Here is a 122,843-nt window from a genome sequence, read left to right as displayed (position 1 = left end):
TTCAAATTTTTTTTTTTTTCAAATTCAAGCTGCTTTATTGGCATGAAAAACATTGTGTCAATATTGCCAAAGCAACAATGTATACAATATACATTGTAATACAATTAAAACAATGACAAATAATAATAATATAGAATTTCAGTAAATAATAATACAAAATTAAATATAAAAATAGTAACAATAAAATGGTAACAGTCAATAGTCGAATGTAATGTATGGTGTAATGCACCACTACCACCACCACCATCATTAAACTGCTATCATTACCAATACCACCCATACCATTACTATTTGGAATGATAAACAATAATAATAATACTAATAACAATAACAGTAATAACAATAACATTCCTAATAAGTAAGTTACTGCTTACTATGCAGATGTTATTATTCAGTGTCCCTCAGGCTATGGCAGGCAAATACATATTTGGCTGCAAGAGAAGCCATTGCTCCTTCGCCCATGAGTATTTTTAGTTTTTCCTCTGGGTTTAATAAGTAAAAATTTGGAATAAATGTAGTCATTTCTGTGAATAATGAATCTCTTGGTGAGGAATATTTATCACAGTAAAGGAGAAAGTGCATCTCTGTTTCAACCTCCCCTGTCGTGCAGTGACCACATACACGCTCCTCTTTGGGTAGCCATGTCTTTTTATGTCTGCCGGTTTCTATTGCCAATCGGTGGTCACTCAGCCTGTACTTGGTAAGGATCTGTCTCTGCTTCGAATCTCTGACAGAGTAGAGATATTCAGCCAATTCATATTCTCTGTTTAGGGTCAGATAGCAATTTAGTCGGCTTTGGGATTTTGTTTCGTTTTTCCAATGTTGTAAATATGAGTCCTTTGATTGGTTCATGATTTTGTTTATTGGAATTCTTTCTTTTGAAGCAGTGCTGGTGTCAGCTTGGTTGGTTAGGTCCAACACCAGCTGACTGAGAGGGCTCGTTTCTGGGCTCAGCTCTTGGGTTTGAAGTGCTTTAAATTGCAGACTCGAATTTGGACTTGAATTTAGATGTAGCCAAAATTTTAATGATCTTTTCTGTATTTTCATTATTACTGGAAAGCGGCCCAATTCTGCCCTACATGCATTAGTTGGTGTATTTCTCTGGACTTGTAGGATTTTCCGACAGAATTCTGCATGTAAGGTTTCAATTGGATGTTTGTCCCACATTTTAAAGTCCAGTTTATTGAGTGGCCCCCAAACCTCACTTCCGTAAAGAGCTATTGGTAGGATTACACTGTCAAATATTTTGGTCCAAATTCTAATTGGGATGTTGATTTTGAATAATTTCATTTTTATTGCATACAATGCTCTGCGGGCTTTTTCTTTGAGTGCATTCACTGCCCTATTAAAGTTTCCCGATGCAGATATGGTCAGACCAAGGTAGGTGTAATTTTTTGTGTGTTCAATGATGGTGTTGTTCAGGGTGAATTTATATTTGTGTTTCTGACATCTGTTTTGTTTTTGGAAAATCATGATTTTAGTTTTTGGGAAATTTACTGCCAGGGCCCAATTATGGCAATATTGCTCTAGAATATTAATGTTCTGTTGAAGACCTTCTTTGGTTGGTGATAGAAGTACCAAGTCATCAGCATATAGCAGGTATTTCACCTCTGTGTCAAATAGTGTGAGTCCTGGGGCTGGAGAATTGTCCAACATCTCTGCTAATTCATTGATATAAATGTTGAAAAGATTTGGACTCAAACTACAGCCTTGTCTCACACCTCGACATTGTGAAAATAATTATGTTCTTTGGTTTTTGATTTTTATTGCACACTTGTTTTCTGTGTACATACATTTTATTAAGTCATACACCTTACCACCAAGCCCACTTTGGAGAATTTTGTAGAATAGCCCTTCGTGCCAAATAGAATCAAATGCTTTTTTAAAGTCAATAAAGCAAGCAAAGATTTTGCCCTCTTTTTTTTGGTGGACGTGTTTATTAATTAGTGTGTGTAAGGTGTATATATGATCAGTAGTGCGATGGTTGGCGAGAAAGCCAATTTGACATTTAGTTAAAAAAAAATTTTCTTGAAGAAAGGTTTGGATTCTTGAATTCAAAATGCTACAGAAAACCTTTCCCAAGTTACTGTTTACACAAATTCCCCTGTAATTATTGGGGTCTGATTTGTCTCCACTTTTGTGGATAGGGGAGATGAGCCCCTGGTTCCAGACATCAGGGAAGCAGCCAGAAGTTAAAACCATGTTGAACAATTTAAGCACAGCATTTTGCAGCTCAGGTGTGCTGTTTTTCAGCATTTCATTTCTGATGTTGTCTAGACCACAAGCCTTCTTTGATTTAATAGATTTGAGCTTTTCAGTTAGTTCTTGTTGGGTTATTGGGTAATCTAATGGATTTTGGTTATTTTTAATGACTGATTCAAGGATGTTCAATTTTTCTTTAATTTCTAATTGGTTCTGTTTTAAGTCTTTTTCTGGGATGTTTTTGTATAGATTATCAAAATAAGTTTTCCAAATTCCTACATCTTGTATGGCTAATTCTTGTGGCTTTGTTGTGCTTAAATTGTTCCACATGTCCCAGAACTGATTTTGGTCAATTGCGTTTTCAATTTCATCAAGTGTCTTGTTGGTATAATTCAGTTTCTTGCGTTTCAGTGTATGTTTATACTGTTTCAGAGTTTCAAAGTATTCATATCGTAGCTCTGGGTTGTTTTGCTGCTTATGTTTTTTGTTTGACATTTGTCTTAGGTGTTTTCTAATTGTTTTACATTCATTATCAAACCATTTGTCAGAAACATTTTGTTTTTTGTTTCTGATGTTGCATTTCTTTGGTTTGCTCAAATTTGCTTTCGATGCTGCTTTTTGGAATATGCAGTTGATGTTTAGAGTAGCCGAATTGACACCATCTTTATTGTTTTGGTATTGTGAGTTATTGAAAAACTGTATAGAGTTCATCATTTCTTTTGAGTTCAATGTTTCAATGAATCTCTCTGCACTGTTTGGAGCCCATCTGTATGATTGGTTTATGTTGAAGAGTTTATTGGGCAGTTTTTTTGAATGAATATTGCCGGTTAATTTCTTCAAAAACACGTTGATCTGACTGTGATCTGACAATGGTGTCTGTGGTCTGACAGTGAATGCACTAATGGAGGAGGGGTCAATGTCCGTGATGGCATAATCGACTACACTTGTCCCAAGAGCTGAGCAGTAAGTAAACTGACCTAAAGAGTCGCCTCTGATTCTACCATTAAGCATGTACAGGCCTAAGGCTCGACAGAGATGCACTAACTCCTTCCCATTTTTGTTCAGTATTTGGTCAGGACTGTTTCTATTATTTATAATAGGGCTGCTGTACAAGGAGGGGTGACCAAATATGTGGTGGTTACCTCCCGCATCAGTGTAGTCAGGCTCAGAACCTGTTCTTGCATTGAAATCTCCACAAAGAAGCACTTTACCCTCTGCCTGAAATGTAATGATTTCTGTCTGGAGATTGTCAAAAAACTGATCATCATAATATGGTGAATCTGAAGGAGGAGCATAAGCTGCACATATGTACACGTCATTATCACAATAGATTGTACCTTTGTTAAGTTTTAGCCAAATGTGACTGGTACCTTTTTTCATTTCATACAGTGCCAAGTCCTGCTTATGCCAAATGATGATTCCACCTGAGTCTCGGCCCCGTTTAACATTTTTATGTTTGATTGATGGTAGTAAACTTTCTCTATACCCTGAGGGACACTGAGTATCTATGTCTCCACGACACCATGTTTCCAGTAGGATTATGATGTCCTGTCCTTTGATGTTTTTAATAAATTCTGGATTTGTTGTTTTATAACCAAAATGTGAAGAGTAAAATCCCTGGATATTCCAAGAGCTGATAGTTAATGATCTCATTTATAATAAGTGATATTCACTGGTTTGAGTAAAGTACATTGAAAACAATACAAAATAATATATATATATATATATATATACATATATATATACACATATACATACACACACACATACACATATATATATATATATATACATACATACATACACACATATATATACATATATATATATACATACATATACATACATACACACATATACACACACACACACACACATACACACATACATACATACATACATACATACATACATACATACATACATACATACATACATACATACATACATACATACATACATACATACATACATACACACACACACACCATTATATATAAATATTATTATTATACCGGTGCCAATAAAAAATTAAGAATAGTTGTAAACAAATTAATAAGAATGGAATAAGACTGCACAAAAAATAAGTACAATGCAATCTGCAACCCTGTGTGTGTGTGTGTGCGTGCGCGCGTGCCCCTGAATTAAAGGGTCTGTCTAGCTCAGTAGTCTGCATATTAGTTGCAGTAGTTGGCGCACCTCTCCTATCTCTGATTGTTCTAGGTGTCTTTTGCCAGAGGTTACCTCAGCATATGTAGGCTGATGATCTGAATGATACATGGTGTGGACTGCATCATGTGGTGTACTTCTCTGAAGGACAGTGTTCTGTCCGACCCTGGAGTAGTGGTCAGAGCTGTGTTGTGATGGGCCAGGTCCAGTAGAGATGTGTTGTGACGGGCCAGGTCCAGTAGAGCTGTGTTGTGACGGGCCAGGTCCAGTAGAGCTGTGTTGTGACGGGCCAGGTCCAGTAGAGCTGTGTTGTGATGGGCCAGGTCTAGTAGAGATGTGTTGTGATGGGCCTGGTCTAGTAGAGCTGTGTTGTGATGGGCCAGGTCCAGTAGAGCTGTGTTGTGATGGGCCAGGTCCAGTAGAGCTGTGTTGTGATGGGCCTGGTCCAGTAGAGCTGTGTTGTGATGGGCCTGGTCTAGTAGAACTGTGTTGTGAAGACCCTGGTCTAGTAGAGCTGTGTTGTGATGGGCCGGGTCTAGTCGTGTTGTCCTGATGCGGGTCTGGTCTCGTAAATCTGTGTTGTGATGGGCCTGGTCTAGTAGAGCTGTGTTGTGAAGGCCCTGGTCTCGTAAATCTGTGTTGTGTTGGGCCTGGTCTAGTAGAGCTGTGCTGTAATAAGCCGTGTCTGTCTCTTTTCTCCTGGGGATGGTGGAGGTACTGTTGTTTCAGAAAGTGGGGCGGGGGACCTCTGTTGCTGGGGTGATGGGTGTGTGGGTCCCTGCCAAGTGTTGCATCTTTTAGGTCCTTGGCAAAGGTTCTGACACTGTCCTGATCAAGATGTACATTATCGTATAAGTGTTGACATGTCAGAGTGGGGTGGTGAGCCGTTCTAACGTTGAGTAGTGAGGCACAGTCCACAGTGATCTGTTGATTTATTTTGTCGATCAACTGTCCTGGGAAGTCTTTTCTTGGTAGGAGGGTGGACACAACTATATTGGTTGTTGGGAACACAGCCTGTGCCCGTTCTGCCACTCTTCTCACTGCCCCAGATACATCTTCACCTTTGGCATGAAGGTCGTTTGTGCCAGTGTGGATGATGATGTTGTCGAGGGTGTCAATCCTGGTCTGACTGAGTAGCTGCATTGCACTGTCAGTTGTAGGACACCAGAACTTATACACCTGGTGTCTAGGGAATAATCTTTGCTGGACTAAGAACTTCCCATTTGAATCAATAAGGATTGCAGTTGTGGGTGACTGTCTGGCTGGAGCAGACTGGGAGACTGGTATTCTGACCTGGGCTGGAGCAGACTGGGAGGCTGGTATTCTGACCTGGGCTGGAGCAGACTGGGAGGCTGGTATTCTGACCTGGGCTGGAGCACACTGTGTTGGAGCAGACTGAGAGGCTGGTTGGCTGACCTGGGCTGGAGCAGACTGAGAGGCTGGTAGGTTGACCTGGGCTGGAGCACACTGTGCTGGAGCAGACTGGGAGACTGGTATTCTGACCTGTGCTGGAGAAGACTGGGAGACTGGTATTCTGACCTGTGCTGGAGCAGACTGGGAGATTGGTATTCTGACCTGGGCTGGAGCACACTGTGTTGGAGCAGACTGAGAGGCTGGTTGGCTGACCTGGGCTGGAGCAGACTGGTAGGCTGGTGCAGTGTCATCAGGCTGTGTGGTGGAGGCCATCCTGTTCTCGGGTTCTGCTTGTGTTGTGCCAAGCTGGTGGACATGTTCTCCAGATGCAGAGGACATAATGACTCGCTGCTGGTTGAGGAGGTCAATGTATCTCTCTCTTTGTTCTAGCTCCTTTCTTGTTGTGCTCAGATGGTCTCTGAGGTCATCATTTGTCTGACTCAGTTTGTCCATTCTGCTTTCTAGTTTAGCAATAGATGCTCTGCTCTCCTCCCTGAACTGTTTCATCTCTTCTTTAAGTTTCTGGACAGTATCCTCCTCTTGAAGCTCTCTCTCTCTCTCTCTCTCTCTCTCTCTCTCTCTCTCTCTCTCTCTCTCTCATTTAAAATGTCATATTATGTCTATATACAGTGTTGTAACAATGTGCAAATAGTTAAAGTACAAAAGGGAAAATAAATACACATAAATATGGGTTGTATTTACAATGGTCCCTCCCTCCCTCCCTCCCTCCCTCCCTCCCTCCAGTCCAGTGATCAACACCTAGCTGCTTTCTGTGACCTTCTCGGGGTCAGTCCTGATGGTGTTACCCGTTGGCTATGCCATCGCAGGATAGCCATGGTGGCAGAGACGGTGGTGAAGCCGGTGCCCGGTGAACGGGCTGTGAGCGCCAGAGATGCCCTCGCCAAGCAGATCTATGCCCACTTGTTCGACTGCGTCATCCAGAAGATCAATGCAGCCCTGCAGGTGCCAGGGAAACAGCACTCCTTCATAGGAGTACTGGACATCTATGGGTAATTTGGATTCGTGACATTACTGTACATTTCAGTTGTTTAGTTGTTTGTATATTCAACTATACAATCACATGTTGCAATCACGATCATTGCAAGTAAAAACTTATTCAAAAATATATTAAATGTGAAAATGGCTATTTATTTATTCTCCTCCTCTCAGATTTGAAACATTTAACATCAACAGTTTTGAACAGTTTTGCATCAACTACGCCAACGAGAAGCTTCAGCAACAATTCAACTTGGTATGTAACCTCACCAAGTCCAAGTCCAACTAGGTATGTAATCTCACCAAGTTTAACTTGGTATGTAACCTCACCAAGTCCAAGTCCAACTAGGTATGTAACCTCACCAAGTCTAACTTGGTATGTAACCTCCCCAAGTCTAACTTGGTATGTAACCTCACCAAGTCTAACTTGGTATGTAACCTCAACAAGTCCAAGTCTAATTTGGTATGTGACCTCACCAAGTCCAAGTCCAACTTGGTATGTAACCTCACCAAGTCCAAGTCCAACTTGGTATGTAACCTCACCAAGTCCAAGTCCAACTTGGTATGTAACCTCACCAAGTCCAAGTCCAACTAGGTATGTAACCCCACCAAGTCTAACTTGGTATGTAACCTCACCAAGTCCAGGTCCAACTAGGTATGTAACCTCACCAAGTATAACTTGGTATGTAACCTCACCAAGTCTAACTTGGTATGTAACCTCACCAAGTCCAAGTCTAATTTGGTATGTAACCCCACCAAGTCTAACTTGGTATGTAACCTCACCAAGTCCAAGTCCAACTAGGTATGTAACCTCACCAAGTCTAACTTGGTATGTAACCTCACCAAGTCTAACTTGGTATGTAACCTCACCAAGTCCAAGTCTAATTTGGTATGTGACCTCACCAAGTCCAAGTCCAACTTGGTATGTAACCTCACCAAGTCCAAGTCCAACTTGGTATGTAACCTCACCAAGTCCAAGTCCAACTTGGTATGTAACCTCACCAAGTCCAACTAGGTATGTAACCTCACCAAGTCCAACTTGGTATGTAACCTCACCAAGTCTAACTTGGTATGTAACCTCACCAAGTCTAACTTGGTATGCAACCTCACCAAGTCCAAGTCCAACTTGGTATGTAACCTCACCAAGTCCATGTCCAGCTTGGTATGTAACCTCACCAAGTCCAAGTCCAACTTGGTATGTGACCTCACCAAGTCCAAGTCTAACTTGGTATGTAACCTCACCAAGTCCATGTCCAGCTTGGTATGTAACCTCACCAAGTCCAAGTCCAACTTGGTATGTAACCTCACCAAGTCCAAGTCCAACTAGGTATGTAACCTCACCAAGTCTAACTTGGTATGTAACCTCACCAAGTCTAACTTGGTATGTAACCTCACCAAGTCCAAGTCTAATTTGGTATGTAACCCCACCAAGTCTAACTTGGTATGTAACCTCACCAAGTCCAAATCCAACTAGGTATGTAACCTCACCAAGTCTAACTTGGTATGTAACCTCACCAAGTCCAACTTGGTATGTAACCTCACCAAGTCCAAGTCCAACTAGGTATGGAACCTCACCAAGTCCAAGTCCAACTTGGTATGTAACCTCACCAAGTCCAAGTCCAACTTGGTATGTAACCTCACCAAGTCCAAGTCCAACTAGGTATGTAACCCCACCAAGTCTAACTTGGTATGTAACCTCACCAAGTCCAGGTCCAACTAGGTATGTAACCTCACCAAGTCTAACTTGGTATGTAACCTCACCAAGTCTAACTTGGTATGTAACCTCACCAAGTCCAAGTCTAATTTGGTATGTAACCCCACCAAGTCTAACTTGGTATGTAACCTCACCAAGTCCAAGTCCAACTAGGTATGTAACCTCACCAAGTCTAACTTGGTATGTAACCTCACCAAGTCTAACTTGGTATGTAACCTCACCAAGTCCAAGTCTAATTTGGTATGTGACCTCACCAAGTCCAAGTCCAACTTGGTATGTAACCTCACCAAGTCCAAGTCCAACTTGGTATGTAACCTCACCAAGTCCAAGTCCAACTTGGTATGTAACCTCACCAAGTCCAACTAGGTATGTAACCTCACCAAGTCCAACTTGGTATGTAACTTCACCAAGTCTAACTTGGTATGTAACCTCACCAAGTCTAACTTGGTATGCAACCTCACCAAGTCCAAGTCCAACTTGGTATGTAACCTCACCAAGTCCATGTCCAGCTTGGTATGTAACCTCACCAAGTCCAAGTCCAACTTGGTATGTGACCTCACCAAGTCCAAGTCTAACTTGGTATGTAACCTCACCAAGTCCATGTCCAGCTTGGTATGTAACCTCACCAAGTCCAAGTCCAACTTGGTATGTAACCTCACCAAGTCCAAGTCCAACTAGGTATGTAACCTCACCAAGTCTAACTTGGTATGTAACCTCACCAAGTCTAACTTGGTATGTAACCTCACCAAGTCCAAGTCTAATTTGGTATGTAACCCCACCAAGTCTAACTTGGTATGTAACCTCACCAAGTCCAAGTCCAACTAGGTATGTAACCTCACCAAGTCTAACTTGGTATGTAACCTCACCAAGTCCAACTTGGTATGTAACCTCACCAAGTCCAAGTCCAACTTGGTATGTAACCTCACCAAGTCCAACTTGGTATGTAACCTCACCAAGTCCAAGTTCAACTTGGTATGTAACCTCACCAAGTCCAACTAGGTATGTAACCTCACCAAGTCCAAGTTGGTATGTAACCTCACCAAGTCTAACTTGGTATGTAACCTCACCAAGTCTAACTTGGTATGCAACCTCACCAAGTCCAAGTCTAACTTGGTATGTAACCTCACCAAGTCCATGTCCAGCTTGGTATGTAACCTCACCAAGTCCAAGTCCAACTAGGTATGTAACCTCACCAAGTCCAAGTCCAACTTGGTATGTAACCTCACCAAGTCCAAGTCCAACATGGTATGTAACCTCACCAAGTCCAAGTCCAACTTGGTATGTGACCTCACCAAGTCCAAGTCCAACTTGGTATGTAACTTCACCAAGTCCAAGTCCAACTTGGTATGCAACCTCACCAAGTCCAAGTCCAACTTGGTATGTAACCTCACCAAGTCCAACTTGGTATGTAACCTCACCAAGTCCAAGTCCAATTTGGTATGTGACCTCACCAAGTCCAAGTCCAACTTGGTATGTAACCTCACCAAGTCCAAGTCCAACTAGGTATGGAACCTCACCAAGTCCAAGTCCAACTTGGTATGTAAACTCACCAAGTCCAAGTCCAACTTGGTATGTAACCTCACCAAGTCCAACTTGGTATGTAACCTCACCAAGTCCAAGTCCAATTTGGTATGTGACCTCACCAAGTCCAAGTCCAACTTGGTATGTAACCTCACCAAGTCCAAGTCCAACTTGGTATGTAACCTCACCAAGTCCAAGTCTAACTTGGTATGTAACCTCACCAAGTACAACTAGGTATGTAACCTCACCAAGTCCAAGTCCAACTTGGTATGTAACTTCCCCAAGTCCAAGTCCAACTATATTTGTCTTACTGTATGTACTAAATACATTGCAATCTTACCCACTAAAGATCTTACAACAAAAACAGCAGTATGGAAAGGTTGAATAATGATTAAATAATGATTTAAAATAAATAAATAATGTTTCCTCAGCATGTGTTCAAGCTGGAGCAGGACGAGTACATGAAAGAGGATATTCCCTGGACTCTGATAGACTTCTATGATAACCAGCCGGTCATTGACATGATTGAAGCTAAGATGGGCATCCTGGACCTGCTGGATGAAGAATGCCTGGTGAGAGCAATGATGTGTATAACAAGGATGTGTTTCGTTTTTGTATGACAGGACGTTTCACACACACACACACACACACACACACACACACACACACACACACACACACACACACACACACACACACACACACACACACACACACACACATACACACATACATACATACATACATACATACATACATACATACATACACTCACACTCCCTTCACCAGAGACTTTATGCTTTCCAGAGTCGGTAGCTCTACCGCTAGACCAGACTGTTGTTATGTATTTGTAACACTGTTCATGTATATTGGAATCCGTCTCTCTCGCTCCAGTTCCCCCAGGGTACAGATCAGAACTGGCTTCAGAAGCTGTATAACTACCTGGCTGACAACCCTCTGTTTGAGAAGCCCAGGATGTCCAACAAGGCCTTCATCATTCAACACTTTGCTGACAAGGTACAATCACAGTCACAGGCACCTTTGAGTTTTACTGTGGTACAGTCACAGGCACCTTTGAGTTAATGTGGTAAAATCACAGTCACAGGCACCTTTGAGTTAATGTGATAAAATCACAGTCACAGGCACCTTTGAGTTTTACTGTGGTACCTTCACAGTCACAGGCCCTTTGAGTTACTGTGGTAAAATCACAGTCACAGGCCCTTTGCATTACTGTGGAACTCAGCAGGGTTGGACTGAATTCTATTTCAATTCAGTCATTTCAGGAAGCAATTGTATTTTCAGTTTTATTTCCCCGAATTGACTACATTTCAATGGAATTCAATGGAACCCAACCTTGCTTCTCGATTTTACATCAATGTATAATGTTTTTATAGTTCATAGTTATATTTTCAGGAATTTGTAAAGAAAATATATTTTTCTAATAACTGATTTGAACAGTCTAGTACACCTGTTCACCAACACACACACCTATAATCTGTGGCTTTGCTTTGAAATCTGTTTTGTACCGTTACAGGTAGAATATCAATGCTGGGGTTTTCTAGAGAAGAACAGAGACACATTGTATGAAGAGCTGGTGGATACCATGAGAACCAGTACGGTATTGTCTGCTGTTCCATTCCCATAGTGTTTATTAACACACGGCTGCATGCTTAGTACATTTATATTGTTGTTTAGTACGTGCACATACAGTGGCAAGAAAATGTATGTGAACCCTTTGGAATTACCTGGATTTCTGCATAAATGTTTCATACAATTTGATGTGATCTTCATAAATCCTGCTTTCTCTTTTTCCCATTGATTGACCCATATTGGGCTGTTATGTTTGACTCCTCCTCCTCCGGAACCTTATCAGTTTCCTCTCCTGGCCAACTTCTTCCTGGAGGTGGAGCCAGATGGGTTGGGCAGTAAAGGCATCAAAGTGAGGCCTGCCCGGCCTCGGGTGAAACCAGCCAATAAGAACCACAGGACCACTGTGGGAGAGAAGGTAGGGGACCAACCATGTTTACATCGCTAAGAGGTACATAGTTAAGAGGTACATAGTTAAGAGGTACATAGCTAAGAGGTACATAGCTAAGAGGTACATAGTTAAGAGGTACATAGTTAAGAGGTACATAGTTAAGAGGTACATAGCTAAGAGGTACATAGCTAAGAGGTACATAGCTAAGAGGTACATAGCTAAGAGATACATAGTTAAGAGGTACATAGTTAAGAGGTACATCGTTAAGAGGTACATAGCTAAGAGGTACATAGCTAAGAGGTACATCGTTAAGAGGTACATAGCTAAGAGGTACATAGTTAAGAGGTACATAGCTAAGAGGTACATAGTTAAGAGGTACATAGTTAAGAGGTACATAGCTAAGAGGTACATAGCTAAGAGGTACATAGCTAAGAGGTACATAGCTAAGAGGTACATCGTTAAGAGGTACATCGTTAAGAGGTACATAGCTAAGAGGTACATAGCTAAGAGGTACATAGTTAAGAGGTACATAGATAAGAGGTACATAGTTAAGAGGTACATCGTTAAGAGGTACATAGCTAAGAGGTACATAGCTAAGAGGTACATCGTTAAGAGGTACATAGCTAAGAGGTACATCGTTAAGAGGTACATAGCTAAGAGGTACATAGTTAAGAGGTACATAGCTAAGAGGTACATAGCTAAGAGGTACATCATTAAGAGGTACATAGCTAAGAGGTACATAGTTAATAGGTACATAGCTAAGAGGTACATAGCTAAGAGGTACATAGCTAAGAGGTACATAGTTAAGAGGTACATAGCTAAGAGGTACATAGTTAAGAGGTACATAGCTAAGAGGTACATAGTTAAGAGGTACATCGTTAAGAGGTACATAGCTAAGAGGTACATAGCTAAGAGGTACATAGTTAAGAGATTAGTGATTAGATACTATGTTAGTGACTGTTCCCCATTTGCAATCGACTTGACACCTCCCTCCCTTCATCCCTCCCTCCCTTCATCCCTCCCTCCCTCCCTCCCTCCCTCCCTCCCTCCCTCCCTCCCTCCCCCTCTCTCCATCTCTCTCTCTCTCTCCATCTCTCCCTCCCTCCCTCCCTCTCCCCCGCCCCCTCTCTATCTCTCTCTCTCTCTCCCTCCCTGTCTTCCCTCCCTCCCTCCCTCCCTCCCTCCCTCCCTCCCTCCCTCCCTCCCTCCCTCCCTCCCTCCCTCCCTCCCTCCCTCCCTCCCCCTCTCTCCATCTCTCTCTCTCTCTCCATCTCTCCCTCCCTCCCTCCCTCTCCCCCGCCCCCTCTCTATCTCTCTCTCTCCCTCCCTGTCTTTCCTTCCATCTCTCCCTCCCTGACACTTGTGTAGTTCAGCAGTTCTCTGTACCTGCTGATGGAGACTCTGAACGCCACCACCCCTCACTACATACGCTGCATCAAGCCCAACGAGGAAAAGATGCCGTTTGAGTAAGTAATCAACCAGCATATCTTGCTAAATGTGTAACATGGACCTTAATGTATGTTACAGTTTCCTTCGGAAGTTTCCACTTTGTGTCATCCTGGACCTGGATATTAGTTATGCATTCAGCCATTTTAATAACCCTGAGTGTGTCATTATGTCTCGTCAGGTATGACTCCAAACAGCTGAGGACCTGGATATTAATAACCCTGAGTGTGTCATTATGTCTCGTCAGGTATGACTCCAAACAGCTGAGGACCTGGATATTAATAACCCTGAGTGTGTCATTATGTCTCGTCAGGTATGACTCCAAACAGCTGAGGACCTGGATATTAATAACACTGAGTGTGTCATTATGTCTCGTCAGGTATGACTCCAAGCGGGTGGTCCAGCAGCTGAGGGCGTGTGGAGTCCTGGAGACCATTCACATCAGCGCTCAGAGCTACCCTTCCAGGTGTTCCTGACCAGCATCCACACTTCCATACTTCAACAATAACACAACTCGACTTCAACAATAACACAACTCTACGTGCCAGTTTCCCGGATACAGATGAATAATTCCTGGACTAAATGTTTCATAGATCATTACATTTTGTATTCTGGGACTGGGCTTTTATCCGTGTCCAGGAAATCGTCCCTACAAGCTAAACCTTGTATTCACTTACTGTTTTTGATTGTCAGGTGGACGTACATAGAGTTCTACAGCCGGTACAGTATACTGATGAGTCAAGAGGAGCTGGGCCTCAACCACAAGAAACTGGCCTGTAAGACAGTGCTGCAGAGGCTAATTCAGGTGAGGGTGTTAGCCGGTGTGTAGCTGGTTCAAATCCCAGGCCGACAGGGGAACATCTGGTGGGGATTGAATGAGCCGGCAATGGAAAGGTTTGTGGACTAAGTAAGGCACTTAACTCCTAAACTCCTCCAGGGGTGTTGCTCTGAATTTGATGATGTTGGTGTTTATAACCAGGTTGATCTGTGGTGTTTATAACCAGGTTGATCTGTGGTGTTCATAACCAGGTTGATCTGTGGTGTTTATAACCAGGTTGATCTGTGGTGTTCATAACCAGGTTGATCTGTGGTGTTTATAACCAGGTTGATCTGTGGTGTTCATAACTAGGTTGATCTGTGGTGTTTATAACCAGGTTGATCTGTGGTGTTCATAACTAGGTTGATCTGTGGTGTTCATAACTAGGTTGATCTGTGGTGTTCATAACCAGGTTGATCTGTGGTGTTTATAACCAGGTTGATCTGTGGTGTTTATAACCAGGTTGATCTGTGGTGTTTATAACCAGGTTGATCTGTGGTGTTCATAACCAGGTTGATCTGTGGTGTTTATAACCAGGTTGATCTGTGGTGTTCATAACCAGGTTGATCTGTGGTGTTTATAACCAGGTTGATCTGTGTTGTTCGTAACCAGGTTGATCTGTGGTGTTTATAACCAGGTTGATCTGTGTTGTTCGTAACCAGGTTGATCTGTGGTGTTTATAACCAGGTTGATCTGTGGTGTTTATAACCAGGTTGATCTGTGGTGTTCATAACCAGGTTGATCTGTGGTGTTTATAACCAGGTTGATCTGTGGTGTTCATAACCAGGTTGATCTGTGGTGTTCATAACCAGGTTGTTCTGTGGTGTTTATAACCAGGTTGATCTGTGATGTTTATAACCAGGTTGATCTGTGGTGTTTATAACCAGGTTGATCTGTGGTGTTTATAACCAGGTTGATCTGTGGTGTTTATAACCAGGTTGATCTGTGGTGTTTATAACCAGGTTGATCTGTGGTGTTTATAACCAGGTTGATCTGTGGTGTTTATAACCAGGTTGTTCTGTGGTGTTTATAACCAGGTTGATCTGTGGTGTTTATAACCAGGTTGATCTGTGGTGTTTATAACCAGGTTGATCTGTGGTGTTCATAACCAGGTTGATCTGTGGTGTTTATAACCAGGTTGATCTGTGGTGTTCATAACCAGGTTGATCTGTGGTGTTTATAACCAGGTTGATCTGTGGTGTTTATAACCAGGTTGATCTGTGGTGTTTATAACCAGGTTGATCTGTGGTGTTCATAACCAGGTTGATCTGTGGTGTTTATAACCAGGTTGATCTGTGGTGTTTATAACCAGGCTGATCTGTGGTGTTTATAACCAGGTTGATCTGTGGTGTTTATAACCAGGTTGATCTGTGGTGTTTATAACCAGGTTGATCTGTGGTGTTCATAACCAGGTTGATCTGTGGTGTTTATAACCAGGTTGATCTGTGGTGTTCATAACCAGGTTGATCTGTGGTGTTCATAACCAGGTTGATCTGTGGTGTTTATAACCAGGTTGATCTGTGGTGTTTATAACCAGGTTGATCTGTGGTGTTCGTAACCAGGTTGATCTGTGGTGTTTATAACCAGGTTGATCTGTGGTGTTCGTAACCAGGTTGATCTGTGGTGTTTATAACCAGGTTGATCTGTGGTGTTCGTAACCAGGTTGATCTGTGGTGTTTATAACCAGGCTGATCTGAGGTGTTTATAACCAGGTTGATCTGTGGTGTTTATAACCAGGTTGATCTGTACTGATATGGGCTCTTGTCTGATGTCACCCACCTACCCTCCAGGATTCAGACCAGAACAAGTTTGGCCGGACCAAGATCTTCTTCCGAGCGGGTCAGGTGGCCTACCTGGAGAAGCTTCGATTGGACCGTCTCCGAAAGGCATGTCTGACCATCCAAAAGCACGTGAGGGGGTGGAGCCACAGGAGGAAGTTCCTTCGCATGAGGGAGGCGGCTATCGTCCTCCAACAGTACGTCCGTGGACAGCGGCAGATATGGTGAGTGGGAATGTACATCTACTACAGCAGACAGGTACTACTACAGCAGACCGGTACTATTACAGCAGACAGGTGCTACTACAGCAGGTACTACTACAGCAGGTACTACTACAGCAGATTCTATTACAGCAGACAGGTACTATTACAGCAGACAGGTACTATTACAGCAGACAGGTACTACTACAGCAGACAGGTACTACTACAGCAGGTACTACTACAGCAGGTGCTACTACAGCAGGTACTACTACAGCAGGTACTACTACAGCAGATTCTATTACAGCAGACAGGTACTATTACAGCAGACAGGTACTACTACAGCAGACAGGTACTACTACAGCAGACAGGTACTACTACAGCAGACAGGTACTACTACAGCAGACAGGTACTACTACAGCAGACAGGTACTACTACAGCAGGTACTACTACAGCAGACAGGTACTACTACAGCAGAAACTATTACAGCAGACAGGTACTACTACAACAGAAAGGTACTACTACAGCAGGTACTACAACAGACAGGTACTTGTCACACCCTGGCCTTAGTATTATTGGTTTTCTTTATTATTTTAGTTAGGTCAGGGTGTGACATGGGTAATGTTTATGTTTTGTTGGTGTTGGGTGTTTATTTGGTAAAGGGGTTATGGGGTGTAATATATGGTTTTGTGTTGAGTGTAGATGTCTATGTAAGAACGCTAGTAGCCTGTATGTTTGTGCACAACGTTTGTAGCTTCACGGTCGTTTTGTTGTTTTGTTGTTTTGTTAAAGTGTTTTTGTGTCGTGTTCATCTTCGTGTTATAATTAAAGAAGATGGCTTATTTTCCAAATGCTGCATTTTGGTCCGTTAATCCGCCACACGATTATGACAGAATTACCCACCATAGGACCAAGCGGCATGGAAGGCGGCAACAGGACCTACCTACACAGGATCTCTGGAGTTGGGAGGACGAATTGGAAAGAGATGGACCTTGGGATCAACCTGGAGAATATCGCCTCCCTCGTGAAGAGCTGGAGGCAGCGAAAGCCGAGAGGAGGCGATATGAGGAGGCAGCACGGAGACAAGGCTGGAAACCCGTGAGTACACCCCAAAAATTTCTTGGGGGGGGCCTTAAAGGGAGTGTGGCGAAGTCAGGTAGGAAACCTGCGCCTACTCCCTGTACTTACCGTGGAGAGCGGGAGTACGGGCAGACACCGTGTTACGTAGTAGAGCGCACGGTGTCTCCTGTACGCGTGCATAGCCCGGTTCGGTACATTTCAGCTCCACGTATCGGCCGGGCTAGACTGAGCGTTGAGCCATATGTCATGAAGCCGGCCCAACGCATCTGGTCACCAGTGCGTCTCCTCGGGCCGGCGTACATGGCACCAGCCTTACGCATGGTGTCCCCGGTTCGCCTACATAGGCCGGTGCGGGTTATTCCACCTCCCCGCACTGGTCAGGCGACGGGGAGCATACAACCAGGTAAGGTTGGGCAGGCTCGGCGTTCAAGGGAGCCAGTACGCCTGCACGGTCCGGTATTTCCGGCGCCACCTCCCCGCCCCAACCCAGTACCACCAGTGCCTCCTCCACGCACTAGCTATATGGTGCGTGTCTCCAGCCCTTTACCACCAGTGTCTAAACCACGCACCAAGCCTCCTGTGTGTCCCCAGAGTCCTGTGCGTCCTGTTGCTGCTCCCCGCACTAGCCCTGAGATGCGTGTCCCCAGCCCGGTGCCACCAGTCCCGGCACCACGCACCAGGCCTACAGTGCGCCTCAGCCGGCAGGAGTCTGCCGTCTGCACTGCAATGACTGAACTGCCCGTCTGCCAAGCGCCATCTGAGCCATCCGTCTCCCCAGCGCCATCTGAGCCATCCGTCTCCCCAGCGCCATCTGAGCCATCCGTCTGCAATGAGCCTGCAAAGCCGCCCGTCTGCCATGAGCCTGCAAAGCCGCCCGTCTGCCATGAGCCCACTGAGCCGTCCGCCAGACAGGAGCCGCTAGAGCCGCCAGCCAGACAGGAGCCGCTAGAGCCGTCCGTCAGACAGGATCTGCCTGAGCCGCCAACCAGACAGGATCTGCCAGAGCCGCCAACCAGACAGGATCTGCCAGAGCCGCCAACCAGACAGGAGCAGCCAGATCAGTCAGCCAGCCATGAGCAGCCAGATCCGTCAGCTAGCCATGAGCAGCCAGATCCGTCAGCTAGCCATGAGCAGCCAGATCCGTCAGCTAGCCATGAGCAGCCAGATCCGTCAGCTAGCCATGAGCAGCCAGATCCGTCAGCTAGCCATGAGCAGCCAGATCCGTCAGCTAGCCATGAGCAGCCAGATCCGTCAGCTAGCCATGAGCAGCCAGATCCGTCAGCTAGCCATGAGCAGCCAGATCCGTCAGCTAGCCATGAGCAGCCAGATCCGTCAGCTAGCCATGAGCAGCCAGATCCGTCAGCTAGCCATGAGCAGCCAGATCAGTTAGCCAGCCATGAGCAGCCAGATCTGTCAGCCAGCCATGGGCCGTCCCTCAGTCCGGAGCTGCAGTCCCTCAGTCCGGAGCTGCAGTCCCTCAGTCCGGAGCTGCCATTCCTCAGTCCGGAGCTGCCCCTTACCCTGGAGCTGCCCCTTCCCCTGGAGCTGCCCCTTACCCTGGTGCTGCCCCTTACCCTGGTGCTGCCCCTTACCCTGGTACTGCCCCTGACCCTGGTACTGTCCCTGACCCTAGTACTGCCCCTGACCCTGGTACTGTCCATGACCCTAGTACTGCCCCTGACCCTGGTACTGCCTCTTACCCTGGTACTGCCCCTTAGTCCGGAACTGCCCCTGAATGCAATGGGGTTAAGGTGGAGGGGGGTCGTTTGGAGGAAGCCTAGGAGGTGTTTAGGTACTGTGGTGACGTGGGGACCGCGACCAGAGCCGGAGCCGCCACCGTGGAAGGAAGCCCACCCAGACCCTCCCCTAGACTGTGTATGGTGCGCCCGGAGTTCGCGCCTCAAGGGGGGGGTTATGTCACACCCTGGCCTTAGTATTATTGGTTTTCTTTATTATTTTAGTTAGGTCAGGGTGTGACATGGGTAATGTTTATGTTTTGTTGGTGTTGGGTGTTTATTTGGTAAAGGGGTTATGGGGTGTAATATATGGTTTTGTGTTGAGTGTAGATGTCTATGTAAGAACGCTAGTAGCCTGTATGTTTGTGCACAACGTTTGTAGCTTCACGGTCGTTTTGTTGTTTTGTTGTTTTGTTAAAGTGTTTTTGTGTCGTGTTCATCTTCGTGTTATAATTAAAGAAGATGGCTTATTTTCCAAATGCTGCATTTTGGTCCGTTAATCCGCCACACGATTATGACAGTACTACTACAGCAGATATGTACTACTACAGCAGGTACTACTACAGCAGACAGGTACTACTACAGCAGGTACTATTACAGCAGACAGGTACTACTACAGCAGGTACTATTACAGCAGACATGTACTATTACAGCAGACAGGTACAACTACAACAGACAGGTACAACTACAGCAGGTACTAATACAGCAGGTATTACTACAGCAGATACTAATACAGCAGACAGGTATTACTACAGCAGGTATTACTACAGCAGACAGGTACAACTACAGCAGGTATTACTACAGCAGGTTCTACTACAGCAGACAAGTACTACTACAACAGGTACTACTACATCAGGTACTACTACAGCAGGTTCTACTACAGCAGGTATTACTACAGCAGGTATTACTACAGCAGACAGGTATTACTACAGCAGGTACTACTACAGCAGACAGGTACTACTACAACAGGTACTACTACAGCAGGTACTACTACAGCAGACAGGTACTACTACAACAGGTACTACTACAGCAGGTACTACTACAGCAGACAGGTACTACTACAGCAGGTATTACTACAGCAGGTACTACTACAGCAGACAGGTACTACTACAACAGGTACTACTACAGCAGGTACTACTACGACAGGCACTACTACAACAGGTACTACTACAACAGGTACTACTACAGCAGGTACTACTACAGCAGACAGGTACTACTACAACAGGTACTACTACAGCAGGTACCACTACGACAGGCACTACTACAACAGGTACTACTACAACAGGTACTACTACAACAGGTACTACCACAACAGGTACTACTACAGCAGGTACTACTACAGCAGACAGGTACTACTACATCAGGTACTACTACAACAGGTACTACTACATCAGGTACTACTACAGCAGGTACTACTACAGCAGACAGGTACTACTACAGCAGGTATTACTACAGCAGGTACTACTACAGCAGACAGGTACTACTACAACAGGTACTACTACAGCAGGTACTACTACGACAGTCACTACTACAACAGGTACTACTACAACAGGTACTACTACAGCAGGTACTACTACAGCAGACAGGTACTACTACAACAGGTACTACTACATCAGGTACTACTACAGCAGGTACTACTACAGCAAACAGGTACTACTACTACATCAGGTACTACTACAGCAGATACTACTACAGCAGACAGGTACTACTACAACAGGTACTACTACAGCAGGTACTACTACGACAGGTACTACTACGACAGGTACTACTACATCACCTTAGTTATCACATGCTGTTATGCATAGACTGTAGTTGTTGTTGTGGTTATGGTTCTTTTTTTGACTTTGTCTTTCCCTCCTCTTCCTCCTCTTCATCTTCCTCCTCTACAGAAACAGGCCGGCTTCATATCATGCCTATAGCACTTGGGAATTTTGGGATCAGTATAGGAATGATCTCGATCGTCTCTCTGTCTCTCCAGTAAAACGGTGACGGCTGCAGCGTTGAAGCAGGGCTGGGCTGCTGTGGTCATTCAGAGGTACTGGAGAAGTTATCTGATCAGACAGATCTATAGAATGGTCCGTTTCTCCTCTATCATCATCCAAGCCTTCACTAGAGGCTGGATCGCCAGGAAACGCTACAAAAAGGTATTATGCCTTAATCTCAAATTATTTTATATGGCTGTTTCAATCTACAAAGATTTGTTAAGTGTTGTATGTGTGCGTCTGTGTATTTGTGTGTGTGTAACACCTCTCAGATGGTGGAGGTGCAGAAAACAATAATCTTACAGAAGTATGCCCGGGCGTGGCTCGCCAGGAGACGCTTCCAGAGCCTGCGCCGCCTGGTACACAATGTACAGCTCTCCTACAGGTGCCAGCAGCTCAGGAAGAAACTGGAAGATCAGGTAAAAATGTCGCCGACACTGGTACTGACTGAACGTCCCCTAGACCAGGGTTGTGTTCTGTAGGTACAAAAGAAGAAAATGCTTTGAAAGGGTGTGAAACAAACACGGAGTCCAATCAAAAACACAAATTACGTTTTTTCATTTCAAAATGTTTTGAAACGTTTTCTCTTGAGTGCCCTTATGGACATGACCCAGTACTGACCTATGTTTGATTGATGCCCTGCTGTATGTCTCGCCAGGCCAAAGAGAACCGTGGGCTGTTGGAGAGGCTGACAGGTCTGGCCGGTGCTCACGCCCAAGGTCTAGACAAGCTGCGCTGTCTGGAGGCCCAGCTGGGGAAATCAGCCACTGAGAAGGCTTCGCTAGAGGAGCGAGAGAAGAAGAGCAAGGAGGATGCCACGAAGACGATAGCTCAGCTTCAAGAGGAAAAAGACAAATTAATCGTTGAAAAGCAGAACTTGGAAAAGAAGCTTGCAGATTCAGCAACAGAGATGAAAGGTGATGGCTCAGATTGTTTAGAGAGGACATGATGGCTCCGTTTGTTTAGAGTGGGAATTATGGCTCAGATTGTTTAGAGAGGAAATGATGGCTCAGATTGTTTAGAGAGGAAATGATGGCTCAGTTTGTTCTATCCTCTCTTTAAACCTCATAAAAGTGTGGTCTGTGGTTTAGATCAGGATTGCACTGACATACAGTATATGGTCAATCATTTACGCTGTGATTCACTTCTTTCACTTCCAGACGACTTCGATCAAATCAAGACAACTCTGAAAGAAGATTTGGAACGAGAAGAAAGATTGAGGAAGTAAGAGTTGCTTCATGTACCTATACCTTTTTTCAGACTTTTGAGCCGAGCCGAGCTAAACCAAGCCAAGCTGTACTGGGCTGACCTGGTTACACATCCACCATAGTAGCAGGACCAGTTCTGGTCAGAACAATGTGAAGGGGGACTATCTGAGCCAGTACAGTCAGCAGCAGTACAGTATGGTTCAGGTCCAGTCCAGTGTGGTTCAGGTCCAGTCCAGTGTGGTTCAGGTCCAGTACAGTATGGTTCAGGTCCAGTCCAGTGTGGTTCAGGTCCAGTCCAGTGTGGTTCAGGTCCAGTCCAGTATGGTTCAGGTCCAGTCCAGTGTGGTTCAGGTCCAGTCCAGTGTGGTTCAGGTCCAGTCCAGTGTGGTTCAGGTCCAGTACAGTATGGTTTAGGTCCAGTCCAGTGTGGTTCAGGTCCAGTACAGTGTGGTTCAGGTCCAGTACAGTATGGTTCAGGTCCAGTCCAGTGTGGTTCAGGTCCAGTCCAGTATGGTTCAGGTCCAGTACAGTGTGGTTCAGGTCCAGTCCAGTATAGTTCAGGTCCAGTATATTTCAGGTCCAGTCCAGTGTGGTTCAGGTCCAGTCCAGTGTGGTTCAGGTCCAGTCCAGTATGGTTCAGGTCCAGTACAGTGTGGTTCAGGTCCAGTCCAGTATAGTTCAGGTCCAGTATAGTTCAGGTCCAGTCCAGTATGGTTCAGATCCAGTCCAGTATGGTTCAGGTCCAGTCCAGTATGGTTCAGATCCAGTCCAGTATGGTTCAGATCCAGTCCAGTGTGGTTCAGGTCCAGTCCAGTGTGGTTCAGCACCAGTCCAGTGTGGTTCAGGTCCAGTACAGTATGGTTTAGGTCCAGTACAGTATAGTTCAGGTCAGCACCAGTCCAGTGTGGTTCAGGTTAGCACCAGTCCAGTATGGTTCAGGTCCAGTACAGTATAGTTCAGGTCCAGTATGGTTCAGGTCCAGTCCAGTGTGGTTCAGGTCCAGTACAGTATAGTTCAGGTCAGCACCAGTCCAGTGTGGTTCAGGTCAGCACCAGTCCAGTGTGGTTCAGGTCCAGTACAGTGTGGTTCAGCACCAGTACAGTGTGGTTCAGGTCCAGTACAGTGTGGTTCAGGTCCAGTACAGTGTGGTTCAGGTCCAGTCCAGTGTGGTTCAGCACCAGTCCGGTGTGGTTCAGGTCAGCACCAGTCCAGTGTGGTTCAGGTCCAGTACAGTATAGTTCAGGTCCAGTATGGTTCAGGTCCAGTCCAGTGTGGTTCAGGTCCAGTACAGTATGGTTCAGCACCAGTCCAGTATGGTTCAGGTCAGCACCAGTCCAGTGTGGTTCAGGTCAGCACCAGTATGGTTGAGGTTGGCACAATAGTGTGAAATGGGCACAAGATTGATCTAGTTTTGTTTCTCAGGATTGCAGAGAACAACCTTGACCTGCAGAAAGAGGACCATGAGAAGGAGGTGGAAGTTCTGAGGGAGGACCATGAGAAGGAGGTGGAGCTGCAGAAGGAGGACCATGAGAAGGAGGTGGAGGTTCTGAGGGAGGAGAACAGGAGGCTGAAGGAGGAGAGAGTTGGCCTACAGAAACAGACAGAGGAGGAGGCGCAGGTCAACACTGATCTACAGGACCAGGTCATACAGCTTACCAAGCACGTCAAGGTGAGGGTTCATAGGTCATACAGCTCACCAGGCACGTCAAGGTGAGGGTTCATAGGTCATACAGCTTACCAATCACGTCAGGGTGAGGGTTCATAGGTCATACAGCTCACCAGGCACGTCAAGGTGAGGGTTCATAGGTCATACAGCTCACCAGGCACGTCAAGGTGAGGGTTCATAGGTCATACAGCTCACCAAGCACATCAAGGTGAGGGTTCATAGGTCATACAGCTCACCAAGCACGTCAAGGTGAGGGTTCATAGGTCATACAGCTCACCAGGCACGTCAAGGTGAGGGTTCATAAGTCATACAGCTCACCAGGCACGTCAAGGTGAGGGTTCATAGGTCATACAGCTCACCAAGCACGTCACGGTGAGGGTTCATAGGTCATACAGCTCACCAAGCACGTCACGGTGAGGGTTCATAGGTCATACAGCTCACCAAGCACGTCACGGTGAGGGTTCATAGGTCATACAGCTCACCAAGCACGTCAAGGTGAGGCTTCATAGGTCATACAGGTTACCAAGCACGTCATGGTAAGGGTTCAAAGGTCATACAGCTTACCAAGCATGTCAAGGTGAGGCTTCATAGGTCATACAGGTTACCAAGCACGTCATGGTAAGGGTTCAAAGGTCATACAGCTTACCAAGCACGTCAAGGTGAGGGTTCAAAGGTCATACAGCTTACCAATCATGTCAAGGTGAGGCTTCATAGGTCATACAGGTTACCAAGCACGTCATGGTAAGGGTTCAAAGGTCATACAGCTCACCAAGCACGTCAAGGTGAGGGTTCAAAGGTCATACAGCTTACCAAGCACATCAAGGTGAGGGTTCAAAGGTCATACAGCTCACCATGCACGTCGCGGTGAGGGTTCAAAGGTCATACAGCTTACCAAGCATGTCAAGGTGACGGTTCAAAGGTCATACAGCTTACCATGCATGTCAAGGTAAGGGGTCAAAGGTCATACAGTTTACCAAGCATGTCAAGGTGAGGGTTCATAGGTCATACAGTTCACCAAGCACATCACGGTGAGGGTTCAAAGGTTGTGCAGCTTTCCAATTATGTCAAGGTGAGGGTTCAAAGGTCATACAGCTTGGTTCAGGTCAGCACCAGTACAGTATGGCTTCATAGGTCATACAGCTCACCAAGCACGTCACAGTAAGGGTTCAAAGGTCATACAGCTTACCAAGCACGTCAAGGTGAGGGTTCAAAAGCCAGCTGGTGTGCGCATGCTCTGAGGACGCGGCTGGGGATGCCATCTGGGCCGGCAGCCTTGCGAGGGTTAACACGTTTAAATGTTTTACTCACGTCGGCCACAGAGAAGGAGAGCCCACAGTCTTTGGTAGCGGCCCTTGTCGGTGGCACTGTATTGTCTTCAAAGCGCGCAAAGACGTTATTTAATTTGTCTGGGAGCAGGACGTCGAAGTCCGCGACGGGGCTGGTTTTCTTTTTGTAATCCATGATTGTCTGCAGACCCTGCCACATACGTCTCATGTTTGAGCCGTTGAATTGCGACTCCACTTTCTCTATACTGACGCTTTGCTTGTTTGATTGCCTTACAGAGGGAACAACTACACTGTTTGTATACAGTCATGTTTCCAGTCGTCTTGCCATGATTAAATGCGGTGGTACGTGCTTTCAGTTTTGCGCGAATGCTGCCATCAATCCACGGTTTCTGGTTAAGGAAGGTTTTAATAGTCACAGTGGGTACAACATCTCCTATACACTTCCTTATAAACTCGCTCACCGAGTCAGCGTACTGTATAGGTCAATGTTATTGTCTGAGGCTACACGGAACACATCCCAGTCCACGTGATTGAATCAATCTTGAAGCGTGGAATCCGATTGGTCAGACCAGCATTGGATAGACCTTCCTGTTTTAGTTTCTGCCTATAGCAGGGAAGCAACAAGATGAAGTCATGGTCAGATTTGCCAAAAGGAGGGCAGGGGAGGGCCTTGTATGCATCACGGGAGTTAGAGTAGCAGTAGTCGAGTGTGTTACTCTCTCGTGTACTGCAATCAATATGCTGATAGAATTTAGGTAGTCTTGTTCTCAGATTAGCTTTGTTAAAATCCCCACCTACAATAAATGCAGCCTCAGGATATATGGTTTCCAGTTTGCATAAAGTCCAGTGAAATTCCTTGATGGCCGTCTTGGTATCCGCTTGCTGGGGGATATACACGGCTGTGACGATAACCGAGGAGAGTTCTCTTGGGAGATAATATGGTCAGCATTTGATTGTGAGGAATTCTAAGTCAGGTGAACTTGAGTTTGAGTATGTTGTTACAATTACACCATGAGTCGTTAATCATGAAGCATACACCCCCAGTGTGTCACGATCGTCTTCTGGTGAAAGAGTGGACCAAGGCGCAGCGTGATACGAATACATCTTCTTTTATTTTTAACGAAGACGAAACAAACACTTTTACAAACTAAACAACAAAACAACAAACGACCGTGAAGCTACAAACGAAAGTGCAGGAACAAGCTACTAACGTTAGACATAGACAAATACCCACGAAAACTCAATGAATATGGCTGCCTAAATATAGCTCTCAATCAGAGACAAATGAACAACAGCTGCCTCTAATTGAGAACCAATCTAGGCAGCCATAGACATACAAACCCCTATACAAGACACTGCCCCATTAAACATACAAAACCCCTAGACAATACAAAAACACATACATTCCCCATGTCACACCTTGACCTAACTAAAATAATAAAGAAAACAAAGATAACTAAGGCCAGGGCGTGACACCGTGTAACCGGTGTCAAATGGATAGCTAGTTAGCGGGGTGTTCACTAATAGCGTTTCAATCGGTGACGTCACTCGCTCTGAGACCTTGAAGTAGTTGTTCCTCTTGCCCTGCAAGGGCTGTGGCTTTTGTTGAGCGATGGGTAACGATGCTTCGTGGGAGGCAGTTGTTGATGTGTGCAGAGGGTCCCTGGTTTGAGCCCAGGTAGGGGCGAGGAGAGGGACAGAAGCAAAGCTGTTACATTGATGCTGTTCACTAGCCATGTCTCCGTGAAACAGAGTATGTTACAATCCTGGATATCTCTTTGGAAAGCAACTCTTGCCCTAATTTCGTCGACTTTGTTAACTAGGGACTGAACATTAGCGAGTAATATACTTGGAAGTGGTGGGTGGTGTGTGGTTGTCAACAGTTAGGCCGGGGTCAAAGGTAACACCAAGGTTTTTAACAACCATGTTTTGGTTTAATGAGGCAACCATCAATGTTGAGAGTGAGGGCTGAGCGTAAAAGCATCGTCAAGGTAAGGGTTCAAAGGTCATACAGCTCACCAAGCAGGTCAAGGTGAGGCCGCAGGGTGAAGGGTTAATGGACTGATATACACTGAAGGAATACATCTTCTTACAAATTATAGTTCTTAAGAAAAGGATCTAATACTGGTGAGCAGAGGCTTAGAATCCATTCTTATTTTGAAGATGGCCTTTTTATTTTTTTTAGGTAGCAACTGTGTTTCTTTTTCCAGGTGATACCCGAGTTACGTAAAGAGCTTCACAACCTGCAGACCCAGAGAGATGATCTGGGCAGGAAGATGAAGAAGCAGTCAGAACAGGCCAGAGGTAGCCTTTCTATATTCTATTATAAAACTGGGTGGTTCCAGCCCTGAATGCTGATTGGCTGACAGCCGTGGTATATCAGACCGTATACCACGGGTATGACTAAACATTTATTTTTACTACTCTAATTACGTTGGTAACCAGTTTATAATAGCAATAAGGCACCTCAAGGGGTTTGTGATATATGGCTAATATAGGGATGTATCCAGGCACTCCGCATTGCGTCATGCTTAAGAACAGCTCTTAGCTGTGGTATATTGGCCATATACCACACCTCCTCGGGCCTTATTGCTTAAAAACTACTCTCTGTAATGTATTGTGTTATGGGTATATTTCTATTCATGCCAACAGTGTCTTTGTGTGGATTGATGAATGCTTTACAAATCCAGCTTATTTTGTTGTCACTTCTCATACATGGTTGTTTGTGACTCTCTCCGTATAGCCAAGATAAGTGTGATCACAAGACAACTTCTTTGTGGCATGGTTGAAGAGGAGGAGGTCATTTCCAGGTAGTCTAATGGCATTATGCATTTCCTAAAATTTGTGAGAAGAAAAGTTCACTTTAGCTTTAAGCTTTACACATGTTTCCGTTGAAAGGTTGACCTCTGACAGTCCAGACCAGATCTATGAAGTTGGGGATTTGTTGACTGCATTTGATGGACTGCAGAAAGCTACCAGGTTTGAGACAACACCTGTACATTTACTGACTAAAGTATGCTACTTGTTTAGCTAACTAAGGCAGTGTTTCCCAACCTTGGTCCTCCAGTACCCCCAACAGCCCAACTCCAGTCCTCCAGTACCCCCAACAGCCCAACCCTGGTCCTCCAGTACCCCAACAGCCCAACTCCAGTCCTCCAGTACCCCAACAGCCCAACCTTGGTCCTCCAGTACCCCCAACAGCCCAACTCTAGTCCTCCAGTACCCCCAACAGCCCAACTCCGGTCCTCCAGTACCCCCAACAGCCCAACTCTGGTCCTCCAGTACCCCCAACAGCACACATTTTTGGTGTAGCCCCCAGACAAGTAGAATCAGGTGTGCTTAGCTGGGTTCACAACAAAAATATGTTATTTTGGAGGTACTGGAGGACCTGTAGTTGGGCTGTTGGGGGTACTGGAGGACCTGTAGTTGGGAAACACTGAACTAAAAGATGCTGACCAATAATGGTCCTGTGTGGTTGAGTTGGTAAGAGTGTGGTGCCAGCAGTGTAACGGTTGTGGGGTTGGTAAGAGTGTGGCGCCAGCAGTGTAACGGTTGTGGGGTTGGTAAGAGTGTGGCGCCAGCAGTGTAACGGTTGTGGGGTTGGTAAGAGTGTGGTGCCAGCAGTGTAACGGTTGTGGGGTTGGTAAGAGTGTGGCGCTAGCAGTGTAACGGTTGTGGGGTTGGTAAGAGTGTGGCGCTAGCAGTGTAACGGTTGTGGGGTTGGTAAGAGTGTGGTGCCAGCAGTGTAACGGTTGTGGGGTTGGTAAGAGTGTGGCGCTAGCAGTGTAACGGTTGTGGGGTTGGTAAGAGTGTGGTGCCAGCAGTGTAACGGTTGTGGGGTTGGTAAGAGTGTGGCGCTAGCAGTGTAACGGTTGTGGGGTTGGTAAGAGTGTGGCGCTAGCAGTGTAACGGTTGTGGGGTTGGTAAGAGTGTGGCGCCAGCAGTGTAACGGTTGTGGGGTTGGTAAGAGTGTGGTGCCAGCAGTGTAACGGTTGTGGGGTTGGTAAGAGTGTGGCGCTAGCAGTGTAACGGTTGTGGGGTTGGTAAGAGTGTGGCGCCAGCAGTGTAACGGTTGTGGGGTTGGTAAGAGTGTGGCGCCAGCAGTGTAACGGTTGTGGGGTTGGTAAGAGTGTGGCGCTAGCAGTGTAACGGTTGTGGGGTTGGTAAGAGTGTGGCGCTAGCAGTGTAACGGTTGTGGGGTTGGTAAGAGTGTGGCGCTAGCAGTGTAACGGTTGTGGGGTTGGTAAGAGTGTGGCTCTAGCAGTGTAGCGGTTGTGGGGTTGGTAAGAGTGTGGTGCCAGCAGTGTAACGGTTGTGGGGTTGGTAAGAGTGTGGCTCTAGCAGTGTAGCGGTTGTGGGGTTGGTAAGAGTGTGGCTCCAGCAGTGTAACGGTTGTGGGGTTGGTAAGAGTGTGGCGCCAGCAGTGTAACGGTTGTGGGGTTGGTAAGAGTGTGGTGCCAGCAGTGTAACGGTTGTGGGGTTGGTAAGAGTGTGGCTCTAGCAGTGTAGCGGTTGTGGGGTTGGTAAGAGTGTGGCTCCAGCAGTGTAACGGTTGTGGGGTTGGTAAGAGTGTGGCTCTAGCAGTGTAACGGTTGTGGGGTTGGTAAGAGTGTGGCGTCAGCAGTGTAACGGTTGTGGGGTTGGTAAGAGTGTGGCGCCAGCAGTGTAACGGTTGTGGGGTTGGTAAGAGTGTGGCTCTAGCAGTGTAGCGGTTGTGGGGTTGGTAAGAGTGTGGCTCTAGCAGTGTAGCGGTTGTGGGGTTGGTAAGAGTGTGGCTCTAGCAGTGTAACGGTTGTGGGGTTGGTAAGAGTGTGGCGCTAGCAGTGTAGCGGTTGTGGGGTTGGTAAGAGTGTGGTGCCAGCAGTGTAACGGTTGTGGGGTTGGTAAGAGTGTGGCTCTAGCAGTGTAGCGGTTGTGGGGTTGGTAAGAGTGTGGCTCCAGCAGTGTAACGGTTGTGGGGTTGGTAAGAGTGTGGTGCCAGCAGTGTAACGGTTGTGGGGTTGGTAAGAGTGTGGCGCTAGCAGTGTAACGGTTGTGGGGTTGGTAAGAGTGTGGCGCTAGCAGTGTAACGGTTGTGGGGTTGGTAAGAGTGTGGCGCTAGCAGTGTAACGGTTGTGGGGTTGGTAAGAGTGTGGCGCCAGCAGTGTAACGGTTGTGGGGTTGGTAAGAGTGTGGCGCTAGCAGTGTAACGGTTGTGGGGTTGGTAAGAGTGTGGCTCTAGCAGTGTAGCGGTTGTGGGGTTGGTAAGAGTGTGGCTCCAGCAGTGTAACGGTTGTGGGGTTGGTAAGAGTGTGGTGCCAGCAGTGTAACGGTTGTGGAGTTGGTAAGAGTGTGGTGCCAGCAGTGTAACGGTTGTGGGGTTGGTAAGAGTGTGGCGCCAGCAGTGTAACGGTTGTGGGGTTGGTAAGAGTGTGGCTCCAGCAGTGTAACGGTTGTGGGGTTGGTAAGAGTGTGGCGCCAGCAGTGTAACGGTTGTGGGGTTGGTAAGAGTGTGGCTCTAGCAGTGTAACGGTTGTGGGGTTGGTAAGAGTGTGGCTCCAGCAGTGTAACGGTTGTGGGGTTGGTAAGAGTGTGGCTCTAGCAGTGTAGCGGTTGTGGGGTTGGTAAGAGTGTGGCGCCAGCAGTGTAACGGTTGTGGGGTTGGTAAGAGTGTGGCGCCAGCAGTGTAACGGTTGTGGGGTTGGTAAGAGTGTGGCGCTAGCAGTGTAACGGTTGTGGGGTTGGTAAGAGTGTGGCGCCAGCAGTGTAACGGTTGTGGGGTTGGTAAGAGTGTGGCGCTAGCAGTGTAACGGTTGTGGGGTTGGTAAGAGTGTGGCGCTAGCAGTGTAACGGTTGTGGGTTAAATTCTCCCAAATGTACTCACTGTACTAGAAGTATCTTTGGATTAAAACATCTGCCTAGTGTCATACATACCCTTATTATTACTGTCAGGATCCAGCTGCCTGTTTTGTGTCCGTGTGAATGACAGACCTTATTCACACTACGGCCATGATTGTTCAAAATCCAGGCTACTGAAATAAGGTTGATCGTTTCCTCTGCCGGACAGAGTGCTGGAGAGACACCAGCAGGAACAGAAGGAGGGTTATGACAGCCAGATGGAGGGGCTGAGGTTCAAGGTGGAACACCTGCAGAACGAAAACAATCAGCTGCAGAAACTGTTCCAGGAGAAAACGTCTGTCAACGACAGCATCAGCCAGGAGGTGGCCAGGCTCAACACGGAACACATGGTCATACCTGAGCTGAAGAAGCAGCTGTCAGAACTACGACAACATAAACAGGAGCTGGAAGTTCAACTGGAGGAGCAGGCTAGAAAGATGACCGGTAGATACAGTACACTACACCATCACTTCAAATGTATGTAGTGCTGTCCTAGAGCTGGTCTTGTCTAATAATGTTCTGTATTATGTCATGTTTCATGTGGACCCCAGGAAGAGTAGCTGCTGCTTTTGCAACAGCTAATGGGGATCCTAATAAAATACCAATACTTAGATTTAGAAGTTTGGGCTCAATCACATTGTTATTCAGTCAATTCCAATCATTTATCTCCTTATTTTTATTAGAAGAAATGGAGGAGATTTCAAAAGAGCTTCAGATGAATGTTGAAGAGGAAGGCTCCCAAAGCAGGTACAGTATCCTCAAGCCCTGAAATCATATAACAATATGTCATTTGGCAGATGCTTTTTTATCCAAAGCGACTTACATTAAAGTGAATACATACATTTTCAGTATGTTTGTGATCCCTGTAAGAATTAAATCCACAATCGTGGCATTGCTAGCACCAGGCTGCTAGCACCAAGCTTAGCCACAAACAACCACAATCAAAGCCGTCATTGATAATCTAACCAGGTACTTGACATCTAACCTCTGTGTTTGTGTTCAGGCTGTTGGAGGAGCATGCTGAGAAGGTGGAGAGGGAGAAGCAGGAGGTGGAGAGGGACAGGGAGGAGGTGGAGAGGGTGAAGGAGGACGTGGAGAGGGAGAAGGAGGAGGTGGAGAGAGAGAAGGAGGAGGTGGAGAGAGAGAAGGAGGAGGTGGAGAGAGAGAAGGAGGAGGTGGAGAGGGAGAAGCAGGAGGTGGAGAGGGAGAAGCAGGAGGTGGAGAGGGAGAAGCAGGAGGTGGAGAGGGAGAAGGAGGAGGTGGAGAGGGAGAAGGAGGAGGTGGAGAGGGAGAAGGAGGAGGTGGAGAGAGAGAAGGAGGAGGTGGAGAGGGAGAAGGAGGAGGTGGAGAGGGTGAAGGAGGAGGTGAAGACAGAGAAAGAGGAGGTGGAGAGAGAGAAGGAGGAAATGGAGAGAGAGAAGGAGGAGGTGGAGAGAGAGAAGGAGGAGATGGAGGAGGTGCTCAGGAAACAGAAGAACATAGAGAGCGAGGCCAAGGGCAGATTCAGTCAGGAGGCATCACGACTCACGGCAGAGAACATGGTGAGAGTGTGTGTGTGTGTGTGTGTGTGTGTGTGTGTGTGTGTGTGTGTGTGTGTGTGTGTGTGTGTGTGTGTGTGTGTGTGTGTGTGTGTGTGTGTGTGTGGGTGGGGGGGGTGTGTGTGCAATCGTGCGCGCCAATGTGTGTGCGTGTAATTCACTTGCAATTCACTCCTTATGATACTTAAATGTTATTCCAGGACTTTGAAGAGCAGCTCGACATGAAGGACAGGTTGATGAGGAAGCTACAAAACCAAATCAAGAGCCTTCAAACATCCGAGGAAGGTAACATGATTACAACAAGTCATCAACATTTTATCACAGTTGATTCTCAGCTCTCTACTCATTTCCTGTATTTCATTTAATGTGTTTTCTCACTCAGCCAATCAAACACCAGCGCCCACTATTACCAACGAATACCTTGGCATGTTGGCGTACAAGAGGGAGGATGAAGCCAAGCTCATTCAATACGTCATTCTGGGTACTACTGTGGTTGTTGTTGTTGGAGTTATTAGTGCTGGCGTTTTTAACTGTTGGAGTTGACACAGTTTGTATTGCTGTCACATGACCACACAAGACTACATGGCCTAAGAAAATAGAACTTCAATGACCAAACAACTAGCTCTCTCGATGATAGTGTGCAGCCTCCCCCCCCCCCGCACCTCTCTGATTCAGAGGGGTTGGGTTAAATACGGAAGACACATTACAGTTGAATGCATTCAGTTGTACAACTGACTAGATATCCCCCTTTCCTTTCCCAATGTTTGGCTCATGTCTAAACTGGGTTATGTTCATTAGGAACCAAATGGAAGAAAGACTGAAACAGGGAGGGTCTATCTGGACTTGTCTAATAAAAAAAACGCACTTTTTTTCTTTCTGTTGCAAAACGTCTTCCGTTCTAATGTGTTCTAATGAACATGGCACTGTCCCATCCTCATGTCAGACCTGAAGCCCAGATGAGTACTGGTTAACATGATCCCCAACATGGCTGCCCAGTTCCTCTTCATGTGTGTCCATTAAACTGGCTCATGTTTGTAACTGTCCTCTACCCTCCTGTCAGACCTGAAACCCAGAGGGGTACTGGTTAACATGATCCCCAACATGGCTGCCCAGTTTCTCTTCATGTGTGTCCATTAAACTGGCTCATGTTTGTAACTGTCCTCTACCCTCCTGTCAGACCTGAAACCCAGAGGGGTACTGGTTAACATGATCCCCAACATGGCTGCACAGCTTCTCTTCATGTGTGTCCGTCACGCTGACTACCTTAACGACGGAGCCAAGCTCAAGTCTCTCATGAACGCCATCATCAGTGGGGTTAAAAAGGTCATCACGGTAAGCTGTGGCAATGTTTTGACAATCCTACTGTCTGTGATGACATGTTGAAATCTCTACAAATACTGAGTTTCTTCTTCTTTTTCTTCTTGTTCTTCTTTTTCTTCTTCTTGTTCTTGTTTTTCTTTTTCTTCTTGTTCTTCTTGTTCTTGTTCTTTTTCTTGTTCTTGTTCTTTTTTTACTTATTCTTGTTCTTGTTCTTCTTGTTATTCTTCTTGTTCTTTTTCTTCTTTTTGTTCTTCTTCCTCCCTTGGAGGAATGAATGACCTTGTTTATAATGAAATGCTCATTCTCTCAGCGCTCACACTCTCAACATTATTGTGGTTGTTAATCGTTTTGTTGTTGTTGTTGTTGTTATTTGTTACCTGTCTCAGGATCACCAAGAAGACTTTGAGTTGCTATCGTTCTGGCTGTCCAACATGTATCACATGCTCAGCTGCCTGAAGCAGTACAGTGGAGAAGAGGTGGGATGGTTGTTTCTAGCATCACACCATCACCATCCAAAGAGATACTTATTGTTTGTGATCGACACAGAGATTGTAATTGAGATTAAGGAGTCAATTCTATTCCACTCATTATCTTGTACAGTGTTTATATTTTAATATATATTTTTTTAGTTAATAACAAATTCATATTTACAAATTCAGTGTATTTATTTATTTTTAAACATTTTTATTTAACTAGGCAAGTCAGTTATGAACAAAATCTTATTTTCAACGACGGCCTACCGGGGAACAGTGGGTTAACAGCCTTGTTTAGGGGCAGAAAGACATATTTTTACCTTGTCAGCTCAGGGATTCGATCTTGTAACCGTTTCGTTTACAAGTCCAACACTCTAACCACTAGGCTACGCTGCCTCCCCTATGAAGTAAATATATAAATACCTATACTTCTCCGTCTTCCCACTCTGTAACTGATGTAATTTTTATTTTATTTGTACATTCTGTCGTAGGAGTTTATGAAACAGAACACTCCGCGTCAGAACAAGAACTGCTTGCGGAACTTTGACTTGTCTGAACACAGACAGATCTTCAGTGATCTGGCCATCCGTATCTACCACCAGTTTATATCTGTCATGGAGAACAATCTTATACCCATGATCGGTAGGTTTCTCTCATAAGATAACATGATATACATTGATATGATGTACATTGATGTGTCATCACTTTCCAATCCACTAAATATTTGTTTACAATAAATTATTTATATCCTCAAGATTATTATATTTAAAGGTAATAAATAAAGTGTTTCAATCATTCATCTATTCATACCTGTTCTATGTAATGAGTGTGTTTCCGTGTCTCTGTTTTCCTCCAGTTCCTTGTATGCTGGAGCATGACAGTCTCCAGGACATGTCTAGTATGACGCCTACAGGTTCCCGTAAGCGTTCCAGCAGCATCTATGAGGACCAGGAGGTCTGCACCATCTACTCTCTCCTCCAGCAGCTCAGTCTGTACCACAGCACTATGAGTCTGCACGGCATGGAGGAGGGGCTGGTTAGACAGGTGGGGGGGGGGTCTTTCAGACTAGTGGGGATGGGGGTCAAACAAGTAGGGGTGGGGGGTCAGTGTGTGTGTGTGTGTGTGTGTGTGTGTGTGTGTGTGTGTGTGTGTGTGTGTGTGTGTGTGTGTGTGTGTGTGTGTGTGTGTGTGTGTGTGTGTGTGTGTGTGTGTGTGTGTAAGGAAAGGAGCAAACTCCCTCTTGGGATCAATTGGGGTGTTTCACAGGGATTGATTCTTGGACCTGTGTCATTTCCAGTTTATATTAAACTCATCTAACTGTGTGTATGTGTGTTGTCCGACAGGCTGTGAAACAGACCTTCTTCCTGGTAGGTGCGGACACACTCAACAACATCCTGCTACGCAAAGACATGTGCTCCTGTAGGAAGGGCATGCAGATCAGGTAGGGGACAGAGAGTGTGTGTGTATCCGTGTATCCGTGTGTGTGTGTGTGTGTGTGTGTGTTGAACAAGAAGAGAGGAAGGAAAAGAGAACCAGGGAGGGAGAGAGAACCAGGGAGGTAGAGAGAACCAGGGAGGGAGAGAGAGAGAACCAGGGAGGGAGAGAGAACCAGGGAGGAAGAGAGGACCAGGGAGGAAGAGAGAACCAGGGAGGTAGAGAGAACCAGGGAGGAAGAGAGAACCAGGGAGGGAGAGAGAACCAGGGAGGGAGAGAGAACCAGGGAGGGAGAGAGAGAGAACCAGGGAGGGAGAGAGAACCAGGGAGGGAGAGAGAACCAGGGAGGGAGAGAGAACCAGGGAGGAAGAGAGAACCAGGGAGGAAGAGAGAACCAGGGAGGAAGAGAGAACCAGGGAGGGAGAGAGAACCAGGGAGGGAGAGAGAGAGAACCAGGGAGGGAGAGAGAGAGAACCAGGGAGGGAGAGAGAGAGAACCAGGGAGGGAGAGAGAGAGAACCAGGGAGGGAGAGAGAGAACCAGGGAGGGAGAGAGAGAGAACCAGGGAGGGAGAGAGAGAGAACCAGGGAGGGAGAGAGAGAGAACCAGGGAGGAAGAGAGAACCAGGGAGGAAGAGAGAACCAGGGAGGAAGAGAGAGAGAACCAGGGAGGGAGAGAGAGAGAACCAGGGAGGGAGAGAGAGAACCAGGGAGGGAGAGAGAGAGAACCAGGGAGGGAGAGAGAGAGAACCAGGGAGGAAGAGAGAACCAGGAGAGAACCAGGGAGGAAGAGAGAACAACATCCTGCTACGCAAAGACATGTGCTCCTGTAGGAAGGGCATGCAGATCAGGTAGGGGACAGAGAGTGTGTGTGTATCCGTGTATCCGTGTGTGTGTGTGTGTGTGTGTGTGTGTGTGTTGAACAAGAAGAGAGGAAGGAAAAGAGAACCAGGGAGGGAGAGAGAACCAGAGAGGTAGAGAGAACCAGGGAGGGAGAGAGAGAGAACCAGAGAGGAAGAGAGAACCAGGGAGGGAGAGAGAACCAGGGAGGAAGAGAGAACCAGGGAGGAAAAGAGAACCAGGGAGGTAGAGAGAACCAGGGAGGAAGAGAGAACCAGGGAGGGAGAGAGAACCAGGGAGGGAGAGAGAACCAGGGAGGGAGAGAGAGAGAACCAGGGAGGGAGAGAGAGAGAACCAGGGAGGGAGAGAGAACCAGGGAGGGAGAGAGAACCAGGGAGGAAGAGAGAACCAGGGAGGAAAAGAGAACCAGGGAGTTAGAGAGAACCAGGGAGGAAGAGAGAACCAGGGAGGGAGAGAGAACCAGGGAGGGAGAGAGAACCAGGGAGGGAGAGAGAGAGAACCAGGGAGGGAGAGAGAGAGAACCAGGGAGGGAGAGAGAACCAGGGAGGAAGAGAGAACCAGGGAGGAAGAGAGAACCAGGGAGGGAGAGAGAACCAGGGAGGGAGAGAGAGAGAACCAGGGAGGGAGAGAGAGAGAACCAGGGAGGGAGAGAGAGAGAACCAGGGAGGGAGAGAGAGAACCAGGGAGGGAGAGAGAGAGAACCAGGGAGGAAGAGAGAACCAGGAGAGAACCAGGGAGGAAGAGAGAACCAGGGAGGAAGAGAGAACCAGGGAGGAAGAGAGAACCAGGGAGGGAGAGAGAACCAGGGAGGGAGAGAGAACCAGGGAGGGAGAGAGAACCAGGGAGGGAGAGAGAACCAGGGAGGGAGAGAGAACCAGGGAGGGAGAGAGAACCAGGGAGGGAGAGAGAACCAGGGAGGGAGAGAGAACCAGGGAGGGAGGGAGAGAACCAGGGAGGGAGGGAGAGAACCAGGGAGGGAGGGAGAGAACCAGGGATGGAGAGAGAGACCAGGGAGGAAGAGAGAGAGAAACAGGGAGGGAGAGATGGAAAGCTAAATCCTACTCAACAAACAGTGAAAGTTCCTAGGTAATGTAATGACATGTTTTCCAGGTCTAACATCAGTTACCTGTCTGTGTTTTCCAGGTCTAACACCAGTTACCTGTCTGTGTTTTCCAGGTGTAACACCAGTTACCTGTCTGTGTTTTCCAGGTCTAACATCAGTTACCTGTCTATGTTTTCCAGGTCTAACATCAGTTACCTGTCTGTGTTTTCCAGGTCTAACATCAGTTACCTGTCTATGTTTTCCAGGTCTAACATCAGTTACCTGTCTATGTTTTCTAGGTCTAACATCAGTTACCTGTCTGTGTTTTCCAGGTCTAACATCAGTTACCTGTCTGTGTTTTCCAGGTCTAACATCAGTTACCTGTCTGTGTTTTCCAGGTCTAACATCAGTTACCTGTCTGTGTTTTCCAGGTCTAACATCAGTTACCTGTCTATGTTTTCCAGGTCTAACATCAGTTACCTGTCTATGTTTTCTAGGTCTAACATCAGTTACCTGTCTGTGTTTTCCAGGTCTAACACCAGTTACCTGTCTGTGTTTTCCAGGTCTAACATCAGTTACCTTGAGGCGTGGCTAAAGGAGAAGGACCTAGTGCAGGGTACCATGGCTACTCTGAAGCCTCTGTCTCAGGCTGCCTGGCTGCTGCAGGTCAACAAGACCACTGATGACGACATCAAAGACATCACAGAGCATTGCTCAGAACTCAGCCCTGTACAGGTACTGAAGCGGCGAAGTGCTTTGTGCCAGTGTACCCAAAGATCGCTGGTTCAAATCCCCTAAAACAAATCTGCCGATGTGCCCTTGAGCAAGGCACTTAACCCTAATTGCTCCTGTAAGTCGCTCTGGATAAGAGCATCTGCTGAAATGTAATCAAAAGCATGTTTAAATTAATCTTGTTTACCGCCCTGTTCTAGATTGTCAAGATTTTGAACTTTTTTGAGAAAAGGGTGGCACCGTCATTCGTCCGCAAAGTTCAGGTAAATCTCGATCCTATGACAAGGATCAGGAGCACCTGCTTTTTTACACAGTTTTAAGTATCATTACATTTGAATTATTATTACATTTAAATAATTTTAATCACAACGTCTCCATGAACTACATCTATGAAAGTAATTTATTTCCTTTGTCCCCAGGGCTTGCTCCAAGACCGTGAGGGCGGATCCTCCCAGCTGATGCTGGATACCCAGTATCGTTTCCAGGTCACCTTCCCCTTCACCCCGTCCTCTCAGGCCCTGGAGCTACTGCAGATACCATCCAGCCTCAAACTGGGCTTCCTCACCAGGATCTAACCTCTGACCTCTGACCCCTCACCCCGTCCTCTCAGGCCCTGGAGCTACTGCAGATACCATCCAGCCTCAAACTGGGCTTCCTCACCAGGATCTAACCTCTGACCCCTTCACCCCGTCCTCTCAGGCCCTGGAGCTACTGCAGATATCATCCAGCCTCAAACTGGGCTTCCTCACCAGGATCTAACCCCTGACCCCTTCACCCCGTCCTCTCAGGCCCTGGAGCTACTGCAGATACCATCCAGCCTCAAACTGGGCTTCCTCACCAGGATCTAACCTCTGACCTCTGACCCCTCACCCCGTCCTCTCAGGCCCTGGAGCTACTGCAGATACCATCCAGCCTCAAACTGGGCTTCCTCACCAGGATCTAACCTCTGACCCCTTCACCCCGTCCTCTCAGGCCCTGGAGCTACTGCAGATATCATCCAGCCTCAAACTGGGCTTCCTCACCAGGATCTAACCCCTGACCCCTTCACTCCGTCCTCTCAGGCCCTGGAGCTACTGCAGATACCATCCAGCCTCAAACTGGGCTTCCTCACCAGGATCTAACCTCTGACCCCTTCACCCCGTCCTCTCAGGCCCTGGAGCTACTGCAGATACCATCCAGCCTCAAACTGGGCTTCCTCACCAGGATCTAACCCCTGACCTCTGACCCCTCACCCCGTCCTCTCAGGCCCTGGAGCTACTGCAGATACCATCCAGCCTCAAACTGGGCTTCCTCACCAGGATCTAACCTCTGACCCCTTCACCCCGTCCTCTCGGGCCCTGGAACTACTGCAGATACCATCCAGCCTCAAACTGGGCTTCCTCACCAGGATCTAACCTCTAAACCCTGACCTCTTCACCCCGTCCTCTCAGGCCCTGGAACTACTGCAGATACCATCCAGCCTCAAACTGGGCTTCCTCACCAGGATCTAACCTCTGACCCCTGACCCCTTCACCCCGTCCTCTCAGGCCCTGGAGCTACTGCAGATACCATCCAGCCTCAAACTGGGCTTCCTCACCAGGATCTAACCCCTGACCTCTGACCACTTCACCCCGTCCTCTCAGGCTCTGGAGCTACTGCAGATACCATCCAGCCTCAGACTGGGCTTCCTCACCAGGATCTAACCTCTGACCCCTTCACCCCGTCCTCTCAGGCCCTGGAGCTACTGCAGATACCATCCAGCCTCAAACTGGGCTTCCTCACCAGGATCTAACCCCTGACCTCTGACCCCTTCACCCCGTCCTCTCAGGCCCTGGAGCTACTACTGATACCATCCAGCCTCAGACTGGGCTTCCTCACCAGGATCTAACCCCTGACCTCTGACCCCTTCACCCCGTCCTCTCAGGCCCTGGAGCTACTACAGATACCATCCAGCCTCAAACTGGGCTTCCTCACCAGGATCTAACCTCTGACCCCTGACCCCTTCACCCCGTCCTCTCAGGCCATGGAGCTACTGCAGATATCATCCAGCCTCAAACTGGGCTTCCTCACCAGGATCTAACCTCTAACCCCTGACCTCTGACCCCTCACCCCATCCTCTCAGGCCCTGGAGCTACTGCAGATACCATCCAGCCTCAGACTGGGCTTCTTCACCAGGATCTAGTGATCTCTGTGGTGTTAGAGAAGCGGTCCAGTAACCTCAAGGTGGCTGGTTTTTAATCCCAGTGATGATTGGAGAAAAGCTGGCAGGAGTGAAGTTGCCACTTTCTACTAGAGTCTCAGGTGGCTCCAACTGCCATTGTGTCCTTGAGCAAGGCACTTCTAACCAATCAATCAATCAAATGTATTTATAAAGCCCTTTTTACATCAGCCGATGTCACAAAGTGCTATACAGAAACCCAAACAGTAAGCAATGCAGGTGTAGAAGCACGGTGGCTCTAGGGACGCTGCTCTAAAACCATGTGTAGAAGCACGGTGGCTCTAGGGACGCTGCTCTAAAACCAGGTGTAGAAGCACGGTGGCTCTAGGGACGCTGCTCTAAAACCATGTGTAGAAGCACGGTGGCTCTAGGGACGCTGCTCTAAAACCATGTGTAGAAGCACGGTGGCTCTAGGGACGCTGCTCTAAAACCATGTGTAGAAGCACGGTGGCTCTAGGGACACTGCTCTAAAACCATGTGTAGAAGCACGGTGGCTCTAGGGACACTGCTGTAAAACCATGTGTAGAAGCACGGTGGCTCTAGGGACGCTGCTGTAAAACCATGTGTAGAAGCATGGTGGCTCTAGGGACGCTGCTCTAAAACCATCCTTTTACAATCATCACAGTAATTATGGATCCAAATAACCAAAGATCCTTTTTAAAAGAATGAGTGTTTTGATTTACACTTGTTATACAGTTTGATAGAAATATGAAGACGACTCCTGACTGATGTCCGGTGTACAGCACAAATGCAGATGCTGTTACAGAGTGATTTTCTAAAGTTTGGTAGTATAACGAGAAACCTTACTTCTCAGTTCCTGTGAGATGACAAATGTGAACTGTGTTGTTTTTTTAGATTGTCTGTGTAAATTGAGAATGTGACCACTCAATGTTATTGAGTACCATGCACAGTAAATAAAATATGGCTTGTTTCTTGTTTTGAAGGGGGGGGAGGGGGGGGGGGGTTATTATGCCACATATAAGTATTTGATATTTAAATTATAAAAACATGTGCCTAAAATTAATTATATGAATAAAATATTGTATTAGTTGATAATGTTTCTATTTGTAAGGATTTTTTTTTACACAACTGCAAATTTATATACAGGAGCACTTTAGACCTGCAAATGATACAGTAGTCCCAGTGTTAGTCCAAACCTCTCTTTTTGATACAGTAGGACCAGTGTTAGTCCAAACCTCTCTTTTTGATACAGTAGGACCAGTGTTAGTCCAAACCTCTCTTTTTGATACAGTAGGACCAGTGTTAGTCCAAACCTCTCTTTTTGATACAGTAGGACCAGTGTTAGTCCAAACCTCTCTTTTTGATACAGTAGGACCAGTGTTAGTCCAAACCTCTCTTTTTGATACAGTAGGACCAGGGTTAGTTCCCTACTAGAGGCAGCTTCCCTACTAGAAGCAGCTTCACTACTAGAGGCAGCTTCCCTACTAGAGGCAGCTTCCCTACTAGTGGCAGCTTCCCTACTAGTGGCAGCTTCCCTACTAGAGGCAGCTTCCCTACTAGAGGCAGCTTCCCTACTAGAGGCAGCTTCCCTATTAGTGGCAGCTTCCCTACTAGAGGCAGCTTCCCTACTAGAGGCAGCTTCCCTACTAGTGGCAGCTTCCCTACTAGAGGCAGCTTCCCTACTAGTGGCAGCTTCCCTACTAGAGGCAGCTTCCCTACTAGAGGCAGCTTCCCTACTAGAGGCAGCTTCCCTACTAGAAAACTGAGCGATCATCTTTTATCTGACGTCATGACAGCTGAATCAGCTGCGAGCCTTCAGTTTGCAAAGAGCCTTTTTTCCGCCCCGACGCTGCTCTGACAACGGGAATATATGAGATTTTCCATAAACCCTGAAATGGCTACACAGGAGGTACAACCGAATGAGACTCTCACTAACCTAAAAGCAGAATCGGATACGTTGAAAACGAAGCTTGAGGACGAAAGAGCGAAACTGCACGATGTCGAACGTGAGTGGTGCTAAAAATGAGAGGGGAAGGGAAGGGAGAAGGGAAGGCCCCGCGAATTAAAACATAGTCTGCCTTCCAAATAGGATTGCATGACACATGTAAACACGACCATAATATTAGAATATATATATATATATAATGTGAATTTGTCATATTGCTATTATTAGGCCACAGTGCATTGAATCGGTCATTTGAAGAAAATGTATTATTTTTGCATAATTTGTAAATGGTTTATTTGTAGCCACTTGCTCGCCCATATTTTATTATTTTTTACTTGTCGGATTTGTTCAGATGACAAGATGCATAGAAAGGCTATGTGTCTATTTCCATCTGCAATTAGACATATAGCCTAGGCTGTGGTTGAAATGTATCCTTGTATTTGCCATTGACACTCAAAAGCACCGTTTTATTATAGCCTAGCCCAGATGGTGGTTTTGTAGCATTATGCATATTCATCCGTGATTTATGCTTGGCAGGTCGATCTGGTTGAGATCAGAGAGATTAATGTAACATCTCCAACCGTTTACTGCACGTTCATCCCCAACACGATGAGGTGGATTATTTCTAGAACACATTAAGACCGCGCGCGTGCTATGATAACCACAGGCAAACGTCGGGATTTTCGTCCCTATAACAACCAGTACACTAACGTACTTTAGCTAATAATAGTCCCCTATAATTTACCACTCTAGATTGGTTAGATTGATCTCTACAATAGTTGATTGATCCCTTACAACAGTGCCCTAATGTCGGATATTGGTCCAGAACTAACGTAGGATCTTGGTCCCTACTGCCTACAACAGTATACTAACGTAGGATAGTATACTGGGTCCCTACTACAGTACACAAATTTAGGATCTTGGTCCCTACAACAGTACACTAACGTAGGATCTTGGTCCCTACTCCCTACAACAGTACACTAACATAGGATCTTGGTTGTTACTACAGTACACTAACATAGGATCTTGGTTGTTACTACAGTACACTAACATAGGATCTTGGTTGTTACTACAGTACACTAACGTAGGATCTTGGTCCCTACTCCCTACAACAGTACACTAACGTTGTATATTGGTCCCTACAACAGTACACTAACCCAGGATCTTGGTCCCTACTCCCTACTACAGTACACTAACCTAGGATCTTGGTCCCTACTCCCTACAACAGTACACTAACCTAGGATCTTGGTCCCTACTCCCTACTACAGTACACTATTGTAGGATCCTACTCCCTACTACAGTACACTAATGTAGGATCTTGGTTGTTACTACAGTACACTAACGTAGGATCTTGGTCCCTACTCCCTACTACAGTACACTAACCTAGGATCTTGGTCCCTACTCCCTACAACAGTACACTAACCTAGGATCTTGGTCCCTACTCCCTACTACAGTACACTAATGTAGGATCCTACTCCCTACTACAGTACACTAACATAGGATCTTGGTTGTTACTACAGTACACTAACGTAGGATCTTGGTCCCTACTCCCTACAACAGTACACTAACGTTGTATATTGGTCCCTACAACAGTACACTAACCCAGGATCTTGGTCCCTACTCCCTACTACAGTACACTAACCTAGGATCTTGGTCCCTACTCCCTACAACAGTACACTAACCTAGGATCTTGGTCCCTACTCCCTACTACAGTACACTAACCTAGGATCTTGGTCCCTACTCCCTACTACAGTACACTAACCTAGGATCTTGGTCCCTACTCCCTACAACAGTACACTAACCTAGGATCTTGGTCCCTACTCCCTACTACAGTACACTAATGTAGGATCCTACTCCCTACTACAGTACACTAATGTAGGATCTTGGTCCCTACAACAGTACACTAATGTAGGATCCTACTCCCTACTACAGTACACTAATGTAGGATCCTACTCCCTACTACAGTACACTAATGTTGTATATTGGTCCCTACTACAGTCCACCAGGTGGCAGAGAAGGTGGATGGACTGGGACAGTTTATCATGAAGACCCGGCGTACTCTGAAGGGACATGGCAACAAAGTTCTCTGCATGGACTGGTGTAAGGACAAGAGGAGGATCGTCAGCTCATCACAGGTGAGTGTTGGATTATTGTAACATTTTCGGAAGTCCTAAACAGATGTGTTCATATAGTCGTCGGTCACTGTCCATGGTCCTGAAATGGATTGTAAAGCTTGTCATCTGGGAATTTGAGGTTTGGTAAGGTCCTCCTAAACAGATGCATTCATGCCAGTCGCCACCTTTGATATACTGACAGATCATGGCGTAAAATTGTATTTTTTTGGGGGGGGGGGGTTGTTTTAACTAATATGCACTGCTTTCAGTGATTATCAAATGAATGCCATATTTTGTTGGAAATGTAGAGAATCTTACGCTTGTGTGCTACTTGTAATGTTTATCCCCCTCTAACTTATTTTCAGGATGGAAAAGTGATTGTATGGGATGCCTTCACCACTAACAAGGTAGGGAACCTATCTTCTCCCTCCATAAAGGCTATAGAGTTGACAACTGGTTGGAGAAATAGTAAGACTTTTGTAGTTCTTTGAGCTGATATTTATGTGCGTTCTAAATGGTGCCCTATTCCCTACATAGTGCACTACTTTTTGACTAGTGCTCTATTGACCCTAGTCAAAAGTAGTGCACTGTATTTGTATTTATTTGACCTTTGAATCCCATTGAAACCAAGGTCTCTTTTGCGAGGGAGCCCTTGCATCTCACAATTACACAACAAAACACACTCCCGGAAGCACATTTGTTATAGGTTGCCGTCTGGGGCGCAGACATTGGTTTTCATAGCACATTTTATTTTTTTGCCTTTCCTTAGACGCGTGCCAACATTGGGAATAAGAAGAGACAATATTTCCTTGGCAGATTTGAATTCTGTTCTTATTGTTGTTGTTGTTGTTGCTTATTTCTGTAAGCAGGAAGTTTCCCCACTGAGTTTGATGATGTCATGGTGTTGAGTCTCCCTCGTGTATTTGAGATGGATTACATTGCAGTTGTGCAGAATCATTGATCAAATCACCTTGCATCCAAAATAACTATTGTGTGATCAAGATCAGAGATTCGTCGCCTCGTCGCATTGCTGAATACTTATGCCCTCAAACACGGCAATTGTTTTCTAGGAGCACGCAGTGACCATGATGCTATAGTGCTGATTGTACCTTTATAATGTGGTGTCCTCTAGGAGCACGCAGTGACCATGCCGTGCACCTGGGTGATGGCCTGTGCCTACGCCCCCTCTGGATGTGCAGTAGCCTGTGGGTAAGTCCCTGTACTCCTGGGTGTGCAGTGGCCTGTGGGTAAGTCCCTGTACTCCACCCAGACGCTCCATTTCTCCACTGTGCTTCTCCTCCCCTTTGGGGTCTATGCCCGGTTACTGTAAAACACAACTGTTGACGTTAAAAACTATAAATAATATTTGATTGATCGATTGATTGGATTTCAGTGGTCTGGACAACAAGTGCTCTGTGTACCCTCTGTCCTTGGACAAGAATGAGAACCTGGCAGCGAAGAAGAAGTCTGTCGCCATGCACACCAACTACTTATCTGCCTGTAGCTTCACCAACTCAGACATGCAGGTTAGACGAGACACCTCTTCATTTTCTTCCTTCGTCTGATGTAATGATTATTTGTCGTACATTTTTATATTTTGTTATAGTCTTTATCAAGATTTCTGTATTCGTTCCTTTCTATAACTCATTGAATTACTTGATTACTGCTAAATCAGTTGACTTTCCTATAGCAGATGAGTAATGAGAAATCACAGCCTGTCATACTGTACTGTACCTGGAAAGAACTTCTACGCTTGTTTAATAATTCACAACAGTCAAATGTTCCCCATTGTATGTAGTTAGTCACATGCTTTAGCCTCGGCCAAGACTCTTCTATTTATGGGGCCGTGTCAGAGAATTCTTAATTCTGAATCTGAACAATGGTTTCAATCTGACCATGCTATTGATAGTAGTGTGGTTGTACTTTGCTCACTGGGAGCCGTTTTCCCTGACATATTCAATATAGACTCAGCAGTGATAAATATTTTTAGTCCTGAAATTAGACTAATATAGGTTTGTGAGTCCAGTCCTGGATGTACATTATGGGGTGAATCCTAACCTTAAGTCTAAATTTTATTGACCGGATGGATGACTAAGTGGCAGTTAGTATTATGTTGCGATCCCAAGATGCAGTTTGTGATGAACCCCTTGTCTTCCAGATCCTGACCTCGAGCGGAGACGGAACCTGTGCATTATGGGATGTGGAGAGTGGTCAGCTGTTACAGAGTTTCCATGGACACGCCGCCGATGTTCTATGTCTCGACCTAGCTCCTTCTGAGACCGGCAACACCTTCGTCTCTGGAGTGAGGAGACAACTAGTAGTATTTCACTTTGTCTCACAATTTCTCCTTGTGAGAAAAAAGAAAACAGCATGACTGCTCCTATAAGCCTTCTTTCTCCCTCCTCTTTTCACTTAAAACATTTTTATACAAAAAACAACATTCCTTTCATATTTTTATTTTATTCCAAAAGATAGATTTTAAATGATAAGAGGAAACAGATGAAAGGACACCATAGTGACGAAATAGTAGCTTGAGATTCCAACCCCTGCCTCTAGGGACTGTGTGGTCCAGACTGCAGAGAAACTGTGTTACATTTTACATAATGTGGATATTTTCTACTTTTATTTAATCCTGAAATGCTCTTGAGGTTAAACCGTCTTTTGCGAGGGCGACCTGTCAAAAAAGGTCAGCATTAAATGTGTGAATCCAGAATCCTCTATGTGTATCTCATGCAGGGCTGTGACAAGAAGGCCAATGTATGGGACATGCGCTCAGGCCAGTGCATCCAGTCCTTCGAAACCCACGAATCAGACATCAACAGCGTCAGGTCACACGATATGACTTTATTCAAAGCGACTTATAGCACTTGTCAACACTGACAGTGACATATATGAATGTTAAGTAGGAGTACTCTACCCTTGCCGTTTGCATGGTTTTCTTATATTACCTGGCGTTTGTCTCCTTCCTTGGCATCAGGTACTACCCCAGTGGAGATGCATTTGCTTCAGGCTCTGATGATGCTACAGTAAGTTATCATTCATATCATTTACTGCTTGATCACATGTTGCCTTTTGATGTCAAAGTTCATGAAGTAATGTCTTTGTAGAAAAAAATAAATAATATTTACCCCATTTGCAAAAAAATACTTAAATAAATCTAAACATTAACAAGCATTGTTTGTTTCAGTGTCGTCTCTATGACCTGAGGGCAGACAGAGAAGTGGCCATTTATTCCAAAGAGAGCATCATATTTGGTGCCTCCAGTGTTGACTTCTCTCTCAGTGGTAAGACCCAATGCCGTTAGGGATCGATTAAATCCGTAGCGAATAAATCCCTTATTCTACTGGCCATATAAAACATATGATTTGACGGATCAATTTCACTAATTAAACTCATAATGATTTATACTAAATTAAATTCATGTTATTTACTGTTGAATAAGAATAGCTTACTTTCACATTAACCTTCTCATCAAAAATGATGCGTTACGTTTATATTGTTGAAAGAGGACATGTTTTTTCTTCTCCAGGCCGGCTACTGTTCAGTGGCTACAACGACTACACCATCAACGTGTGGGATGTCTTGAAGGGGACGAGGGTGTCCATCCTGTTTGGACATGAGAACCGTGTCAGCACTCTGCGTCTGTCTCCTGACGGAACGGCCTTCTGCTCAGGGTCATGGGACCACACTCTCAGGGTGAGGGATAGAGGTTATCACCTGGGTTATATTCCCAAAAGGACCACACTCTCAGGGTGAGGGATAGGAGTTATATTCCCAAAAGGACCACACTCTCAGGGTGAGGGATAGGAGTTATCACCAGGGTTATATTCCCAAAAGGACCACACTCTCAGGGTGAGGGATAGGAGTTATCACCAGGGTTATATTCCCAAAAGGACCACACTTTCAGGGTGAGGGATAGAGGTTATCACCTGGGTTATATTCCCAAAAGGACCACTCTCTCAGGGTGAGGGATGGAGGTTATCACCTGGGTTATATTCCCAAAAGGACCACTCTCTCAGGGTGAGGGATAGAGGTTATCACCTGGGTTATATTCCCAAAAGGACCACTCTCTCAGGGTGAGGGATAGAGGTTATCACCTGGGTTATATTCCCAAAAGGACCACTCTCTCAGGGTGAGGGATAGAGGTTATCACCTGGGTTATATTCCCAAAAGGACCACTCTCTCAGGGTGAGGGATAGGAGTTATCATCTGGGTTACATTCCAAAAGGACCACTCTCTCAGGGTGAGGCATAGGAGTTATCATCTGGGTTACATTCCCAAAGGACCACACACAAAATGTTCTCATTCACAGAAAGTCACTTTGACAGCTTAAACAAAACAGAAATAGCTTTCAAAAGGGGTTTCTGAAAGACACCGACTGAAAGTTGGCAAGCAACTAATTAGGGGTTTATAAGAGACACACACCATGAGTGACCACAACATTTGTCTCAGATGTAAAACTAAAGAAAAGCAACCCACTCCAATTTAGGATAGCAATTTAGGATAGGGAGTAAAATTAATATGGAGTCAGACAAACAGAGGAAAACACAAAACTATTTTTGGCTAACTAAAGTGGAAGCGCTAATGTGAGGGTGTAGCTTTACCAACATATCCTCTCTAACTGATGCACTGGGCCAGCGGGTCCTAACTATCAGCTGGGCCAGCACAGATGAAACTCAACCTGACTAACAAGTTCACTCTCTGGGCCAGCACAGGTGAAACACATTCTGACTAACGAGGGGACTTCAATCAGTGTGCTAAAGCTAACATGCTAACCAACCTAGAACCCGTAACACCTGCTACTGTCTTATCCTAGTTTCTTCTTCATCTTCTTCTTCTTGTCTTTCACTGATGCTCGTGCCCTCTCCATTCTATTCCCTTAGAACAGCATCATTTATTGCTTTTGGTCCATCATTTATATAATTGTCTTTTTTTTTTTTTTACATTTCAGTAATTTTATATTTCTATTTTTCAATTTTAGATCTGGGCTTAAAGAAGAAAATGACACAGAAGAGGGGGGGGGGGGGGGGGGAGACGGTGAAAAGTGAATTCCGTGGTAGATAGATGGAGCCAGTTGTAAATAAGAGACAGACATGTTCCACTCTGCTTGAGTACAATCATAAATGTCATAAACTATGGCGACAAGATTTTCAATGCGAATATTCTAAAATCCGCATGAAGAAAATATACCCATTTTACCCACCAGTGGGGTTTCCACCAAATTGACTTGTTGTGGATAAAACAAATTAGTGCGTGATGACGTAGTGCACACTATGTACTTTTTAGCTTAAGTTTTCATGTACTGAATAAAAAAAAAATCTACAGTTCAATGTGTTTCCATCTTATTTTCAACTCTACTGATTTGTTTAACTGTTGCGTTAAATAGCAAATGTGTCTCCTCTGGTCATGGCTCATGCGCTCCAGCCAACAGCTGGCGGATACAGTGCGGTTAGGCTAGTTTACGTGATGAGATTATTATGGATAAGAGCGAGGATATTTTAACGAAATCAACATGTCACCAGAATAAGACCCTCGATATTTATTGGAAAGTAGCATCAAACTCATCACCGTGCACTTTCACGAGACAGTGAAGGTCATTTATTTAATCTGTAGCCTAACTAGCTAACATGATGTTCACATGACTGACACTATTTATTTATTTTTTATTTCACCTTTATTTAACCAGGTAAGCTAGTTATTTCACCTTTATTTAACCAGGTAAGCTAGTTATTTCACCTTTATTTAACCAGGTAGGCAAATTGAGAACACGTTCTCATTTACAATTGCGACCTGGCCAAGATAAAGCAAAGCAGTTCGACACATACAACAACACATAGTTACACATGGAGTAAAACAAACATACAGTCAATAATACAGTGAAAATAAGTCTATATACAATACGAGCAAGTGAGGTGAGATAAGGGAGGTGAAGGCAAACAAAATATATATATAAAAAAATAAAAAAAATATAAAAAGGCCATGGTGGCGAAGTAAATACAATATAGCAAGTAAAAAAAATAACACTGGAATGGTTGGTTTGCAGTGGAAGAAGGTGCAAAGTAGAGATAGAAATAATGGGGTGCAAAGGAGCAAAATAAATAAATACAGTAGGTAAAGAGGTAGTTGTTTGGGCTAAATTATAGATGGGCTATGTACAGGTGCAGTAATCTATGAGCTGCTCTGACAGCTGGTGCTTAAAGCTAGTGAGGGAGATAAGTGTTTCCAGTTTCAGAGATTTTTGTAGTTCGTTCCAGTCATTGGCAGCAGAGAACTGGAAGGAGAGGCGGCCAAAGGAAGAATTGGTTTTGGGGGTGACCAGAGAGATATACCTGCTGGAGCGCGTGCTACGGGTGGGTGTTGCTATGGTGACCAGCGAGCTGAGATAAGGGGGGACTTTACCTAGCAGGGTCTTGTAGATGACCTGGAGCCAGTGGGTTTGGCGACGAGTGTGAAGCGAGGGCCAGCCAACGAGAGCGTACAGGTCGCAGTGGTGGGTAGTATATGGGGCTTTGGTGACAAAACGGATGGCACTGTGATAGACTGCATCCAATTTATTGAGTAGGGTTTTGGAGGCTATTTTGTAAATGACATCACCGAAGTCGAGGATTGGTAGGATGGTCAGTTTTACAAGGGTATGTTTGGCAGCATGAGTGAAGGATGCTTTGTTGCGGAATAGGAAGCCGATTCTAGATTTAACTTTGGATTGGAGATGCTTGATGTGAGTCTGGAAGGAGAGTTTACAGTCTAACCAGACACCTAGGTATTTGTAGTTGTCCACATATTCTAAGTCAGAGCCGTCCAGAGTAGTGATGCTGGACAGGCGGGCAGGTGCAGGCAGCGATCGGTTGAAGAGCATGCATTTAGTTTTACTTGTATTTAAGAGCAATTGGAGGCCACGGAAGGAGAGTTGTATGGCATTGAAGCTCGCCTGGAGGGTTGTTAACACAGTGTCAAGAGAAGGGCCAGAAGTATACAGAATAGTGTCGTCTGCGTAGAGGTGGATCAGAGACTCACCAGCAGCAAGAGCGACATCATTGATGTATACAGAGAAGAGAGTCGGTCCAAGAATTGAACCCTGTGGCACCCCATAGAGACTGCCAGAGGTCCGGACAACAGACCCTCCGATTTGACACACTGAACTCGATCAGAGAAGTAGTTTGTGAACCAGGCGAGGCAATCATTAGAGAAACCAAGGCTGTCGAGTCTGCCGATGAGGATGTGGTGATTGACAGAGTCAAAAGCCTTGGCCAGGTCAATGAATATGGCTGCACAGTACTGTTTCCTATCGATAGCGGTTAAGATATCGTTTATGACCTTGAGCGTGGCTGAGGTGCACCCATGACCAGCTCTGAAACCAGATTGCATAGCGGAGAAGGTATGGTGGGATTCGAGATGGTCGGTAATCTGTTTGTTGACTTGGCTTTCGAAGACCTTAGAAAGGCAGGGTAGGATAGATATAGGTCTGTAGCAGTTTGGGTCTAGAGTGTCTCCCCCTTTGAAGAGGGGGATAACCGCAGCTGCTTTCCAATCTTTGGGAATCTCAGACGACACGAAAGAGAGGTTGAAAAGGCTGGTAATAGGGGTGGCAACAATTTCAGCAGATAGTTTTAGAAAGAAAGGGTCCAGATTATCTAGCCCGGACAATTTGTAAGGGTCCAGATTTTGCAGCTCTTTCAGAACATCAGCTGACTGTATTTGGGAGAAAGAGAAATGGGGAAGGCTTGGGCGAGTAGCAGAGGGGAGGGCAGTGCTGTTGACCGGGGTAGGGGTAGCCAGGTGGAAAGCATGGCCAGCCGTAGAAAAATGCTTATTGAAATTCTCAATTATAATGGATTTGTCGGTGGTGACAGTATTTCCTATCTTCAGTGCAGTTGGAAGCTGGGAGGAGGTGTTCTTATTCTCCATGAACTTTACAGTGTCCCAGAACTTTTTTGAGTTTGTGTTGCAGGAAGCAAATTTCTGCTTGAAAAAGCTAGCCTTGGCTTTTCTAACTGCCTGTGTATACTGGTTTCTAGCTTCCCTGAAAAGTTGCATATCACGGGGGCTGTTCGATGCTAATGCAGAACGCCATAGGATGTTTTTCTGTTGGTTAAGGGCAGTCAGGTCAGGAGAGAACCAAGGGCTATATCTGTTCCTGGTTCTAAATTTCTTGAATGGGGCATGCTTATTCAAGATGGTGAGGAAGGCATTTTTTAAAAATATCCAGGCATCCTCTACTGACGGGATGAGATCAATATCCTTCCAGGATACCTCGGCCAGGTCGATTAGAAAGGCCTGCTCGCTGAAGTGTTTCAGGGAGCGTTTGACAGTGATGAGTGGAGGTCGTTTGATCGCTGACCCATTACGGATACAGGCAATGAGGCAGTGATCGCTGAGATCTTGGTTGAAAACAGCAGAGGTGTATTTGGAGGGCAAGTTGGTTAGGATGATGTCTATGAGGGTACCCGTGTTTACGGAATTGGGATGATACCTGGTAGGTTCATTGATAATTTGTGTGAGATTGAGGGCATCAAGCTTAGATTGTAGGATGGCTGGGGTGTTAAGCATGTTCCAATTTAGGTCGCCTAGCAGCACAAGCTCTGAAGATAGATGGGGGGCAATCAGTTCACATATGGTGTCCAGAGCACAGCTGGGGGCAGAGGGTGGTCTATAGCAGGCAGCAACAGTGAGAGACTTGTTTTTAGAGAGGTGGATTTTTAAAAGTAGGAGTTCAAATTGTTTCGGAACAGACCTGGATAGTAAAACAGAACTCTGCAGGCAATCCTTGCAGTAGATTGCAACACCGCCCCCTTTGGCCGTTCTATCTTGTCTGAAAATCTTGTAGTTAGGGATGAAAATGTCAGAATTTTTGGTGGTCTTCCTAAGCCAGGATTCAGACACGGCTAAAACATCTGGGTTGGCAGAGTGTGCTAAAGCAGTGAACAAAACAAACTTAGGGAGGAGGCTTCTAATGTTAACATGCATGAAACCAAGGCTATTACGGTTACAGAAGTCATCAAAAGAGAGCGCCTGGGGAATAGGAGTGGAGCTAGGTACTGCAGGGCCTGGATTCACCTCTACATCACCAGAGGAACAGAGGAGGAGTAGGATAAGGGTACGGCTAAAAGCTATGAGAATTGGTCGTTTGGAACGTCTAGAACAGAGTAAAAGGAAGTTTCTGGGGGCGATAAAATAGCATCAAGGAATAATGTACAGACAAACGTATGGTAGGATGTGAATACAGTGGAGGTAAACCTAGGTAATGGGTGATGATGAGAGATATAGTCTCTAGAAACATCATTGAAACCAGGTGATGTCATCGCATATGTGGGTGGTGGAACTGAGAGGTTGGATATATAGTGAGCAGGGCTAGAAGCTCTACAGTGAAATAAGCCAATAAACACTAACCAGAACAGCAATGGACAAGGCATATTTACATTAAGGAGAGGCATGCTTAATCGAGTGATCATAAGGGTCCAGTGAGTAGAGGTTGGTTGGGGGCACGGCGATCCAGACAGCTGGCCGGGTGGCTGGCTATCGGTAGCAAGATAACATAGGATGGAGGTCTGTTTTTATTTTATTTATTTTTTATTTTTTTTGTCACCTCGTTCGTTTCTGTCGGTAGATTAGTGGGGTTCCGTGTGGTAGAGGGGATCGATCCAATTGGCAAAATAGATATAGTGACCCAGGAAAAAAGAAAAAAAATTGTCCGGTATATTTATTTAGATAGCAGCCGATAAGACAGCTAATAATTAGCAGATGGGTATTCAGAAACGTCGCAATGGAAAAGCCTGTTGAAACCACCTCGGACAATTACGTCGGCAGACCAGTCGTGATGGATCGGCGGGGCTCCGTGTCGGCAATAAAGGGTCCAGTCCAATTGGCAAAAGAGGTATTGTAGCCCAATAATTCGCTGGTAGGCCTCTTCGGCTAGCCGGCAGATGGGCCTAGCTCGAGGCTAGCTCAAGGCTAACTGGTGCTTGTTTCGGGACAGAGGTATTAGCCAGTAGTAGCCACCTGGTTGCAGCTAGCTAGCGACGATGATCCGGTGTAATTGTCCAGAGCTTGCGTCAGGAATCCGGTGATGTGGTAGAGAAAAAGCAGTCCTATATTCTCTGGGTTGATATCGCGCCTGCAGACTGGCAGGTATTTGCCCGAGCTGAAGCTGGCTGGTGTCCGAGTTAAGGGCGAAGACCGCAGCAGTGGCTAACTGACTACTAGCTAGTAGCTAGTTATCTGGCTAGCTTCTGATTGGGGTTACGGTTCTAAAGTATAAAAAATAGCAGATCCGTACCACATTGGGTGAGGCGGGTTGCGGGAATGTATATTCAGTTCCAAGATGGAAAGTGAAATTAAAATATATACGAAATGTATACAAAAAATACGAGGACTATTTACGCGGGACAAGACAAGACAAATACACGTCCGACTGCTACGCCTTCTGGAACTACACTAGATAACACCTAGCTAACATGATGTTCACATGACTGACACTAGATAACACCTAGCTAACATGATGTTCACATGACAGACACATGATTATACAACACTTTGTGATTTGTCACAGTCTTTGCACTGAAATGGTTTCTCCCCATTGTGAGTCCTCATATGCAGTTTCAGTAGGTACTCACTTATTTAAATTCTTAGACTTTTGCACTCCTGTTGATGCAATTCTTCTGATGATCGTATTTTGATAATTTAGTGTAATTATTATATTATAGTTTAGTGTGTATACACGTTACGTTATACCAGAAACTATTCACCTACACCACACTAAGGTAACACAATACATTTTGATTCTCGATTTAGTATTTTTTTATTATGTTGTAGTTGCCTTATTTAGGATTTGTCTGTGATTTGAAGTAAATTCAAAAATAAAACAAATAATATGTTTTTACATACTTTATGGCAATGATGTCCATGATGATTGGACAATTTAAGTTTTGTAGAAAAAACTAGAAGTGGAATCACCAATCGGAACTTCCTGAATCAAAAACAATGGCTAGTGGTTCTTGAGCAGCGTAGCTAATAACAATCATTTCTCCCACCTATCCCTTTACTCCCCAAAATGTCTCAACTACTGCTGCTTAATGTGTTTATCAACGAAAACTTTACCGCAAATCCTTTGGAGATATCCGTGGTTGTTAAAAAAAAAAAAAAATCGCAGAGTACCAGGAAGACATCTCCCGTTTGAAACGGGCAAATGCACGTTTACGAAGACTACTGGATTTGGTTTTTAAACCGGAGATAAATGCGCATAGATTAGCAAAAGCGTGTTTGTGACTACGTCTCCGCTATATGACATAAGTAGATACCCTATGTCTTGTCTCTTTTCGGCCTTTCATCAAACGTCATCCTTTCTTCTTAGTTCCAAACCTCCAGCAGCTCGCTGTCACTCAAGAGGTTAACACACCATTGAGTTGCCTGATCTGAGATGTGAAGTCTATGGAAAATGCTTGGCGACAAGGCATGGTTTGAGAAGGAAGGCATTGGCAACTCTGGCACAGTGAAGAGAGACCATACATGTGCGAAACGTGGACAATCTTTTGCCATGAACTGCTACCTGAGGATACATGAAGATTCACACGGGGGAGAGACAACGATGCTGTACTGCAGTGTTCGTCAACTAGGTTTGGCTTCGGGACAATTTATTTTGAATGAATAGTTGGCGGGATAGAACATAATTAGCATATAATATTAGCACAATTAATAGGCCTACACTACAAATGTAACAACATTTAACACATTTAATTAGTACATAATACATTCAGTGACAATAAAATAATTTCGATCTGATTTAAGTTCATAAAATCACCAATATCTCTTAAATTATTATTTTTTGTTTATTTCTCTGTGCGTTGATTGGTGGGGAAAAACAAGTCTATGTAGCCTCCTGTAGTCCACTACTTTTTTAAATGTCAACATTCGTTCAGAACAATTAGCTTGATAGCAAGAGAACATGTCCCTCTCAAAAAGTATCAAGAAGAAAGGTGGATAATGAACATCGAAGTTTCAGGGAAGAATGGACAGAGAGATATGCATTCATCTTACCATCTTTCTCAAATGCCAAGCCAATGTGTCTTATTTGCAATGAAAATGTCACTCTTTACAAAGAATTCAATCATTCATTCATTATGAATCTAAGCATGGTACTTTCAAAGTGGCCTTCCCGCCCCAGACAGAGGCCTTCCCGCCCCAGACAGAGGCCTTCCCGCCCCAGACAGAGGCCTTCCCGCCCCAGACAGGACTTCCCGTCCCAGACAGAGGCCCGACGCAGAAAAATTGAAGCATTAACTACAAGCTACAAACACTACAGCAGAATCCTCCTTTGTGGCCTGACCCAACAACAGAAGGTCACACGTGCCTCCCTAAAAGCATCCTGGATTCTAACCAAACACAACATACCCTTCACAGACGCAAGAGTTATTTAAAAAGTGCATGGTGACAGTTTTGGAGGAATTGGCTACAGATAAGTCTATGGATAGCATTATTGCATCTGTCAAACAGGTGTCCTTGTCTGCGTCAACAGCCGGCATGGACACGTGGTCCGGCTGTTGACGCAGACAAGGACACCTGTTTTTAGAAATGTTTGCAAATATATAGAAAATTAAATACACAAATACAGTATGTAATTTACATAAGTATTCAGACTCCTGAGTCAATACTTTGTAGAAGCAACATTGAAGGTGATTATAGCTTTGAGTCATCTTGAGTATGTCTGTATCAGTTTTGAGTCAACTTGAGTATGTCCCTAAACCACACAGCCTATGTGTCCAACGAGACACCAGAGATGACACCTTTAACCGGTGCCCTACTCTGAAAATCATAGCTTTCCACATCATACGTCAACATTTTGTAGAGCCACAGAGCTTTCTCTTTTTGCACTTTCGACACACAACATCATACCGCTCCTGGTCACTCTGACCGATTACACTTTACACAATTCGTCCTTCACAATCTTCAGGACCGCAAACGGGTCATCCAAAAAAAAAACATCCTTGCCTATGAATCGCACTCCAACCATAAACTGCTGTTCATTTCCAATCTTAGGCCTTTTTTACAAAAAATTTCTTCACCATCGTCCACTCATTCTCACCAACAGTCCTCACACCGAGAGAATTGCACAATACTTCCGCCCTTGCTTCCAAGGCTCTTTCGTCTCGGTGGGACCGATATATACACAGGTGGGTGCCTTTCCAAATCATGTCCCATTCAATTGAATTTACCACAGGTGGACTCCGATCAAGTTGTATAAAACATCTCAAGGATGATCAATGGACACAGGATGCACCTGAGCTCAAGTTCGAGTCTCATAGCAAAGGGTCTGAATACTTATGGAAATAAGGTATTTCTGTTTTTTTATTTGTAAGAAATTTGGTAAAAATTCTAAAAACCTGTTTTCGCTTTGTCCTTATGGGGCGTTGTGTGTAGATTGATGAGGAAAATGTTTTATTTAATCCATTTTAGAGTAAGGCAAAATGTGAAAACAGTCAAGGGGTCTGAATACTTTCCCGAATGCACTGTATAAAGTGGGTGAAACAATGTGTAAAAGTTATTAAAGTGTCCAGTGTTCAATGACTCTATGTACATAGGGCAGCAGTCTCTAAGGTGCAGGGTAGGGTACTGGGCCGAGGCTGGCTAGTGGGGACTACTGTCAGTCTAATGGCCTGGATATAGAAGCTGTTTCTCAGTCTCTCAGTCTCAGCTTTGATGCACCTGTACTGTCTCCACCTTCTAGATGGTAGCGGGGTGAACAGCCCGTGGCTTGGGGGGCCAAGCCAAATTGCTTCAGCCTCTTGAGGTTGAAGAGGTGCTATTGCGCCTTCTTCACCATGCTGTCTGTGTGAAGGGACCATTGCAAGTTGTCAGTGATGTGCTGGTCTGAGGAACTTGAAGCTTTTGACCCTCTCCACTGTGGCCTTGTCGATGTCTGCAGGATGAAGTTGGTGAAAGGAAAAAGGTAAAGAGGGATACCTAATCATTTGTACAACTAAATGCATTCAACTGAAAGGTGTCTTCTGCATTTATCCCAACCCCTCTGAATCAGAGAGGTGCCTTAATCGACATCCACGCCATCAACGCCCAGGGAACAGTGGCTTAACTGCCTTGCTCAGGGGCAGAACAAAATATGTTTTACCTTGTCAGCTCTGGGATTCACTCCAGCAAACTTTCAGTACTGGCCCAATGCTCCTACCCGCCAGGCTACCTGCAAAAACTTGCAGTCGACTGCAATCAAAACTTCATGACCTTTGATCACATGGTTTTTGTAAGTTCATGCAGTCGGACAATTTTTATTACCATAATGCAACACACTTTGAAAGGCGATGACCATCTTCACTAAACTGATCCACTCGAACTTGCCATATACTGAAGTTAGGTTGTTGACGTTTGATCGATTCCAATAAAGTTTTGTTGAAAAGACCGGAAGTGACATCACCAAACGGAACTTGCTGAATCAAAACAATGGCCGATTGGAGCTAGCTAACGTTACGTTAAAAAAAAACATGAATTCTAGTTTCAACTGTAGATAAACAGGTGTGCGTTATTTAAGACAATATCAGTGTTATGAGCAAATGATTCACTAGGTGTACTTTACGAGCAAGAAGCTAGCTGTTTGCGGCCTGCTTTGAGCGTCGCCATGAGTGATGTTGTCGAGAAGACTCTGTCTGCTCTCCCGAGCCTCCTTTCGCTAGACTCGCAGGCTGGAGCTGGGAAACTTTCCCCCTCCTCCAAATTAGGGAATCTGATCAAAGGAATCACTGAACTGACATCCAAACATGTGAGTACCGTAGCCAGCTGTCTGGCCAGTTGTCTTACACGTTATGGTCAGCATCGATGCTGACAGCAGTAACGTTAGCATAGCTAAAATTAGGTGGCTAACGTTAGCTATCTGTACCCTTTCGCTACATTTTGTGGTGTATTAGTATCTAGCTAGTGCCCACAGCTACCTGTCTAGCCACAATTAACCACCCTGAAACAAAACTGTAATTATTTACTAGTGTCCCCTGTATTAGTAAAAATGTGATCGATACATGTGGATGATCTTGTTCCTGTAGTGTTTGTAAACACCCTGGTAGGTTGATTAGTAACCTGAACCAGATTACAGGCACTGGTTACAGTGAGAATCTTCCTCTTGATGAAAACCAGTCAATATTCAGGTCCCCAAGAAAGTAGACCTCTCTGTTTACATCACATCACACATGGTGGCCAATAGCAACACCCCAAAAGAAAATGCTATAGATGTGCCAAGTGAACCTGCAACCACAACACTTCAATAACACTTGACATAAGCTCTTCTCTAAGCATTACAGGGATATGGCTCTGAATATATACAGCAACACCTCCCCCATAAGCCTTCCTGTCTCTTCTATAAATGTTATATCCTTCTATTGCTACTGCTGTATCATCACGGTAATTATCTAAGTATGTCTCAGAAATGGCTAATATATGAATGTTATTTGATGTTAGCAAGTTATTGATTTCATGAACCTTATTTCTAAGGCTACATATATTATTATGGGCTATTTTCAGCCATTTCCTGTGTAGCTTATCAGAGATAGACATTGATATGAAAAAGAGCAAAACGAAGACCAGAGCCTATGCAGGCCCCACTACACCTGCAGGCCCCACTACACCTGCAGGCCCCCACTACACCTGGCCCTCACTCTATACAAACATCCCCGTTGTCTTTATTTCCAGGAGGAGGAAAAGCTTATTAAAAAGGAACTGGCGTCTATCAAGGAGCAGGTAGCATCTCCCAACACCACCATGGTAAGTCTCACTTCCGCTTCCCATCAGAGAGCAACACAGAGAGGCATTGCAATGTGTCTGTAAAAAATTTAAAAAACGAACCACTCTGACACTGTTTGTCTTTGTCGACAAAGACATGAATCTGTCATCACTGAGGCAGATTTATTGATCTGTTTACTTGTATTATATGTGGAGTGTTTTACTAGTACCCTGGTAACGGCTTTCTTAATAATTGCACCAGAGGGGAACCAAAACACTGTATTTTAACACTGTATTGAATTTAATATTTGGACATTCTTCTCAGTCAAATGGTTGCCACGTGAAGTAATGTTGATGTATAATAATGTAATTTCAGCGTCAGATGAAGGAAATAATGGTGAGAGCCATCTACTGTGAGATGCTGGGTTACCAGGCGTCCTTCAGTTACATTCACGCCATCAAGCTGGCCCAGCAGGGCAGTGTCTTGGAGAAGAGAGTGGGTACGTTCCATAGACATACACATTCATAGGATGGGTACGTTCCATACATATTCATAGGAGGGGTACGTCCCATACACATACATATTCATAGGAGGGGTACGTCCCATAGACATACAGTACCAGTCAAAAGTTTGGACACGTCTACTGATTCAAGGGTTTTTCTTTATTTTTACTATTTAGTGAAGTGAAGACATCAAAACTATGAATTAACACATATGGAATCATGTAGTAACCAAAAAAGTGTTAAACAAATCAAAATATATTTTATATTTAAGATTCTTCAAAGTAGCCACCCTTTGCCTTGATGACAGCTTTGCACACTCTTAGCATTCTCTCAACCAGCTTCACCTTGAATGCTTTTCCAACAGTCTTGAAGGGAGTTCCCACATGCTGAGCACGTGTTGGCTGCTTTTCCTTTTTTCTGCGGTCAAACTCTTCCAAAACCATCTCAATTGGGTTGAGGTCGGGTGATTGTGGACACCAGGTCATCTGATGCAGCACTCCATCACTCTCCTTCTTGGTCAAATAGCCCTTAAACAGCCTTGAGGTGTGTTGGATCATTGACCTGTTGAAAAACAAATGATAGTCCCACTAAGCGCAAACCAGATGGGGTGGTGTATCGCTGCAGAATGCTGTCGTAGCCATGCTGGTTAAGTGTACCTTTAATGCTAAATAAATCACTGACAGTGTCACCAGCAAAGCACCCCCACACCATCACAACTCCTCCTCCATGCTTCACGGTGGGAACCACACATGCCGAGATCATTCGTTCACCTACTCTGCATCTCACAAAGACATGGCGGTTGGAATCAAAAATCTCCAATTTGGACTCATCAAACCAACGGACAGATTTCCACCGGCCTAATGTCCATTGCTCGTGTTTCTTGGCCCAAACAAGTTTTCTTCTTCTTATTGGTGTACTTTATTAGTGGTTTCTTTGCAGCAATTCAAACATGAAGGCCTGATTCACGCAGTCTCCTCTGAACAGTTGATGTTGAGATGTGTCTGTTACTTGAACTCTGTGAAAGCATTTATTTGGGCTCAATTTCTGAGGCTGGTAACTCTAATGAACTTATCCTCTGCAGTAGAGGTAACTCTGGGTCTTCCTTTCCTGTGGCGGTTCTCATGAGAGCCAGTTTCATCATAGCGCTTGATGGTTTTTGCGACTGCACTTGAAGAAACGTTCAAGGTTCTTGAAATGTTTCGTGTTGACTGACCTTCATGTCTTAAAGTAATGATGGACTGTCATTTCTCTTTGCTTATTTGAGCTGTTCTTGCCATAATATGGACTTGGTATTTTACCAAATAGGGCTGTCTTCTGCATACCACCCCAACCTTGTCACCACACAACTGATTGGCTCTTCCAAAACCATCTCAATAAGGAGGAAAGAAATTCCACAAATTAACTTTGGAAATGGAACACCTGTTAATTGAAATGCATTCCAGGTGATTACCTCATGAAGCTGGTTGAGAGAATGCCAAGAGTGTGCAAATCTGTCATTTAAGGCAAAGGGTGGCTACTTTGAAGAATATCAAGTCTAAAATATATTTTGATTTGTTTAACACTTTTTTGGTTACTACATGAGTCCATATGTGTTATTTCATAGTTTTGATGTCTTCACTATTATTCTACAATGTAGAAAATAGTAAAAATAAAGAAAAACCCTTGAATGAGTAGGTGTGTCCAAACTTTTGACTGGTACTGTACATATTCATAGGATGGGTATGTTCCATAGACATACATATTCATAGGATGGGTATGTTCTATAGACATACATATTCATAGGATGGGTATGTTCCATAGACATACATATTCATAGGATGTTATGTGTTCATATGATATTTATATAAATAATCGCTATGTTATATTCTCCTGGAATGACTTACTGTACCATTTTATCATTTTGATTTGGTAACGATTCAGAAAGCCTAGCTTTACTGTAACACATTTTATTAAAATTCAAACGATTTAATTTTTTTAATGTGTCCAATAGTTCTGTTGATTTAATCTGTGTCTCCAGGTTACCTTGCTGTATCCTTGTTCCTTAATGAAACTGATGAGTTTCTGCTACTCCTGGTGAACACAGTCTTAAAGGTGCATTTTCAACCCTGATTTGTTGTCCTTGTGGTTTCCACATGCAGTAGTTGAATGAATATTGTAAGACGTTGTTGTTGTTTTATAGACTTGGTGTTGTTGTTTTGACAGGATCTGCAGAGTACCAACCTGATCGAGGTGTGCATGGCTCTAACTGTCGTCAGTCAGATGTTTCCCAAAGATATGATACCTGCCATCCTACCGGTGGTGGAGGAGAAACTCACACATCCAAAGTAAGGACTTTAATATTACATACGGATCCTTATACTTTGCTCAGTCTCACTTTATGGGCAAATGTGACTTAAAGTGCAGTGAGTGAGTCATTAGTTTGGTGTGTGATCTCTGTAGGCATAGAACCCACAACATTGCTGTTGCTTGTGTTATGACAACTCTACGATTTGCCCATTTTCAGAAAATCTTTTTTATTTTATTTTTTTTATTCTGAAACTTAATGTCCTCAGAGAGACAATACATCTTGCATCGGTCATAAAACATATCACATCTAAAAATGTAAAATAAATAAGCACAATATATTTACAATCAAATAGGCGGTAGGGTAAGTGCAGTTTCATAGTGTTAAGAGCAAATTGAACCAACTTTTATCTGTCCACAGGGAGATCATCCGGAGGAAAGCAGTCCTGGCTCTGTACAAGTTCTACCTGATCGCACCGAATCAGGTGCAGCACATCCACAGCAAGTTTAGGAAGGCCCTGTGTGACAAAGACCCTGGAGTCATGACAGCCTCTCTACACATCTACCTACAGCTCATCAAGGTACTTCCTGTCACAATTGCATCATTTTTTCATCCATATCACTGGGGGGAAAAAGACTTGAGATAACTAGGCTCCCGAGTGGCGCAGCGGTCTAAGGCACTGCATCTCAGTGCAAGAGGTTGTCACTACAGTCCCTGGTTCGAATCCAGGCTGTATCACATCTGGCTGTGATTGGGAGAAAGTACAAACATTTTGTTTTTAGTTGTGCCACGTAAGTACAGACTATACTAGCCAATGTGGTATCCTATAAGACTATAAGCAACTTGCTGTTTCCCCAATATCTCCAGGAGAGCCCAGAGAGTTATAAGGATCTGACCGGGAGCATGGTAACCATCCTGAGGCAGGTGGTAGGAGGTAAACTCCCCCTGGACTTCAACTACCACAGTGTTCCTGCTCCCTGGCTTCAGATACAGCTGCTCAGAATACTGGCCTACCTGGGGAAGGAAGACCAGGGGTACAGTAATATATCATATCATTCTATATATGTTTCTGTCCACCCCCCCTGACCCCCTCACATTCTGGTGTCACCTGATTGAGTACAACTCTGGGCCTGTTAGTCCTGGACTAAGAAGCACTTTCTATGGAGATTGTTCATGAAGCTTTTTAGTTCAGCTGTTATCTGGGAGACTGGCCCTATAATCGTTGTCTATTTAGGTGAGAGTTTGTTGTAGTTTCAGAAGGGCAACTCTGTTTTCTAACTAAGATGTTCCTCTGGGTTTTACAGCACTAGTGAGGTGATGTATGATGTACTGGAGGAGTCGTTAAGAAGAGCAGAGATGAATCACAACATTACTTATGGTATGTTCATGCGTGTACCTCACAAGGTGTCCTCTACGAGACTTGTCAGAACACATCTGCCCTGCATGCACAGACATTGTTACACACCCATGCTTTTGGTTTAACTTTCTTGTTATTTTCCAGCCATTTTATTTGAGTGTGTGAAGACCATCTATACAGTTCATCCTAAGTCACAACTGTTGGAGAAAGCAGCGGAATGCATCGGGAACTTTGTCCTATCGCCTAAGATCAACCTCAAATATCTGGGTAAGATCCCTCCATGTTCAGTGTGGTCAGAAGTTGGGCCTAATTCCTTTTTTACATGATGTTAATAGTGATCATAGGACATCATTAAAACCAGTTTACAAACCACAACTGTTTTGTACTTCAGTTGTATTGACGTAATTGAAAGAACTTGCCTGCTGGACACTCCTGTAGTGAGTAATACATGTGTCTGTGTGATCTCAGGTCTGAAGGCTCTGACGTACGTGGTGCAGCAGGATGCTAACCTGGCCCTGCCTCACCAGATGACCATCATAGAGTGTCTGGACCACTCTGATGTCATCATTAAGCGCGAGGTGAGTCATCATAGTGTCTGGACCACTCTGACATCATCATTTAGCGCGAGGTCAGTCGTCATAGTGTCTGGACCACTCTGACATCATCATTAAGCGCGAGGTTAGTCGTCATAGTGTATGGACCACTCTGACATCATCATTAAGCGCGAGGTCAGTCTTAGTGTCTGGACCACTCTGACATCATCATTATGCACAAGGTTAGTCGTCATAGTGTATGGACCACTCTGACATCATCATTAAGCATGAGGTGAGTGAGGCAGGAGATACCATGGTGTGGCAGGGCTTTGGCATTTACTGTACTCATAGGTGGGGTTGCAAACTTCTTCTTGATGTTTTTCCCAAAGTTCCCAGGTTTTCAATAGATCTCAGTTGGAGGATTCCCGGAATAAGTAGTGAGTGAACTTGGAATCCCTCTACCGGGATTTATGGGGGAAAAAACTGGGAACTTTGGGAATGTTTCCAGAATTTGACAACCCTTCTTGACGTTTCAATCAATATGCCCCCCCTTCCCCTCCTCTCCCCAACAGACACTGGAGTTACTCTTCCGCATCACCAATGCCCAGAACGTTACAGTGATCGTCGAGAAGATGCTTGAGTTTCTCAGGCTGACCTGTGACGACTACAGCACTATAGACCTCGTGGGGAAAGTAGCAGAACTAGCTGAAAAATATCCTTTCATTATTAAGTCTTGACCATGGGAGCTGTGGACATTATGCTATGGAAATGGGTTTACTTAGGACTAGCTAGTAGCTACAATCAAATGCGTTCATGATATTTCTGTTGGTTTCTCTCTGCTGATTGCAGGCCTGACTAACAAGTGTATCAGTGAGATCTGGAGAAACCCAGAACTGCTGGACCTGAGACTATGATAATGGGACAGACAGTTTTGTATCTGTTATTTTTTTGGTAATTTTCTCCCCTTTTTCTCCCCAATTTCATGATGTCCAATTGCGATCCAATTACGATCTTGTTTCATCGCTGCAACTCGGGAGAGGTGAAGGTCGAGTCATGCGTCATCTGAAACAGAACCCTCAAGCTTAGCTTCTTATCACCCGCTCACTTAACCCGGAAGCCAGCCTCACCAATTTGTTAGAGGGAACACCGTTCAACTGACGATCGAAGTCAGCTTGTAGGCGCCCAGCCCGCCACAAGGAGTCGCTAGAGCGCGAAGAGCCAAGTAAAGCCCCCTTGGCCAAACCCTCCTCTAACCCGGACGACGCTGGGCCAATTGTGCACCGCCCTATGGGACTCCCGGTCAAGGCCGGTTGTGACACAGCCTGGGATTGAACCCCAGGCTGTAGTGACGTCTCAAGCACTGCGCCACTTGGGAGGCCAGGTTGTATCTGTTCTGTTGTTGCTCTTTCATTTCATGGCACCAATCCCAATGGTCTGTTGTTCCTATAACCACTCTACGTATGCCCCAGACCATGTCTGGTTCATCCAGACTATGAACTCTGTGTTCTCTCTGGGGGGAGACGTGATGCAGCCTGACATCCCTAACAACTTCCTTAGACTACTGGCGGAAGGTATGTTAACCAAAGAACACGCTGGACCTGGTGCGTTATGTTTTCAGATGATACTAGTGATTGACATTAATTCCATTTATGTCAGGTTGGGGTCAAGTCCATTTCAATTCCGGAGGCAAACTGACATTTACGTTTTTCACATAAAAACATTTAGGGAAATTAGAATTCAAATGTGACTTGACTTCCCAAATGGACTTAATTGAATATAATTGACCCCATCCATGGTTTACATGCAGTAATTGATTCCAGGTGTTAATGCCTGCCTCTGCTGCTCCAGGTGTTGATAATGTGGAGGACAAGCAGCTGAGGATATTTGCTGTGGACTCCTATGTGTCCTTGCTACAGGGGGAGACGGCCAAGCTGCCCCAACGCTTCCTACAGGTCATCAGCTGGGTCAGTACACTGTCCTGGATACTGCTAAAATGATTTAACTCTGCTTCCAGTTTCAATGGAAGCCATTTTTATTTAGATTGTTTCTTAAATGAAGCAGGGATGTGATTTATTCCTGATGAATAATTAATTCCTACTTTCTCATATCAACATTCAAATAGACTTACCCCAAACCAAAGAAATCTAACTTCCTGATCACCTCTGTGATTTTCCCTGGTCCCTTCTTCTTCCACCTACTGTAGGTGCTGGGTGAGTATTCCTACCTGAGAGAGGAGGACTTAGACCCAGGCAGCGTGATGAGACTGCTGGCCAGACTACTGGACCAGAGACACGCCTCTACTGAGACCAGGAGCTGGGTACTGGGGGCCATGACCAAGCTGTGCTCCAGCCCAGTGTCTTTGGCCCTGGCCAGGAATGTGTGTGAGAGGTACTTGTCTTCCCTGTGTCCCACAGTCTGTTTGGGCTAACATTCCACTCGGTGTCACGTTTTTGATTTTAGTCATTTAGCAGACGCTTTTATCCAGAGCGACTTACAGGAGCAATTACGGTCACGTAAGGGCACATCAGCATTTTTTTTTTTTACCTTGTCGGCTCAGGGAATCGAACCGGCGGCCTTTCGGTTACTGGCCCAACGCTCTAATTGCTAGGCTACCTGCCACCTCATATATTACACAGAGTAGGAGTGGGATGTTAGCACAAACCCGGGCTGAATTTCAGGCTAATTTCCTACGCTCACACTTCTCACTAGCTGGTTTTGCTAGTAGTGGGTCTTCTGAAGATGTTTTCTTCTTGCAATGAATGTGATAGGTATGTTTATTTTAAATTTTTTACCTGCTTTAGAGGAATGTACTGACTAAGTCACTTTGTAATTTGATTTAAATGCAGGTACTCTGGGTCTCTGAATACAGTGCTCCGGCAGAGGGCCCAGGAACTGATGATCCTTAGCCAGGATACAAAGCTCCGAGCCAGGGTACTGCCAGCCGAGGGAAAGCTAGAAACCCTGGAGGTACACTACCATCTATCAGCAAAACTTGCACTGCTACCCCACGGAACATCATTGGCTCTATAAAGAAAATGTTTATATTTTTTATTTCAACTTTATTCAACCAGGAAGTCTCTCTGGCCAAGAGCAGATCCCAAAGTATTGAACTACTTAATATTTGCAGTTGATCTAATCATTTCCTGTCTGAGTTGGCTGTGGTGTTGTTTCATTCCTCAGGTAGACTCGTCCCTGTCCTTCCTGGATGGCTATGTGTCTGAGGCGTTGGCTGCTGGGGCAGCTCCGTACAAATCTCCTCATCAGAGGCAGGAGGACCTGGTCCAGGAGAAAGGTAACAAGTTGACGTCCTCCACTTTGTTGTTTTACGAGAAAAATATTTGTAATTATTTACATTTTTTATAATTACTTCCTGTGATCACATGTTGGTAAAATGACTGTGGCTGGCTGACTGTGGCTGGCTGACTGTGGCTGGCTGACTCTGACTGGCTGACTCTGACTGGCTGACTCTGACTGGCTGACTCTGACTGGCTGACTCTGACTGGCTGACTCTGACTGGCTGACTCTGACTGGCTGACTCTGACTGGCTGACTCTGACTGGCTGACTCTGACTGGCTGACTGTGACTGGCCTGTGTCCCATACCAACACACTGACTGCCTACGCCACTCCCTTGGACCTCCGTGTTGTCTTGCTTTGGCTTCCTCATTTGCCTAGTTGACACACACTACCTTTTCATCAAGGTCTATGTATGTTTGACTGTGGCTGACTGACTGTGACTGGCTGGCTGGCTGGCTGACTGTGGCTGGCTGGCTGACTGGCTGGCTGGCTGACTAAGTCGCTTTGGAAAAAGTGTCTGCTAAATGGAGTGTGTTATGTTTCGTTTTTTGACACAAAAGACATTTCACTACCCAGACATGTCAAATCCAGTCCATTTACATATTCAATGTTATTGTCTGTTTTTAATATGGCTGCTGGTAACATTGGCTGCTGGTAACATGGCTGCTGTATGACAAATGACTTCTCTTGGGGATAAATAAAGTGTTGTCCCATCTCTTTCTCAGCTCTGAGCCTGGAGCCCTATGGTCTGTCCCTGCCGGTCAGTCTGTCGTCCTGCAGCATCACAGACAGACTGACAGACAGACGGTCTCCTACTCTGCTCTCTATGAGCTCAGGCCTGTCTGGAATTAGCACTGAGCTATCTCACCAAGAAGGGTATGTTCTCATCACTCCCACAATGTCCACTAATGAGGATGAAATAAGACAATTGAATTTGGCTTCAACTATGCAAAGAAAAGTATCTATGGTTGTCAGTGTATAGCTCAGACGGACTAACTCACCACTGGTACTTTGGGGTTTTGGGTTATATTAGTACTCCATGTTATTTCAACCAAGAAGTATCATATACACTGAGTCTACAAAATATTAGGAACACTTTTCTAATATCGAGTTGCACCTCCTCCTTGTGCCCTCTGAACAGCCTCAATTAGTCAGGGCATGGACTCTACAAGGTGTCGAAAGCATTCCACAGGGATGCTGGCCCATGTTGACTCCAATGCTTCTCCACAGTTGTGTCAAGTTGGCTGGATGTACTTTGGTTGATGAACCATTCTTGATACACAAAGGGGAAACTGTTGAGCGTGAAAAACCCAGCAGCGTTGCAGTTCTTGACTATAAAATATTGATGATTTGTTAAAGTAGTGAAAAAAAGCTTCCTCTGTTTCCTAACCTCAGGCTGCACACCCTCTTCTCTCATCAAGTGATCATATTCTCACCCATCAGACTATTCTCAATTTAATCTTGTCTGTAAAATTAGTTCCGATTTTAGAATGGCCCATTTTATCAAATGTACAGGAGCCGGGGGGAAATAAATGTTGTCTGTATGCACTTGAATAGCGAATGGAGGCCACACGTTTTCCCGCCGGTGCGTTCTGTAGGCTACTTCGGTTTTATAGCGGAGCATGTGCTTAATATGAGCAGCTGAGAAATAAATAGAATAAAACCCTTATTTCACTCCAGGACCCAATCCCTTTTTGAGGAGGATGCTCTCGCAGGCGTGACATGCTCAACCGTTTTATCTCACTAAACTGTTGACAGCCCGTCTGCGCGCTAAAAGGTAATGTGTCACCCAATTAATTATAAAAACAATTCATTTTACTAGGCGAGTCAACATCAAATACAGAAATTCACTTTAATTGTAGGCTAACTCGGTAAGCCGCCCTGCACAATCAAAGAACCAACAGCATCGCTTTGGCCTATACGTTCTACAACGTTCTACATGTTTAATGTTGGAGTATAGGCTAAACCAATTAAGTACCAAAGACATCTTGAGTCCGTTTTGTGTAATATGCGCTAGGCTATTTATTTATTGTATATTTATTGTATAACGGCGCAATCATAATATTTGGTCTCGGGCTCATAAGCCTATGCTTATTATGCTTATGCTCTAATATGGTTATGGTTGTTTTGAATGAATCATCACCTTTAGAAAGCGCTGTCCATGTTGTTGTGTTGGGCTTTGAAACAACATCCACAACAACCATGTTTTACACTGTTTCAACCTGCTGTTGAACTTCATTCTTCAAGTTGATCATCACAGTGAGGTGAGTAAAAAAAAAAAAAATATGATAGGCCTACTGTTTTAATAATAAGTTTTAGATGTGATTTTCGATTTGATGTCAGAGTGGTTAGAGGGAAAGTAGAGCCCTGAATACCAAGCCATTAGGACCTGATGGTAACAATAGAGCCCTGAGTACCAGGCCATTAGAACCTGATGGAGGGACAGTAGAGCCCTGAGTACCAGGCCATTAGGACCTGATGGAGGGACAATAGAGCCCTGAATACCAGGCCATTAGGACCTGATGGTAACAATAGAGCCCTGAGTACCAGGCCATTATGACCTGATGGAGGGATAGTGGAGCCCTGAGTACCAGGCCATTTGGACCTGATGGATGGACAGTAGAGCCCTGAGTACCAGGCCATTAGGACCTGATGGAGGGACAATATAACCCTGAGTACCAGGCCATTAGCACCTAATGGTAGTTAGCAAGTTGGGTACTACCAAAGCATGTCCAGAGTGCATAAGAGGAGATTACAATGACTCGGCGGTCATGTGTAATTTTACTGCGGTCATGATACATGACTGCCGGTTTGGTGGTAATAGTCACCGCAACAGCCCTAGACTCAGTGTATAATGAGAACAGTATTGGTCCAAGAACAGAGCCTTGAGGAACATTGACATTTACCATAGATTGTCAGAGGAATTTAAACCAGACTGATGACATGTTCTTTGATATAATCTTGTAGAAGACCCAGGTTAGTATCCCAATGTTATTTCAGCTCTACCACTCTGAAGTTGGACGGGGTGAAGAGGGTGTGGGGGAAGGACGGGTACCTGGCCCAGCAGCAGAGTGCAGGAGAGACCCCAACCTCCCTAGTGGAGCTGCCCAGTCCCCTGCTGTCCCCTCAGAGCCCACCCTCCCAGACACAGAAACCCTCCTCTGGACCTGAGCCTGACCAGGAGAAACGGCAGCTGGCCTCGTCGCTCTTTGTTGGCCTGGGGTCCCACAACTCTGTGTGTCTTGTGAGATTACCTTCTACTGTTTGATTGGCAATGCTTAATGAACAATCAGCCAATCAAATGTATTTAAGGCTTTATTTAAACCCTTTTACATCAATAGTTGTCAAAGTGCTTTACAGTAACCCGGCCTAGACTTCAAAGCAGAAACATACAGGTGCTTTAGCTATCAGCTCACGCCTGAGTACTGTTTTATTATTTATTTATTATTTAAAAAAAAAATGTTTTTACCTTAATTTAACTAGGTAAGTCAGTTAAGAACAAATTCTTATTTGTTGCCTGAGTACCTTTAGACATTAGCTGAGTGCTGTCAGACATTAGCTGAGTGCTGTCAGACATTAGCTGAGTGCTGTCAGACATTAGCTGAGTGCTGTCAGACATTAGCTGAGTGCTGTCAGACATTAGCTGAGTGCTGTCAGACATTAGCTGAGTGCTGTCAGACATTAGCTGAGTGCTGTCAGACATTAGCTGAGTGCTGTCAGACATTAGCTGAGTGCTGTCAGACATTAGCTGAGTGCTGTCAGACATTAGCTGAGTGCTGTCAGACATTAGCTGAGTGCTGTCAGACATTAGCTGAGTGCTGTCAGACATTAGCTGAGTGCTGTCAGACATTAGCTGAGTGCTGTCAGACATTAGCTGAGTGCTGTCAGACATTAGCTGAGTGCTGCCAGCTATTAGCTCACGGCTGAGTGCTGTTAGATATCAGCTGGTACTGTTCAATATCGGCTGGTACTCTCCCCAACAGATGGGCCGAGCCGAGCCGGCGCCCCGACACTTCAGAAGGAAACCCAGAGGGGAGTCATCAGGCGCCAGCGAAGGCTCCTCTGACTCCTCCCACTCGTCTCGCAGCGCTGCCGTTGACAACCTTCTGCTTAGCAACCTACTGGACTCGACCACTGTGGCCTCAGAGGGGGGTGCTGCTACCACCACCGCACCTCAACAGATCTCCCAGAGAACACTGGACCATACCACTAGCAACGGTAGCCCCCATGTAGAGGAGACGGAGCAGAGAGTAGAGGCAGGAGGACCTCTCTCTCTGATCAGGGGAAATGGCATGGTGGCTGTTGTACCGCCCACATACACACAGACAGACCCACAAACACAACAAGATCTACACCCAGCTCCAGCCCTAGATATAACCAGGGACCTCCCTCTCACCTCCCACTTGCCAGCAGAGCTCTCTGGGCTGGCCCGCTCTGAGTTCACCCCCCTCTGCTCGGAGCAGGACTCCAGCCTGGCTCTGTCAGCCTGTAGAGTGTATAAAGAGGATGCCTTAGTGTTGCTGGTCTTCATTTCCAACAACACTGACTCGGCGCTCCACCAGATGGCGCTGCAGCTCACCTGCAAGGAACTGGAGGTATGTTTTATCCAGACTGGCCTTAACAACAAGGTTGTTTTTCAGAAATCCTGGTTGGAAGATCCCGGAATCAAGACAGAAATACCAGAGGATCCTCCAACCGGGATTTAGAAAAACCAGGGATCTTTGTGAAAGTTTCAGGAATTTTGCAGCCCGTAAATCATGTCAAATTGATGACTCTATCATGTTGTTTTCCCCCCTCAGATCTCCTGTATCTCAGGTAGTCCGTTAAAGGAGGTTAAGGGTCACAGTGTGTCGGTTTGTCTGCACACTGTTGTCATGAAGAGAGCCTCAGTCCAGGTGGAGCTGGCTGGGTTACTGTCCTACCAGAGACCCCTGGGCCAGCCCCAGGCAGCACAGTTCTCACTGAGCCTCTCCCTGAAACACTTCCTCAGGTAAAACTACAGCTATCTGTAACTGTCAGTACTGTCTTACAGGTTACCCTGAATCCTAACCTCTCGTGGACAGACTATGTGAACAGGAATGGTACTGTAGAGCTGTCATAATGCAACAACAAAGTGGGAAAACATTTTTTTCACTCAGTCACTACTCTTAAGTCGTTCTGGATAAGAGCGTCTGCTAAATGACTCAAATGTAACGACAGGGATGCGTGAGAACTAGCAGCATTATTTCCGGTGCTTTGGACAAATCACGATTTCTCAGGTGTTGGCATCTTTTGAATTTCTGAAGTGGAGGGGACAGTTAGGCCCATAGACTTGTCCATAACTTTTAAAGAGAGAGAGGTCGGAGCACTTTGTTCTGGTTCCGATCCTAGTTCTATCTCTCCTCTTAACACGTATGGACCCAGAACTTAATGACATGAGACTTTTTAGTCCTGGGTTAACTGAGATGACCTGAATACAACTCCTGCCCCTACTTCACAGGTCAACTCCTGCCCCTACTTCACAGGTCAACTCCTGCCCCTACTTCACAGGTCAACTCCTGCCCCTACTTCACAGGTCAACTCCTGACCCTACTTCACAGGTCAACTCCTGCCCCTACTTCACAGGTCAACTCCCGACCCTACTTCACAGGTCAACTCCCGACCCTACTTCACAGGTCAACTCCCGACCCTACTTCACAGGTCAACTCCCGACCCTACTTCACAGGTCAAGTCCCGACCCTACTTCACAGGTCAAGTCCCGACCCTACTTCACAGGTCAACTCCCGCCCCTACTTCACAGGTCAACTCCCGCCCCTACTTCACAGGTCAACTCCCGCCCCTACTTCACAGGTCAACTCCCGCCCCTACTTCACAGGTCAGCTCCCGCCCCTACTTCACAGGTCAACTCCCGCCCCTACTTCACAGGCACTATGGCAACAATTCCCATCTGACCTATCATAGGGCAAGATGGAGCTACCACCCTATTGCTTACATCCAATTCTCTCAGATCTACACCCAGTGCCTAGGGGGCCTCTGTTAGCCACTACTACTTCCTGTGTGTGCACACTGTTGACATTCTACTTCCTGTTTGTGTTTATGCAGGCCGTTGACTGTGTCCACAGGGGATTATGGGAAAATGTGGTTGTCTTTCTCTCATGACTTGAAGCAGAACCTTCGACTGGTAACAACAGAACACCAAGAACCTCTGACGGCCACACTGGACGCGCTGAAGGGCAAACTACACCTCCACGTTGTCGACATCATAGGTCAGCAGGTGGCACGCTCTCGTCTTAATGCTTTAACCCAGCCCTGAGCATTTAGAAAATCTCATGCCTATCATAATACTGTGATTGTACATCTTACTGTCATACACTGTTAATACCACTCCATCATGAAGTGGGTAACGACCTTTTAATCCTTTTCCTTTTAGGGTCGGAGGGCATCGTGGCGTGCCGGCTGCTCCAGGGTCAAGGTCAGGGTCAGCCATGTCTGCTTCACTGTCGTGTCCACGCCGACTCTCTGGCCGTGTGGCTGCGCTCCCCTGTCCCTGAGCTGCCTGACTCCCTCCTCTACCACTGTCAGAAAGCCCTGACGGAGACCTGAGCCAGGCCGTGTCTCATTCCAGGAAGTTGTTCCCTTCCTTCTGCTTTCGTTCACCTCACTGATCTTTTTTTTTTAAGTTATATGGCAGCGACTAAGGATGCGTTTAGACAGGCAGCCCAATTCTGATCATTTGTTTTCCACTAATTGGTCCAATCCAATCAGCACTGAAGAGAAGAGAATTGGCCTGCCTGTCTATTTGGTTTACACCTGCCCAGTTGATTGTCTCATCGGTGAAGGAGAGTCAACAAGGACGAAGTGGAGGAAACCACTTTATGGAATGAAGTGCAGCCCAGCGCTCACAGGCCCCAAGCACCACCACTGAGGGGCCAACTGAAGTACATAGAATCTCCTCATTGAAGCAATCACACAGAGACATACAGTGGAAAACAGCTGATGTTACGTGTCCTTGTCTTTGCAGTACAGTGTTTGCTATATATTTTTCTCAACGGTGATTTCACGTGGTTTCATATTTTTTATGCTCATGTATTTATTGCGTTTTTAACGGGAACAACTAATTGTTCTTATCGCTTCACATAGCTCTTTGTGAAAACGTGAGCCGTGAACCTCAGAAGGAACTAGTGGAAAGCGTGCTCTGTATTAGACACCCTCTGGAAATAAACAAACTTATTAAATGAGGAGTTCAGTTGTCTCTCAGTTCTACAAGCTTTGACTTGACTTAATAAGCTTCCCTATCTGTGTGAGAAGGAAGTCCAGGAAGTCTAGAAGTCATGGGATTCTTGGCCATGTTTCCCATTTTATCTTTTACCTGATCATTGGTCTTATTGGTCTCCTTGACTGTTTCTCTCTTCCTCCGCTCCCACTTCCTCTTCCTCCTCTCCCCCTCTTCCTCCTCTCTCCCTCTCTCTTGTAGCTATGACACTAGTTGAGCTGCTGTCGAATGGCTCACAAAAGCTTCAGTAGTTAATTACATTATCAATATTTGGAAAGGTATTATCAAGGCAGAAATGTTTCAGTTTAGCAGTACATGTTATACTGAACTGTCATTGTCATGCATGTTACGTTCTCCAGACGCTGTATCTAATAATGATCTAACAGTATGCATTTGATTGATTTCCAATTCACAGGCAAGAGCTGAAACCCAGGAGTCATCGATGATTATATTTTTATAACAATGCAGCATTTCAAACTTTTATTTATTGGATATTCTTATAGAATATATTTGGTTATCTTGTAAAATACAAGATAAAAGAGCTTTAAGTCAAAACATTTTTGCTTCATGTGTTCCCCTCAGATATCAGTTAGTCTAACGTTAATCTATTCCACTACACACGTCCTCCTCATGCTTGCTGTGCGCCATAGTCAGGGGACAAAGTTCATCTGTTAGTTTTCAATAATATTCAATGTGTGTTCAGATGCACATTATTTTTTGCCTTTTTAGTTTTGTAAAAGCTTGAGTGCTAAAAGTGGATACTTTTAAAAAATGGAATTGAAGAATTGTATGTAATTTGAACGCTAACACAAAGATAACCAACCAAAAACACCTTATGCTCTGATGCCAAGGAGACATGTTCATTTTGTGCCTGTAGTACAAAGAGACCTGTGTACTTTAGTGCCTGTCTGCAGTTCTGCTTACTTTAGTTAATAAACCTGACATTTAACCGTTTTACTCGTCTATTTAGGTAATCATTCATTACCTTGAACATACAACACCAGTAACCATGTGAAAAGAAGTTTAAGATTCAAGACTTGAGGATAAAACACTTGTATAAAATTGTTTGTATCATGTGCATAACAACTGTAACCATTTACTCAATAAAATAAGAATTGTGTATAAATATCTTTGTAAAAACATTTTATGACGTTTTTTTTTTTTTTACTAGAAATTGTAAATGTACAATAAAATAAGTGTGCATGCTTCAGCTGTTTAAAGTATTTTTATTGTAGTGGAAGGACTTTAAAAATAAAAAATTTAGTGTTAAAATGTAGTCTAGTGTAGCAGTAATGTATTACAGTTGTGGGATAATAGCCTTTAAACAGGAGAAGTAGTGACTATCTCTGCGTTACCTGGTTCCATGTTTGTGTAAAATACTACAGGTAGGCCTAATTTAATAAACCAACGATCTTGTGAAGAAAGTGATCACTTAATTTCACTGTTACTATCATTTGTGATTGCTGTCATATGCTAAAAATCACACTTCCTGATTCCCTACAATTGGCTGGTAAAATCACACTACCTGATTCCCTCAAAATGGGGGCTGGTAAATCGCTTTTAGGAGTTCTATATGGATACCATAGAAGTTTCTCATCAACAATATTCCCATGATTTGTTCAACTCGGATTTCTTAACTTCTGGATTTAGACTGACCTCCTGTGGCTATTCTAAAACTGCAGAGTTCCATGTAAGTTTCACGAGAAAGAGCACTAAATACATAAGGCCTCCCTTTACTGTGCTTCGTCATCTTTACTTTCGTAATGGTTCATACCAGTGAATGTATTTAACCTAGAATTAAACGATACAAGCCCAGGTGTTGCCACCACGTTCCTGACACATCCAACCCTCCAGACTTCACACCTTAAGAAACTCAATGGATCTCTGGTGCCACCAGGTGGCCATTACAGGGTACTCCAGTTAAATTGTGGCAGCAGTGCTACCACATGTTTTTTATGTAAGGTAATAATTTCTGTCAATACAATTATCTTCAAATTTCACAGAATGTGTACTTATTTGATAGGTTATTCTTCCTATTTAGCTCTTAATCTGATTTTATTTATCATTTTCAATTGGCGGCAGGATGACCATATGAATTTGGTCGTTGGTTACCGTCAAAAGTGGTTATTTCCACCAATGTTTTTAAAACATTAGCTTTGCTTTTTGGTGGAAAGCAAACAGAGCATATTTGGGTGTACGGGGCGGTAGAGGATTTTAAGGTAGATAGGTCAAGTGTTTTATTGCAAGGGTTGTGCAGGGATTTTAAACTGACTGACTGTTTTAAAACCCTGCATCCAAGAGAGGAGGGCTTCACCTGGACCAGTGGTGACGGCACCAGTCTCTCGCATCGACTATCCGTGACTGTCCCCCAACTGATGCTAGAATAACCCCTGCTTTCTTCTCAGATCACGTAATGCTGACGTGCACCCTTTCACTAACCTCGGGTGTGACTGTGGGAAAAGGGCCCTGGAAACTGAACTGCTCCCTTTTAGAAGATGATAGAGTAGTTAGTCAGTACAGGGAGCAGTTCAGCCAGTGGCAGACGCTACAGGACTTCTTTGACACACGAGCACAGTGGTGGGAAATGGTGAAGGGAAGGACGAGGACCGTCTTTAGAGAGATAGGAAAGAAGAAAAGCAAAGAAAAAGATGGACGCAGGCGACTGGAAATGTATTTGAATCTAGTACAGTAAGGCCTTAATTTTAACAAAGAAAATAAATAACTTAAGAAATTGCATTTTTTAGCAGAACAGAAGAGCAAGGGTTATTTTAAGAAGTAAACAAAGGAAAGTAGAAGGGGAGAAGTGCACAAGGTACTTTAAGAAAATAGTTAGCAAGTGTAGGATAATGACCTGTCAAAAAGAAAAGATGGGTTTTTAAAAACAAATACAGAGGGAATCGAAGAGGTAGTCAAGGATTTTTTGGGGAATTGTTTGGGGTAAAAGATGTGTGTGAGGAAACCATGGGGGACGTTTTAACATACATTGACAGGACTTTACCCAACACAGACGACCTAACAAAGACCTGACGATGACAGAAATTGACAAAGGACTGAGACATTTTAAGAGTGGTAAATCACCGGGGGAGGACAGCATCCCTTTGGAGTTTTACCTGACTTTCTGGAATGTTTTAGACAATGAACTTCTGTTTTGACGGACTTTGTACGATTCGACAGACTACCTGACAGTTTAGAGTAGGAATCGTGACCCTTTTACATGAGAAAAATGACAGGACTGACCTGAAAAACTGGAGACCAATTACCCTTTTAAACTTTGACTGTAAACTTTTAACACTCATAATGTCTTCTGTTTTAGGGGAGGCGATCCACCTGGACCAAACCTGTGCCATCCCCAGAAGGAAGATCACGGACAGCCTGGTACGTATCAGATATGCCATCTGTTATGCAAGAGACAGAAACATGCGGCTTGTAGTTCTAAATTTTGATTTTGATTTTTTTTTGGATTGGGTCTTGCACAAGTACCTCTTCAAGGTACTGCAAAAAAAGGACTTCCCTGGAAAGGTTCCTTGCTTGGGTGGGACTGCGGTACGGGGACATCACCAGCAAAATCCTTGTAAATTGGCATTTGTCAAAAGCAGTGAGAGTACACTGCGGCGTCCGTCAGGGCTGTCCGTTATCTCCTCTTCTGTTTGTGGCCTGCATTGAACCACTGGCACAGGTCTTGAGAAAGGACCAACGGATCAGTGGGGTGAGTATCCCGGGGAGTGGGGGGATGACCGCCAAGTGTGTGTTTTACATGGAAGATGTTAACATTTTATGCACTAACCTTTTATCTGTCGACAGGACCCTGGACAGGACTGACTGGTACAGACGAGCCTCTGTGGTGAGACTGAACGGAGGCCAAATTCTTCAGACAGTGGGCAGACCCAGACTTGACCAGACTACCACTGACTATTAACATTACTGACATAAGGGTACTGGGGGTAACGTTCGACCGGGAGGGAGGAGGGAGTGGTAACTGGAGTGGTATTTTAGGGACAGTACGACAGAGACTGGGGTTTAGTCATTAAGGCTGTGATTTTACCTGTGCTTTTATTAATCAGTTCTGTTTTTATCCCCCCATGAGCAACTCTTTTAACCCTAGAACGGATGTTTTTTAACTTCCTGTGGGGAAGCAAGTGGGAGAGACTGAAGAGGGAGGTGGTGAAGAGACCCAGGTCCAAGGGGGGAAAGGCTTGCCTGACCTCTACTTGTTCCTGGGCAGCCGCTACACAGCGTTACATCTCACTCTTGCCACCTCCCCGGTAAACAACAAGACCCAGGTCCTCGCACGGTTCTGGCTGGGGTCTTACCTCAGGACCCTGAGGCTGATCCCAGTCGACCGTTCGAGCCCCAGTCTCTTTCCTGCTCCCTACACACTACGTCCAGCTCCAAAGGTTAAGACATTTTAAACTGTAAAAAGAATCAGTGACTGTTTTAACTAAACACCGCTCTCTTCTCTCTCAAGTGCAGGAGTGGGAACCAGTGTGTCTAGTGTGCAGGCTTGCTATAGGCGAGCCTACAATGGTTTGGCGCAACGTGGCCCATTCTGCTCTGCTGAACCGGCACCGGGACCTGTCCTGGATGGTCGCTCACAAGATCCTCCCGGTCAGGGCCGTTATGCACTCCCGGGGCATGGCAAGGACATCCGCGTGCCCTCCAACCAGGCTGCGGCCAAGATCTGCTGGTGAGACACTTGCTCTGGGAGTGCAGAGACACTTGCTCTGGGAGTGCAGAGCCACCAGGGACCTGTGGAAGAAATCAGGCCCCCTGATCTCCCCATGTTTGCCAGCAGGAGAGGATCTAACGCCTCAGCTCGTGCTATATGGGGTGGGCAGAAGGCCTATCCCATCCAAGCTCTGGCCCACCCTCAGGTGTCTGAAGGACGCACTTTGGTCCTCCCGCAACCTGCTGGTAGGAAAACGGGTAGAGACCACCCCCCAGGCTGTGGCTTTGGTAGCCATGGAAACCCTGGGGTGGTACAGAAAAAAGGGGGCCTCAACTCCAGGCGAAGGGTCACCCACAACACCTAAGGTCCCGGCGGCCACGGCCTGACAGCACTGCGGTGCCTAGGGCGATGCGCCTAGGGGAGGGATCTCCTCTGAGTCCCAAAGGACAGGACAGTAGTTGAATTGGGAGAACAGGATGCAAATTTGATAAGGATTCACCACGTTCCCGTACAAAGGACTGAAGACAGCTTTTTAACAAAGTAACTTTTTAACATGTTTTCCATGTCTTAATTTTTTAAACTTTTGTTAAATAATTTGTGCACATTTTAAATGGCTTCAACAGATTGTATTTTACAAGAAAATATACTTTTATTCATGGTTGTTTTATATTATGTACTTTTTAACAAATATAAATGTAATATTCAAATGCTGTTTTTATGTGTATAAATTATGTACAAATTTAAATGAGCTGTTTTTAAAGGAAATGTATATAAAAAAAACTTTCCAAAAGAAAAAAGTCTGTTTTTTAATTTATTTAACTAGTCAAGTCAGTTAAGAACAAATTCTTATTTTCAATGACGGCCTAGGAACAGTGGGAAAACTGCCTGTTCAGTGGCAGAACGACAGATTTGTACCTTGTCAGCTCAGGGATTTGAACTTGCAACCTTTTGGTTACTAGTCCAACGCTCTAACCACTAGGATACCCTTCCACCCCTCTTATCAGTTTAATATCTGATACGTCCCCTGTCTGGGGACCATATATTAAATAGATTTTTGGAATTGGGAGATGGAATAGGGGCTTGAACCGTCCACACCACGTAGAGACCTGCAATACCTCCAGGAACTACAATACCTCCAGGAACTACAAAACCTCCAGGAACTACAAAACCTCCAGGAACTACAAAACCTCCAGGAACTACAATACCTCCAGGAACAGTGCACCCCTCACATTGTCAATGGACATTTTGGTTGATTTGGAATCTTTAAAATATGAGCTACTTTTGACCAGTACTGTTTTCATTTTATGTTCATGTAGCTATTTGCCAAAAGTCATTGGATTTTCTCTGTACTGATATAAGCTCTTGCTTTGTAATGTAAGCAAGGTTTGTTTGTATTTCATCTAGCTATCTGTGTTACAAAGTGATGGCTTTTTCTCCTTCCTTACAACACAGATTATCCATTATATTGACCAGTTACTAGTGGCCGCTCTAACAAGGAATATAAATATATATTTTTTTTTAAAGGAAGCCTGTCCGCAGGAGGAAGGTTAGGTGGGGCTATTCTAGCCAATGAGAGGGCAGATACGCATGTGCACAACGTTTTCCACTAGTTACCAAAGCCACAAAGTAGAAAACGGGCTATTCTTTTCGAGGTCATTGTAAGCTGCTGTAGCCTTAGCCTACCATTTGATACAATAAATATGTTGAAATTATATCACTGGTGGTCATTGCGAATCAATTTGCGTCACTTGTGTAGCCTGTTAGAGAAGTCGCCAAGCCAATAGATGGCGCTGCTGTTATGTGTAGCCGAGTGTGATTCTCTATAGTTGGAGTGAGTTAAGTTAGGCATTATTTACTACGTACTGAACGGAGCTGAATGCACGCTACACAATGATACGGAAGTAAAGACATTCTTATCAACATTACCTTGCCCTTGTATTGAATAATCAGCATTACAAAACATAGCCTACCTGTTCAGGGAAAAGTCCACAATGAAACTGACATTACATGTGGAGAATGATACATTCGCGATAGAGCTGTGACCATGATCGCAATTGATAACTTCCAATGTAATTAACTAAACACGAACATTAATAAATGCATAATAACACAAAGCTACAACAACAAACGGAAATTACAGGCTATTTATGAAATCCAATGTTGGCCTATCAGGGGCTATCAGCATCTAGCTCAGCAAACCATTGCAAAGTTGAATTGCAATTATAGACCCAGATTTTAGTCAGTAGTTAATGCGTATTGAAATAACAAGTCAATCTCGTAAATAGGACATTTATAAATAATTTGTAGTCTTGACATCTGGCACATAATAACTGCACAATTGCCAGAAAATAGCCAAACATTATTTTCTTTTTTTATTCGTCCAAGTGTTTCCTGAAAAGAGATTTCTATATCCCCTGTAAAACTTTCATCTCTCAAACTCTCCTGTCGGATTTATCTATAGTTATGCACATGCGCAAACGGGATTAATGTACAACTGGGTGTTTCGAGTCATGAATGCTGATTGGCTGACAGACGTGGTATATCAGACCGTATACCACGGGTATTTCAAAACGTTTATTTTTACTGTTCTAATTACGTTGGTAACCAGTTTATAATAGCAATAAGGCACGTCGGGGGTTTGTGATATATGGCCAATATACTGTGCCACCGCCAATGGCTGTGTCCTAAGAACAAAATAAGAAAAAACATAAAGTCCATCCAGTATGCAAAATAACACTCAAAGATGATAACTATAATTGGTTGAATTTTGGAGTATAGACTAGACCAATTATCTACCAAAGACATCTTAATTAAATATATATGTTTAAATGTTTTTATGCCGTGCATAATATGCAGTAGGCTATGTATTGTACAACTAACTGCAAAATAGTTATTTAAAGAACGTTTTTTCCCCCCGCTATGCATAAGATCTAATATGGTTGGTTTTGAATTAATCATCACCCTAGAATGCGCTGTCCATTTCGTTGAAACAACATCCACAATGCCCCTGTTTTCAATTCATTTTCAACCTGTTGTTGACCTTTCTTCAAATTGATCAATCACAGTGAGGTGAGTTTTAAAAGCACATACTGTTTTGACGATAAGTGTTTGTGATTTCCGATTGCATTTTGTAAGAAATTGTAATAGATACTGGACACTTGTTTTAACAACTTCTCAACACAAGCTATACTTGACACAACAGGCACCCATCCCCCTCTTTTCCCCCACACATGTTGTTATCATCAGATAACAACCACAGACCCACACACACTCCCCTCCCCCATGAACAGGCCCCTGCTAAAACAACCCCACACACATTGTAACGGCGTTCCTCTCTCTCTTCATAAGAAGAGGAGGTGTAGTGATCGAGCCAAGGCGCAGCGGGTTGTGAATACATGATTATTTATTAAATAAACAAAACAGACCAAACTAATACGAAAACGAACTATACTTGATATAACTAACAAAATAACAAAACGATGTAGACAGACCTGAACAAACGAACTTACAAATACACGAAGCACGCCAACACAGGAACAGACTACATAAACGCACGAACAAACCGAAACAATCCCGTATGGTGTAACATTGACACAGAAACAGGAGACAATCACCCACAAACAAACAGTGAGAACACCCTACCTAAATATGACTCTTAATTAGAGGAGAACGCAAAACACCTGCCTCTAATTAAGAGCCATACCAGGCAACCAAAACCAACATAGAAACAGATAACATAGACTGCCCACCCAAAACACATGCCCTGACCTAAACAATATACAAAAAACAACATAAAACAGGTCAGGACCGTTACACACATTATATTCAAGGTTGAGACTTTAAGACAAAGAACCATGTTAAGAGCCAATGGAATGTCGACACCAGGCCCGAACAGGACTACCCACAACCCAGAGCGACCAATCAGAAGGCCAGACTACCAGATTCAACCTACTTCCTTTTGCTGTAAAATGAACTGCAAAATATGTTTAGGGTCTCTTTTTCTGATGGTTCCATACGAGCCAGACGAACGGGGCCGTGCAGCACGCTTTCCCAGATATCTTTACCTCTGAATAAACTGCTTATAAAATAACATTATCCACCTTGTCCAGTGTCTCAACTTGACCTCCTGTCTCCAATAACGTTTTATCAACAATTTGCACTATTTTGGGCTACATGGAAAATGGAAACGCTAGAGTAAAAAAAATAATTGAATATAACGTTGCGGATAATGCTCGGAATTACATCATTTCCTGTGTCCCGCATCAGTTTACTGAGAGTTTTGCCGTTTCTAAAATAATGTATTTACGTGTTTTTGGAGACTTTGTTCAGGTTTCTGTAAAACGTGTGAAATCACAAAAAAGGTTGTCTGGACCCTTCTATAACATGTAATTTATATCAAAACATTGAGATTTGGGTTGTAAAAAATAACTTCTGCTTTAACTTAGATGTTATTGGTGTTATTTTTGTCAAAAGGGGAGTGGCTTAGGGAATGCCTAGGTTTCACTTTAGGCATTTGGATGGGAATTGGTAAGCGTCCCTAACACAAAATGCATGTACAATAGTGATGCGCGGGTACTCTCATAACAAGCCGGCCCCGTGGATATATGCAGGTGAGTGGGTTTAGGGTTATGAAATATTATGGGAACGAAGGGCGGGTGGCTGGCGGGTTGAATAAAGAGAAAACAATGCCTTAAAAAAATCCATAAATGGGGGGGGGGGGACCTCCCAAGTGGCGGAGCAGTCAAAGGCACTGTATTGCAGTGCTTGAGGTGTCACTACAGACCCAGGGTCCAATCCCAGGCTGTGTCACAACCGGGCTGTGACCGGGAGTCCCATAGGGCGGTGCACAATTGGCCCAGCGTCGTCGTTAGGGGGGGATGGTTTGGTTGGGGGGGAGGGGCGCTTCACTTTGCTCATTGCACTCTAGCGACTCCTTGTGGTGGGCTGGGTGCCTGCAGGCTGACTGCGGTCGTCAGCTGAACAGTGTTTCCTCTGATACATTGGTGCAGCTGGCGTACGGGTTAAGGGTGTTAAGAAGCATGGCTTGGAGGGTCATGTTTCGGAGGACGCATGACTCGCCTCTCCCGAGCCTGTTGTGGAGTTGCAGCAATAAGACAAGATCACAATTGGATATCATGAAATTGGGGTAAAATACCCCAAAATTGTATAATGCATGTTTATTGTGCTATTTATATCTATAGGCTACATTGAGGTTTTTCTTCCATTATTTTAGGCTATCTGGCATTCGTGCATGAGCCTAAGCTTTACGGTCTAACTGTATTTATTCTGTATGTAAATCTGAGACACTTCACTTAGTATGATATGGTATGTATTTATTTGTGGATATCCATCACTGAATTCATATGATATGTTACGAATGACAATTTGTATTATATGTTACATATGCTACCTTACAAATTCTAGCTAGGTGGCTAACATTAGCTACGGGTTAAGTTTAGGAGTTAGGTTAACCCCCTAGAGTCAATGTCCACATCTCCTCGGAAATCAAATTAACACAATAAAAAAAATCCCCATTAAAAAATCCATCAGTTAATGCTAGGGATATCTGTTTGTTTTTTGTTGCATTGGATGCGTCTCAATCCACTGCATCTGCTGATGTTGCACTTCCGCATCTGCCGTGAAAGGTGGCAGAGCTAGAGCGGTGTTTGTCAGACCATGAGACATCCCAAAAATCGGTCTTCTCACAAACTCATCTGTAGCATCCGAACGGTTTGGCCTACAAAACTATTATGACCTCTCTATGGAAGGATGAGACTCTCACGGACACAATGGTGTTCTCTACAACCCCCCACAAGTTCTTGGGACTCGTCTGAAGACAGTACAGCCAATCTGCTAACTTCTGTCTGTAGCGTCTGAATAGTTTGGGCTACACACGCTAATATGACCCCCCTCTATGGGACTCTCACGTCGGTTGTTTTGCTCTAGGCCACCCACAAGCCTCACAGAATGGTCTGAAGGTCCCCTGGTACCAGTTGAGCGCGGGTGCAGGTGAACAAACAGCTGGCCCTCCCACCAATAATGTACAATACACTGATCAAGTGGACCATCCAGTTTAAGCTATCTTGTGTTTGTCTGTTTCTCAGGTTTTGGAGAAATGTTATTGAAGATACTGTATATAGTGATGAGTTTTCAGATTGTAGTGTGTCTACAAACATACCCAGATGTTTCTTGGTCCTCAGGCTTTAGGGTTCCACGGTGGCCTTTTCTTGTTCACATGGTCCATATTCCAAAATCTAAATAGCATATACATTATCAAGATACTGTGGTGAATCATTCGTTTTTAAAGGGTACTTCTATAATGCATTTATTGCACTAACTAATCCACATTTCACGCTTGCTTATATAGTTCCGACATCCCTGATGTTGAACTGCCATAAAAATGGTGTTCTGTCCTCTCTCTACACGTATGGCCCTCCCGCAGACCTCTGTATTTGGAATCCACTTCATCACTGTGTTCTTCTTTTGATATTTGAAAACTCCGATCAAAAATGAGCTACATGGCTCCGAGAACAGAGGTTTCTGGTTGGCGGTAGACTCTGAACAGAACCAGTCCCTCTTTCTCAACCACCTCCACAACCGCACAGCTCTCTTCATCTTCCAACTGGTATGCCTGGCTGTGCAATTGGTCTGGTCAGATTCTCCTCCAGTCTGTTTGCTACTTGACCCAGACCGTACCATCTTCTTAATGGTCTGGATGTGTTTTTTTTTCAACATGAAAGTGCTTCAGTTGTCAAGGCCACCGAAACTGACAACATCTGTTGTCAAGTGCAGCACGGTGTGCATGTTGTAAACCAGGAAAGGGACCCTGTACAGTTTAAATCCTTTTCCCACAAACCTCCTGGAGCAGGTTATGAGCATAGTGGGGATGCTGTTGCACCAGCGTTGGACACACCAGCAACCCAACCTCGACACTGATGGTCAGGAAGTGGTGGTAAAGCCCCTCTCTGAGGACTCCCTTCACCAGTTTCTCCGTGTACAGGAGAAACTGGCGAAACTCTACTACCTTCCGTCGCTCAAACTCATCCAGGCCTCGAGGGGTAAAGATAGAGGGGATCGATGAACTTAGCTGTAGTAGCCTGCTGCTCAACTTATAAACCTGGCCGGGCAGAGATTCTCATCCCCTTCTCCCCTCTGCACCAAATAATCTGACATTTGTTGGTGACCCAAAGCCAGGCCCAAAGGCAGGCCTGGTGAATATAATCAATGGGGGAACTCAGAACCATGTCAACTGGAAGGTCAGACAGTGGTGTGGTGCTCCGGTGGTGCTCTGGCTGCGTCTGAGCTCTTAATGACGCCGCTGTGCGCAAGTTTAAGTCAGTCGTCTTCTGGTATGTCACTGCTTTTGCTGGTGTATCACACACAAAGCATCAAAACATTACTTTGATGTTCCACCCTGGCGATGATCTCAGCTCGATCAGCCACCATGAAGAAATCAGACATTTTCATTGGAAGCAAGTCTAAGAAGCGGTATAACTGTTCTATGTGTGCTATTTCTATGCTTCCCGTTCTTAAGTTTTGTTTTTGCTTCTTTTACTTTTGTTTTTGTTGTTTGTCTGACTTTGTACCGACTTCAAACAGCTGAAAATACAATAGTTTTGGTTATGCAAAATATATTTCAGAGCGGTTTAGATGGTACAATGATTCTCTACACTATACTTGCTTGTTTTGTCACATAAACTGAAATTAAGCGAACTATTAGAATTTTTTTGCAACGAGGAAATGTTGGAGCGATTTCTGCATAGTGCATCTTTAAGCAATGGACACATGATTTAAAATGCAATCTCAATAGCTGTCACGCCCTGACCTTAGAGATCCTTATTTATTATCTATGTTTGGTTAGGTCAGGGTGTGACTCTGGAGGGAAAATCTATGTTTTCTACTTCTTTGTTGTTTTGCCGAGTGTGGTTCCCAATCAGAGGCAGCTGTCTATCGTTGTCTGATTGGCGATCATATATAAGTTGTCATTTTCCGTTTGGGTTTTGTGGGGTGTTGTTTTCTGTTTAGGTTGTCTCCCCTGACAGAACTGTGTGCGTTTGTTTTCGCCTTTTGTTTGAGTGTTTTTTTGAACATTAACTCATTAACACTTTCCACGCTGCGCTTTGGTCTCATTCCGACGACGAACGTTACAATAGCAGCCAATAACCCTTTTCCATCATATTGTTTCATTGTCATGAGCATGTAAAAGTTAAATGTGCAGACTTTACAGTGTATGTACAAAATGAGAGCTATATCAAACACACTTCTGTATTTGTGGTATCAGACCATATTAGACTGTAAATAGACTGTCGGACATTACAATTTAGGTATGCATGTCAGTTTTGTAGTTCGTTCTCGAGACCACATATTGAGTGTCTCGGCATCATAAATTTCTACACCGTCTTGACTCGGTCTAGGACAATGAGGATTCCTAATTTCTTCCCGAGACCAGCCGTGTAATCAGCCCCCGTTTATCCCAAGAATTCTAGCAAACTATGTCAGGTTGACATGACAGGCAGCAGGTGTATCGTTTGTCCAAGGCCAAAGCCGTTCCTCCCAAACCGTTCTTCCAAAGCCAAAGCCTTTTCTCCAAAACTGTTCTTCCAAAGACTAAGCCTTTTCTCCAAAACTGTTCTTCCAAAGCCTTTTCTCCAAACTGTTCTTCCAAAGCCAAAGCCTTTTCTCCAAAACTGTTCTTCCAAAGCCAAAGCCTTTTCTCCAAAACTGTTCTTCCAAAGCCTTTTCTCCAAACTGTTCTTCCAAAGCCAAAGCCTTTTCTCCAAAACTGTTCTTCCAAAGCCAAAGCCTTTTCTCCAAAACTGTTCTTCCAAAGCCTTTTCTCCAAAACTGTTCTTCCAAAGTCAAAGCTGTTCCTCCAAAACCGTTCTTTCGAAATCAGAACTAGTGTGCTGGTTAGTTTACGTCTATGATGGATTTTGACGTCTATAATGGATTCTGAGGCCTATGATGTGTTCTGCAGTAGACAGTACACGCAAAGCTGTAGCTAGTCAGTTAGCCATTCTGCAGAAGGACAGTACACACAAAGCTGTAGCTAGTCAGTTAGCCATTCTGCAGAAGGACAGTACACACAAAGCTGTAGCTAGTCAGTTAGCCATTCTGCAGAAGGACAGTACACACAAAGATGTAGCTAGTTAGTTAGCCATCAGAATTTGTGGTAATGTTACCTAGCTAGCTAACTACTGTTATTGCAAGATACTGGTATGTCTAGCTAGCTAGCTAATAGATGGCCAGGTGCCTTAAGGGTATACAATTAACACCCACCAAAATGCAAATACATTTTGTCGGGAAGCCAACAAGCATTTCGGAACAATATACATTTTGTCCCCAAAATAGGCTACTACAGTGAACAAAAATACAAACGCAATATGTAAAATGTTGTTGGCCCCATGTTTCATGAGCTGAAATAAAATATCCCAGAAATGTTCCATACACACAAAAGCTTATTTCTCTCAAATGTTTATGCACAAATTTGTTTACATCCCTGTTAGTGAGCATTTCTCCTTTACCAAGATAATTGATCCACCTGACAGGTGTGGCATATGAAGAAGCTGATTAAACAGCATGATCATTACACAGGTGCACCTTGTGCTGGGGACAATAAAGGCTCTAAAATGTGCAGTTTTGTCACACAACTGAATGCCACTGTCACGATCGTCTTGATATGAGAGATAGGACCAAGGCGCAGCATGATATGAATACATCTTCTTTTTTATTTATACGAAGACGTAACACTTATACAAACTAACAAAATAACAAACGACCGTGAAGCTACAAACGCAAGTGCACACACAAACTACTTACGTTCAACATAGACATAGACAATTCCCCACAAAACAGCTAAAGCCTATGGTTGCCTTAAATATGGCTCCCAATCAGAGACAACAATAACCAGCTGTCTCTAATTGAGACCCAATTCAGGCAACCATAGACTTTCCTAGATACCTACACTGAACACTAAACCATCTACTCTACTAAACCCACTAAAACATACAACACCCTAGACAATACAAAAACACACAAACTTCCCCATGTCACACCCTGACCTAACTAAAATAATAATGAAAACAAAGATAACTAAGGCCAGGGTGTGACATAACCCCCCCCTTAAGGTGCGAACTCCGGGCGCACCAGCATAAAGTCTAGGGGAGGGTCTGGGTGGGAGTCTGTCCACGGTGGCGGCTCTGGCACTGGTCGTGGTCCCCACCTCACCATAGTCACTACCCGCTTTCGTAGCCTCCTCCAAATAGCCACCCTCCACATTAACCCCACTGGATTAAGGGGCAGCACCGGACTAAGGGGCAGCACCGGACTAAGGGGCAGCACCGGACTAAGGGGCAGCACCGGACTAAGGGGCAACACCGGACTAAGGGGCAGCACCGGACTAAGGGGCAGCACCGGACTAAGGGGCAGCACCGGGATAAGGGCAGCACCGGGATAAGGGGCAGCACCGGGATAAGGGGCAGCACCGGGATAAGGGGCAGCACCGGGATAAGGGGCAGCACCGGGATAAGGGGCAGCACCGGGATAAGGGGCAGCTCCGGACTGAGGGACGGCAGCTCCGGAGTGAGGGACGGATCCTGGCTGGATGGCGGATCCTGACTGGCTGGCGGATCCTGGCTGGATGACGGCTCTGGCGGATCCTGGCTGGATGACGGCTCTGGCGGATCCTGGCTGGATGGCTCATGGCTGGCTGACGGATCTGGATAGCTCATGGCTGGCTGACGGATCTGGATGGCTCATGGCTGGCTGACGGATCTGGCTGCTCATGGCTGGCTGACGGATCTGGCTGCTCATGGCTGGCTGACGGATCTGGCTGCTCATGGCTGGCTGACGGATCTGGCTGCTCATGGCTGGCTGCTCATGGCTGGCTGACGGATCTGGCTGCTCATGGCTGGCTGACGGATCTGGCTGCTCATGGCTGGCTGGCGGCTCTGGCAGATCCTGTCTGGTTGGCGGCTCTGGCAGATCCTGTCTGGTTGGCGGCTCTGGCAGATCCTGTCTGGTTGGCGGCTCTGGCAGATCCTGACTGACGAATGGCTCTAGCGGCTCCTGACTGACGAACGGCTCTGACGGCTCGGGACAGACGGATGGCTCAGATGGCACTGGGTAGACGGATGGCTCAGATGGCGCTGGGTAGACGGATGGCTCAGGTGGCGCTGGGTAGACGGATGGCTCAGATGGCGCTGGGTAGACGGATGGCTCAGATGGCGCTGGGCAGACTGATGGCTCAGATGGCGCTGGGCAGACTGATGGCTCAGATGGCGCTGGGTAGACTGATGGCTCAGATGGCGCTTGGCAGACGGGCAGTTCAGGCACCGCTGTGCAGACGGCAGACTCTGGCCGGCTGAAGGCGCACTGTAGGCCTGGTGCGTGGTGCCGGAACTGGTGTTACCGGGCTGGGGACACGCACCTTCAGGCTAGTGCGGGGAGAAGGAACAGGGCATACTGGACCCTGGAGACGCACATTAGGCCTAGTGCGTGGTGCCGGAACTGGTGGTACCAGGCTGGGGACACGCATCTCAGGGCTAGTGCGGGGAGCAGCAACAGGACGCACAGGACTCTGGGGACACACAGGAGGCTTGGTGCGTGGTGTAGGCACTGGTGGTAATGGGCTGGAGACACGCACCACATGGTTAGTGCGTGGAGGAGGAACAGGGCTCTGTTGACACACAGGAAGCTTGGTGCGTGGTACCGGACTGGAGACACGCACCATAGGGCTAGTACGTGGAGGAGGAACAGGGCACACTGGACTCTCGAGGCGCACTATAGGCCTGGTGCGTGGTACCGGTACTGGTGGTACCGGGCTGAGGGCACGCACCTCAGGAAGAGTGCGGGGAGAAGGAACAGTGCGTACAGGGCTCAGGAGACGCACAGGAGGCTTCCCAACCTTACCTGGTTGTATGCTCCCCCATATCAACATCTCTCTCTCTTCGCTCTCCTCCAATAACACCAACAAGTCCTCAAATGTCTCATAATCTCCCATCCTTTCACTTTCCTCCAATCTGTCCAATAACTCCTCCACATTCTCCGACTCATACCTTAGTTTAGCCAACTGCTCCTGATGGTAAGCACGGGGAACTGGCTCAATTCTCCCACTTGACCCAGCCACACTCCCCGTGTGCCCTCCCCCAAGAAATTTTTGGGGGAGCCTCTCGGGCTTCCAGCCACTCTGCCTTGATTTACGCTGCTTGGTCCGATGTTGGTGGGGAATTCTGTCACGATCGTCTTGATATGAATACATCTTCTTTTTTATTTATACGAAGACGTAACACAAAATACTTATACAAACTAACAAAATAACAAACGACCGTGAAGCTACAAACGCAAGTGCACACACAAACTACTTACGTTCAACATAGACATAGACAATTCCCCACAAAACAGCTAAAGCCTATGGTTGCCTTAAATATGGCTCCCAATCAGAGACAACAATAACCAGCTGTCTCTAATTGAGACCCAATTCAGGGAACCATAGACTTTCCTAGATACCTACACTGAACACTAAACCATCTACTCTACTAAACCCACTAAAACATACAACACCCTAGACAATACAAAAACACACAAACTTCCCCATGTCACACCCTGACCTAACTAAAATAATAATGAAAACAAAGATAACTAAGGCCAGGGTGTGACAGCCACGGATGTCTCAAGTTTTGAGGGAGCGTGCAATTGGCATCTGGACTGCAGGAAGGTCCATGAGCTGTTGCCAGATAATTTAATGTTAATTTATCTACCATAAGCCGCCTCTAATGTCGTTTTTGAGAATTTGGCAGTACGTCCAACCGGCCTCACAACCGCAGACCACGTGTATGGTGTTGTGTGGGCAAGTGGTTTGTAAACAGGGTGCCCCATGGTGGTGGTGGGGTTATGGTATGGGCAGGCATAAGCTACCGACAACGAACACAATTGCATTTTATCAATGCCAATTTGAATGCACAGAGATACCGTGACAAGATCTTGAGGCCCATTGTTGTGTCATTCATCCGCCGCCATCCCCTCATATTTCAGCATGATAATGAACGGCGAGGAACCTTCTGGCCATGACATGTATCTCCATTCTGGAGCCACAGTTTGGCCTCAGCTGGGTTGTTCTAAATGTTACCAACAATGGGAATGCAGAAGAATGATCTGAAGAAGACACAAACGGGTAAGTACATTCTTTTATCCCGTGACTTTATCTTGATTGTAGACTTATTCTGTGCTCTAGAAAATCTAAAACGTTCATCTTGAGTGGACTATCCCTTTAAATGTATTCAGCAGGAAGTCACTCATTTTCAATAGCTAGACACAGATGCTGGACTCCTCTTCTGGGCTAAAAAAAAAAGACCGATTCCCACAGGCACACACACATTGTCAATGTTGGTCTTGTCAATCCCTGCCTCCTCAGCAGAGATCGTTTTTTGCAGAGGGGGGCTCAACATGAGACCCCACCGTGCTCGTTTAGGTCATAGAATGGTCACTGCACTTCCTTTCTAAAATGTAGTCAGGCCCTCTTGTAGTTGACCTCTGGAAAGAGCCACAACCCTCCATTAATAATGGGTACGAGATAATGTGTGAGATGCACACAGCTTGACCTGGTATGAAGTGGCTTCATTGAAACTGGTGATCAAATCAAATCAAGTTTATTTTATATAGCCCTTCGTACATCAGCGAATATCTCGAAGTGCTGTACAGAAACCCCGCCTAAAACCCCAAACAGCAAGCAATGCAGGTGTAGAAGCACGGTGGCTAGGAAAAACTCCCTAGAAAGGCCAAAACCTAGGAAGAAATGTACTAAATGACGTGATGTGATTTGAAATGCCAGCAGTATGTATGTACAGTCCTGTGGAATGAATGAAAACATTGGCCTTATGACAAGATATGAGATCAATTGAGTCGGCGTTGAAATAACTTGATTCAATCTTTTTCCACTTGTGTGTTTTATTAATCATTAATGATAAGTCATAGTAGTTCCTTATATATCTCTTCTCCACTTTACAATCAGCAATGTTTGCAGTTGTGACAATAAGTATGTCCTGTGAAAGGGAAAGATTGGATTTATGATTTGAATATATTACAAATGACATATTAGCTATTTATACCAGTATTATATACCACAAGCACTGGTTTTCACATTTTATAGCCTACATTGTAGTAGCCATTTTGGCTTGCCTGGCTATGTCATTTAATGTGTTGGGTATGTTGTCTGTCTATGGATGTTTTAACTTGTTTTGTACACTAGAGGGCGCTGTTGAGTCACTGGTCACATGTGTATAGGTCTGCGTTCACACAGGCAGACCAATTATGATATGTATTCCACTAATTGTTCTTTTGACCAATCACATCAGATCTGTTTCTGTGCTGATCTGATTGGTCAAAAGACCAATTATTGGGGGGGTGGGGGGGGGGGGGGGGGATAACAGAATTGGGCTGCTTGTCAAAATGCAGCCTAGGTAGCACAGAAGTCTGGTGTGACTTTTAATGACACACCAGGTGCCAATGGAGTACTGATGGGGCAATTATATGTATGTACTGACACAGGTTGAGAGCAGGGCATGATGCAAGTCAGTCATTTGAAATTCACTTATTATTATTTTTAGATAAAAGGATTGGTTTCTGTCATTTAGTAAATAATCTAGATTAGGGGATTTAGTGTCTAAAGAATCCATATGTTTTTTGGAAATATTAACACAAGAACAAAGTGTTAATTTATAGGTCTAATTATGGTTTTATTATGGTGGCGATCTGACAATCACAATATTGTTGTGATTACAACTACAGAGGTGAAGTGGCTACTTTTAGCAAACAAGTAGCAAATTTACACAAGCTACTGGGGAATGCACGCCCGCCTACTTTCTCTTTGACTCCAGTAGCTGGACGCAGCTCTGGCCTGGTGGGGATGTCGCCACTGTGTCATCTTTCCAGAGCTGACTGGCCAGTGCTCTGCAGGGATCTCCCCGTTTTTGAGATTGGATCTGGAGGTACCTGCTCCTTCGCCTTCTGTTCTGTCTCCCTCTACGGTGGCTTCTACCTAGGGTTCAGATCTTTAGAAAAACATCCCCAAAGCATGATGCTGCCACAACCATGCTTCACTGTAGGTTCACAGGTTTAATGCAGACGTGATGCTTGTCATTCATCAGACAAGATAATCTTGTTTTCATGGTCTGAGAATTCTTTAGGTATCTTTTGGCAAACTCCAAGCAGGCTGCTATGTGCCTTTTACTGAGGAGTGGCTTCCATCTGGCCACTATACCATAAAGGCCTGATTGGTGGAGTGCTGCAGAGATGGTTGTCCTTCTGGAAGGTTCTCCCATCGCCCCAGAGGAACTTTGGAGCTCTGTCAGAGTGACCATCAGGTTCTTGGTCACCTCCCTGACCAAGGCCCTTATCCCCGATTGCTCAGTTTGGCCAGGTGGCCAGCTCTAGGAAAAGTCTTGGTGGTTCCAAACTTAAAAATGATAGAGGCCACTGTGCTCTTGGAGACCTTCAATGCTGCAGACATTTTTCGGTACCCTTCCCCAGATCTGTGCCTTGACACAATCCTGCCTCGGAGCTCTACGGACAATTCCTTCGACCTCATGGCTTGGTTTTTGCTCTGACATGCACTGTCAACTGTGGGACCTTATATAGACAGGTGTGTGCCTTTACAAATCATGTCCAATCAATTGAATGTACTACAGGTGGACTCCAATCAAGTTGTAGAAACATCTCAAGGATGATCAACAGAAACAGGATGTACTTGAGCTTTAATTTCGAGTCTCATAACAAAGGGTCTGAATACTTATGTAAGTAAAGTATTTCTGTTTTTATTTTTTATAAATTTAAAAACATTTCTAAAAACCTGTTTTTGCTTTGTCTTTATGGATTATTGTGTGTAGATTGATGAGGAAAAAACTATGTTATCCATTTTAGAATAAGGCTGTACCGTAACAAAATGCGTTAAAAGGGAAGGGGTCTGAGTACTTTCTGAATGCACTGTAAGTTACTTAATGTATGTCCCTCTTAACTCCTCTGTGAATCCTTCAGCTATTCTATGCAGTAATCATGTGCCTAACCTGAGTTATACTGTTAGCACTGAGGCAGTTTGCCTTATTAGGAAATGCACTGTGTGCAGCTCACCCTGCACTATGAGCTCAAACATAAATATCACTGTCATGTCTACTTTTTGATAAGCCTCCCAGTAAAGCAATAAAAACATTCTCAGAAAAGTGCTAAAAATAGCCCACATTTAACATATGTTAACTAAGAAACAAGGTTCATGAAATCGATAACTTGCTGGTAACAGATAACATTCATATACTGACTATCTCTGAAAACTCCCTTACATAATACCTTTGATGATACATTGGGAGCAATATATCGTTTCAACATTCAGAAGAGACAGGAATGCCAATGGTGGAGGTGTTGCCATTTATGTTCAGAGTCTCTCCAACATAATCCAGGTAGAGTCAGGCATTCCGCAGGGCAGCTGTTTAGGCCCCTTACTTTTTAAAATCTTTACTAATGACCTGCGACTGGCTAGGAGTAAAGCCTGTGTGTCTATGTATGCTGATGATTCAACACTATACACGTCAGCTACCACAGCAAGTGGAATCACTGCAACACAACGAGTTACAGTCAGTTTCAGAATGGGGAGCAAGAAATAAGTTAGTCCTAAATATTTAAAAAACTACAGTAAAATAATTGAATTTGGGGCAAATCATACCGTAAACCTCAACTAAATCTTGTAATGAATAATGTGGAAATTGAGCAAGTTGAGGAGACTAAACTGCTTGGATAACCCTGGATTGTAAACTGTTGATGAAACAGTAGCTAAGATGGGGAGAGGTCTATCCACAATAAAGCGCTGCTCTGCCTTCTTAGCAGCCTACACGAAACACAGCCCTTATTTTAAGTGTTTCGAAAATCCCCTATGGAAAAAATGAATGGTAGAAAAACAATTGTAACCATTTCCCTATTTGACTGCTAGGTTTTATGGGTATTATTACACTTCCACTGTGGGGCTCTATGGGAGGCACACAGTACTACATGGAGCCAAATGTAATACTATTCTACATCAAGTAACTAATGCAAGCAGTAAAATCAGATTTAAAAAAACTGATAGACTGTTGTGAAATCTAATATAATGTTTTAATTGTACATAACTGCCTTCATTTTTGCCAGACCCCAGGAAGAGTAGCCGCTGCCTTGGTAGGAACTAATGGGGATCCATAATAAATACACATTCAAATGTTAGCTAACTCTGGAATTGACATTAACGTGAGCTAGCTAATGTTAGTGGGCGGTAGTAAAATTAGCTTACCTTTGTTTCCATCGTCCAGAAATGGTGTGGATTGGTAGCCTAACGTTATATAGTACAACCTTCTACTTAAGTTAGTTAACTAACGTTAGCCTAACAATAGCCTACACAAGTATAACATAACCTAACATTAAGTTAGAGTATCCTACACAATTAAATTAAACTAGCTTAAATCAGCTTAAAACTAGCTTGATAACTCTTATAGCTACTATGTTAAACACTATATTAAAACAATATTTTCATACAGTATATACACTACAAATTCTAATATATATATTGTAACGGTTTTCCTCCTCCTCTTCATCAGAAGAGGTGGAGCAGGGATTGAACCAAAATGCAGCGGAGTTTGAAGACATAATTTATTAAAGAAAACACGAAAACACGAAAAACGAAATACACTTGACTAAACAAAATAACAAACGGTGTAGACAGATCTGGACGACGGACTCACATAACACACGAGAACGCACGAACAGGGAAAAAAGCCTACACATAAATGACGATGAACAAACAAACCGAAACAGTCCCGTATGGTGCGACAAACACTGACACAGGAGACAACCACCCACAACGAACACTGTGAAAACACCTACCTAAATATGACTCTTAATTAGAGGAACGCCAAACACCTGCCTCTAATTAAGAGCCATACCAGGCAACCCATAAACCAACATAGAAACAGAAAACATAGAATGCCCACCCAAACTCACGTCCTGACCAACTAACACATACAACAAACTAACAGAAATAGGTCAGGAACGTGACATATATATATACACACTACACAACACTACACTACAAATCATAATATATATATATTATATATATATACTACACAACACTACAATACACTACAAATCATAATATATACACTTGACAAAAAACTAAACAGGCTAACATCAGGTAGCTAGCTAACAGCTAACGTTAGCTAACTATTCTAACATTAACCAAACCATAACACTAACAACACTAACAACTACTTACTTAACAAAAACGAACTATGCTAATTGACTATACTAAATTAGAAAAACTAAAGCTGGTTGCAAATGACTAAAAAGGCAGTCCGAAGCTGAGGTGAAGGCGTTGAAGAGGTGCAGCTAGTAACTGACAAATGGCGCTACGTTGGACCTGATACAGCTAGCTAGTTAATATGCGCGTTCGCAGTGACAATTTGCATTGAATATGCACGGAAGTGTAGTGTCGTCTCTATAGAATAGATAGACTGGGAAATGGTAACATTGTTGATGGATGACATGAATATTGCCATTGTATTAATGGTGATGTCTGATCATGTATTGAGTAAACCTGAAGTTAATCACTTTAGGCATTGGAAGCCTGTATACAGGGCAACTCTCCAGAACAGGAGTTGGTGAGTCTTAGCATTAGATTACTGACCATATGTAACTGTGTTTGTTTTGTGATTGGCAGGGGCCGTGCTCCATTTGTGTTCACCTCCAGCAACACAGGGTCATTCGACCTCTTTAGTAAACAGGCCAATGCCTGTTGAAAAAATGGTCAGCATGACCGCACAGAGTACAGGCCATATGGATTTTCCAAAAGCTCTCAAAAAGAGGCAGTCCATCAACATTAAAGGACAGCTCCAGAGTATCGAGGTACCTGGGTAACGATCCAGGGTATCGACTAACTTCTTCAGCAGGTTGTGGAGATACTCGCCGTGACCCACCCCAGGCACCCATTGGATCCACCCCAGCCCCCTTGGACATACCCCTTTTCTCTTCATTTTCTAGAAGTTTAACTCTCTCTTTCTCATCTCTCTCTCCCTTTCTTTCACCATCTCTCTCTCTCCCCCTCTTTCTCATCTCCCTCTTTTTCTCCATCTCTCCTTCTCTTTTTCATCTCTCACCCTTTCTCCGTCTCTCCCTCTCTCTCTCTCTCTCTCTCTCTCTCTCATCCCTCTCTCCCTCTCTTTCTCATCTCTCTCTCTCTCTCCATCTCTCTCTCTCCCCCTCTTTCTCATCTCTCCCTCTTTTTCTCCATCTCTCCTTCTTTCTCATCTCTCTCTCCCTCTCTGTCTCCATCTCTCTCTCTTTCTCATCTCTCTCTCCCTTTCTTTCACCATCTCTCTCTCCCCCCCTCTTTCTCATCTCCCTCTTTTTCTCCATCTCTCCCTCTCTCTCCCCATCTCTCTCTCCCTCTCCCTCTCTTTCTCATCTCTCTCTCTTTCTCATCTCTCTCTCCCTCTCTGTCTCCATCTCGCTCTCTCTCTCTCCCTCTCTTTCTCATCTCTCTCTCCCTCTCTTTCTCATGTCTCTCTCCCCCTCTTTCTCCAAATGCGTGGAGCAATGTCAACGTCAAGAGGACTCTGAAAGAATCCCATTATCTGTTTACACTTGTGGAAATTGGCCTATATTGATAGGGTTAAATAGAAAAGTTCTAGCAGAAGGTATATGTGAAGCGTTTGTATAAAAATGCTGGTAAATGTAAGGGAACACTTTGGAGAATATGGGGAAATGATCAGACCAAAGGTGAATGACACAACAGTTAACCTGATACAAGACTAATTCAAACATTACACTGTTGATTTTATGTGCATTCTACATTTACTTTACGCAGCATTTGCCAATAACAAAATCTGAAAATACTCTGGATACATTCAATAACATAAGAATATTCACAGTAAATTTGGGGTAGGTGCAACAAGACTAAAACAATGACAAAGGTTTGAGTAAAAGGTCGAACTGTTGTCTTTGCTTCTAGGAAAGCAGTATTTATTATAATACTCAACATCTCATCTTTTCAGAACACATCGACTCATCTTGATTTACAGGATTTATCTCAATCAACCAAATATTTGCAAAAGTAGCCCGATTAGCGGGAGGGACGGGTTCGTCTTCTTTTTGTTAAATATATTTTTAAAGTCTGTATGTTTTATTGGATCGGAGAGACAGGAATTTAGGCCAATTTAGGCTCTTATTAGTAACCAAATATGCCACTTTCTCAATCTGTATCCAGGATGCATGTAAAGGGTTAACATATCGTGAGACATCTGGCCATTCTTTACACTGTGCACACCAAAACTTGGGTTAGGAAACAGCATTTCTTTTTTTTCTTCTTCAAATATGTATTGTTGGATAGCAACCAACTGAAAGGACGCGTACACCGCCACCAACTGTTCTGGAGTGTGAATTCATTGCACTTTGTGACACAAAAAGGGAAAAGGGAAGACAAATGTCCCCAACGATTAACCCCTACACCCATTAAAACCTCACCAATATACCAACTAACCCTACACCCATTAAAACCGCACCACTATACCAACTAACCCTACACCCATTAAAACCTCACCAATATACCAACTAATCCTACACCCATTAAAACCGCACCACTATACCAACTAACCCTAACCCAATTAAACCTCACCACTTTACCAACTAACCCTGCACCCATTAAAACCTCACCACTATACCAACTAACGCTACACCCATTAAAACCTCCCAACTATACTAACTAACCCTACACCCATTAAAACCTCAGCACTATACCAACTAACCCTGCACCCATTAAAACCTCACCACTATACTAACTAACCCTACACCCATTAAAACCTCACCACTATACCAACTAACCATACACCCATTAAAACCTCCCAACTATACCAACTAACCCTACACCAATTAAAACCTCACCACTATACCAACTAATCCTACACCCATTAAAACCTCACCACTATACCAACTAACCCTACACCCATTAAAACCTCACCACTATACCAACTAACCCTACACCCATTAAAACCTCACCACTATACCAACTACCCCTACACCCATTAAAACCTCACCACTATACCAACTAACCCTACACCCATTAAAACCTCACCACTATACCAACTAACCCTACACCCATTAAAACCTCCCAACTATACCAACTAACCCTACACCCATTAAAACCTCACCACTATACCAACTAACCCTACACCCATTAAAACCTCACCACTATACCAACTAACCCTACACCCAATTAAACCTCACCACTATACCAACTACCCCTAACCCAATTAAACCTCACCACTATACCAACTAACCCTACACCCATTAAAACCTCCCAACTATACCAACTAACCCTGCACCCATTAAAACCTCACCACTATACCAACTAACCCTGCACCCATTAAAACCTCACCACTATACCAACTAACCCTGTACCCATTAAAACCTCACCACTATACCAACTAACCCTACACCCATTAAAACCTCACCACTATACCAACTACCCCTACACCCATTAAAACCTCACCACTATACCAACTAACCATACACCCATTAAAACCTCCCAACTATACCAACTAGCCCTACACCCATTAAAACTCCCAACTATACCAACTAACCCTACACCCATTAAAACCTCACCACTATACCAACTAACCCTACACCCAATTAAACCTCACCACTATACCAACTACCCCTAACCCAATTAAACCTCACCACTATACCAACTAACCCTACACCCATTAAAACCTCCCAACTATACCAACTAACCCTGCACCCATTAAAACCTCACCACTATACCAACTAACCCTGCACCCATTAAAACCTCACCACTATACCAACTAACCCTGTACCCATTAAAACCTCACCACTATACCAACTAACCCTACACCCATTAAAACCTCACCACTATACCAACTACCCCTACACCCAATAAAACCTCAGCACTATACCAACTAACCCTGCACCCATTAAAACCGCACCACTATACCAACTAACCCTGTACCCATTAAACCGCACCACTATTCCACTACTTGGCCCTTCCTGATTCTACTCCAAGCTGGCAGACTGGGAGGACGGAACACTATTGTTCAACACACCTTGTAACTCTAATGCAGTAAAATCTCGTAGACCCAAGTACTTCTATGCAGCTGCAACCACATCTATTTTTTGTGATTTACGTCCCATTTCTGCGGTATAGTTCATAACCAACACTTCTGATCTCCAGCACCATGGGTACCCCTACAACAGTGGAAGCTGCTGAGGTGAGGACGGCTCATAATAATGTTTGAAACGGATTCCGCTCCAGCCATTACCACGAGCCTGTTCTCCCCAATGAAGGTGCCACCAACCTCCTGTGCCCTACAGTTTTAACACACACCATTTTTTTCCACCAACACTACACATTCCTTTGTCTCATGCCCTACTGCACACTTCTCACATCTAGGAATTTCCCTCCTACACACAGCTGACAATAAGCTTGGCACCTAAAACACCGTAATGAGTTCGGGACAAAATCTCTACAAGCACTAAAGATCTACAAGTGAAATTTCTCCTTCCAGTTATTGATAAACATGACCCTATTAAGAAACGGACTGTTAGATCTGCCAAGGTGCCGTGGATTGATGAGGAACTGAAAAAACTGTATGGTTGAAAGAGATGAGGCAAAGGGAGTGGCTAATAAATCTGTCTGCACATCTGATTGGCTGACCTACTGTAAATTGAGAAATTATGTGACTTAACTGAACAAAAAGAAGAAGAAACTTTATTATGAATCTAAGATAAATTATCTAAAATATGACGGGAAAAAAATGCTTTGGAGAACTTTTTATGAAATTATGGGCAGAAAGACTAATTCAAAACCGTCATTTATTGAATCAGATGACTCATTCATCACCAACCCTTTGAGGTGGCCAATTATTTCAACAATTACTTTATTGACAAAGTGTGCAAACTCGGGCATGAAATGTCCAACAAAAATACCTAATTATGTAATAAATTCAATGTCAATGCACAGTAATACTGTATACAGAGCCATGATAGCATGAAACTCCCTCCCATCTCAAATCACTCAAGCAAGCAGCAACATTAGCTTCAAAAAAACGAATCAAACAGCACAGCACATCACAATGCCTCTGACCTAAATAGCTGTAGCATCTCCCTCCCTCACATCGGGTGTTTGGGTTAAAGTTCAAGATAAGATGTTCCCTTGGCAACAGGATATCAGGGGCCTGCTGGGAGAAAACCATTGTAAGCAAAGCCTCAGTAGAGTAGGGAGGTACTGCTCCATATGATATGGCAGTCTGGTCATCTTACTTATGAATGTATGTATGAATGTGTATTCTTATTTTGTGTGTGACTGGTGGATGCTGCTGGATGTGAGTGTGGTGTGGGAAATAAACATTGAAATGCAAAACAACTCCATAAGAGAACCGGAGGAAATTCCATGTCAAGGGGACTTTTTTCATTTTATGAATAAGTCCAAAGGCCACGCATTATACCTTAGCTAATCCTTTACGGGCAATAGACTGCAAACCGTTACACTAGCTAACTCTTTATGGATGGTATACCGTAACACAGCAAATGTTTGGTTTAGTTCATTTCTATGCAGTAGACAGGACAAAGGACGTAAGTGAAGCCCATTTGATGTTAATGATGACTCTGTCCAATTTATGTACGTTTTGCCTAAAATCTGCCCGTTCGCATGCTCTTGCAGCGACCAGCAGCAAGGTGTTTCTCCATCTGTGCGTGTTTTGTTATTTTGTATTTGAGATCACTGAATGCACAGATCTAGCAGAAAGGGCAGTGTTGAACTGTTCCCCCTTTGTTTTCAGGAACATGGCGTTAGCAGCCTTGTTGTTATTGTGGAGGGCGTTTCACCTGGCACAAAGTTTGCATGATCATCCCCATACACAGTCAACACGGATCCAGTACAGCAGGGATTTTCTTCCCATATGGAATAATCTCCCAAATGCCAATCCTCCCTCACATCTATTCAACCTCGATGTGCTTGATTATAATGATGTTGAAAGGATTATATGAGCGGGCTACACTGTAAGATGAGAAAGACTAGGTAGCCTAGTGGTTTGAGTGTTGGGTCTATAACTGAAAGATTGCTGGATCGAATCCTTGAGCTGACAAGGTAAAAATCGGTTGTGCTACTCCTGAACAAGGCAGTTTACCCACTGTTCCCTGGTAGGCTGTCATTGTAAAAAAAAATATTTTTCTTAAACTGACTTGGCTAGTCAAATTTAAAGAGGAGTGGAGTCCGGGAAGATGCTTTGGCATTTTCCTGCACTCTATCATTCCCAGTCTCTTCGTAACAAAAACTGATAAAGCGCAAGCCCATGTTCGTTTCCAACATGAATTCAGAGATGCCTGTAATTTTGGCTCTCATGGAGACATGGTTTAAGAGTAGGGACTTGGACTCTGAGCTTATGATTGACGGTTTTGAGGCACCTATACGCTTGGACTGAGATGCCGAGGTTACTGGTGGAGTATGTGTCTATGTGAATGAGTACTGGTGCAAAACTGTACCGGTTAGGGAAAGACTTTGCACGAAGGATGTTGAACTGTTATCTGTGTCATTGTACCCCAACTATCTACCTTGTAAATTTCCTCAAGTATTTGGCACTGTGTTTACATCCACTCGAAGGCAAATTAGCATAATGCCGCAGAGTTAATACTCCAGGAGATGTAGAAATTACATCATCCTTGGGGACTTTACTTTGAGGAACTTCCATCAGTACAAAACAATAACTCAATAACAGAACCGGAGGAAACTCCATATCAATGGAACTGTAGTACTATACCTTATGCCATTCCAGACATAACAAGATCATGGACCTGTATTAGGTTCTGTTAAAGGGAGCGTATAAATCCCTCCCACTACCGGATAGAGCTGACACATCTTATACCTGTGTATCTCACAGCCCTGTGGAGGGGCAAAGTAGTTACGAAGCGGATTAAGAACTGGACAGACTGTTCCTCTCTGACTTTACAGGGGTGTATGGACTGTACTGATTTAGACAGTCAATTTAGAGAGTAATGCGCTCATATTGATGAGTAATGCGCTCATATTGATGATGTCACTGCTGTTGTTAGCTCCTGGGTTTCCTATTGTGAAGATATAGTTATCCCAGACAAGGTTGTGAGTATATAACCATTTTATCAGGCTCCATCTCAATGTGCTTCAAACTATAGCTAGAGGACTCCTGATATCTCCTGAGTGGCGCAGCGGTCTAAGACACTTAATCTCAGTACTAGAGGCGTCACTACAGACACCCTTGTTCGAATCCAGGCTGTATCACAATCGGCTGTGATTGGGAGTTCCATAGGGTGGTGCACAATTGGACCATTGGGTGCTCACTGCCTACCCTCCAGTACACCTGCCTACCCTCCAGGACACCTGCCTACCCTCCAGGACACCTGCCTACCCTCCAGTACACCTGCCTACCCTCCAGTACACCTGCCTACCCTCCAGGACACCTGCCTACCCTCCAGGACACCTGCCTACCCTCCAGGACACCTGCCTACCCTCCAGAACACCTGCCTACCATCCAGTACACCTGCCTACCTTCCAGGACACCTGCCTACCCTCCAGAACACCTGCCTACCCTCCAGGACACCTGCCTACCCTCCAGGACACCTGCCTACCCTCCAGAACACCTGCCTACCCTCCAGGACACCTGCCTACCCTCCAGGACACCTGCCTACCCTCCAGAACACCTGCCTACCCTCCAGAACACCTGCCTACCCTCCAGGACACCTGCCTACCCTCCAGAACACCTGCCTACCATCCAGTACACCTGCCTACCATCCAGTACACCTGCCTACCCTCCAGGACACCTGCCTACCCTCCAGAACACCTGCCTACCCTCCAGTACACCTGCCTACCCTCCAGGACACCTGCCTACCCTCCAGAACACCTGCCTACCCTCCAGTACAGCTGCCTGCCTTCCAGGACACCTGCCTACCCTCCAGGACACCTGCCTACCCTCCAGGACACCTGCCTACCCTCCAGAACACCTGCCTACCCTCCAGTACAGCTGCCTGCCTTCCAGAACACCTGCCTACCCTCCAGGACACTTGCCTACCCTCCAGGACACCTGCCTACCCTCCAGTACACCTGCCTACCCCCTCCAGGACACCTGCCTACCCTCCAGTACACCTGCCTACCCTCCAGGACACTTGCCTACCCTCCAGTACAGCTGCCTGCCTTCCAGGACACCTGCCTACCCTCCAGGACACCTGCCTACCATCCAGGACACCTGCCTACCCTCCAGGACACCTGCCTACCCTCCAGGACACCTGCCTACCCTCCAGGACACCTGGTACCCTCCAGAACACCTGCCTACCCTCCAGGACACCTGCAACACAGAGGAGGAGTACCAAGAAGCTCAGCCTACTGAGCCACGGCCTGTTCTCCCCACTTCCATCACTCAGACACAGGCAGTACAGGAGTATCATCGCGAAAACTGTCAGACTTATCAATAGCTTCTACCTCCAGACCATCAGGCTTCTGAATAGCCACTAGGCAGCTACCTGGTCCCTGTGCCCCCCCCCCCCCCCCCCCACACGGATACTTACCCTGCCCCCCCCCCACACAATGAACATTTATCATGGCTACAGTTGTATATATATATTTTAAAATATTATCTCATTAACTGCACTGTTGGAGCTCGGAGCATAAGAATGTCACTGTAACCTGCGATTTCATCTGTGCATGTGGCTACTAAACTCATCTAATCTAATCTATAAAAAAATCACCACTATCATTAAGGTCCAGGTGGTAGACACTGTCGACAACCTGCACGTATGTTGGCACAAAGACTGATAATAAATTGAACTTTGAGTGTAACACTGACATATTGTGTAAGAAATGAGCAGCAACGCCCTTTTTCTTCTTGTCTCACGACCTTGAAGACTCTGTTTTACATGTCGTACATAGAGTCTGTCCTAACAGTCTCTTTGATTTGTTGGTATGGCAACCTTGGTTTAGAAGCTAAGAATCTACTAGCTAGAACAGTGAACGTCGTCAGTAAAGATCACGGGAGTGCAGCAGAGTAGTCTGTCTGACCTGTACAACAGACAAGTGGTGAGGAAAGGTAGAATCCATCCTGTCTGACCTGTACAACAGACAAGTGGTTTCTAATGTTGTGAGATTCTCACTAGTGTAAACAGAACAACTGGTTGTGAGAGATTAGCATCAGAACCTGCAATTGTAGACGTTATTAAGAGTACACATTGCATGGATTGCTAAGGCATAAGACTATGAGAATTGTCTATTCTTATTTTAAATATATGGAGATTTGTTTATTAATGCTTGTCATAATTTTTATTTTTTAATGTAGTTCCATGCCTGTCTATTAATGTTCTGTATTATGTCATTTGATGTAGTTCTGTCCTTCAAACTGGACCGTGTTATCTCCATCTCTTCATTCAAAGACTCAATCATGGACACTCTTACTGACAGTTGTCGCTGCTTCGCGTGATGTATTGTTGTCTCTACCTTCTTGCCCTTTGTGCTGTTGTCTTGTGCCCAATAATGTTTGTACCATGTTTTGTGCTGCTACCATGTTGTGCTGCTGCCATGTTGTGTTGCTACCATGTTGTTGTCATGTTGTGTCGCTAACATGCTGTGTTTTCATGTGTTGCTGCATTGCTATGTTGTTGTCTTAGGTCTTTCTTTATGTAGTGTTGTGGTGTCTCTCTTGTCGTGATGTGTGTTTTGTCTTATATTTTTATTTTATTATTTATTTTTAATCCTCCATCCCCACAGGAGGCCTTCTGGTAGGCCATCATTGTAAATACGAATTTGTTCTTAACTGACTTGCCTAGTTAAATAAAGGTTAAAATATGTATTATGTCATGTTTTATGTTTTGTATAAACCCCAGGAAGACCCCTAATAAAATACTACATACTGAAGCATCAAGGGGGCTGTCTTTTCTACTTCTTGAGACAACGTGTAGACACGCACTAAGCTGATGTGTCAGGGGCGGGCCCTGGAGTGCGTCCAAGCGTTCTGATTGGTTGAAATATGTGGATGATTGACAGACCTGAAGGGCTTTTTTGAACCAATTGCAGATATTCCAGGGGTCTATTGAAATAACCCCATTGGACTAGAGACCCTCGAATGATCGGCTTAGTATTGTATAGTGAACGAGCGGTTGAATGACTGATTGAGCTATAGGGCGTTATGGAACGAGAGATAGGCCTACCTTTCATAGCCGACTGATGATTTGATTGGATAAATGACGAGACTGGTGATCAGAATGAAGTTCATGTATTTTTATGAATAAGAGAAGGAGCGAGAAGTAAAGGACGCGAGGATTGGACATCTGGGAATATTGGTGAGTGCGTCTATTCTATTCATTCTGTATTCGAATCATCATTGTATAATTGCGTTCTATTTTTGATAGTAATGTAGCCTAGGTATTTATTTTAGGGCTGACACACCAATGGACTACTCGATTTTATAATTTAATAGTCTACATGTCTATCATTATATACAGACATTAAAATTAAACACGCAAAGGTTTGTACTGTGTGTCATATAAAACTCGGAAAACATGCGGAACGGAAGAGGAGTCCATGCCCAAACAATGGCGCATCTCTGTTTTCTTTATTATTTATTGATGAGAATATTTCAATGTTCTTTGTCTCTATTCTAATATAGTGTTACAAATAAACATCGTGGTAAATTGCATCGATGCTCAACATATTAGAAGAGGAACTCCATACAGAATGCTCAGATATTAGTCATTCGATATTTTCACCAAATTGCATTGAGACATCTCCCTTCCCCTCTGGCAGAAGAATCGCAGGTTAGCGTTTTTTGTTGTTGTCATGAATCAGGTTCTGGAGGCAGCTCTGCAGGATGGTCACTAGCTGGCACAGCACAAAGTCATCAAATATAACCCTAACCTTAACCACATTGAGAATCCTAACCTTAAATTAAGACCAAAAAAGTGCATTTTTGTTTTCATTAATTTTTACAATATAGACAATTTTCACGTACTTTGCAGCTGGTCCATCTAGCAGAAATCTCCCAGTTGTTGCCTCCAGGACAAGACTCATCCCAATAAACATCAACCTGCAGAAGAATCACACCATTTCATCACGTAGGTGTGAATTGGCTCAGACAGCATCATCTGATTCTGATTCCATTCCCTGTCTTCCTCTCTGTACATTGCATTTGACTGGTCCTCAGTGTGTTTCAGTTGGACAGACTGGACAGAGGGCAGCCGACACAGCGACGGTGTGAGTGGAGCAGAGAGAACTGAGGATGGGGGGCGGAGGTCAGCAGACTGAGTCAAGCGAGCCGGCCAAGGGTGACAGGGTTGGGCCCGGTGGAGGGGGAGGAGGGCGAGGTGGCAGTGCAGTCTACACCTGGGAAGAGGTCCAGAGGCACTGCCACAGAGGTGACCAGTGGTTGGTCATCGACAGGAAGGTCTATAATATTACCCAGTGGGTGAAGAGACACCCGGGGGGCATCCGGGTCATCAGTCACTTTGCCGGAGAAGATGCCACGGTCAGTAGCTTAACTATGGAAGTTGTTGGTCAAATGTTCTCAAGCTATTCCAATATGACTGTTGATCTTCATCCAGGACTATGCACATGTTTGTAATGTTGTAAATTTAGACACGTTTAGTAGCCTATCATTGTATGACATGTCCAGGGCCTGATTAAGAAATCATAGCTCTGACTGACAAACTGAGATCAATCTGGTCTTGAATTCAAACAAACAATAGCCCAGGCCAATGAAGCGACACACAGATTGTACAATATTAGGAGGAGATATATATATATATATATATATATATATATATATATATATATATATATATATATATATATATAGTTGAAGTCGGAAGTTTACATACACCTTAGCCAAATACATTTAAACTCAGTTTTTCACATTCCCAGTGGGTCAGAAGTTTACATACACTCAATTAGTATTTGGTAGCACTGCCTTTAAATTGTTTAACTTGGGTCAAATGTTTCGGTTAGCCTTCAACAAGCTTCCCACAATAAATTGGGTGAATTTTGGCCCATTCCTCCTGGCAGAGCTGGTGTAACTGAGTCAGGTTTATAGGCCTCCTTGCTCGCACACGCTTTTTCAGTTCTGCCCAGAAATGTTCTATAGGATTGAGGTCAGGGCTTTGTGATGGCCACTCCAATACCTTGACATTGTTTTCCTTAAGCCATTTTGCCACAACTTTGGAAGTATGCTTGGGGTCATTGTCCATTTGGAAGACCCATTCGCAACCAATCTTTAGCTTCCTGACTGATGTCTTGAGATGTTGCTTCAATATATCCACATAATTTTCCTCCCTCATGATGCCATCTATTTTGTGAAGTGCACCAGTTCCTCCTGCAGCAAAGCACCCCCACAACATGATGTTGCCACCCCTGTGCTTCACGGTTGGGATGGTGTTCTTCGGCATGCAAGCCTCCCCCTTTTTCCTCCAACATAACGATGGTCATTATGGCCAAACCGTTCTATTTTAGTTTCATCAGACCAGAGGACATTTCTCCAAAAAGTACGATCTTTGTCCCCATGTGCAGTTGCAAACCGTAGTCTGGCTTTTTTATGGTGGTTTTGGAGCAGTGGCTTCTTCCTTGCTGAGCGGCCTTTCAGGTTATGTCGATTTAGGATTTTGTTTTACTGTGGATATAGATACTTTTGTACCTGTTTCCTCCAGCATCTCACAAGGTCCTTTGCTGTTGTTCTGGGATTGATTTGCACTTTTCGCACCAAAGTACGTTCATCTCTAGGAGACAGAGCGTGTCTCTTCCCTGAGCTGTATGATGGTGTTTATACTTGCGTACTATTGTTTGTACAGATGAACGTGGTACCTTCAGGTGTTTGGAAATTGCTCCCAATGATGAACCAGACTTATGGAGGTGTACAATTTTGTTCTGAGGTCTTGGCTGATTTCTTTTGATTTTCCCATGATGTCAAGCAAAGAGGCACTGAGTTTGAAGGTAGGCCTTGAAATACATCCACAGGTACACCTCCAATTGACGACAATTAGTCTAACAGAAGCTTCTAAAGCCATGACATAATTTTATGGAATTTTCCAATCTGTTTAAAGGCACAGTCAACTTCTGACCCACTGGAATTGTGCTACAGTGAATTATAAGTGAAATAATCTGTCTGTAAACAATTGTTGGAAAAATTACTTGTGTCACGCACAACATATGTCCTAACCGACCTGCCAAAACTATAGTTTGTTAACAAGAAATTTGTGGAGTGGTTGAAAAACTAGTTTTAATGACTCCAACTTAAGTGTATGTAAACTTCTAACCTCAACTGTGTGTGTGTGTGTGTGTATATATATATATATATCTGTATATATATATATATATATATATATATATATATATATATATATATATATATATATATATATATATATATATATATATATATATATATATATATATATATATATATGCTATAGTAGGCAACCAAGTAAAATGTCCTGTGGCACACTGACTCATCTAATGATGAAGATGAAGCCATAGGTTACTCACGGTGATGGCCGATGCGCTCGTTGTCACAGTAGCCTAACTCAAGATGAGCTATGAAAAACAGTGTTGATGTTAGCAACAAACAAACAAAACATTTATATTGGTTCTTCAGACTGTCTAGTCTTCTGTTTCCAGTGAGAGCCATTTGCTTCCCAAACTGTACATTTTTTCCCCTGCGATTGTATTTTGAAATGGGCAAAAACGCAAACTGACAGCTGCAACCAACCATAGAAATATAATCCATAGATGGTAGTTTCCGGTCAAGTCAGGACTGGCATCCATTGCTAGTCTATCCATGAGTTTAACAGTCAAATTGCCAGGGTAAGAGGTTCCAAGACCACTTCTATGGATTATATGTCTATGGCCACGACACAACGAGCTGTATATTTGGTGCACATGCTGTCCAAACTGCGGCTAAACCAGACTGTAGGCATATCGGTAACTGCCCAAATAAAGGAAACACTTGCGTTAACGAGGGATGCAAAGTCTATGTTATGGTGTGGGGTGCATTTTCCTGGCATGGTTTAGGTCCACTTGAAGCTGTTCTGGCAGCTCGTGGTGTTCCAACGCCCTATTAAGACACTTTATGTTGGTGTTTCCTTTATTTTGGCAGTTACCTTTATGTGCATGTGATAAAACTTAATCCACAGTTATTTTTAATAAACTGTTTATCCCCTATGGCTAAATTATGCTTTCTGGTATATTTAGAAATTTCAGAGATTTGATTGGATAAAAAAAAATAAAAAAAGTATAATATTTTTTTTTTTTGCCTCTTGGACTCCCTATGGGCTTGGGCCCCTGACAATTGACCAGCCACATTTGTTATGCTGTTTTATTTGTATTTTTCTATTAATCAGTTACCCAATCAAGACAGGGGCTCACAAGTTACTCACGTGGGCCCTCTACCTTCTCTCCTTCCACGATCTGACGAGTAGCAGCAGGCAGCAGCAGGCTGTCTACACTCAAATCCTCCTGTGGTTGGCGGTTGCAGTAAAGAAAATACTACATATACAATATATAATGTATATATATTATATATACCGTGGGGGACCCAAAGAGGAAGCAAAAAAATAAATAAGGAAATAAATATGATATACTATGACCCAAGAGGAAGCAAAAAAATAAATAAGGAAATAAATATTATATACTAAACAGTATATAATAAATAAGGAAATAAATATTATATACTAAACAGTATATAATATTTATTTCCTTATTTATTTTTTTGCTTCCTCTTGGGTCCCCCACGGTGGGCCTGGGCATAGGGGCTTCAGCCCCGGTAAACCCCTGTTAGTAGATCGTACATTGTGACTGTATTACATATTAGACTTGTTGTTAGTAGATCGTACATTGTGACTGTATTACATATTAGACTTGTTGTTAGTAGATCGTACATTGTGACTGTATTACATATTAGACTTGTTGTTAGTAGATCGTACATTGTGACTGTATTACATATTAGACTTGTTGTTAGTAGAACGTACATTGTGACCTTATTACATATTAGACTTGTTGTTAGGGGATTGTACATTGTTGAATCCTAAAATCATGATCACGTCTTAACTAATCTCACAGTAATTATTTTAAATATTTGTTTTATTAACTGAGAGACATAAGAAGGACATTTGTATGTATTTATATTAAGCAACATAGATTAATCTATATCTCTGATTTCTAGGACGCATTTGTCGCATTCCATCCCAATCCTAATTTTGTCAGGAAGTTTCTGAAGCCGTTGCTGATTGGAGAGCTGGCAACGACAGAGCCCAGCCAGGACCATGGGAAAAATGTGAGGAGGCCCGTCTTTCTCTCTCTCTCCCTCTACATAACATACATCGTTGTAGGCTACATAAGGAAACATAGAATGTGAAGCCTACAGCATCTCTCCCTCTGACACCACGCCCACTCTAACATACTGTAGGTTAAGGTAGGGACCCTGGGACCAGTGTGAGGCCTTTCTCTGGCTGATAGGGAATTCCATGCTTCTCAGACAGAATGCTGTACAGAATGATACATTCTACAATATGTCAGAGTGTGGTAAGAGCAGGTGTGATGTGGATGGAGATATTTCAAGACAAGGTTTACCTCCTAGAAAAGTAGTGTGTCATCTTCAGGTATTTACTGTAACTAGATCACATTATACCAGCCTGTCTATGTGTCCAGATGCCCCTATAACTAGATCACATTATACCAGCCTGTCTATGTGTCCAGATGCCCCTATAACTAGATCACATTATACCAGCCTGTCTATGTGTCCAGATGCCCCGCTGCCCACTCTGTTTATCTATTCAGGAGTCTTACATCTTTCTGTTAGTCTTATTTCTTTACCCATCATCTCTTCTTCTTCTTCTTCAGGTTTCTCTTCTCAATTTACACTGTCCTCATCCCCCTCCTGTCATCCTCCTCCACTCCTTCAATTCTCATCTTTCTTTCATCATCCTCCATCCTCTTGGTTCATCTACTTGGCTCTATCACAGTTTGTCTCCTCGCCTCCTGAAATAAAGGACAGATGAATTGAGATAGACTTCATACGTCTGTATTGATTATTGATCCCCTCTAACCCATACAGGCAGTACTGGTGCAGGACTTCCAGGCCTTGCGTGACCGTGTGGAGAGGGAGGGTTTGCTCATTGCCCGCCCCCTGTTCTTCAGCCTCTACCTGGGCCACATCCTGCTACTAGAGGCCCTGGCTTTGGGCCTGCTCTGGGTCTGGGGGACCAGCTGGAGCGTCACACTGCTCTGTTCCCTCATGCTGGCCACGTCTCAGGTACCATTACAGTATTATTAGGGAGTACAAGAAGATATTTGACAGGCATAGAGATCTAAGGTTAGGGTTAGGTTTAGGATTAAGGTTAGAATTAGAGGATTAGGTTCTGGTTAGGATTAAGTTTAGGGGTGGTGAGGTTAGATTATGGTGAGGGTTTTAGGTTAGCCATAGGGTTACCGAACCACCTTTCAGACACGGTTCAAAATCTGCCTTTCTTTCTCCCTCTCAGTCCCAGGCTGGCTGGCTGCAGCATGACTTCGGCCACCTGTCAGTCTGCAAGAAATCCAGTTGGAATCACGTACTGCACAAGTTTGTCATTGGACACCTAAAGGTAGGCTACTGGACAATGGTTGGACATTTGACATTACTGTTTCTTTAGGCTGATCTTCTGCTACTCTTTGGATAAGTTAACCGGACACCGTTTAAACCCAGTCCTGGACTGGAAACCATTCTCAATGGATAATCTCCTTTGAAAGTACATTTTACTCCAGGACTATGTTAAATCTTTGTTCAGGAAACTGTCCCTTTCACTTTCCTACATTCACCAGAGCAGTGTTACATTTACAAGTTCACTGCTATACATTAGCCTTATTTAGTGTAGGTTCCAACAGGTGTAAGTTACAGTAAGTGTAATTGTGTGTACCATTTAATAAGTAACAGTAGCTGTGTGTTTCCAGGGTGCCTCTGCTAACTGGTGGAACCATCGTCACTTCCAGCACCACGCTAAACCCAACGTGTTGAGTAAAGATCCTGATGTTAATATGCTGCATGTCTTCGTCCTGGGAGACAAACAGCCTGTAGAGGTAGTTATCTCTATAATATCTATGTGATCCTTGCAGGAACTGAACCAACAACCTTAGTGCTTTATGACCCATCTGACTCCATGTCATAGTTTAATAATAATCTAAATATTCATGTAATATTCAAATAGCCATGTAATAGTTCATTATTTTAATGTAATATTCATGAAATAACCATGTAATAATATCCATGTAATATTCAAATATCCATGTAATAGTTCATTATTTTAATGTAATATTCATGAAATAACCATGTAATAATATCCATGTAATATTCAAATATCCATGTAATAGTTCATTATTTTAATGTAATATTCATGAAATAACCATGTAATATTCAAATATCCATGTAATAGTTCATTAAATTAATGTAATATTCATGACATAACCATGTAATAATATCCATGTAATAGTTCATTATTTTAATGTAATTTTCATGAAATAACCATGTAATGATATCCATGTAACAGTTTGTCTCAGTAGTGTTAAACCGGTATTAGTGTTTCTGCGTAAGATCCATCTGACTCCTTGTCTCTGTCTATTGCAGTATGGTGTAAAGAAGTTGAAGTACATGCCCTACCATTACCAACACCAGTACTTCTTCCTCAGTAAGTTTCTGAACACCTTTCATGGATTTATGTATATAAATCACATCAACTTCCATTGGACACATAAAAGCAAAATATAGACCACTGATGTATGTAATACCAATATTTTCCTTCTGTCTCTCAGTTGGACCTCCACTACTCATTCCAGTGTTTTTCACCATCCAGATATTCCAGACCATGTTTTCACAACGGAACTGGGTGGTGAGATATCATACCAATCCTCTTCCTTCCTATGTGGAACCTAAGGCTTCCATGAGAGAGAGACACCTGTGATTATATGACTATGCTAACACCTGGGGGCACTAAATCCTTGTTCGTTGCTCACTAAAGCTAGGGAGAACAAATATTGCAACACCAACAACACACTGACTGTACCATCAGAAATGACTAACTTCCTAATCAACAGTGACAATTGTTGCTTTGCTAGGAACCCTAGATGTGATCATTGTTGCTTTGCTAGGAACCCTAGATGTGATAATTGTTGCTTTGCTAGGAACCCTAGATGTGATAATTGTTGCTTTGGTAGGAACCCTAGATGTGATCATTGTTGCTTTGCTAGGAACCCCAGATGTGATCATGTCTGGCCGTAATACCAATCTTTGTCTCCTGTGAAGGATCTGGCGTGGTCGATGACTTTCTACCTTCGCTTCTTCTGCTGTTACTATCCCTTCTTTGGTTTCTTTGGCTCAGTAGCATTGATCAGCTTCGTCAGGTAAAGTATGAACTGAGAGGGAGCTCAAATAATAACTCATTCATTAATTGTATTCAAACTATCTACAGTATTATAAAACAACACAATGCTGTGCTTGATGTCATAATGTAACATAATATTGTGGCTGAATAATTGTATTGTGAATATTGTACTGTGTATATATAGGTTTTTGGAAAGCCACTGGTTTGTGTGGGTGACCCAGATGAATCATCTTCCTATGGAGATAGATCACGAGAGACACCAGGACTGGCTCACCATGCAGGTAACATGTCATCATTACTAGACAACTGGGTCTGTATCTTGGAGTAGGAGGGCTGATCTAGGATCAGGTCCCCCCTTGTCCATACCTTCCTATTCATTATCATCTTAAAAGGCTAAACTGATCCTAGAACAGCACTCCTACACTGAAGCTTAGTGAATACAGGCCCTGGAGTGTTTTCTGGGGTTGTGCCATCTGCATTTGTAATTATTATGGATCCCTATTAGTTCCTGCCAAGGCAGCAGCTACTCTTCCTGGGGTTTACTATGGATCCCCATTAGTTCCTGCCAAGGCAGCAGCTACTCATCCTGGGGTTTACTATGGATCCCCATTAGTTCCTGCCAAGGCAGCAGCTACTCTTCCTGGGGTTTACTATGGATCCCCATTAGTTCCTGCCAATGCAGCATCTAGTCTTCCTGGGGTTTATTATGGATCCCCATTAGTTCCTGCCAAGGCAGCAGCTACTCTTCCTGGGGTTTATTATGGATCCCCATTAGTTCCTGCCAAGGCAGCAGCTACTCTTCCTGGGGTTTACTATGGATCCCCATTAGTTCCTGCCAAGGAAGCAGCTAGTCTTCCTGGGGTTTATTATGGATCCCCATTAGTTCCTGCTAAGGCAGCATCTAGTCTTCCTGGGGTTTATTATTGATCCCCATTAGTTCCTATCAAGGCAGCGGCTACTCTTCCTGGGGTTTATTATGGATCCCCATTAGTTCCTGCTAAGGCAGCATCTAGTCTTCCTGGGGTTTATTATTGATCCCCATTAGTTCCTTCCAAGGCAGCAGCTAGTCTTCCTGGGGTTTATTATGGATCCCCATTAGTTCCTGCCAAGGCAGCAGCTAGTCTTCCTGGGGTTTATTATGGATCCCCATTAGTTCCTGCCAAGGCAGCAGCAACTCTTCCTGGGGTTTATTATGGATCCCCATTAGTTCCTGCCAAGGCAGCAGCAACTCTTCCTGGGGTTTATTATGGATCCCCATTAGTTCCTGCCAAGGCAGCAGATACTCTTTCTGGGGTCCAGCAACATTAATACAGTTATGTACAGTTAAAAATATTACATGACATTTTATAACACTTTACCCAATACAGTTAGTGTGTTCCCTCATGCCACATCTATAGTTCTCCAGTAGAGGGAGCTGTAACGTGTCTCTTTCTCTGGTCTTAGTTGAGTGGTACTTGCAATATTGAACAGTCACCCTTCAACGACTGGTTCAGTGGACACCTCAACTTTCAGATTGAACACCAGTAAGTGAAACAAATATCTCACCTTACTGTTATCTGTCAAACAGTATATACTGTATTTATATGTTCATTTATAAAGTCATTCAGATACTAAAGTAGATTATAGTTTAGGCAGTATTCAGCTTTATTTGATCTTAAATATAACTTAAGTTGTTTGTACTAATTACTGCACTAATTACTTGTACTAATTAATTATGAATAGTGTTGCGATACAACATTGATACAATCCAACTCAGAAACTGAGGTTTCTCTGAGAAACTCTGATACCCGTCGCTCTCGCTCTCTCTTTCTCTCCCTCTCCCTCTCCCCTCCCCCTCTTTCTCTCTCCCCTCCTCTTTCTGACGCTTTCTTTCTCCCCCCCCCACTCTCTCTCTGCCTCTATTTCTCTGTCTCCCCCACTCTCTCTCTCTGCCTCTGGCGCCCCCCCCCCCCCCCCCCCCCCCCACTCTCTCTCTCTGCCTCTCTTTCTCTGTCTCCCAGTCTGTTTCCCACCATGCCCCGTCATAACTACCACCTTGTGGCTCCTCTGGTTCGTACTCTGTGTGAGAAACATGGAATTCCCTACCAGGTCAAGACTTTGCAGAAAGCCATCATTGATGTTGTCAGGTAAGTGGTAACATCACATATACCACTACTTATACAGGGGTATGAAATAGTTCGAGACAAATAGCTACTCAGTTTAAAAATAAAATATAAACATGTTTTAATGAATACTTGTATAGTGCTATCCTCTGGGAGTAGATTGTACATCATAAGGTGATACCTGCTGCTCTCAGACTCCTATGTGATTTACCTGGTTTGTTATCCACCTCTGTTCTTCCCCAGGTCACTGAAGAAGTCAGGGGATCTGTGGCTGGATGCATATCTTCATAAATAAAACCCTTCCTGACTCTGGACAGGATTTAAATCCATCGCAGATTAACTACATGTGAACAGAGATAGTTTCCCCAGACGTTTGTGTCGGATGCTGTATTTTGTTGTGACGTAATTGTTTTAATCATTTTTTGGACCCCAGGAAGAGTAGCTGCTGCCTTGGCAGGAACTAATGAGGAACCATAAACCCAGGAAGAGTAGCTGCTGCCTTGGCAGGAACTAATGGGGGATCCAAAAGAAACAATCCAGGGTTTATATTAGGGCTGTCAGAGTTAATCAGTTAAAACTGAAGTTAACATTTTTTAAATTTTAGTGCATACATTTTTTTGTTGCATTGTCTGAAAGCGTTGAATACACTGAAAACATCCAAAAGACATCATGTATACAACTAAAATCTATAATGCCATGTAAAAAATAAGTTGAGGTTAAATAAAGTTTGCTTTCTCAGTTTACCTAATTTTGCTAACTTTTACTTTAGAAAAAAGTTTTTGGTATGAAAAATCTTAAATTACAGCTCACTTTGAGCAAATTAAGAATTTGCAATTAATCGCAAATCCTGCTAGTTAACTCGATTGAAAACATTTAATTGTTTGACAGCCTTAGTTTATGTACATCATTGGTAGGGCGTCTTTTTTTGTGGGGATTTTCTTTTATGGCATTTCAAGCATTATCCACTGGGCTTGCTGCAGGCAGAAAATCCTAGGAAATGCTCTTTAATTGACACAAGCTGTCTCCAATCAATCATTCAATGTCTGGTTGTGTGTGAATGTTTTGATGGGGGGGGGAGATCTCTTAAACCAGGGGAGGCACAGCATAGGAAACGTAATCGCACTAAACCTATTATTTGGCAGGGAATACTATTTGTAGATCAGTGATTCTACGCCTCACTTTGCTTAAACTGATCCCCTCTAATAGACTCTATACCTGATCATCGGAGGTTTATAAAACATTTGGTAATTAGAACAGTTTTAAAGGGGAGACTATGAATCCAACAAGAAAAAAGAAAAAAATATACCGGTGGGACGCTTTTGGAGATCACAGCAATATATTCTGCAAAATCTGCAATTTAGCATTTAGATTATAAACGGTAAGTCAAGATACACAGCCTTCTGAAAGAAAGTAAATACCTTACGCTTTGTCAGAAGAATGTTTCTATGCAAGACAGTTTAGCTCGGCAGCAGGTGGTGAAGGATATAGTGAAACAGTCTCAACCTTACCTCAACATTTCACAACGTATTCGTTGTCTGTTCTTAACATATGGGTATGATAGTCTACATTTTCTGATATTAAAAATGCCTATTTTCATTTGCTACAAATAACACAACTTCGCTAACTCTTAATGGCCTCAGTATTTGAAGGGAAATGCTTCTCACAGCTTAATTAATGTAAGCGCTCATAAAAGCGCAGGTAGGGTACTAGGGGGTAACTAAAACAATGTCTAATTGCTGACACGCAAAATGCATTTTGGAAAACAAATTGGTACGTGGATGAAGGTCATGCTTAGGTGAATAAACTATAAAGGGAAATAAATGGCTACAGTTGACCCTTTTTTTTGTTATTTCGTGAAATGTTGCATTTAGAAAAGGGCTGTTTTTTTTTTTACCGGGGTAGCTACAAATGTGTTCAAATGAATGTAATCAGTTTAATGTAGAAATTATTTAGTAAGTAATACTTGAACGCTAAGTCTAGTTGTCTTATTTTAATTATTGAAATAAAATATGGGGCGGAAATTGTTGCACATGTCAGTGTTAATATCCACACTATGAGGAAATTTGATGCAAAGTCCCTTTTTCTAACTCACCTGCACATTCATGTTCTTTGTTTTTTCTTTGTTGTTCATTTTCCATACAATCCATTATGTACAATTGTACTAAATATGATTTGAATATTGCAAGATTTTAAATCCCAGCAGCCTTTAAAATTACATTCAGGAGCAAAAGGTTTTCAATAGTTTTTAATTCATTAAGAAAATATATTAATTGGAATATAATATTGGAATGGAAAATAACATTAACATTGGAATTGAATATTTAATAACTCAACTCATTAATTCAGTGTAACATTGATGTGGCAACTCTCTTATGCTCTGCAATTGCACGATTATAATATGTACATAGGTCACAAATAAAGCTATCCCCAGTCAAATTGGAGCACAACTCATGAGCCCACCTCCTTCACTGCTCACACCTAATCCATGTCCCCACCTATGACTGAGAACGAGAGATGCCAATTGAAAAGTTCTCTCTTAAAAATGTTGCTAGCGATCTAGCTATATGATGTAAAATATCTAAAAGGCTATAAAGTAACTAACTGTAAATCTCTGTCACTAGTGGAAACATTTACATCTGCAATTAAGTTACGTTATTTTTTTTAATGTAATTTACATCAGACAATCTGTTAGTAAGTTTGATAGTTAGCACTCCTAGGAGCTTATGCTAACTAGCTAGATGGCTATTATTTACTGCTAGTGAAATTGCCAGCTAGCAAGTTAGCATAAACTAGCGCTAACTGGGCTAGTCATTGTCTAAATGACTGGTAGAAACACATTCATAACCACAAAGGGGTAACTAGCCCCGCCTTCTTGCTGATAGGCACCAATGCTATAGCAGCTGGCTCTGGTCTGCTTAGTTCATTGACTGTATAATACTGTGCTTTCAGAAAGTATTCATACCCCTTGACTTATTCCACATTTTGTTCTGTTACAGCCTGAATTCAAAATGTATTAATATATATTTTTTCTCACCCATCTACAAACAATACGCCATACTGAGAAATTGAAAACATGTTTTTAGAAATGTTTGCTAATTTATAGAAAATTAAATACAGAAATATTTCAGTGTATTCAGACCCTTTGACTTGTTCCACATTTTGTTACTCTACAGCCTTACCTTCCCTTTCCCTTTCTATAATTGATTAAATTCAAATTTTTCCTCATCAATCTACACACAATACCCCATAATGACAAAGCAAAAACATGTTTTTATACATTTTTGCAAATGTATAAAATATTAAACTGAAATATCATATTTAAATATTTAAATACAGTACCAGTCAAAAGTTTGGACACACCTACACATTCAAGGGTTTTCTGCATTTTAGAATAATAGTGAAGACATCAAAACTATGAAATAGCACATATGGAATCATGTTAAGCAAATCAAAATATATTTCATATTTAAGATTCTTCAAAGTAGCCACCCTTTGCCTTGATGACAGCTTTGCACACTCTTTGAATTCTCTCAACCAGCTTCATGAGGTAGTCACCTGGAATGCATTTCAATTAACAGGTGTGCCTTGTTAAAAGTTTATTTGTGGAATTTCTTTCCTTCTTAATGCGTTTGAGCCAATCAGTTGGTAGCCCTATTTGGTAAAATACCAAGTCCATATTATGGCAAGAACAGCTCAAATAAGCAAAGAGAAACGACAGTCCATCATTACTTTAAGACATGAAGGTCAGTCAATACAGAACATTTCAAGAACTTTGAAAGTTTCTTCAAGTGCTGTCGCAAAATCATCAAGCGCTATGATGAAATTGGATCTCATGAGGACCGCCACAGGAAAGGAAGACCCAGAGTTAACTCTGCTGCAAAGGATTAGTTCATTGAGGCATGAGACCCAGTATGAGCCAAAGGGTGGCTACTTTGTAAAATCTGAAATGTAAAATATATTTTGAGTTGTTTAACACTTTTTTTGGTTACTACATGATTCCATATGTGTTATTTCATAGTTTGGATG

At 44.1% G+C, this 122,843-nt stretch overlaps 4 protein-coding genes and 1 pseudogene across 10 annotated transcripts; all 5 read left to right on the top strand.

Annotated features, from left to right (window-relative positions):
• Positions 1-6,522: 6,522 nt before the first annotated feature.
• On the top strand, positions 6,523-41,604 carry myo5c (myosin VC; the record flags this gene model as incomplete). Its single annotated transcript, XM_055921959.1, has 31 exons — positions 6,523-6,794; positions 6,955-7,036; positions 10,447-10,587; positions 10,910-11,032; positions 11,550-11,633; positions 11,889-12,020; positions 13,362-13,459; positions 13,819-13,905; positions 14,133-14,244; positions 16,047-16,258; positions 21,026-21,191; positions 21,302-21,448; positions 21,688-21,946; positions 22,190-22,253; positions 23,660-23,906; positions 27,400-27,493; positions 27,933-27,999; positions 28,088-28,168; positions 31,236-31,510; positions 31,750-31,813; positions 32,418-32,607; positions 32,805-32,889; positions 32,987-33,085; positions 33,782-33,936; positions 34,311-34,400; positions 34,889-35,039; positions 35,254-35,441; positions 35,741-35,838; positions 38,296-38,467; positions 38,665-38,727; positions 38,884-41,604. Coding segments are annotated over 31 exons (4,254 nt in total), but the record flags the coding sequence as incomplete, so codon positions are not given.
• A 717-nt stretch (positions 41,605-42,321) lies between these two features.
• On the top strand, positions 42,322-49,713 carry LOC129854900 (guanine nucleotide-binding protein subunit beta-5). The gene is made up of 11 exons (XM_055922045.1): positions 42,322-42,628; positions 44,566-44,702; positions 45,047-45,088; positions 45,814-45,890; positions 46,075-46,207; positions 46,840-46,983; positions 47,418-47,509; positions 47,659-47,707; positions 47,869-47,965; positions 48,211-48,377; positions 49,663-49,713. The coding sequence occupies exons 1-11, from the start codon at positions 42,493-42,495 to the stop codon at positions 49,672-49,674; spliced, it is 1,086 nt and encodes a 361-aa protein (XP_055778020.1). The 5' UTR covers positions 42,322-42,492; the 3' UTR covers positions 49,675-49,713.
• Positions 49,714-59,111: 9,398 nt separating this feature from the next.
• ap4e1 (adaptor related protein complex 4 subunit epsilon 1) lies at positions 59,112-76,822 on the top strand. The gene is made up of 22 exons (XM_055922044.1): positions 59,112-59,439; positions 60,360-60,431; positions 60,766-60,889; positions 62,911-62,984; positions 63,096-63,217; positions 63,598-63,757; positions 64,045-64,211; positions 64,482-64,555; positions 64,679-64,801; positions 65,003-65,112; positions 65,640-65,779; positions 66,526-66,638; positions 66,916-67,031; positions 67,271-67,455; positions 67,914-68,034; positions 68,248-68,359; positions 69,088-69,238; positions 71,363-71,606; positions 72,346-72,957; positions 73,162-73,352; positions 74,444-74,607; positions 74,772-76,822. Exons 1-22 carry the CDS (start codon positions 59,299-59,301, stop codon positions 74,942-74,944), a joined length of 3,489 nt encoding a protein of 1,162 aa, XP_055778019.1. The 5' UTR covers positions 59,112-59,298; the 3' UTR covers positions 74,945-76,822.
• Positions 76,823-81,260: 4,438 nt separating this feature from the next.
• On the top strand, positions 81,261-81,415 carry LOC129856283 (U2 spliceosomal RNA; annotated as a pseudogene).
• Positions 81,416-108,494: 27,079 nt separating this feature from the next.
• Positions 108,495-120,651, top strand: LOC129854898 (acyl-CoA Delta-6 desaturase-like). 7 transcript variants are annotated; one of them, XM_055922041.1, is made up of 14 exons: positions 108,495-108,660; positions 109,336-109,431; positions 109,531-109,841; positions 113,526-113,636; positions 114,417-114,614; positions 114,844-114,945; positions 115,292-115,417; positions 115,962-116,022; positions 116,147-116,223; positions 116,637-116,734; positions 116,900-116,996; positions 118,159-118,238; positions 118,716-118,841; positions 119,061-120,651. In XM_055922041.1, the coding sequence occupies exons 3-14, from the start codon at positions 109,596-109,598 to the stop codon at positions 119,110-119,112; spliced, it is 1,374 nt and encodes a 457-aa protein (XP_055778016.1). In that variant the 5' UTR covers positions 108,495-108,660; positions 109,336-109,431; positions 109,531-109,595; the 3' UTR covers positions 119,113-120,651. The 7 variants fall into 7 exon arrangements, with proteins under 7 accessions (XP_055778016.1, XP_055778011.1, XP_055778014.1 ...); XM_055922036.1 differs by having other exon boundaries at positions 109,521-109,841; XM_055922039.1 differs by having other exon boundaries at positions 109,336-109,435.
• The last annotated feature ends 2,192 nt before the right edge of the window (positions 120,652-122,843 follow it).

The sequence above is a fragment of the Salvelinus fontinalis genome, chromosome 5 (assembly GCF_029448725.1).
Source record: "Salvelinus fontinalis isolate EN_2023a chromosome 5, ASM2944872v1, whole genome shotgun sequence".
In the NCBI taxonomy this organism is placed as follows: domain Eukaryota; kingdom Metazoa; phylum Chordata; class Actinopteri; order Salmoniformes; family Salmonidae; genus Salvelinus; species Salvelinus fontinalis.
Note: the sequence above shows the minus strand (reverse complement) of the source record. Positions and strands in the feature narration are given on the sequence as shown.

Bases quoted from the DNA above. Each gene is read 5' to 3' on its own strand.
- ap4e1 (XM_055922044.1), top strand. From the start codon at position 59,299: ATGAGTGATGTTGTCGAGAAGACTCTGTCTGCTCTCCCGAGCCTCCTT. The intron at 59,440-60,359 runs GTGAGTACCGTA...CTTTATTTCCAG, and splicing joins CTGAACTGACATCCAAACAT to GAGGAGGAAAAGCTTATTAA. The intron at 67,032-67,270 runs GTCAGTACACTG...CACCTACTGTAG, and splicing joins TCCTACAGGTCATCAGCTGG to GTGCTGGGTGAGTATTCCTA.
- LOC129854900 (XM_055922045.1), top strand. From the start codon at position 42,493: ATGAGATTTTCCATAAACCCTGAAATGGCTACACAGGAGGTACAACCG. The intron at 42,629-44,565 runs GTGAGTGGTGCT...TCCCTACTACAG, and splicing joins GAAACTGCACGATGTCGAAC to TCCACCAGGTGGCAGAGAAG. The intron at 46,208-46,839 runs GTTAGACGAGAC...CTTGTCTTCCAG, and splicing joins TCACCAACTCAGACATGCAG to ATCCTGACCTCGAGCGGAGA.
- LOC129854898 (XM_055922043.1), top strand. From the start codon at position 109,596: ATGGGGGGCGGAGGTCAGCAGACTGAGTCAAGCGAGCCGGCCAAGGGT. The intron at 116,224-116,636 runs GTGAGATATCAT...TCTCCTGTGAAG, and splicing joins TTTCACAACGGAACTGGGTG to GATCTGGCGTGGTCGATGAC. The intron at 118,239-118,715 runs GTAAGTGAAACA...TCTGTCTCCCAG, and splicing joins AACTTTCAGATTGAACACCA to TCTGTTTCCCACCATGCCCC.